At 39.9% G+C, this 144,179-nt stretch overlaps 1 long non-coding RNA gene and 1 pseudogene across 2 annotated transcripts; one reads left to right on the top strand and one right to left on the bottom strand.

Annotated features, from left to right (window-relative positions):
• The first annotated feature begins 45,303 nt into the window (after nt 1-45,303).
• On the top strand, nt 45,304-107,908 carry LOC111759896 (uncharacterized). 2 transcript variants are annotated; one of them, XR_002793743.2, is made up of 6 exons: nt 45,304-45,396; nt 45,539-45,622; nt 47,808-47,878; nt 48,807-48,828; nt 60,682-60,834; nt 106,715-107,908. It is a non-coding gene; the product is annotated as an uncharacterized lncRNA (long non-coding RNA). The 2 variants fall into 2 exon arrangements; XR_009181914.1 differs by lacking the exon at nt 45,304-45,396 and having other exon boundaries at nt 45,436-45,622.
• A 9,700-nt stretch (nt 107,909-117,608) lies between these two features.
• Nucleotides 117,609-119,204, bottom strand: LOC101441736 (F-box only protein 33 pseudogene; annotated as a pseudogene).
• Nucleotides 119,205-144,179: the final 24,975 nt, after the last annotated feature.

The raw sequence follows: 144,179 nt of genomic DNA, 5'->3' as shown, positions 1-144,179 counted from the left end.
ATAAGAGAAATGTTATCTGTGTCATGGAGTTTAACATACATATGCAGTGTGTATCTACACATAGTAAATACTTGAAGGTTCTAACTTATCACCTTTGGAGGGGGAAAAAAGACCTGATAAAGGAAATAGAATTTCAAATCAAGGCAAATCCATTGAACCCTTCAGAAACTAATGGCTTTATATGTAAAATGAAGGCAAAGGACTGATGCCAGGAAACATCAGGGTTTGTGCTGTAACTACAGCTCAGCCCAACTTATAGCCACATATTCTGGCATATCTTTTATAGTTAATGCTTTATGTGATATATGTGTATTTTGTGTGTGTGTGTGCACGTATGTGCTTACTTATTTTAAATGTTTAAGTGAAAAAGCTATTGGAATATTATTATTATTTTTTTAAAGATTTATTTTTTTATTTATTTAATTCCCCTCCCCTCCCCCGGTTGTCTGTTTTCTGTGTCTTTTTGCTGCGTCTTGTTTCTTTGTCCGCTTCTGTTGTCGTCAGCGGCACCGGAAGTGTGGGTGGCGCCATTCCTCGGCAGGCTGCTCCCTCCTTCGCGCTGGGCGGCTCTCCTTATGGGTGCACTCCTTGCGCGTGGGGCTCCCCTACGCGGGGGACACCCCTGTGTAGCACGGCACTCCTTGCGCACATCAGCACTGCACATGGGCCAGCTCCACACGGGTCAAGGAGGCCCGGGGCTTGAACCGCGGGCCTCCTATGTGGTAGACGGACGCCCTAACCACTGGGCCAAAGTCCGTTTCCCTGGAATATTATTTTTAAAAGAAAGTAACTAATAAACTCTCAGTCAGCGCAGACTTAACCCACGTCTTGTACCTTTCATGCCTGTGTACCATCTTGCAATTATAGTAAATGCTAAGAATGATAGTTCTTTTTTTTTTTTTAAGATTTGTTTATTTATTTCTCTCCCTTACTCCCCACCCCCCTGCCCCAGTTGTCTGTTCTCTGTGTCTATTTGCTCTTCTTCTTTGTCTGCTTCTGTTGTCAGTGGCACGGGAATCTGTGTTTCTTTTTGTTGCGTCATCTTGTTGTGTCAGCTCTCCATGCGGGTGGTGCCATTCTTAGGCAGGCTGCACTTTCTTTTGCACTGGGCGACTCTCCTTACGGTGTGTACTCCTTGTGCATGGGGCTCCTGTATGCGGGTAACACCCCTGCATGGCACAGCACTCCTTGCATGCAAAAGCACTGCATGTGGGCCAGCTCCACATGGGTCAAGGAGGCCCGGGGTTTGAACCACGGACCTCCCATGTGGTAGACGGATGCCCTAACCACTGGGCCAAGTCCGCTTCCCAGAATGATGTTTCTTAACCATTGCTAGTTGCTAAATTATTTTTCAATGGTTCAATTATACTACTACCTTATGTGCCATTTTAAATACAAAAATTGCAGATGCCTAAGCACATGAAGGAATACCGTGAAGCCATTACAAATCATGCTACAGTCTTATTTATTCACACAGGGAAAGGCTTAAGAGGTATTAGAAAGAAAAATAAGCTATATCTAGTAAATTTAGCATGACAGCACCCCCATTTACATTTGAAAAAAAATGGAGGTTAGACAGGAAGGAAGATAGGGAGGAGGATGAACAAAAAATGGGAAGAAGGGAAGCAAAGAAAGATTCAAAGAGCAGAAACCCATGTGTGAGCAGTGGTTCTCTCTGGGGGCAGGATTACAGGAAACATAACTCTCTTTTTGTGAATGTGTGCTTTTCTGAATTTTCCCAATATTCTGTAATGAACATGTATTACTTACGTAGTAAAAAGCAAAAAAGGGGTCTGTTCTCAGGAATGGTCAAGGACTTCCTATCAGATCAAACATAATGCTGACAACCAGAAACTCTAGATGAAATAGTAACAATATTAAAAGACAGGCAGGTCTAATAAGGGAAATGATAACTTGCAAAAAAAGAATGGAACTAGATGAGATTCCCATTCTCCGTAGCATTTGGCTTAACGGCAGGCTCCATTCTGTGCTGTATGGAACAACAAAAACACAGAAAAATGCTGTCTCAAATGCTGCAGAACAGTAGGACAGAAGTCAGGTGACTTAAACAACTGAAGAGTAAAGGGGAAATTGCCAAAAGAAGACAGCGAAAGAGAGAGGATGCCCCCAAATTCTCTCTACAATTTCTGGCTAACTCCTAAACTATGCATGCATGGGACAAACTCTAAGCTGGAATTGCATTTGTCATCTAACACAGGGGAGATAGAGCTTGCAATTTTGGTTCACTGAGTAAATCAAAACAATCATTACTCCTCAGAAGATTATAACAAAATCCAGAGTCTCTATAATTTATTATCCATGATACACAAAATCTAACTTAAAATAACAAAGGAAAAAAAAAACATGACCCACATTCAAAAGACATCAATGGACATCAACCATGGGATGACCCAGATATATTCAATTTAGCAGACAAAGACTTTAAAGGAGCTGTAATAGCTTTTCCCAATAATGTAAAGAAAAATGTCTGTGATGAAGTAAAAGATGAAATCTCAACAGAAAAATAGAAATCATCAGAGAAAGAACCAAGCAGAGATTCTAGAACTGAAAAATACAATTTCTGAAACAAAACAGTTCTTTGGATAGCCTTAACTTGAAAACACATAATGAAAAAGAACAGGTAGTGAACTTGACACTTCAAGGCATACTCCTGAAGTGACAGTCGTCAGGACAGTGTCGTGCCAATTTAAGGAACAAGAAGGAGCTTATGGGAACCAAACAGAGAGCCTTGAAAGAGGCCCACAGTTATACCATCATTTGATTTTCAACAAAAGCTTCAATAGGGAATGGGAAGTATTTTCAACAAATGGCTCTGGAAAAGTAGATACCCATACAAAAAAACCCTGATAAATTGAACTTCATTAAAATAAACTTCTGCTTATCAAAGGACACTGACAAAGCAATCAAAACTCTTTTTACTGACTTCCTGACTATGGATGACACTTATGCTGTTTTTGCAGAGGACTCAGAACACACAGGTCACAAATATAGTTACATCTCCTGATCCAGTTCCATCTGCTCTTCTGCTTTGTGGAGTACATGGAAAGTCCTTAAAGTACATTATCAATGGTTGACACATTCCTGGTTTTCAGAATGCTTTTTAGTTTTATTATATTGTCTTCATGAGTATTTTATTGGGAAAGATACTATTGTTTTTAAAAGAAAAACTTGGGAAGTGAATGGACTCAACCAGTTGGGCACCTGCTTACCACATGGTAGGTTCTGAAATCAGATTCTGGTGCCTCCTAAAAGAAGATGAGCAGAGGCCACCCCACTGCAACAAGGTAGATGCCACCCACACTGCAACAAGCTAGATGTTGCCCCCACCACAATGAGCAGATGCCTACAAGCCAGCAGATGCTGCCCAACATTGGGTACTCTCCTCCTACATCGGAAGTCCCAGGTCCAGTTACTGGTGCCTCTTGGAGAAGGTGAGAAAACAAAGCGCACACATATAAGAGAACCATCTGGAGGGGGAATGGAGGTAATAAATTAAATAAATAAACCTTTAAAAAAAGGCAGACTTGACTTTAATTATCATTATTAGAACTTGAGGGAAAAAAAGAAAAATTATCACAAAGGAAACAGATATTCTTTAAGGGGAATTTAACTCAGGGTGCCCATTTTAAGGGAGAGAACAACAAAACCGATTTTATCCATGGAAGACAATGTAATTTACTAGAAATCTAAAAATTACACCAAGAAAAGGAGGAGTTGAAAGACAGAAATGAACAGCTCACAGAAAAGACAACTTAGGATGTTTTCAACATGAAAGTCTCACATACGCTATTCTGGGGGAAAGAATCAAGACCAGTAGTAGTTGGAAGTAAATCTTCTGCCCAGTTTAAATAAACAAGCAAATAAATTTTAAAATAATTGGAACTGTCCAACAATGAAAATATCATTTTGTAAGACTGAATATAGAGGCTGAATAGACAGAAAGGGTCAACAAGGAGTGAGATGGTTGCCTTTCTGAGGACCTTACAAGGACTGGCTTCTAAGTGAATAAGACTTTGTACTAGATGGCCTAAGTCCTCTTTTAATTCAAGATTCTAAAAGAAATCTCCCCAAGATGAGTTGGGTAAAGAAAACTGAAAGGAAACCTAAAAATACACATGGAAAAACCTTTCATGCTTTCCTTTGAAATATACGTGCATTAAAACAAGTTGAGATACCACTTTATTCTTATAAACTTTTAACTATTCACCTAAAAATATGAACATATATATATGTTAATATAAAATCAGTAATAGCTGGGTTAGGGTTAGAAAATTATAAATATTCATTTTGTCTAACATTGCAGTCACTGAAAAATAATTTCCAGTTAGAATTGCTTATTAACATCTCAATAACTATACCAGTATTATTATGCATACAATAACTGTTTCAATAATACCACTTCAAAATCTTTTGGAAGCAGATAGAAACCAATATACATACAATACTGGGAACACTGGATTTATTTCTAGAGTTTAATTAGCAGAAGATTAGTTTATTATAATAATGACATACTTGGATGAAAATAGCAACACTTATCCTGAGAATATGTCTTAAACCCTTTTTAGAATGCTTAATGGAACTGTCAAGTCTATGATAAAATTGGGACCACTTTCTATTTTTAGCAGTGCTTTTAGATAAAAGTTAATAGACTAACATATACCAAGCAGCATAAAGATAATGTACTCTCAATTCATTAATGCCATTCCTAAGATTTTTTTTTCTAAACAGAAGAGATATAACATGAAAGTCCAACATTAGAAAAATGGTTTAAAGAATTGAGAAAAACAGTTCCTCAAAACAATGAAGAATTAGCAGTGTTAAAATAATAAGTATCAAAAGTAAATAAAGGGGGGCCTGAAGTAGCTCAGTGGTTGAGCACCTGCTTCCCATGTATAAGGTCCTGGATTGAATCCCCAGAACCTCCTAAAAAATATATATATATGAATATATATATATATACACACACACACACACATTCACACACACATATATAATAAATGAAATATGAGTATTTGTTAAGTGAAATAACAAAACAAAAAAGTATAAATATACATGTTGCAACTGGTATTCATGTACCATAATATGAAAAATAGCTGTGTTTGGGATAATAGAATGACAGGTAATTATTCATTTTCGCTAACAGAAATATCACTGAAATACCTCTCTACTTATCTTGATTCTTTATGTAAGTAAATACAAAAATATGTGTATACCAGCATTAATTTATATATGACACCACTGCAATCATTCATACTAACTCAAATCCTTTTGGAAAACTTGGAGAGAAGGGGGTTAATGAGAACTCTGTATTTTCTGCATGATTTTTCTGTACATTTACAAATGTACTAATAAAACTAAATTGGTTAAGCTTTCAAAAGTAAATAGAAATTAGTAAATAAATAATAAGGGAATTCTGAATTTATTTCTAGAGTTTCATCAGTAATAGATTAGTTGGTATAAAAAACTTCACAATAGAATGTAAATAATAAAACACTGAGGTTTTTTTGTCCCAACGAAAGGATATTTTTTCACTTCAACACTTTTCTAACAGACTTTCAATTTTTCCATTTCCTTAGATATTTATTGAATGAAAATTTGGTTTTTGCTTCAAAGATCTACAACTTTTATTCCTTTAATTATGAAATATATCATATCTACAAAATAGATTATAAAACATATATATGTGAAGTTTTTTTTAAAGTATAGTAAAATTCATTGCAGAATCTAAGCAATGGATATATGGGTTTACCTGAACAATGTGTTCAACTTTTCTGTTTGTGAAAAATTTGGTAATAAAATGTTGAATAGAAACATGGAAAAACCTATATGTATGCTATTATGGAAAATCAATCAATCACCCATATGTTCATCACACAGCTTGAGAAATAAAATGCCATCTGTGCATCCCCCTTCCCCACTGTTATAAAAGACATGTTCAAGTCCCCTGGTACTGTGAATGAGACCCTACTTGGAAAGAGGATTGTAAAGAAGTGATTAGTTAAGATAAGGCCAAAATGATCAGGGTAGGGCCTAATCCAATAGGCTGCAGTCCCTTAGTAGACTGGTATACCTATAAAGGAGAAATTTGGACACCGTCAGCAGGAGACAGAGAAAGGACAGCCACCATCTAGAGGCAGCGATGGAGCTGCCCCACAGACTACCACCATTCACCACCAGAACCTGAAGTCTCCAGAAGTGTAAGGAAAGGGTTAAATTTAATTTCCACAAAAAGGTGAAGCAAAAGCCAGCTTTGAAGTTGAGAATTTGAAAAGTGGCACCAAAGCAAGGGTGGGGCTAAAGCAAGGGCAGACAATGGTGAGAAGTGAGGGCAGGTCCAACAGTGAAAGTGGCGCTGGATTTTAAAAGTGGCACTGAGCCTGCCCAGCCTACAGGAATGTAGAGAATGGGGGAGCAGTGACTCAGAGTGGGAACCATAACTTAGACCTTTGGATAGGTTGTAACCACTGAAGTACCCAATTAATGGGGAGCAGGGTAGAGACATGCACATTAGGCTTAGGAAATAAATGTCAGTGTTTCTTGTGGTTTGGCATGCCAGCCATTTTATCCAGGTCATGGGCTCTTTATTGCAAGATGGTTAATAAAATTTTCTCCTCCACAATCAGGTGAACTTTCATTCTCTTACAGGTACAGCTTTCTTTCTAACAGAAGGAACATGGCCCTGCCAATGCCATGATTCAGGCTTCTGGTCTCCATCACTCTCAGAGCATAAACAACTGTTGCCTTAAGCCATTCAGCTGGAGGTACTTTATCACAGCAGCCCTGGCTACCAGCAGCCCTAGGTAGCAAGATACCCACTTAGGGAATTGGTCTCTGAATTCTGTGTTAAGTATTTCCTTGCTTTTCTTTATAGTGTTTTCACCTACAGATTTTTCTCTAAGCAGCCTTTAGTTTGGTTTTGCTTACTACTGAAATTTAGGGAATTCTACTCTTTGCATTCTTCTCTGAATCTTTCAATCAACATTATGTTACTACAATTCATTCATGTTGCCGCATGGTGTTGAAATGGTTGGTTCATTCTCACTACTGATTAGTATTCTTCTGTACAGATTCACACAATCCACTTAATCACTCTATGGCCACTGGACATTTCAGTACTTTCCAGTTTGGAATGATCACAACCAAGGCTTCTAGGAGCATTATTATATGTGTTTTGGCACACAATACCAGAGCATCTCTAAAATATATTGCTGGGTCACAGGTTATGCACATATGCACCTTTTCCAGATAAAGCAAAAGGTTTCCAAATGGCTATATCAAGTCACACTTCCATCCAAAGCAGAAGAGAATGCCCTTTGGTCTGTCAACAGATTTCATTCAACTTAATTTCTGACAATCTGGTGAGTGTGATAATAACTCAGAGTGGTTTCATCTGCACCACTGGGAGATTAGCATACTTTTCATATGTTTATGGGTACTCTTTGCCTTGTTTTATCCCACTGATACCAAAAAACTCTCTGTTCTTAATGCAAATATTGATCGATGTGGCCTATAAATACACTATTGTATAACACATCTCCAAGCATTAACAGGAAAGATGTCCCACTAATAAATTTTCAGACAACCTTCAATTTAAGATTTATCTTCAAACTGTATCAAAATCATTACAAGCACCTAAATATTGGTTTCAAATTATTATTCTCCACTAAATGGCACCTGAATTCATTGGAGAAATGACTGATTCCAGGGCAGGATCAAGAAATATACAAGAAAAACATTTTGTGCCAGAAACTACAGAAGTGTTAAAATAGTTAAAATGGCAGATTTCATGTAGATAGTACTACATTAAAAAAAAAAAAAAAGAAGGAAGGAAAGGAGGGAAGAGGAAGAGGAAGAGAAAGAGAGGGAGGAAGGCAGGGAGAGAGGAAGGAAGGAAGGGCGCAGAAAGTGATTGGGATATGTTAGAAGTATATTAAGGGTCCCCTACTGGTCAATTCACAGATAATTTGAGCATCAAAACAAATAAAGATAGACTGGGTGGGGGTGGACACAGCACCTAACTGGCAAGGAGCAAAGGAAAGTTTTTGGGGTGATGGAAACATATGGCTTATAGGAATGGGGGTTATACAGGTGTATTAGTTAAAATTCAGCTAACAGTAACACTTATTCACCAATTAACAAACTAAAGAAGAAAAATCACATCATCACCTAGGAAATACAGAAACACCATTTGACAAAATTCAACATTCATTCATGATAAATACTCTAAAAACCTAGGAATAGAAAAGAACTTCCTTAACCTGATAAAAGACATCTATAAAACCTACAGTTAATCTCATACTTAAGTATAAAAGACTGAACGCTTTCCCACCAAGACCATGAAAAAGGCAAGGATATCTGCTCGTACTATTCCTACTCGAGATCACAGGGGAAGTCCTTGCAAGTGCAGTAAGGCAAGAAAAGGAAATAAAAGGCATAAAGATCAGAAAAAAAAAAACAAAAAAAAAACTCCTGTTTGCAGACATGATGTCTATGTAGCAAATCTCATAGAAATAAAAAAGCTACTAAAACTAATAAATGAGTTTAGCAATATTGCAGAATACAAGTTCAAATAATTGTATTTCTATATACTTGTAGTGAACAAATGAAAGTCAAAAATTTTTAATAAAAAATATCATTTAAAATATTATGCAAAAATTGGAATACTTAAGTAAAAATCTAACAAAATATGTACAGGACTGGTATGCTGAAAACTACTAACACTGAGGAAATAAATCAAAGATGACCTAAATAAATGGAGAGATGTACTATATTTATAGACTGAAAGACTTGATATTGTCACAACGTTAATTCTCCCAACTGGTGAACAGATTCAATACTCTACCAATCGAATTCCCTGTTTGTTAATATCAACAAGATGATTCTAAAACTTATATGAAAAGGGAAAGGAACTCGAATGACAAAAATAATTTTGAAAAAGTTGATGAACTCATACCACCTGATTTCAAGACTCGTTATTAAGATACCATAATCAAGACAATGAGGAATTTGCAAAAAAAACGATATATAGATCAATCGAAAAGGAGAGCCCAGAAGTAGACCCAAACAACTAGGATCCAAGGATTTTTGACAAAGATGCAATGCCAATTCAATAAAGAAAGAACAGCCTTTTCAAGATACTGTGTTGAGACAATTGGATATATATATATATATATATATATACGCACACACATATATTAAGAACTTCTACCTATTTCTCCCATGCTCACCCCACTCCTCACCCCATAACAACCTCCTCCATCATCATGAGACATTCATTGCATTTGGTGAATACGTCTCTGAGCACTGCTGCACTTCATGGTCAATGGTCCACATCATAGACCACACTCTCCCACGTTCCACCCAGTGGGCCATGGGATGACATACAATGAGTATGACTTTTTATAAATGTCAATACCAAATGCTGGGCGTATTGCAGAGCAACTGGAATTGTCAAATAGCCACTTTAGAAAAATTTGACAGTTTCTTACAAAATTAAATGTACAATGCAACCTAAACTGACTCCTAACAATTTGAACAAATTAAATGAATACCTATATTTATGCTAAAAACTGTATGTGAACACTTATAGCAGCCTTATTTATAAGTGACAAAAACTGGAATGACCCTGTGGTGATATAAAGTAGTATGTACCACAGAAATTATGTTCTTAAGGTAATCTATTCCTGTGGATGGGAACTCATTGTAAGTAGGACTTTTTCATCAGGCTACTTCATTTAAGGTGCAATTCACTTCATTCAGAATGGGAATTAACCCTATTACTGGAGTCTTTTATAAAAGGAATATTCAGACAGAGAGAGAGAGAAAAGCCACAGAAGCAAGAAGCTGAAATCAGGAAAACCCAGAATAGAAGAGAGAGACCAGCAGTTGCTGCCATGTGCCCTGCCATGGCAGGAGGAATCCAGGATCGCTGGCAGCTGGCTTTTGGGAAGAAAGCATTGTTTTGATGAGGATTTTGTTTGGACATTCTCATGAGGTCAAACTTTAAGCTAATAAATTTCCATTGTTTAAATCAATGCTTAAGTTTAAGTTCATGTTATCTGAGCTTTAAGCAGCCTAGGAAACTAAAATAAACCCTAAATGTCCCTCAAAGTGTGAATGGTTAAATAAACTGTGGTCCATCCATATCTTAGAATACTATTCAGAAATAAAAAGAAACTACTCGTGCATGCAACGTGAATGAATCTCAGATGCATTTCAGTAAGTGCAAGAAGCCAAACAGATAAGGCTACATAGGTTATGATTCCATTTAAATGACATTCTGGAAAAAAGGCAAAATATGAAAAATAATATTGAAGGTGGATGATGGTTTGATTACAAAGAGGTAGTATGAGGAAATTTTCTGGGGGCTGAAGAACTGTTTTGTTCTAGTCTGTGGTGATGATTACGTAACTCAAAGCATTTGTCAAAAGTCACTGAATCACATACCAGAAAGAGTGAATTTTACTGAATGTAAATTAAATAAATTTAAAGAAACAAAAACAAATACTGGGCAAGCGGACTTGGCCGAGTGGTTAGGGCGTCCGTCTACTACATGGGAGGTCCATGGTTCAAACCCAGGGCCTCCTTGAACCGTGTGGAGCTGGCCCATGCGCAGTGCTGATGTGCGCAAGGAGTGCCGTGCCATGTAGGGGTGTCCCCGCGTAGGGGAGCCCCATGCACAAGGAGTCCATCTCGTAAGGAGAGCCACCCAGCGAGAAAGAAAGTTCAGCCTGCCCAGGAGTGGTGCCGCACACACAGAGAGCTGACACAGTAAGATGACGCAACAAAAAGAAACACAGATTCCTCTGCCGCTAACAACAACAGAAGCGGACAAAGAAGAACACACAGCAAATAGACACAGAGAACAGACAACTGGGGGGAGGGAGAAATAAAAAAACAAAAAAAGAAACAAAAACAAACACCAATAGTGATACATCATATAACCCATGGATTAAAATAATTCATACATGAATGAAGACATAAGTGGAGGCAAAGGGACAGTTCTTCATTAGAGTAGATGCCAATTACTACAGGTAGAAGGAATGATTTGTTACAAAATCCACTTTGCAACCTGTAAAGTAACAACTGACTCAGGAAATACTCAATAGATGACAAAGGAGGTGATTGAAAGTATAATGAGGTACAGGATAGATACACAGTCTCAAAGTACCTCCTGCAAATTATTTATCTTTTACAGAAGTAAAACACAGTGGAAAGGCCTAATGAACAACATTTAGACAAGGGGTCAAATTTAATAACAGCAGACAGGGGACAAATGGGCATCATGGTCTCCACTGTGATGAACACATCATCATTTCTGAGGTATTCACCTCAAAAATGCACTAACTAAATTTAACAAATAAACATGAGGAAACCCATACTGAAGGAGTGTAAAATATGTCATGAAAGACTGATTAAAGGCCAAAAGAGGCAAGACAGCTAAACACAATGCGTGGCCATGGATAGGGAGCAGAGCTATGAAGAGCATCATGGGACAGCTGATGGAGGTTGGATATGAACTGTGGTGTGGACACAGTCTTGCATTATTGTGAGTTATCATCATTTTTATCACTACTGTGGTTAGAGAAGAGTATCCTTACCTAGTGCAGACTTTCTTGCAAATGGCTGGGGTCAGGGGCACACAGTCAAGGAGATGTCTACGAGTGGGCAAGGGGGAGGGAGAAGGAGAATAAGGCAAAGGGGGTAGAAAAGCAAAAACTGGCAATTTGGGTAAAGGGAATAAGGGAGCTCTTTGTATTACTACTATTCTTGCAACTTTTATGGAAGTGTGACATTATTATATCAAAATTAAAAATAGCATAAAACATGTCAACACAAGGATCAAACTGCTTTCAGAACATACACCTAGCACAATCTATGCCAAAATTATTAGAATTTGACCTTTACTTCCATGTTCTTGACATTACAATGTAATACTTGATTGTTTTCCAAAAATTAAAAATCACCAATTTGCTTTCAATTAACATCCACTTAGAAGCCTATGGTCCTGAGATTTAGGGGGATTTCACTCCAGTATTTCTTCTATCTACAGAAAATATCAAGTTGTCATCCATTTAGATCTTTTTTTCTTGTTCCCTTTTGCACTGTCGTCAAAAATACAGATAAAAGACACAAGAAAGAAACAGCATTTAAAACACAGCCCACAAGGAAACCTGAGCAAATACTGAATGGGATTTAGTATTAGAGGACATGCATGCTAGAAGTTACTACTGCAATATAGGTCATCAAGGAAAAAAAATAATGTATTACAGTCTGTGTTGACATTTATTTATGAAAATTAATTTGATTATTTATATGGAGGAAGTTTTTTTTTTTTAAAATGAGGAATGAGCGCTGGAAAAAATGCAGAAAGAGCAAATAGTAAATTGTAGGTTAAAATATCTGGATGAAGGGAAAGTTTGGGATGAGACTACATTTTTAGAACCAATGAAAAGTCCCTGAAGTGACTGCTGCTGGTATAAAAAAGCAGCAGAACATTTGGAGGAAGCTTGGTTGCTATAGCAATGGGAGTACCAGTCTACCCATTGTTTCCTGTCACAATCTTTACCTGGGAGGAAAGATTTTGAGGATAAAAGGTAACATGATTTTTAAGACTGCTCAAAACTTTGTTAGAATTTTACTGCTGACAGCTCAGTAATATTCAGTGTTTATGACTGAAAGCTTTTTGCATCAAATCCTGTATAAGGACACAGAACTGACAGTCGTGACAAATGAATTGAACAGCAGACTGTGCAGCAGTGCCAATTGAAGTCATAAGAAAAAGTTCCCTAAATTCTGTACCTTCACATTTTAAAAACCAGAACAGCAGTTTCTTGTGGACTTCATATCAACTTCCCCAAACACAGGCCCTAAGGACTCACAGGGGATTCACACAGGAGTCCCTCTCCCATGTACTCTCTGTAGGGTCAGGATGGCAAAGGGGTGTGTCAGCAGGAAGTTATAAAAAGGGACTTTATTTTTCATTACGGGCACAGGTAAAGTGGATTGAATTTACACACAACATAGGTGTACAAACTTTTGTAAGTGAAGTCCTCAAAATCATGTAAAACTTTGGAAAATAAAACGGTCCCTCCTGAAAAGGGTGTTAAGGAGAACACAAAATGGCAAAGGGGCTAAGCCACACAGACACATCCAGAAGTATCAATGTGGACATCTTAAGTAAATAGATGAGCTCTTGTTCCCCAAAGGCTGATTTCTTTGCAGGATAAGGGCTGACGGGGATGCAACCCCTTTTAACTATCTTCATTGAAATACAAAACCCCCAGCTCCCCAGCACAGAACCCAGCAAGGACCCTGAGGCATGTCACAATGCAACCCACCCCCAACCTGCTGCAGGAAGCTGGGACTTTTCAGGAAGTATAGATACAAGGATCTTAGGACCCGCTACAGTACTGAAAAGTCTCAGGGGATTCATTAAGCACCTACCCCAGACACCCAAAATAGATCTTAAATAGCACTTGATAGGTTTTTGCAAATGCACGAGCTTAAAACGTGACCTAAGACCTAAGGCCATATCTAAAAATTGAAAAAGTCTCAAACATAATTTTTTGCCACATTTAAGTTCTATATAAACTGTCTTTTAATCTTTAAGATAATATATGTTTATTGATTTGTAATTATGGCTGGTATACTACAAACATTAGTGATTTAAATCCCTTAATATTTTTATGGTGGACCTGATGTGGGCTATGGGTGGAAGGCTCTTTGTCTCTTCAGAGATAACTAAGTTGTTTGACTTGTGGGTGTGAAACGGTAAGAGGCTGCAGTCCTGCTCTTAGGGACCAGCAGGCTCCAGTCCCAGGAAATGTTTAACAAAGCAAGGGCTATAAACTTTAAGTATTTAGGGGAAATGCAAAAACCAAGGCTTATCTAAAATGTCTGGAGTCCTTGCTAAAAGCTTACCTAAGATGTGAAAGAGATATATGCTAATTGAAGCCTATTGAGAACTGAAACAAAGGGACGATTTGGCCTTTCCTCTCTGTATAAAAGACGTTTGAAAATCTTGTTCGGGGCTCGGGATTCAAACTGAAAGCTCCCGAGTCCGGCCGGCCGTCAATAAACCATTTTTTTCCTTCTCAAAATCATTCCTGAGTCCTGGCCTCTCTATACTCAATTAATTGAACTTCTCTTAAATTCCACAACAGACCCACAGAAGTGCAATTAAAGCTAGAGAAAATCTCTGCTCAGCACCCCATTGCACAGGACAAAGGTAGTAGTGCTACCAACAGTTGTCAAACCATTTCTGTGAATAATCATCAACTAGACTCATGGGGAAAGAACTGGCTCACACCAGATTAGCTGTCTGAACCAAGTTGAATCCTTGCTTCCAAACGAAAATGTCTGAGTTTTTCATGACCATTAACAACTGCCCTGTTATTTATCTTCCTCCCAAAACACTGCTGCACCAAAAACAACTCTCCTTTTCCATGAAGGAAATAAGAAAAATACACTCCACAATGTACTAACACATTAAATCCTGATAACACTAAGATAGCCAGGTTTATGTAAGTTACGTTCTCATTTACTGTTCCATAGACTCATGTATGCTTAACATAAACCTTCCATATTAATGAACTACTGAACTTCTTACCTCGTCATCGATAACCTCAGATTTTCCTTCCTCCTCTTTCTCCTCTTCCTCGAGATGCAAATAATTCTGCCTAAGATATGCTTGTAATGGGGCATAATGATTCTTCTTGATAGCTAAGAAATCCGTCACATTTCCTTGAAGATTCTGCAAGAAAAACAGTTCAATCAAAGATTCTTTAAAGATATTCTTTAACGCTTCCATTTCTTTGTAGTACTATTCTAAGCACTGCCTCTTCATTGGAGTCATTTCTTGGGTCACCAGAGGAATCTTCTCTAACATCTTGGGTGCCCTGTTCACTGCTGGACTTGGGGCGGAAGTGAGAGCAAATGGAGAGGCCAGGGGCATTGTGGTTCCAGGAGGGCTTGTGGGTGGGAATGGGGTGGTCAGGCCCAATGCCACTGTATTAGTTACCCAAAGGCATGCTGATGCAAAATACCAGAAATAGGTTGGTTTTTAGAAAGGGTATTTATTTGGGGTAGGAGGTTACATATACCAGGCCATAAAACATTAATCTATTTCCACATGTTGGAGCAAGATGGCTTCCGACATCTGTGTGGATTCAGGCTTCCTGGGTTACTCTGGGCTCAGGTCCTCTGTATTCTCCACAAGGTCAGCTGTAGACTATCAGGCAAATGGCTCTGTCTCTTTCCCTGGGGCTTCAGCTTAGGACTTCAGCATCAAACTCCAATATTAAAAACCCTCCACTCTGTCCTTTGCCATGCCTTTTATCTGTGAATCTCCACCCACCAAGGTATGGGAACTCAATGCCCTAATTACATGGCCCAGTCAAAGTCCTAATCATAACTCAATCACACCAAGGTACAGACCAGATTACAAACATAATCCAGTATCTATTTTTGGAATTCATAACTATATCAAACAGCTTCAACCACCAACCCACCCGCCCCGGGGAGGAGCACACCAGATGCTCTCTCAAACCCCAGGAGCCTGCTCAGTGGCTGGATTGGGGAGTGGCAAAGGGGTCAGCAAGGTCTGCTGGTTTCTTCCAACCACCAGACCAATGTTCTGAAGGGTGATGCTCACGTTCAGCCTGGACCGTGGGCTCCTGTACATCAGTTGCTGTAGCTGGTACCCAGGGGACTGGGGTGCCAATGGGCTCAAGGATGGAGTGAAGGGTGTGGTGGGGGACTACAGCAAATTTGAATGGAACTGTGTCAGCTCCTTCTCTTTGCTGCAGGTGAAGGACCTGGACTCTGCAGATGATGTTGGACATTCTGAATCAAGCTGTTGCACTACAGCCCCCCTTTTTATCCAATTTAATTTATTCTAAAAAATCAAAATGAAGGTCAAGGTATTTAAATGCAAATATAATTGCCTGATTACCATTTACTAAGATTACTATCCAACAGCACTGAAAAGATACTTGGAAAGTGTATTTCCACTGGTGTGACGTTGAAAACCATGGTGCTATCAATTCACATCAAGTGAGTGAAATGAAATGCCTTCTGAGCCTCTGCTCATGACAGGTGAGGAATGGGCCTTCACCTTCCACTGTACCCCATGCACAGGACATGGCCTGCAGGAGCAGGTGGGTGGGCCCCAGAGACACTGCCACATGCCACTAACATCACTGGCAGGGACAGCCTCTCTGCCAAGTCCTTGGCATGGGATGTCACACTGCCTGCTCACAATGTGTGGGGGAACTATTCCCATCAGAGGCATAATAAAATCCTTAAATTGCTCAAAGCCAAGCTGCAACTTAAGTAGAAGAGCAAGAATTTGAACCTCAGCAATCAGACGTAATGGTCTGAACCAACCCATTTTCCCTAGGGTCAAAGGTCACTGGCTGGGTCCTAAGTTCCTGCAGTACCCACCTTAGCATTTCTCACTCTAGGGTAGCTGCTCAGCCAGCCTGTCTCTCCTCCAGCCCACTGTCTGCTCCTTACAGTGGGAACTGCTTGCTGGGCACCGGGGCAGTGCCCGTCACCCAAAAGGACTTCAGCAGGGACTACCACTGAATGAATGCAGGCTGGCATGGGTTGTATGGCACAATTACTACATCACTAAAATGAAACACCTGAATCCCTCATTAGCCAGCAAGATCTTATAAACTTGTAGGTTGTATTCACTGCAAAACACACTCCCTGGGAATTCAGATCAATAACAGTGAGCTAGGGTAAACATAGAAAATTAAATGTAGGAATTCCCTAAGACTTCAGAGCTCTATATGAGGGCACACAAAAAGGGGGCAATTTCAACACAAAAACTATAAATGGAGGTGGGTTATGGTCTGGACCAGGGCTCTTAACTCTAGGGTGAGTCTTGCCTTGGAGGCTCTGCAAACTCTCTGGGAGATGGCATCACAGTCCCCAAGGAGTTCACAGAACAAACAACACTCTGTGCACCCTGACTCCAGGAAGGAGTAGGAAAGCAGAGGCTCCACTCGGAGGGGGGCTTTCAGCACAGGAGAAGAGAAGACTGAGCCAGAAGAGTATGAAAGGGAGAAGGCATCTGGCCTTCTCCTAGGTCAGACCAGGGCCACACATTCAGGTGTCTGCAGCGGATGGACAAGAACTGAAGGTACATGACCCTGCACCAGGGAATGGGATTAAACTGGCAGTACTCTCTGTCTTTTCATTTTCTCCCATGGACAGGTCATGTGCATAGAAACATTTTCCCCCATGAGAAGAACTATCCAAATGAAAAGGCAAACTGCAATGGTCATCGAGCTCAGTGTCAGGTTTCAGACAGGAGAGGTGGGGGCACACTCCCACAAAAAGGGGGCTGTTCCCATTCAGCTGACTTTACCACAAAGGAGTGAAAGCCAGTGCGGCCCTGCCCTACAATTATTTAAGAGAAGCAGATGGGAAAAACTGAATCCTGACAGCAAAAATTAGCATTGAATCACCACATCTGTAGCTAACACACTCTTGTCTTTTTTGTCAACACAGTCCCACTGCTTAGGCTTATGTGACGTGGGCTGTCATCACTAACAGATCCCCCAGCTTCCAGCCCCCTTTGGGTTCCTTCTGACTGCCCTCACTAAGCCTGGCTGAACAGCTATCAGAGAACCTCCTCTCTGCTCCCGCAGTTGTGTATTGCCCCCCAAGACAAGTAGGAGCCCCTTTTTATCTGAAGGGAAATACTGCTTATCTCTATGAGAAAATGGACAGGAGATGAAAACAATCCACCTGAAGCAGTAATGAAGCTTATATAGCTTTACCATCCCAGGTCATCATATGAAGTATGTATGTGTCTGTAAATATGAACCAAAGCTACAGAGCTTATGGATGCACAAGCATGTTCTAGCAAACATATTTTAACTAGGAGGATATTCTCAGAGGAGGGACAGTCTCTGAAGTTAGGGTCATATAAAAATAGACAAACTGCACGAAACACACAAGGATGGAAAAAAAAAAAATGAAGACCACAAGGAAGTGCTTTACTAAGTTCAAAACCTGTCAAGCAGAGAGCCTGGCAGAACCGGTGATCTGCAGGTGTGCCATGAGCTCTGTGGACACAAGAGAAGGGGATGTTAGCCACACATATGACTTCAGAGTGTTTGCTCCTGTCCTTTTCAAACAAGCATTATGAAGAGAGACTAGTGTGTAAAAGGTACAAGAATAAAATAAAAAAATAAATCTAGGGCATATTTAGGATGATTTCCTTAGACTCCATTCCCAAAACGACAAAGGGAATCAAAAAGAGGGAGAAGGGGCCCAGAAAGAAACTCTCATATATAATAATTTGTAAATCCAGGAGAAAGTAATTACCTGGGAGATACATATATATGTGTGTGTATGTGTGTGTATGTATGTATACATATACACACAAATGTATACATGTATACATATAAATATACACACACCTACACACACATTATGACAACTGATTGACAGACTGAGATAATTCAGTTTAAATTCTCACCAAAAATCATATATCAAAATGAATTAAGTCCTCACTATTGCCAAAAGGTGGAAGAAATCCAAGTGTCCATCAACAGATGAATGAATGACCACATTGTGCTACACACAACAGAATACTAACTTAAAATGTGGATGAGTGTTGAAGATATCATGCTAAGTGAAATAAGCCAGGCACAAAAGGACAAATATTGTATGCTTTCAGTTACATGAACTAAGCACAATATGCAAATTGCAAATTCATAAGTAAAAATATATAATAGCAGGGACTGAGAAGGGATAGAGAAGGGGGAGTTAATGCTAATTGGTAGAGTTTCCATTTAGAGTGATGGAAAAGTTTTGGCAATAGATGATGGTGACAAAACAACTTTATGATTATAATTAACACCACACCAGACCATATATTTGAAATTGGATAACATAAGAAATTACAGGTTGTATATAAGTTATTTGGGGGTGGAGGGAGGAACCACAGAACTATACAACACAAAGAGTGAACCCTAATGTAAACTACAGCTTATAGTTAAAAGTATAAATTAATATTGTTGCATCAACTGTAACAAAGGTCCAACACTAATGCAAAATGTTAATAATAGGAAAACTGTGTGAGGGGGCCATATGAGAACTCTACTCGCTGCATGATTTTTCTGTAAACATACAACTGTTCTAATAAAAAAAAAGAATTGAACCATTTTATAAGCTAACACTCCACATGTTATATCAAGTATTAAAAAAATCAAAACAGAAAAATTTTAGGAAAGAAGAAGTGAATAATCACTAAATCTCTGAAGGAAATTCAGTTTCCTAGACTTAAAAGAAGGTATATCTGAAAAGATAGATTCATTTAACAACAATATTTAAGTGCTTAAAACTCAAAAGTAAATAATCAAAATTAAAACCCAAATACCTTGGAAAAAATTTTTGAAGTAATATATGACAAAAGGCTAGCTAATACCAGTACAAGCACTCATACAAATCTGTGAGATAAACACTGAAATCCCAATAGAAAAATGTATAAAGGCCAAGAAGAGCCAGTTCACAAAAGAAAAAAAAAACCTCTACTCAGCCAATTTAGAGGAAAATGTCCAATCTTATAACTAATAAAAACAATACAAATTGAAATTAAGTATTTCCCCAGATCGGCTTAGCCAAGATATTAAATTAGACAAAAAGGAATTTAGGAAGATGGAGCAAATATTTCAAAGGGGCTCTGGCCCCAACAATCCTTAGTGCAAGCAACTAGAGAAAGCAGCGGGGAAGCAGCAGGAAATTCATTTGATGCCATAGCCTCTGACCTACTTCTGGGCATGTGTCCTAAGGAAATTAACTCACATATTAAAAATAAAACACCTCTATGCATTAAAATGCTCAGTGCAGATTAACCCAGTGAAAGCAAAAATCAGAAACATCCAGTGCTCAAGTTCCGGATGGGGAATATGTAAGAAAAATGGAAAAATACAAAGATGTATTAGTGGAAAAAGCAGGATTTAACTGTATGGCATAATCGTTATTATGTCAAAATATTTTTTAAAAAACCTAACCACTGAAACATATCAATAAATAAATACTGATCATCAACTGGTGAATGGATCAACAAACTGTGCTACAGCTGAACAGCAGAATGCTCCTCAGCATTTCCAGGAAGAAACACCAATACACCAGCCCTGCAGGATAAATCTCAAATGCATCTGCCATTACTAAGAACTTCTGGATCCAGCAAAACTATGGGATAGAAAATAGATCTGCCCTTGATGAGAGCTGAGGGTGGTGAAGAGCTGATCAAAAAGAGGAACAAGACTTGGGGGCTGTAGAAATGTATCATATCTTGATTTGTGAGCATCATTAGAATGATTTTTTTTTGTCAAAAATTCACAGAACTGTTCACTTAAAAGCATGAACTATACTATGAGTGAATTATACCTCAATTTAAAAAAGAAATGATTCCTGACCTCAGTGAGCTTACAGTAACAACCAATCACAATGAATAAAACTGTTCAACTCAAACAGCGTTCCCTAAATGCATGGTACAGTACTCTGATGGACGGCTATTCACCATTGTTCTACCAATGGTGAAACAACTTTCTTTTAAAATTTTAATGGTGATGTTTCTAATTCAAATTTCTTTTAGGAAAAAGTTACAACTAATCCATTAAACCCATGATTTCAAGGACTGGCTAAAGTAAATACCCCTGAGCTAACCCAACTGATGCAGATCTTGCTTTACATTATATATATATATACCACAATAAAATTTAAATATATTTGCAGCATATAACAGAGAAGAGGTTACCCATGCCTAATATACCAAGCATTCTCACAACCATCCCTAAGACACCAAGAATTCTCACAAATCAAAAAGAGCCAAAGATACACAAGAAGAAATAGAAAATGATAGCTAAACATTTGTTAAAGAAAAAAACTCCACATGTATGGAAATACATAATTTCAGTACATACACATGATGTACTTCATTACATACACATAAGTATACACATATACATATATCTAGCATATACATATATGTACCAGCAGAAGTGACCATATATATACACATGTATTTACAGGTGCATATACATATGTACATACATATATAAATATATATGCATCAGGATTGAGTTGGAAGGAGTTGCCCACAGAACCAGGGAAAGTCATTAAAGCAGAGGAAGAAACAGCCCACTGAGATGGTGATAAGTCGTGACAATGAGCAGAGGCTCTGTGGGGCTGACTGTGTCACTGATGGAGGCCTGTGCTCAACTCTCAGGCCAGGCCCCTGTGTTTCTGGGCAGAGTCGGGCAGTTGGTGGTGCCCCCCTGCTTGTGTTGCCTAGCAATGCCTCACTGTGTTATGGAATCGTAAGTGTTTACTTTCAGACTAGTTCAGTCAAGGCAGCAGTTCGGGACATTTGGTAGGTTCTTCCGACGAGGTTGGATACTTTTCTCTGAGTGGACCATGTAGTTCTTTGACCCACAGTGATGTCATCCTGGCTTGGCAGCCTCGGCTCCAGCTTGGCCCAATCTCTGGGTCAAGTGAGGGGCAACCTGTTTTCCCTCACTGCATAGATGTCAAACTTTCCAGAGGGTAAGCTGATGGAGGGCATGGAGGATGTGGAAGCAGCTTTACCTAACTCTAGGAAACAGGAAATTGAAACCAGTCATTCAATCTTAAGATCAAAAATGAGAGACTTAAATATTATACAGATCTAGAAGAGAAACATGAAGTATCAGAACTTCAAGTAAAACAGCAATCTACAACTTACCAATATCAATTTCTACAGAAAGACATTAGAGATCAGCCATCTTAAAGCAAGACACATTGTGCTACAGGATCAGGAGCAGAATCTGCAGTCAGCCACTTATCCACTATACTCAAAAGCTGGCAGTATATCAACAACTACTGTATCACCTTCATTTGGTTATGGTATAAGTCATCATGCTTTAGCTTTCCATGGTGATGACATGGACTTTGGTGATACTTGGTCACAGCAAGAAATAAAGAGATTGTCAACTGAAGTTCTGAGACTTGAGGTGAAGTTGGCCACTGGAGGCAGATTGATCAGGCCTAAGGAACAAATAGCTCTGATCAAAATGAAATCTGCAAACTGCAAGATACTATCAAGGAGCTTAAACAGAACCTAAGTCAGGACATCAATGACCATCAACATGAAATGTCAAAACTCTAGGAGGAATTAGTTAAATGTATTCATTCCTTAAGGAAAAATGAAATTTTGCAACCAACAACAGAGGGAAAAGTCTTGAATCCATGAAAGAAGAAAACAATCATCTGAAAGAACTGGAGCAACTCAGGGAACAGCAGAGTCAAGCTGAGCATGTGCTAGAGGCCAAAACTCTAGGTATTATGGAATTGGAATCTGAGGTATCTCAATTGAATATAATAAAGGGTTATCTTAAATAGGAAAAAAGCATCATCAAAAGACAACTGAAGAGGGACTTCCGGCAAGATGGTGGCTGAGTGAGCTTGCCTTGCCATCTCTCCTGGGAAGAGGCAGCTGGGCACCACTGGAGGTTCTCCGGGACCAGGCTTTTTCAGGATTTTTTCAGGGCAGGAAGTGTCTGGACATCGATTTGGTGGGAAGGTAACGGAAAGGACTGGTCTATAAGATATAATTTGGGACTTTTCAGGAGGGGGAGGCAAGATGGCGGCTGAGTGAACTTCCCGGTTACTAGCTCCTGGGGGGAATCGGCTGGGAGGCGTCGGAGACTCTTTGGGACCGGCTGTTTCGGGATTTTTCCTGGTCCGGAGGTGTCTGGACATCGATTTGGAGGGAAGGTAACAGAGAGGATCCATTTGTGAAATATACACGGAGATCCCAGCTACGTGTGGAGGACTCCCTCCTTGGGTAGGCGGAGCCGAGGCAGCTAGCACCGCGGCGGGTGGCGGGTGGGAGAGCCGAGCCGCGCTGTGCCGCGGCGGGCGGCGGGCGAAGGAGACAAGCCCAGCAGAGCCTAGCCATGCCGCGGCGGGCGGCGGGCGGGGGGCGGGAGAGCCGAGCCGCGCTGCGCCGCGGCGGCGGGCGGTGGGCGGGGAAGCCGAGTCCGGCCGAGCCCAGCCAAGCCGCGGCGGGCGGCGGGCGGGGGACCGCAGCCCAGCTGAGCCCAGCCGAGCCTGGCGACGGGGTTTCTGTTCTTTGTTGTTGTTTTTTTTATTTTTTTATTTTTTTATTTTTTTTTTATTTTTTATTTTTTGTTGTTGTTGTTGTTCTTGTTGTTCTTTTTTTTTTTCAATCCTCTCTTTCTTGTCCCCAATATTCTTCTTATACTATTTTACCTAAACAATACAATAGGTCCTACAGGAAATACCTCACATTTGCTGGGTTTCCTCACCCTCCACTGCCTCATTTCTCTGTGAATAGATTTAGCCTATCTACACTATCCCCTTTCCCCTACAACTTGATATCCTCCACCATCTGCTATCTCTCCTATATTCCATCTCCCTTTCTTTGATCCACAAAGTGTCTAAATCTTAATTTCTAATACCTTTGTTTAGTTTTCCATCTGGTATTCGTCCCTGAAACTATTACCTTTCTTTTCTCTTTCCCTCTCTCACGAAAACAATAGCCTCTTAGTACGTACCACATTCCTCCCATATTCAGTCGTCTACCTCATTATAGGTACTTTCCTACTACTATAACTCTACACAATTTACATGATCTAACCTCCATCCTCCCAGAACTCATATTGTTGCTTTGTAAACATATATCACCAATACTACTTCACACTTTTTCCTTCCTTACACAATTGACTTTCCCCAGCACTAATACTTTCCTTTAAAGTGAGCTTAACTAGCAATAAGAAATTGGAATAAGAAGAACAAAGTGACAAAGAGAAGATATAACACTTATGCAAAAACAACAGCTAATTAATCTCCAAGACTAGACAAAGAAGCTAAGGAACTGATTAAACCCGTCAAGAAAAAATGTTGACAAGACAGCAACAAAAATCTACAAACCAAACCAGTAATCAGGAAAACATGGCTGAATCCAATCAACAAACTGAAAATCAGGAAGGGGGGCAGGACTTCGCACAAGCAATGAAAGATCTCAGAACATTTATCACCGACAAAATTGATGAAGTAATGAAAGAGGTTAACAGCGTGAAGACAACAATTGGAGGGGAAATTGCAGACATGCGTAAAAAAATAACAGATATGATGGAAATGAACACCACAATTCAAGAAATCAAAAATACACTTGCAGCAAATATCAGCAGACTAGAAGAGGCAGAGGAGAGAATTAGTGATGTGGAAGACAGTGCATTGGAAATCAAACAGATAGTAGAAGTGGTCAATAAAAAGGTAGAAAAAATCCAGATAGGACTTAGGGACCTGAATGATAACGCAAAACGCTCAAACATACGTATTATAGGCATTCCAGAAGGAGAAGAGAAGGGAAAGGGGTCAGAAGGAGTGTTGCAGGAAATAATGAATGAAAACTTCCCAAATCTACTGAAAGAGACAGATGTACATATCCAAGAAGCACAGCACACTCCACTGGTCATAAACCCCAACAGGCCCACCCCAAGACATATACTTGTCAAATTATCCAATGCTCAAGACAAAGAAAAAATTCTAAAAGCAGCAAGAGAAAAGAAAACCATCACATACAAGGGAAACTCCATAAGATTAAGTGCTGATTTCTCATCTGAAACGATGGAGGCAAGAAGGCAGTGGTATGATATAGTCAAGGTACTAAAGGAAAAAAATCTCCAACCAAGAATACTCTATCCAGCTAAACTAGCATTCAAAAATGATGGAGAGTTCAAAATATTCACAGATAAACAGAAACTGAAAGAGTATATCAACAAGAAACCTCCCCTTCAAGAAATTCTTAAGGGAATTCTGCAGGAAGAAAGGAAAAAACAGGACAGTCAGAGATGGAGGAGAGTGTAAAAGCAACAAGAAAGACAAAAATAGAAGGGGAAAATAAAATAATACAAACAAAATATAACAAACACAAATCCAACCAAAATATGGCTACCATAAATAACTCTCTAAACATAATAACACTGAATGTCAACAGATTAAACTCACCTATCAAAAGATTCAGACTGGGACACTGGATAAGGAAATACGACCCATCTATATGCTGCCTACAAGAGACACATCTTAGACCCAGAGACTCATGGAGGTTGAAAGTGAATGGCTGGAAAACAATCATACAAGCAAACAACAACCAAAAAAAGGCAGGAGTAGCTATATTAATATCAGACAAAATAGACTTTAAATGCGAAACAATTGTGAGAGACAAAGAAGGATACTATATTTTAGTGAAAGGGACAATTTGTCAAGAAGATCGAACAATCATAAATATTTATGCTCCTAATAAGGGCGCCTCTAAATATGTGAGGCAAACGCTGGAAAAACTAAGTGAAAGAATAGATGCATCTACAATTATAGTGGGGGATTTTAATACACCACTATCAACTCTGGACAGAACATCTCAAAAGAGAATCACTAAAGAAACAAAACATTTGAACAGTATATTAGAAGAGCTGGATCTAATAGACATATATAGATCATTACACCCAAACACAGCAGGATATACATTTTTCTCAAGCGCACATGGAACATTCTCCAAGATTGACCATATGCTAGGCCACAAAGAAAGGCTTAATGAATTCAGAAAGATCGAAATCATACAAAACAATATCTCTGACCACAGTGGAGTCAAGCTGGAAATTTGCAAGGGACAGAGACCCAGACTTCACACGACAATTTGGAAATTAAACAGCACACTCTTAGAAAAACAGTGGGTCAAAGAGGAAATCTCAAAAGAAATCAATGACTACCTTGAAACAAATGATAATGATAACACAACATACCAAAATTTATGGAATGCAGCAAAAGCGCTACTGAGAGGGAAATTTATAGCCATAAATTCATATATCAAAAAAGAAGAAAGAGCAGAAATTGAAGAATTAACTGCACATTTGAAGGAATTAGAAAAACAACAACAAAGTAACCCAACAGGAAGAAGAAGGAAGGAAATAACAAAGATAAGAGCAGAACTAAATGAAATAGAAAATAAGAAAGCACTTGAAAAAATAAACAAGACCAAGAGCTGGTTTTTTGAGAAGATCAACAAAATTGACAAACCTTTAGCGACACTAACAAAGAAAAAAAGAGAAAAGATGCAAATACACAAAATAAGAAATGAGAAAGGTGATATCACCACTGACCCCACAGAAATAAAGACTATCATAAGAGGATACTTTGAAAAACTATATTCCAACAAAAATGACAATTTAGAGGAAATGGACAAATTCCTAGAAATACATAAGCAGCCCATACTGACGAAAGAAGAAATTGATGATCTTAACAAACCAATCACAAGCAAAGAGATAGAATCAGTCATTAAAAATCTCCCAACTAAGAAGAGCCCAGGGCCAGACGGCTTCACAGGTGAATTCTACAAAACATTCCGGAAAGAACTAACACCAATCCTGTTGAAACTATTCCAAAAAATTGAAACAGAAGGAACACTGCCTAATTCCTTCTATGATGCCAACATTACCCTAGTACCAAAGCCAAACAAAGACACCACAAGAAAGGAAAATTACAGACCAATTTCTCTAATGAACCTAGACGCAAAAATACTTAACAAAATACTTGCTAATCGTATTCAACAACACATTAAACGAATTATACACCATGACCAAGTGGGATTTATCCCAGGTATGCAAGGATGGTTCAACATAAGAAAATCAATCAATGTAATACACCATATAAACAGATTGAGAGAAAAAAACCACATGATTATATCTATAGATGTAGAAAAGGCATTTGACAAAATACAGCACCCCTTCCTGATAAAAACACTCCAAAAGATCGGAATACAAGGAAACTTTTTGAACATGATAAAGAGTATATATGAAAAACCTACAGCCAACATTGTTTACAATGGCGAAGTCCTGAAATCCTTCCCTCTAAAATCAGGAACAAGACAAGGATGCCCATTGTCTCCGCTCCTATTTAACATTGTCTTGGAAGTACTGGCTCAAGCACTGAGACAAGAACCAGATATAAAAGGCATTCAAATTGGAAGGGAAGAAGTCAAAATTTCATTATTTGCAGATGACATGATCCTATATATAGAAAACCCTGAGAGATCTTCAACAAAGCTCCTAGAACTCATAAATGAGTTTAGCAAAGTCGCAGGATATAAGATCAATGCTCAAAAATCAGTAGCATTTCTATACACCAATAATGAGCAAGATCAGGAGGAAATCAAGAAACAAATACCATTCACAATAGTAAATAAAAAAATCAAATACTTAGGAATAAATTTAACTAAAGAGGTAAAAAAACTTATACATCGAGAACTACACAAGATTGTTCAAGGAAATCAAAGAAGACCTAAATAAATGGAAGAATATTCCCTGTTCATGGATAGGAAGACTGAATATTATTAAGATGTCTATCCTACCAAAACTGATCTACACATTCAATGCAATCCCAATAAAAATCAACACAGCCTTCTTTAAGGAACTAGAAAAACTAACTATGAAATTTATTTGGAATAAAAAGAGGCCCCGAATAGCCAAAGACATAGTGAAAAAGAAAAACGAAATAGGAGGAATCACACTTCCTGACTTCAAAACATACTACAAAGCTACAGTAGTGAAAACAGCATGGTACTGGCATAAGGAGAGACACACAGACCAATGGAATCGAATTGAAAGTTCAGATATAGAACCTCATGTATATAGCCATATAATATTCGATAAAGCCACCAAACCCTCTCAACTGGGAGAGAATGGCCTATTCAACAAATGGTGCCTGGAGAACTGGATAGCCATATGTAGAAGAATGAAAGAGGATTACCATCTTACACCTTATACAAAGATCAACTCTAGATGGATCAAAGACCTAAATATAAGAGCCAAGACCATAAAGACCTTAGAAAGCAGTGTAGGGAAACATCTACAGGACCTTGTAATAGGAAATGGCTTCATGAATATCACACCAAAAGCACGAACAGCAAAAGAACAAATAGATAAATGGGACTACCTCAAAATTAAAGCCTTCTGCACCTCAAAGGAGTTTGTCAAGAAAGTAAAAAGGGAACCGACACAATGGGAGAAAATATTTGGCAACCATATATCTGATAAGAGACTTATAACTTGCATATGTAAAGAACTCATATATCTCGAAAACAAAAAGATAAACAACCCATTTAAAAAATGGGAAAAAGATTTAAACAGACACTTCTCCAAAGAAGAAATACAAATGGCTAATAAGCACATGAAAAAATGCTCCAAATCCCTAGCTATCAGGGAAATGCAAATCAAAACTACAATGAGATACCATCTTACTCCCATAAGATTGGCAGCCATGAAAAAAAGAGTAGAATACAAATGCTGGAGAGGATGTGAAGAAAGGGGAACACTCATCCATTGCTGGTGGGAATGCAGAAGGATCCAACCATTCTGGAGGACAGTTTGGCAGTTTCTCAAAAAATTATCCATAGATTTGCCATATGACCCAGCAATACCACTGCTGGGTATATACCCATCAGATCTGAAAACAAGGACACAAACCGATATATGTACACCAATGTTCATAGCAGCATTGTTCACCATCTCCAAAAGTTGGAATCAATCCAAAAGTCCATCAACAGATGAGTGGATCAATAAAATGTGGTATATACACACAATGGAATACTACTCAGCTGTAAGAACCAATACACTACAATCGCACGTGATAACATGGATGAACCTTGAGAATCTTATGTTAAGTGAAGCAACCCAGGCATTGAAGGACAAATACTATATGACCTCAATGATATGAAATAAGTTAACTGCCTCAGAGAGCTAGAGTCTGGAAAAGTGGCTTACTGGAAATCGGGGGGTGGAGGAAGGATGTGAGTTAATGTCTGTAGGGGTGGAATCTGTGATGAGCTGGGGGTAAGTATGAGCACAAAGAAGGGACAAAATGGGGCAAGGGGTTACCTTCGGGTGGGGTTTTCTGGGTTTGAGGGGGGCTGGGGATGGAAAGAGGGGTAATATGGTCCAAGAAATAGGTGGGAGGGAGGGGCAACATACAAACATGGGAGAGTGCCAGAAGTTCATTGAGAACTAAATGTTGAGTAAAATGTATCAAAGTATAAATAGGAGGGTCACCTGGTTAGGACGCTCAGGGGGTATGGTCTGATGCGGGACGGACTCCGGAGGGAATAGCTGAAGGCTCATTTTGCCAAGGTGGGTTCTACCATTGGGTGGGGTGGACCCATATCCTGGGGAAGACTAATGCCGTCGAATAGAGAGAACTGTATCTCTTGTGAGAAAGGACGGCTCCCAGGGCATTAGATTGGCAGGCGTTGTGGGCCCTAAGGGGAGGGGAAAATGGACGTGCAATGGATAGAACAAAGGTAAATAAGGGGGCAAAAGAGGAGTTATGTGAGAGTACACGAGGATGAATATAAAACAGCTAATATTACACCAAAAACATATAGGGGACGACAGACTAATAATGAAAACCATAAGACAAAACATAGGATAACTAAAAAATTTAGAAAACTGTACAACCTAAAGTATGGACCACATAGTAAGCACAAATGTTACCTTGTTTGAAAACTATAGTTTCGGAATCTGTACATCAGTTTCAGGAAATATGATATGAATAAGTTAAAAGATTATTGCTGTGGAAGGGAAAAGGTTTTATGGTGGATCTGGGGAAATACTGTATATTGTATATATGAATTTTGGTGATCTAAGACTCTTCTGAAGCTGACATTATGTTGGGATTCACTTTACAGGAAGTTTTGGATCACAGAGCGGTTCAACAATGGCAGCGGAGGAATACTGATATGGGATGTTATTGACAGGATATATATGGTTGACAGGGAGTTATACAGGGCATATGCCCAGGGTATATGGTAATGTCTATATATACTCATAGTGGAAACAATTAAAAACAACAGCTGGGGGGGTACTGGGCTCCTGGCCGGGGGGTCACTGTTGTGGGCCCTGGGAGAGCAGCGGCAATCCTCCAGGTGCAACGGCAAGAACCAGGAAGGAAGGAGGGCCCAACAGTGGGCTCTTGATACTAATGGCTACACTTTTGAGCCTATGCACCTGCAATAAGAACAAGGCCTAGAGTAGCATTGTGCCTGGGGGTTTCCTCCTGACAGCCTTCATGTTACTCAAATGTGGCCACTCTCACAGCCAAACTCAGCGTGTAGATGTGATGCATTCCCCCCAGCGTGGGACACGACACCCGGGGATGAGCCTCCCTGGCACCGAGGGATCACTACCACATACCAGCTGAAGAAGCAACTAGAAAATGACCTTGAATTAAAGATTCAATGCGGAACAGCAGAATATACCTGTCTACATATAATAACATGACTTCGGGAAGCGGTTTGACCTAATGTAAGGGGGAAATGGAAAGGAGAAATGAGATTATAAGGCTGTGAGTCTCTAAAAAAGAGTCTGGAGGTTGTCAGAAGGAATAGCCCTATGTACAACTGAACAGAGTCTAAGAGACAGATAAGGTAGATACAACCCCAGGTATTGGTTCTTTTGAGGGATAAAGAGACCCACGGGTTCTATGGTCATGGCAGAAGGGGTTCACTGCCATGACAGATGGCCCTTCTTTGGAGCTGGTGTTTCTGCATGATGGAAATGGACTCAGAGGGGATCTCTTTTCACAAGACTTGCATGCTACTTTATTGGAATTGTAGTTGGTGCTGAGTTTAAGATATATGTAGGGGATTTGAATCTCTGGACTGATAATATGACACCCAGGCCCAGAGCCTCAACAGACTTCAGCTCCTACACTTTGACTTATTGGACTTACTCCACTCAGCTAACATGGAGTTGAAGAAGGTCAACCACCACAACATGGAGCCTAGAGTGTCTACAACTAGAAGCGGGAAGAGTGCATCCAGTACCCATGTGGAATCTAAGCCCTCACTTGACATAGGTGTGCAATGGACACAACCAATCCAATGTCCACAGAGGAAATGTGAAATGGGTGTGGGAACGGTAGCCATGGGGGCTGCTGGGTGTGGGGAACGGGAGGAAGAGATGAGATGTGGAGGCGTTTTCGGGACGTGGAGTTGTCCTGGATAGTGCTTCACAGACAATTACGGGACACTGTAGATCCCCCCAGGGCCCACTGGATGGAACGTGAGAGAGTCTGGGCTATGATGTGGTCCACTGACTATGGGGTGCAGTGATGCTCAGAGATGAACTTACCAGGTGCAATGGATGTATCACGATGATGGGAGAGAGTGTTGCTGTGGGGGGAGTGGGGGGCGGGGGCGGTGGGGTTGAATGGGACCTCATATATTTTTTTTAATGTAATTAAAAAATAATAATAATAAATAAATATTTTTTTTAAAAAAAAGATTGGAAAATAGAGAGATAGCCCTTTGGCATGCTTCCTGAGGCTTCCTTGAAAGTCAAGGATGGCTCGGAGGTTTCCACGGGCATTTCTGCCCGATGGCTGGAGGCTGCGTGGAGCACTGTGCCCAAAAGGATTCTGAACCTCCATCTGGATTCAGAGGAAAAGAGTGATTCAGTTGGTTAGTGATGTGTGCTGCAGCTGCGGGAGGAGGGAATGGTGGTGTAGATATCACATGTTGCCATCCCTGCTCCAGAAGAGCCTCAAAATCATTAAACAGCATTTGTTTCGCAATCTCCTTTAAATCCACTGTACAGTGCTGCCTTCCAGCCCACATTTCTCCATCTTGTTTAAAAGGATAGGAGAGGCTTTGTTGACTACACTGCAAAATCAATAAACATTATGTCTGTAACATTAAAAAAAAAAAAAAAAAAAGACAACTGAAGATCAAAACCAGACTAAGAATCAACTTCTTCAGTCTTTACAGGAGCAGAAAAGGAAATGGATGAGTTTAAATACCAGCATGAGCATATGAATGCCACATAAAATGAACTTTTGAGGCAGGCAGTGATAAAGCTGAAGGACAGAATATTAATTTTAGAAATGGGCATTTGTAAACTAAAAGAAGAAAAGGAAAAAAATAGTAGAAACATCCAGGTAAATGAAACAGAATATCAAGCAGTACAAGAAACTAATATGATTTCTATAATACTCTGAGAAAGGGAGTTTGAATGCCAGGCAATGAACAACTATTGAAAGAAAAAGAACAGGGCAAGAATGGGGAGTTAAATGATCTTTTAAGTGAAGTGAAATCCATGCAGGAGAAGGCAGCTATGTTTCAACAGAAAGAGAGACCAAGTCATGTTGTCCCTGAAATAGAAACAAATGGAAAACAGTGCCCTACAGAACGAGGCACAACACTTATATAACAAGGAATTAGCCTAAGAAAGAAAGTCACAGTATTGGAAGAGAAACTACTTTCCACCTCTAATGCAGTGATGAATGCAAGTCATCAAACCAGTTTGTTGAATGCAGTCTCCACACCGAGGGATCAAATTGCATATCAGCTTTCCATCTCACAAGATCAAGTAAAGCAGTATAAGCAGTATGCTCTATCACTAGCCAACCTGCAGATGGTACTAGACCATTTCCAACAAGAGGAAAAAGCAGTATATTCTGCTGAACTAGAAAAGCAAAATAAGCTCATATATGAATGGAAGACAAGGGCAGAAAATCTGGAAGAAAATCTTGCATCATTACAGGAACATTTGGATGAAGTGAATGCTGGGTCAGACTCTACATCAAGACATACAGAAAAGTTCGATCAGAAAGAAGAACAAATTGAAAAACTTAAAAAAATGAGTTCCAACAAGAAATGTTTGATGATTTACAAAAGAAATTGATTAATTTAGAAAACAGCAAAGAAGGAAAAGTAAACATAGTCCTAATGAGAAACATCTTCATTAAATATTTGCACAGATCAAAAAACAAGTTTCATGAGGTGTTAAGTTTAATGGGAAGCAGCCTGGGAATCAAAAAGGAGGAAATAGAAGAGTTGTTCACCGAAGATCAGGGTGGCATTACTAGGTGGATGAGTGGGTGGCTTGAAGGACAATCAGAGTGTTTCCACCACACCTCCAAACCTGAGGCAACAGCCTGTGCTTAATAGTTCTTTTTCAGAATATTTTGTTAAATTTCTAGAAACAGGATCTCATCCATCTGTCCCAGCACCAAAGCTTCCTGTTCATGATACAAACCTGGAGATTCACCAGGAAGGACAAAACCAGGCACAAATGTACCACCACATTTAAAAGATACAGCAGGGTCCAGAACTAGTAGAAGAGCAGATAGGAATCCATTCTTAGCTCCTTGCTCTGCAGCTGTGCCTCTTATCAATCTTGCTGGACTTGGAAATGGTGAGCCTGGGAATCTTCTTTTGAAGCCCATTTCAGATGTTTTTCCCACATTTACACCTTTGCCCATGGCATCAGAGTGATTGCTGCCCCTGGTCAATGGAACACAAGTTGGCTGAGGATGCCAGCTTTGCACAGGGTGGGATTGTGAGGAGGGCACTGCTGAGACAGGCTGAGTAAGTTCCTAGCAACAGGAGGCAGTGCAGTGCTGCTAGTGCTCCAGAGGCTCCCTGGGCCGGCAAGGCACAGCCTCATGCTGGTGGCAGTGGTGGGGGGAAGACGGAGATGTGCATCCCTGTCTCCACTGGGGCTTTATTGGCATCCAGAGAATTCAGACATGAGCAGGTGTCTGATGAAAGAAGATGGGCCTGCTGGACTCTCATCTGCCTCCTCAGCACTAAGGGCCACTTCCCATCATGACTTTGGGGATTTAGGCTTCACAGGGCACATTCTGTGTGGCATGAGGAGGGAAGAGAAAGATTTGTCTGCTGTGCTCTGATCTATTCTGACCTCCTCTTCCCTGAGAAACCTCCAGCTGAAGCTGGGAGATGGGATGGACAAAACAAAAGTGCTTTCTGCTTCCTCAGGTCAAAGCCCAGCTTCTCCCTCTGACCAACTACCTCCCCTCCCCTGCCACTGGCATGAGCTTCCACCCAGCAGACTCAGTGTGGATGGTGTCTCCTGGAACTGTGCCACCCAGTGACCTACAGGCAGCTGCCTTTGTGTAGTTCAGTCATTTGTCCCTTCATCTTCCTCTTCCTCTCCCTCTCCTCTCTCTCTCCCTTTTGCCCTCAAACATTGGATTATTTATTTAATCAAACCTTTCAGTGTGATTATTGAATTACCATCTTGGTGGCTGAAGCTTTTGGTTCAAGGAGAAACATGGACATTTGTGCACATAATTACAGTAGAGGTCTACAGGAGCCATCACCAGGGAAGACCAAGTTGCTATAGGAGGATATAACAGGGGCAGCCCACCCAGCTTTGAGGGGCAGGTATCAGAGGTGGCTTCCAGGAGAAGATACTTCTAGGGCCAACAGACTGACAAGCTTGTGTCTTCCTCTGAGTATGGGGAGTAAGTTTTGCAAGGAACACACATTGCCTAGAAAGAGAATCCATTTTTCTGTCCTGCTCTGTGGAAAATGTGGGGTGGAGGAGCAGGAGGACAAGGGAGACTCCAAGTGTCTGACCTGCTGGTGATGAGTGGGGGCTGTCCTGCCACTGTCCTCCTGTCCCTTCCTGGTTAAAAGTAAAGAACATTCAGTGGCCTTGTCTGTTTAGCTTCAGTGGTCACTCTCTTCCACCCATGCAGAGTGTATTAAACTTTTAGGTACAAAAATCCCAAGTGAATTTTAAGCATCTCAAGGATGAGATCTATGCTGAGTCATCTTTTTACTCCTCCACACATGTGGGTGGTTTGTGCTCATTAATTCTCTTGATTCAAAAATGAAGACATTATCTTCTCTGTGTGAGATTTGTGAATGGCTCATCAATAGATTAAAAGTGAGGAGAGGTGTACATTATGTACAATGACTCCTTAAAATTTTGAAACTGAATAAAAGAACATTGAAGGGTATCAAGGCAGTTTTGAAATAAAATTTCTCATCCTTGACACCTACTTCTTTCTCATGTCAGAAGATTTTTTACTATCATCACAGTCTTTTTCAGATGATTGGATCATTAGGTTTTGTCAAGCCCAGCTCACAGATCATTTCAAAAGAAGTTTCACTTCTCAGGGCACATCCCTGGAGAAATACAGGACAGGAGTACAGCCATTAGAGGTGGCAGGGAACACACCCAAAACTGATTCTGCCAGAACTCACTTTAGATCTAGAGGAAAACACCAAGCTGCTCTTTTCCTCAGCTTCTTGGTTTCACTCTCTCTCTCCCCCAATTTCTCTCCCTTCCCTAGTAGCTGAGATGAGAGCGGTGACCTTAGGTGTTAAGACCCAGAACATTACTTTTATATTTGTTAAAGAGATATGTGTGTGTGTGTGCGTGTGTGTGTGTGTGAGTCAGAGAGACCAATACCAAGATGAAAATGAATCTGCACTTGGTATGAGAAAAGTAGTACCCTCAATTCTCATGATAGATACAAGAGAACTGGAGAGAAAAGAGAAACTCTTAGAATGTTCTGACTGTGCATATGCAATAGTAATTTCCATATTTTCCATGATCTGATTGTCATTTGCAGCTCTGAAATTATAATGAATCATGTTAAAATATAAGAAAATTAAAAAAAATAATATACCCAATATGTATGGAAATATATTGACTCAAAACAAAATAAAAAGAAAATTGATAATCTGAAGTAATCACATAAAAATAATTATGAAAGCCTAATAAAATTCAACACAAATTATTTTAAGAAAAAGTAATTTTAAAATTACACAAATACATAATAAATATTTTAAAATAAAGCAATTCAGAAATGAAATACATTTTAAAAATACACTTGAAAATGATTTTAAAGAAAATTGGTAATGAAAATAATACACATTTAGAGGGTACAGGTAGGTTTTAATAAAGTGTTTGGGTAGATGTATCCTTACTGTAAAAGAGCTTAGATTTAAAAAGAAATATTCAATAGTTAGATGGAGAAACAAAATAGAGGTGGTCACTTGCAATAGAAGTACTGAGAATACTTCCTATTACTTATTGCATAAAATAGGAAAAAAAAAACCACCATTGGCTCAGCGAGGTCAGAATTGGATGCCAGGCTGTCTGGCTTTTGAGTACTGGCTCCATTACATGACTACTGTGTGACCTTGGAGAAATTACTCTACTTTTCTGTGCTCAGGATACCTCATCTGTAAAAGTAAACGTAGTCTTTTTGCAGATTAAGTGAAACAATTTCTATGGATTAGATAGTAATCTAGATCTTAGTGCACTAGAGGAGAGAAACTTTGGTGCCATAAATTATCTTTTCATGGTGTTGGACTTAAATTAGCAGAAACGTATTTCTCTACCACAATTTATGTCTCAATAAAAGTCTGCTAGGATGTTTCTTGATATCAATCTGGAGAGAGTGACAAAAGGAGTGCTTGCTCAAGGTAAAACTGGGGCTTTCTGACACTTGTGCCCAAAGCTGTGGGAAAGCTAAACCCTTCATCAAGAGCTGATAGCCACAGCTTTCCCTGTCACATGGCAGCATTCCAGAGCCCTTTTTCCCTAAACCTGTGATCCCCAAACCCACATTCCCCAAACTCTGCATTCCCCAAACCTTGCATTCCCTGTAACCTTTGTTCCCTGAGCCTGCATCCCCACAGTTGGCATTCCCTGAACCCAACACTCCTCAAAGCATGGAATTCCAGAGCCTGCTGATCTGGGACAAACTCTGAGAGTGGGAGGGTTCTGGTTAGGGGTGCAGAGGGGCCCAAGGTGTGTGAGTTCAGTCGTCTTTTCCCCACTTTTCTGAGCTTGGAGGAGCATGCCAGCCAGCTTGGGGGGAGGCTAGGAAGAGAGGAGAAGTGAATCTGCTGAGGTAGCTGGAATTACCTAAATACTCTGGGATAGGGAAAATTTGTCTGGGAGAAGTCAGGCAATTAACTACTCCTGTGCAACACACCTAAAAGAGGGGTACAGCAGGACATACTTGGTAAACTTCCAATAGCATATTTAGGATTCCCGGCAAGGTGTGGGTGCTAGTTCTCAGATTGAGAGTCATTATTTTCTGTGGTGAGTTGGTTCACCAGGGTCCCATCTGAATTTCAGAGTGTAGATCTCACATAGGCTTCCTGCTGCACTGGGAGAAAAGAGAAGTGAGGAAGGGAGAAAGGGGGAAGGACAGATTCCTAAGCAGTTTATTCAAATGCAAAGAGGACTCCTTGCTTGGGGGCTTGTCTGTTTTTATTTTTTTGTTGTTGTTTGTTTTCTTGTCTTTTCTTCTTCTTTATCTCCCCACCATGTTTCCCCCCCCCCCTTTTTTCTATTAAATGCTGCATGCAGTGTTTCTTGTTTGCTGTGCTTCCTCATCCTTGATTTCCTCTTTTCTGTGGGTACTGATTTTGGCTAAGAATGTTATCCCATTTTCTTTAATTCTTTCTGTCTTTCATCTTCTGCTGTTGCTCCTACATTCCATCTCTCTTTGTTTAGCCCCCAATTTCTCTGGCTTTTTATTTCTAACACCTCTATTCTGTTTTCTATCTTTTTTCATTCTTTATTGTCCTTCCTTTTCTCTTTCTCTCTCTCCTGATCACACTGGCCTTTTAATTTATGCTATATTCTTCTTATCAGTTTCCCATCTCAGTGTAGGTAATCAACTATTTTATTGTTATACCTCTACACAGTTTCCATGAGTTTAATATTGATTTTCCTAGGTCTTCTTCTGCTAAATTTACTATCAATACTACTATTATACTTTTTCTTTCCTTACCTCATTTGCTTTCCCTGGCCCTAATCTTTTTCCTCCAAGAGAACTTAGATAACAACAAGAAAATAGAATAAGAAAAAAGTGTGAAAGAGAAGACAACACACACACAAAACAGCACCTAAATAAAACCCAAGACTAGATGGAGAAGCTAATCAACAGAACTAAGAATAGAGTATTCTTGGCTGGAAATAGTCTAAAAATTTTGTCAAGATAAAATGATGACCAGAGAGCAGCAAAAAATTATGAACCATACGAATAATCAGGAAGGCATGGCCCAATCCAATGAACAAACTAAAAACCAGGAAGAACAGCAGAACATTGGACATCTAATCAAAGCTCTACAAACAAATATCATGGGCCACATTAATGACGTAAAGAAAGAGATTAAGGATATTAAGAAAACACTTGGAGAGGGAAGAAGAGATGTGATGTGGGGGCATTTTTGGGACTAGGAGTTATCTTAAATGATACTGCAGGGGGGTGAGGGGTATATGGGAACATCATATTTTTTTAATGTAACATTTAAAAAAGATAAAGAAGGGAAAAATGATATTGCAGGGACAGATGCTGGACATTATATATCCTGCCATAAACCACTGAATGGACTTGGGGAGAGTGTAAACTACAATGTAAACTATTATCCATGTGGTGCAGCAGTGCTCCAAAATGTTTTCACCAAATGCAATGAATGTGCCACGATGATGAAAGAATTTGTTGTTATGAGAGGAGCAGCATGGGGTGGGTGTGGGGTATATGGGATCCTCTTATATTTTTTAATGTAACATTTTTTGTGATCTGTGTGTCTTAAAAATACAATTAAAACATATAAAAATAAATAAATAAACAAATAAAAATTAAAAAATTGCACTGGACAGGGTTAAAAGGTTTGTAACTATTAAAAAAAGAAAACACTTGGTGAGTGTATTAGTTAGGGTTCTCTAGGGAAACAGAATCAACAAGAGATATCTGTCAATAGCATGCAATTATATGAGTCTCACACAGCTGTGGAGATGCATGAGTTCAGGTTCCACAGGAAGGCAATGAAAGTCCAATGAAGGTTCTTAATGAGTTCTGGGGGATGGCTGTACAAAATCGAGCTAGGAAATTCTCTCTCAATGCTGGAATCACGTCCCCTTTTAAGGCATTCAACTGATTGTGTTAAGGGGCACTCATTGCTGATAGCAATCTCCGTGATTGATATAGTTAGAACCAGCTATCTATGATTTACCACTGCATTAAAGTCAATGGTGAATAAAGTCTATAAATGCCCATGTATTACAGTTAGCCCAGTGCTTGCTTGATCAAACTACTGGATCCTATTACATGGCTGAGTTGACAAAATGACCTAACCTTCAAAGTGAGCATACAGAAGAAATTGTAAACATACCCAAAAAGATAATGGATATGATGGTGATGAATGGCAAAATCCAAGAAATCAAAAATACACTCAGCAAATAACAGCAGATTTGAAGAGGCAGAGGAAAGGATTAGTGATGTGATAGAGTACATCTGAAATCAAACAAATAGTAAAACTGATCAATAAAAATTAGAAAAATTCCAGCAGGGACTTACGGATCTGAATGAGAACACAAAACACACAAACATATGCATTACAGGCCTCCCAGAATGAGAACATGAGGGAAAGGGGACAGAAGGAGTGCTGGATGAAATAATGGCTGAAACTTCCCTAAACCTATTGAAGGAGATGGATGTACATTTCCAGAAAGCACAGCACAACCCCAAGTATAAATCCCAACAGGCCTACCCCAAGGCATATACATGTCAAATTATCCAGTGCTCAAGACAAAGAGAAAATACTGAAGGCAGCAAAAGAAAAGGGAACTATCACATACAAGGGAAGGTCAATAAGATTAAGGACTGATTTCTCATCTGAAATCATGTAGGCAAGAAGGCAGTGGTATGACACAATCAAGGTACTGAAAGAAAAAAAAAAATTCCAGCCAAGAATAGTCTATTCAGCAAAACTGGCATTCAAAAATAATGGCGAGTTCAAAATATTCACAGATAAACAGAAATTAAGAGAGTATTTCAATAAGAAACCAACCCATCAAGAAATACTGAAGGAAATTTTGCAGGAGGAATAAAAGAAACAGGAGAGACAATTGGAGGAGAGTATAGGAATAATGAAAAAGACAAAAAGAGAATAAAAACAACATATGACATACACAAATCCAAAGAATCTATGGCTAATGTAAGTAATTCCTTGAAAGTAATAACACTGAATGTTAATGGATTAAACTCACTTGTCAAGAGACACAGATTAGCAGACTGGAAAAGGAAATATGACTCATCCATATGTTGTCTACAAGAAACCCAACTTAGGCCCAGAGATTCAAGGAGGTTGAAAGTGAGCAGCTGGAAAACAATCTTACAAGCAAACAATAATCAAAAAAGGGCAGGAGCAGCAATATTAATACCAGAAAAAACAGGCTTTAAATGCAAATGCATCCTTGAGAGACAAGGATGGACACTACATATTAGTAAAAGGAGTACTCTTTCAAGAAGAAAGAACAATCATAAACATTTATGTACCTAATCAGAATGCCTCAAATACATGGACAAACCTTGGAGAAACTAAGTGGAGGAATAGATGCCTCTGCAATTATAATGGATGAATTTAACATACCATTATCACCATTAGACAGAATATCTCAACTGAGAATCAATAAAGAAACAAAGACATTGAATAAAAGAGGATCTGGACCTATACTCAAATACAGCAGGATATACATTCTTCTCAAGCACACATGGATCATTCTCCAAGATAAATCACGTGCTAGACCACAGAGAAAGCCTCAGTGAATTCAGAAAGATTGAAATCACACAAAATAATTTCTCTGACCACAGTGGAATGAAGCTGGAAATCTGCAAGGTCCAGAGACCCAGATTAGACACCAAGATATGGAAGTTCAGCAACACACTGTTCGACAAACAGTGGGTCAAGAAAGAAATCTCAAAAGAAATCAGTAACTACCTTGAAACCAATGAAAATGACAGCACAACATATCAAAAGTTATGGCATACAGTGAAACCTGTGCTGAGAGAGAAATTTAGAGCTGTAAATTCATTCATCAAAAAAGAAGAGATAAAATTGAAGACCTAACTTCACATACTCCCTAAAAACCTGCCCCTGTGCCAGATGCCCCCAGTAAGCACCTTAAATGGGTAACCCTTACTTATTATATTTTCTAAAGAGCTTTCTCAACATTATCATTTCAACAACATACCTGACAATCTCCCATGTTCATCTGCTCCCCCAACCCTTCCCCCAATTCCTTGGGCCATCTGACCCATCCTTCCAACCCTAGACCCCTCAAGCCTGAAAAGTCCCACCCAGTTATATCCCTATGCCCCCATCTTATCCCTTCTCTGTACTAATACTTAACTCCACTTTATCATAGATTTCACCCATGTAGGCATCAGCTCAAAACCTTCCTCTCACCTGCAATTTTCTGTAAGCCTATCATCCAGTCTCTAGCTCTCTGAGACAACTTGGATTGCTTATTTCATATCAGAGAGCTCACGTATTGTTTGTCCTTCAATGCCCGGCTTGATTCACTCAACATAAGGTTCTCAAGATTCATCCATGTTATCCCATGTATTTGTTCTGTATTCCTTCTTACAGATGAGTAGTTTTCCATTGTATATCTATACCACATTTTGTTTACCCATTCATCTGCTGATGGGCATTTGGGTTTATTCCAACTTTTGGCAATAGTGAATAATACCTCTATGAACATTTGAGTGCATATATTTGTGTCCTTGTTTTCAGTTCTTCTGTGTATATACCCAGCAGTGGAATTGCTGGGCCATATGGCAAATCTATAGCTAGTTTTTTGAGAAACTGCCAAAATGTACTTCAGAATGTCTGGATCCTTCTGTATTTCCATCAACAGTGGATGAGTCTTCCCGTTTCTCCACATTTTTTCCAACACTTGTAGTCTTCTAATTTTTTAATAATCACCTGTCAAATGGGGGTAAGATGGTATCTCATTGTAGTTTTGATCTGCATTTCCCTAATAGCTAGTGAATTTGAGCATCTTTTCATGTGCTTTTTAGTGCTGTATTAACACATGGTTTGGGAGGCATGTGGTGTCATACATGAGTTGGAGGGAGTACTCCAGGGCATGCATAAGTGGTATATAGATATGTTTGGATTTTCATTGGGTTTTGTATAGAGTTACACATGACAACTGAGGGAGTGCTGAATTCCCATCCTGAGTACTTCTGTCACATTCTCCAAAGGAACAGGAATAATTCCCCAAGAGCAAAGACAAAGACCAGTGAAGAAAGATGGTCCAAGCCTGGGCCCTTGATACTGATGACTATGCTAATGAGTCTGTGTGCTTGAAATTTCAACTAGGTCTAGCGATGCAGTGTGCCTAAGAGTTAACTCCTGAGATCCTCCATCAAATGTGGCCACTCTCTTGGCCAATGTCAGCATGTAAATGCATTACCATATCCCCAGCGTGGGACCTGATCTTCAGGGATGAGACTCCCTGGGGTCAAGGGATCACTACCATCACCAGGTAGTGATGCCACTAGATAAAGATCTTGAATAAAAGGGGAAATGGAAATGGCAAAGACAAATGAGTTCATATGGCTAAGAGCCTTCAAAATGAGTTGGGAGGTCATCCGATGGGTCATGCTTATGGATGTCTCAGCAGGATCCCGGAAATAGCCAAAGTATATACAACTCCAGCTACTGGTGCTCTTGAGGTTTACAGAGATACAGTTCTACAGTCATGGCAAATGACTCTGGAGTTCAGTGCCTTGCCAATGGGTCCTATTTTGGAATTTGTGCTCCTGATTGTGATGGAGTTGGACTCAGATGTGAGCTCTCTACACATGCCTCTTCTGCCACTTTTATTTAACCCATGACTGGTGCTGGGTTTTGTGTATGGTGAGGAGACTTGAATCTCTGGATTGCCCATGTGACAGCTGGGCCCTGATCCTCAGCAGAGTTGCAAAGCCTACTTTGTTGTTCATTGGTCTTACCCATGTCAGCTGGTGGGGAGGTGAGCATGGTTCACCACCACCCCAGGGAAACAAGAATGTCTACAACAGCAAGCAGGAGAATTGCCTCCATTAGTCATGTGGGATTTAAGCCCTCTCTTGATTTAGAGGTGGAGTGGACATCACAATCCCAGGTCCAGAGGTTGGAGGAGTATAATATGGATTCGTGTGGACTTGCTGGTATTTTACTGTAGAACTATTGTGATTCTAGTAATGGAAGAAATTGTATCATTGATGTGGAGATGGTGGCCACGGGAGTTGCTGAGGGCAGGGAGAGGGAGGAAGAGGTATGATATGGGGCATTTTTGGGACTTGGAATTGTACTGAATGATATTGCAGGGACAGATGCAGGACATTGTATATCCTGCCATAATCCACTGGATGGACTGTGGGAGAGTATGTGTGTGCTACAGTGTAAACTATGGTCCATATTGTGTGGCAGTGCTCCAGGGTATACTCACCAAATGCAATGAATGTGCCTTGCTGATGAGAGGGTTGTTGATGTTGGAGGAATGGGGGCTTGGGGAGTGAGGTATATGGGAATCACTTGTATTTTTTTAAGGTAACATTTTGTGTGATCTATTTATCTTTAAAAAAAAAGACAGTAAAAATTTTTGCTTTAAAAAATGCAACTCCACTCTGCAAATAGTGAACGTTGAGTTAAACCATGTACTATATTTAATACTACAGTTATAAAAATATGCTAGCATCAATTGTAACAAGTATTCCACAGCAATGCAAGGTATACTTGTATGTGGTATATGGGAATCCTGTGTTTTATGCATGATTATTCTGTATACCCATAACTTCTCTAATAAAGAAAAAATGCTTAATGTTTAGGAAAAAAACTTCAGTAAATTTTAAGAATTGCAAGGGTGAGGTCTATGTTTAGTCATATTTTTACCCGTCCTGATCTGAGGGTGATTTGTGCTGATTCATTCTCTTGATTCAAAAATGCTGACATTCTTTTCTCGGTGTGAGCTTTGCTAATGGTCCATCAATAGATTAAAAATGAAGAGAGTTTTATGATACGTGATTGTTCTTCAAAATTTTGAAATTGAAAAAACAAACACTGAAGGATGTCAAGGCAGTTTTGAAGTAGGATTTCTTCATTTTTGACATCCACTGCTTTCTTATGTGAGAACATTTTTACCATCAGCACTTAAGTGTCTTTTTCAGAGGACTGAATCATGAGCTTTGATCATGCCCATCTCACAGATCATCTCAAAGAACTTGCACTTCTCAGGGCAAATCCCGGGAGAAATATGAGACAGCAGCAAGGCCATTGGAGTTGGCAGGGGACACACCCAAAACTGATTCAGCCAGAAATCACTTTAGATTTAGAAGAAAACACCAGGCTGCTCTGTGCCTCAGCATCTTGGTCTCATTCTCTCTCCCCCAATTTTTCTCCCTTCACCAGAGGTGACCTTAGGTGTTCAGTAGAGAACCAGAACCTTGGCTTTTTTATTTGTGAAAGATGTTTGTGTGTGTGTGTCATATAGACCCATACCAAGCTGAGAATTAACATGGATTGGTATGAGAAAAGTGGTACCCTCATTTCTCATGATAGACACAAGAGAACTGAGGAAGAAAAGATATGTTAGAGTGTATTCTGACTGGGCAGGTGCAACAGTAATTACCATCTTTTGCATGATCTGACTGTCATTTGCAGCTCTGAAATTATGAATCATATTAAATATAACATAATAACAAAAATAAAGAAAACACCCCAAATTTATGAAAATATATTGACTTCAAACAAAATAAAAAGGAAATTGTAACACTGAAATCATTCATATAAATTATAAAAACCAGATAAAATTAAATACAGATTATTTTAAGAAACATTTTAAAATTAAAGTAACAAATACATATAAATCTTTTAAAATAAGGTAATTCAGGAATGAAATATAGTTTAAATCATATAATTGAAAATGATTTTAAAGACAATTGATTATGAAAATAATACACATTTATAGGGAATGAATAGATTTTAACAGTGTTGGGTAGATGTATCCTTTCTCTACAAGAGCTTAGATTTAAAAAGAAATATTCAAAAAGATGGAGAAACAAAATAGAGATGATCACTTTCAACAGAAGTAAGGAGAATACCTCTGATAACTTCTATAGAATAAAAAAAAAAAACATTATCCATTGGCTCAGCGAGGTCAGAATCAGGTGCCAGGATGCCTGGTTTTTGAATACTGGCTCCATTACATGGTTATTGTGTGACCTTGGACAAGTCACCCCACCTTTCTGGAATACCCCATCTGTAAAAGCAGGCTTAATAATATATATATTTTTTGCAGATTAAGTGAAACAATGCCTGTAGATTAGATAATAATTTAGATCTTACTATACTAGAGGAGAGGAATTTTGGTACCATAAATGATCTTTTCAAGGTACTGGACTTAAATCAGTGCAAATGTATTTTTCAACCACATTTTATGCCTCAATAAAATTTTAAGTCAAAATAATAAATGAAGAAAATAAAAAATAAAACAAAGGAGGCGGGAGAAGGGTAGACTCGCGAGAGCTCCTCCCCGGCCCACTGTCCGGGTGCGCCTAGTCGCCTGCGGCCAGAGTGCGCCTCTGCCGGGCAGTAAGGGCCGATTGCGAAGCTAAGTCCTAGCCTTCTTCCTCTCCTCCCTCACTCCTCCTCCTCGGTTGTCACCTGAAACTCAGCTGATCCAGGTTGGTGCCGGGACGCTTCTGGGGAGTCGGGTACCGCGGACAGCCGCCCTTCCCCCTCGGCTTCCGCACCGCCGCCGCCTCCCCTCACCGTCCTCCTCTCCCCTCCCGGCTTCTTTGTTTTCCCCACCTGCTCCTCTCCCAGCCCGGCTCCCAGGACCATGTTTACAGGAGAAGATTTTGGGATTCTCTGAGGAAATTGCAGTTGGTGTTCCTGGGGAGCAGAGCGGTAAGGGCCCGGCTTATGCTCTCGATTTAGCGCCTAATCGACTCCCTCTGCCAAACCGCCCACCCTTTGGGAGCCCAGGGGCCTCGGTTTGGAAAGGCCCTTCCAAACCCGGGTCGGGGAGTGATGAGATGGGGATGGTACGTCTGGGGTGGCTCAGGCAGGGTGGCGCTGGGAACAACCAAGGGTGAGGAGGACAGGGGGAGGCTCCATGCTGTAGAGTGGGGGGGAGGGTGGATCTGGGGTGGATTGGGGGCTGGGGGCGCACAGAGGGGTGTGGGAGTGCAGGTGCTGCTCTTCTAGGAGGCCAGAGGGTGGCGGCTCACCCTGGCAGCACCAAGGCCTGAAGAGGACTGGCTCTCACTCTGCGCGCTGGCACTAGGGCATCAGGTGCGGGTGACCGCACAGGTGGTGGGGCGACTGTGGGGGTGAGGGCGGGCACCTGTCTTTGGAGAACCAGATGGGGCTGGGGTCAGGCCGCCACCCACCCCAATGTCTGGAAGGGGCTCCCTGCGGACTCTGCCGGAACCAGACTAAGGGTAAGTCCAGACTTTTAGCACACCTGGCTGGTAGAAGGGAGGAAGGGTGGACACCAGCTCCCTCTGGAAAGAATAGGCACGGGCCCTGGGGAAGGAGGGCGTGTACCTCTCCTGGCTTATGACTAGCTTGACTCAGGAGATTCTAGCCTCGCTACTTTTTCCCTGAGTGCATTATCATTTTCAGGTTTCAAGGGTCAGGGAGATGGAGCCAGGGTCCTTCAACACTAGGCGACTTTGAAGGTGAGGGACACCTCACATGGAGAGGCTGTGAAACCTGGCACTGGGCAGGGAAAGGCTCAGTTACATGCCCAGCCTAGCTTCCCAGCACTCCTCAGGAGAGCCTCAGAAGGTTCTTCTCACTCCCTCTCCCAGTTTACTGACCTTCTTGGGGAAGGGGAGGTCATCCTGGTAGCCTGCTAGAACCAGAATAGGGGCTGTGGTGGGAGGGGACCACAGGCCTCCTTGCTGCCCAGCAGCCTCCCTGCAGGAAACTTCTCTGAAGCCCAGGTTGGTAGAAGGTGGGAAGCCCAGAATGAAGGGCACTGATCCCTGTAGGAAAAAATGGCTCTCAGAGCAGCGCTCCAGAGGCCCTCTTATGTAGAGCTGAAGGGAGACAAATAAGGCTCCACCAGACCTGTTTGGAGGAGGTGGTCCCAGACAGGCAGGACCTCCAGTTCTAGCTTTGCAGACCACTCAGTTCCCAGTTTTGTGCCTGTACAAGTGATTAAGGACAAGGTAACCTTGGGAGACCCTGGTGTACTCAGGGAATAGTGATTTATAATGTGTGTACAAGTGGGTCCTGGAGGCTCACCTGAGCTCTCCTGTCTGCTCTTCTCATTTGCTGAGATGGATAGATCTAGAAAAGCATTAGAAGGTGAACAACGGGCCCTACCTTGAAGGTGGGTCTTAGGAGCAAGCTGGGCATTTCAGATCAGGGTCAATTCAGTCAGCCAGACCTGAATACTGGACACTGAGAATCTGGTCTTAATAGATCCCAGTGTCTTTGTGCCTAGAAAGTCTGTCTTTGTTTTTTTACATGCCATTGCTAGGCTTTTGGGTCATGAAGCCTTGGGAGAGGACTTTGCAGCATCCAGGTAGTTCATGAACTACCATACAGCTGTTAAAAACATTAATGAGCTCCAGGATGATTGCGTGTTCACATTTGTCTAGGGCAGTCCTGGTTTATGTCTTTTGTCCTACCTTTTCATGTCACTGCCTTTCACTAAGAATACCCTGATGTGACTATGTAATACGCTCATGCTATTAGGTCTATTGTGGAAATTTCTTTAAGAAAGGTTGACTTAATGACTGAATAACTTAATAACTTAAGTAAAAACTTTAAAATGCACACAAAAATAGGATGTACAATAAGATACAGACATGTAAGTTTGTACCTGGCTGGCCTATTCATGAGCAAAGATGTCAGAAATTGTTAAGTGGATGTCTGGGGGTGATAGAACTGAGGGAACAGGGGCTGGATGAGAAGGAGGCTTACCTTGAATTGTGTACCATTTTCAATATTTGATTTTTTTTTTTTTATATTAATATGAGTATGTGCTTCTTTTCCACAAGTATACAATAATAAACATTATGGGGAGGGGTCTTGACAGTTGTTTGACTTAAGTCCTGTTATGTGAATTTTCCTTCAGGAGGCCATAGTCAGCTGGAAATTCCCAGAGAAGTGACCAAATTTTGGGTTCATGCTCATGAGACTTAACTGGTATGTAATTTTCCATTCTTTTAATATCTTTATCTGGTTTTGGTATTAGGAAAATGTTGGCCTCATATAGTGAGTTAGGGAATGTTCCTTCTGCTTTGTTTTCTGAAAGAGTTTGTGGAGAATTGGTTTCATTTTTTCATAAATGTTTGCTAGAAATTGCCAGTGAACCATCGGAATCCAGTCCTTTCTTTTTTGGACTGTTATTAACTATTGATTCAAACTTTTAATACCTATAGGGCTATTCTGATTATCTGTTTGTTCTTGTGTGAGTTTTGATAGTTTGCAACTCTCAAGGGGTTTTGGGCTATTACATCTAAATTATCAAATTATTGGGCTTAATCCTGTTCATAGTCTTCTTCAATTATCCTTTTAATGTCTGTGGAACCAGTAGAAATGATTCATCTCCCATTCCTGGTATTGGTAGTTTATATCTTCTCTTTTATCTGTTTGATTAGCCTAGCTAGAGGTTTATCAGTTTGATTGATCTTTTTAAAGTATAAAACGATCCTTTAGTTTGGGCATAAGTTTTCATTTCTAAGTGATTAATCTGCAGGAGTGTAATGGCTGGATTGTATGATAAGTATTTATTTAGTTTTATAAGGAATTGCTAACTAGGTTTCAGAGCAACTATACTATTTTACATTCCCTCAAATAATGTATGAGAGATTCAGTTTCTCTGCATTCTTATCAGCATTTGGTATTGTCACTTTATATTTTGGTTGTTTTAATAGCATGTATCTATATCTCATAATGGTCTAGTTTGCATTTGCCTAATGGCTAATTATATAAACCTGACCACCTGGTTTCCCTAACTGTTCCTGTGCTGTCTAATTCATCGTATCTCTCTACTGGACTACTGTGATAGCTCCCTAACTGATCTGCCTTTTTACATGCTTGCTGCTGTGATCCCTTCTTACCTGGAAACCAGAATGATCCTGTTCAAACCTAAGGTAGGTCTTGTCCCTTGTTGCTCTTTACTGAAACCCCCCATCCATTCCCAAAATTCTTATACTGGACTACAAGGAACTCCACAGTATGTGTCCCAAGTTTTAAAAGTGGTTTTATTGAGATATATTCACATACCATCCAATATATCCACAGTGTAAAATGACATTTAGTATAATCAAAGAGCTGTGTATTCATCACCACAATCAATTTTAGGACATTTTCATCACTACAAGAAGAAAAGCCCCATATCACTTAGCAGTCACCTCTCAATCCTTCTATCATTCCCAAGCCCTACATAACCACTAATATAATTCTATCTCTATAAATTTGTTTATATTTTCCTCTTATATAAATGGAATCATAGAACATGTAGTACTTTGTGTCTGGTTTCTTTCACTTAGCTACTGTTTTCTTAAATATTGCAACTTTTTTGATTACAGAAGTTTTAACTTTACAGAAAAGTCATGCAAAAAAATACAGTGTTCCCGTATACCCCTCTATTGTTGACACTGTGCATTAGTGTGGTGCCTTTTTATGGTTGATGAAAAATATTAAGATACTACTATCATCCAAAATGTACATTAAATGTATTTAGTCCATATACCATCCTATTATTAACACTGTGTAATAGTATCAGACATTTGCTATACTTTATGAAAGAACGATCTTATATTTGTACAATTAACACCAGTCCATCATCCATAACAGTGTTCACTGAGTTCACTGAGCCATGTTTTGACTTCCAACTTTTCTTCTAATAGCATACAGGGCCCAAAACTTTCCCTTACAACCACATTCACAAGCTTAATTCAGCAGTTAATTACATTTACAACAATGTGCTACCATCACCACTATCCATTTCCAAATATTTACAATCAACCAAAATAGAAACTCTTCAAATTTAAGCATCAGCTCTCCATTCTTTATGGTGATTATATCCCTTGGTAACTTATATTCTAGATTCTAAATTTATGAGTTTGCTTATTTTAATTAGTTCATATCAGTGAGATCATACACTATTAGTCCTTTTGAGTCTGGCTTATTTCACGCAACATAATGTCCTCAAGGTTCATCCATGCTGCCACATGCATCAAGACTTCATTCTTTCTTACAGTTGAATAATATTCCATCACATGTATTTACTGCATTTTGTTTATTTAATCATCTGCTGGCAGATATTTGGCTTCTTTCTTTTGTCTATTGTGTTGTGAATATTGGTATACAAATATCTTTTGAATCCCTGCTTTCAATTCTTTTGAATATTTATCAGAAGTTGGATTACCAGGTCATATGGTAGTACTAAGTTTAAATTTTAATGAAACTTCCAAACTGTTTTCCATAGTGGATACATTATTTTATATTCCTACTAACAATTTACAGGTTTTCCTATATTATGCATCCTCACCAGTGCTTGGTATTTTCCAATATTTAAAATAATAGCCATTCTAATGTTTGTGAAGTGATAACTCATCATGCCTTTGATTTCCTTTTCCCTAATCTCTAATGATGTGGAGCATCTTTTCATATGCTAATTGGCCATTTGTATATCTTCTTTGAAGAAATGTGTATTTAAATACTTTGCATTTTTAATGAGTTGCCTTTTATTATTGAGTTGTAAGGTTTCTTTGTATATTCTTAAATATAAAACCTTATTGCATATATTTTTTATATTCTATTGGTTTTCTTTTCATTTCCTTGAAAATGTCCTTTGATGAACAAATTTTAAAATTTTGAAGCAGTCCCATTTATCTATTTTTTTCTCTTTTATTGTTCATGCTTTCACTGTGAAGTATAAGAATCCATTGCCTAGCAAATGACCAAAAAGCAAGTGAAAAAGTGCTCAACATCATTAGGCATTAGGGAAATGTAAATCAAAACCACAGTGCAATGCAATTACATGGGTCCCTTTGAGTCGACCCATTATTAGTATTGCTACTATTACAAAATGGAAAATTTAAAGTTTCAGATAGGGCATAGAAGAGGGAACAATCATTCAATATCAGCTGAAATGTAAAATGATGTAGCTGCCTTGGAAAACAATTTCATGGTTCCTCAGAAATTTAAGTATAGAATTACCATATGACCCTGCAATCCTACTTGTAAGTATATACCCAAAAGAACTGAAAGCAGGGACATGAACAAATATTTGCATATCAATGTTCATAATGGCATTATTCACAATTGCCAAAAGATGGAAGCTACCCATGTGTGCATCAAGAGAAGAGTGGATACACAAAACATGGTATATACATAAAATGAAATATTATTCAGCTATATAAAGAGTAAAGATCTGATACATACTACAGTATGGATGAACCTTGAAGACATCATGTTAATGCCTCATTTTATGCTTGATTTTTCTTTAAACCTATATCCTCCGTAACATAAAATAAGACTTCATTGCTTAATACAAGGTCCTAAAGATATTTTCCAATGATTTATTCTGTTTTATATTTTCAGTTACTATGTATAGGTCATTCATCTATTTTCAGTTTATTTTGTGTATGGTATGTTCACTTTTATTCTTTGGCATATGGATATTCAATTTTTCCAGTATAATTTATTGAAGAGACTGTTCTTTACCCTTTGAGTGGACTTAGCACCATTGTAAAAAATTAACTGGATATGGGGAGCAGATGTATATCAAGTGGTTAAGCACCTGCATCCCATGTTGCAGGTCCTGGGTTCAACCTTCCATACCTCCTAAATAATTAATTGGACATTAATAAGAGGGTTTATTTCTACACTTAAAATTCTCTTCAAACAGTCTTATATGTATGTTTGTCCTCATCCAGTATCACAGTCTTGTGAATACTGCCACTTGTAATAAGTTTTTTTTTGCCAATTGATTTTTTTATTGAAGTATATCATTCATACATGAACACACATAAACAATAAGTGTATAGTAAAGATTGTGAACTTACAAAATAAACATACATAACATCACACAGGGGTCTCATACATCACCCCTCCACCAACTCTGCATTGGTGTGAAACATTTGTTACAAACTATGCAAGAGCATTGTCAAAATATTTCTAACAGCTGTAGTCCTTATCTTATACTTGGTGTATTTTTTCCTCAATCCATACTATTTTTTTAAATGAATTTTTGTTACAGATATTATGAACTTTCAAAACAATCATACAGATGTATAGATTTCCCATACAACTCCACACCCTGATGGAACATTTGCTACAGATTATGGGATAATATAATCAGACTATTACCAGCAATCATGGTCCATAGCATACATTTGGCACTCTTTTTCCATACACCTCCATTATCAACACAGTATGGCTTGGCATTAATGCAAGAATATTATAGAATTGCTGTTAACCGCATTTTATAGGTCACACCAATTGTAGTTTTCCCATGTTTCTTCATATTCCCATCACCCTGCAGTAGTGATGTACATCTGCTCTAGCTCACAGAAGGACTCTCTTGCATTTGTATCCTTAACCACAATTCTCAACTGCCTCTGGGTTCACTGTGTTATTTGGTCCCTAGATTATTCTTTAACTTTCTTTCTATTGACATTTACTTCAACAGACTACCTTTTTCAGTCACAATCCCATTTATAAACCAGTTGTTACTCACTATAATGTGTTACTATCAACTCTATCCATCTCCACACTTTTACAGTCAAGTTAATTAAAACTTCCATGTACATTAAGCTTCCATAGCTCTTCTCAATCCTCCTCTTATCTCCTGATAACCTATACTCCAGGTTCTAATTCTGTGTGTTTATTATTTGTATTTAGTTCATATTAATGAGACCATGCAATATTTGTCCTTTTGTGTCTGCCTTACTTTGCTTTATAATGTCTTCAAACTCATCCATGTTATCACATATGTCCCAATTTCATTTCTTCTTATTGTAGCATAGTATTCCATCATACGTATATACCACATTTTGTTGATCCATTAATTGGTGGATGGACACTTGGGCTGTTTCCATCTTTTGGCAATTGTGAACAATGCCACTATGAATATTGGTGTGCAGATATCTATTTGTGTTATAGTTTTTAGTTCTTCTGGATATGTTCCTAGTAGAGGAATTGCTGGAGCATATGGCAGTTCTATATTTAGCTTCCTGAGGAACTGCCAAACTGTCTTCCACAGAGGCTACATCATTTTACATTCCCATCAACAGTGAAGACATGTTCCTATTTCTCCACATCCTCTCCAGCACTTATTATTGTCTGTTTTTTCTATAATGGCCATTCTGTGTGGTGTTAGATGATATCTCATTGTTGTTTTAATTTACATTTCCCTAATAGCTAGTGATATGGAGCATTTCTTCATGTGCTTTTTGGTCATTTGTATTTCCTCTTTGGAGAAATGTCTATTTAAATCTTATGCCCATTTTTTATTGGATTGCTTGCTCTTTTATTGTTGAGTTGTATGATCTCTTTATATAGAATGGAAATCAAACTCTTTTCAGATAAGTGGTTTCCAGATATTTTCTCCCATTGACTGGGCTGCCTTTTTACCTTTTTGATGAAGTGCTTTGAGTTCACAGAAATGGTTACGTTTGAGGAAGTCCCATTTATCCATGTTTTCTTTTGTTGCTTATGTTTTTGATATAAGGTTTAAGAATCCACCACCTACCACCAGGTCTTGAAGATGTTTCCCTACATTTTCTTCTAGGAGCTTTATTGTACTTCCTTTTATATTTACGTCTTTTGTCCATCTTGAGTTAATTTTTGTGTGAGTTGTGAGGTAGGGGTCTTCTTTCTTTCTTTTGACTATGGATATCCAGTTCTCTCCCAACACCGTTTGTTGAATAAACTATTCTGCCCCAAATGGGAGGGCTTGACAGGCTCATCAAAAATCACTTGGCCATAGATGTGAGGGTCTGTTTCTGAACAATCAAATCAGTTCCATTCATCTATGTGTCTATCTTTATGCCAATACCATGCTGTTTTCACCACTGTAGCTAGGTAATATGATTTAAAGTCCGTAAATGAGAGTCCTCCAACTTAATTTTTCCTTTTTAAGATGTTTCTGGTTATTTGGGGCCTCTTACCCCTCCAGATAAATTTGATAATTTTTTTTTCCATTTGCTTAAAAAATGCTGGTGGAATTTTTTTTGGGATTGCATTGAATCTGTGTATCAATTTGGGTAGAATTGACATCTTAATGATATTTAGTCTTCCAATCCATGAACATGGAATGTTCTTCCAATTATTTAGGTCTTTTTTGATTTCTTTTAGCAATGCATTATAGTTTTCTGAATACAAGTGTTTTGCATCTTTGGTTAAGTTTATTCTTAAATATTTGATTCTTTTAGTTGCTATTGTAAATGGAATTTTCCCCCTGACTTCATCGTCAGATTGTGCATTATTTGTGTATAGAAACACCACTGGTTTTTCCATATTGATCTTGTGTCCTGACACTTTACTGAAATCATTTATTAGCTCTAGCAGCTTTTTTGTTGACTTTTTGGGATTTTCTAGGTATACAATTATATCATCTGCAAATAATGAAAGCTTTAATTCTTCCTTTCCAATTTGGATGCCTTTTATTTCTTTTTCTTGCCTGATTGCTCTAGCTAGAACCTCTAGCACTATATTGAACAGCAGTGATGATAGTGGGCTTCCTTGTCTTGTCCCTGATCTCAATGGGAAAGCTCATTTTACACCATTGAGTACAATGTTAGCTGTGGGTTTTTCATATATGGCCTTTATCATGTTGAGAAAATGTCCTTCAATTCCTAATTTTTGTAGTATTTTTATCAAGAAATGATGCTATATTTTGTCAAATGCCTTTTCTGCATCAATTGATAAGATCATGTGATTTTTCTTCTTTGATTTATTAATGTGGTGTATTATGCTGATTGATTTTCTTGTGTTGAACCAGCCTTGCATGCCTGGTATAAAACCCACTTGATCATTATGGATAATTCTTTTAATGTGTTGTTGGATTCGATTAGAAAGTATTTTATTGAGGATTTTTGCATCTGTATTTGTTAGAGAAATGGGTCTATAATTTTCTTTTTTTTGTAGTATCTTTATCTGACTTTGGTGTTTGAGTGAGATTGCCTTCACAGAACGTGTTTGGTAGTGTTCCTTCTTGTTGAATTTTTTGGAAGAGCTTGAGAAAGATTGGTATTAAATCTTTGAATGCTTGATAGAACTTGCCTGTGAAACCATCTGGTCCTGGACTTTTCATTTTGGGGAGCTATTTGATGACTTTCACTTTCTTTACTTCTGATTGGTTTGTTGAGGCCTTCTATTTCTTCTAGTGTCAGTGTAGGTTGTTTGTACATTCCTAGGAATTTTTCCATTTCATCTACATTGTCTAGTTTTTTAGCATAAAGTTATTGATAGTATCCTCATGATCTCCCTTATTTCTGTGGGGTCAGTAGTAAGGTTCCCTTTTTCATTTTTTATTTCATTATTTACATCTTCTCTCTTTTTTCTTAGTCTAGCTAAGGGTTTGTTGATTTTGTTAATCTTCTTAAAGAACCAACTTTTCATTTTGTTAATTTTCTCTATTGTTTTTTTGTTCTCAATTTCATTTATTTCTGCTCTGATCTTTGTTATTTCATTCCTTCTACTTGCTTTAGAATTAGCTTACTGTTCTTTATCTAGTTCCTCCAGCTGTGTAGTTAGGTCACTGATTTTAGCTTTCTTCTTTTTTTTAATGTAAGCATTGAGGGCTATAAATTTTCCTCTCAACACTGCCTTTGCAGCATCCCATAGGTTCTGATATGTTGTATTCTCATTGTCATTCATCTTGAGATATTTACTGACTTCTCTTGAAATTTCTTCTCTGATCCACTGATTATTTGAGTGTGTTGTTTAATCTCCATATATATGTGAATTTTCCCTTTATTTGCCACTTATTGATTTCCAGCTTTACTCCATTATGATCAGAGAAAGTGCTTTATATAATTTCAATTTTGTTGAATTTATTGAGATCTGCTTTGTGTCCCAACATATGGTCTATCCTGGAGAAAGATCCATGAACACTTGAAAAGAATGTATATCCTGCTGTTTTGGGGTGCAATGTTCTGTATACGTCTTTTAGGTTTAGTCCATTTATCATATTATTCAACCTCTCTGTTTCTTTATTGATCCTCTGCCCAGATGTTCTATCCACTGCTAAGAGTGGTGTATTGAAGTCTCCAACTATTATTGTAGAGATGTCTATTTCTCCCTTCAGTTTTGCCAATGTTTTCCTCATGTAACTTGGGGCATCCTGTTTAGGAGCATATATATTTGTGATTTTTATTTCTCCTGGTGAATCATCCTTTATTAATATGTAATGTCCTTCCTTGTCTCTAATCACAGTTTTGCTTTTAAAGTCTGTATCATCTGATATAAGTATAACTACCCCAGCTTTTTTATGGTTACTACATGCATGGAATATCTTTTTCCAAACTTTCACTTTCAGTTTATCGATATCCTTGATTCTAAGGTGAGTCTCTTGCAGGTAACATATAGATAGCTTACATTTTCTTATCCATTCTGCCAGTCCGTGTCTTTTGATTGAGAAGTTTAATCCATTAACATTCAATGCTATTACTGTAAAGGCAGTTCTTATTTCATCCATTTTTATCTTTGCATTTTGTCATTTTATATGTGATGCTTTTAGTTACTGTTACTGATATTGTCATTTCTAGACTCTCTTCCAGGCTGCTCTCTCCTGTCTTTTCTTTTCAGGTTGTAACACTCCCTTCAGTATTTCTTGAAAAGCTGGTCTTTTTGTTCTAAACACTCTCAGTTTCTGTTTATTCTAATCTCACCCTTATTTTTAAAAGATAATTTTACTGGGTATAAAATCCTTGGCTGCCAGTTTTTCTCCTGCAGTATATATATATATTTTTAAAGATTTATTTATTTATTTATTTTTCTCCATCCTCCCTCTCCAGTTGTCTGTTCTCTGTCTATTTGCTGCATCTTCTTGGTCTGCTTCTGTTGATGTCAGCAGCATGGAAATCTGTGTTTCTTTTTTTGTTGCATCATCTTGTGTCAGTTCTACACAAGTGCCGTGTGGACGGCACCATTCCTGGGCAGGCTGCACTTTCTTTCACGCTAGGCGGCTCTCCTTACAGGGCGCACTCCTTGCGCGTGGGGCTCCCCTACGCAGAGACATCCCTGTGTGGCACGGCACTCCTTGTGTGCATCAGCACTGTGCGTGGGCCAGCTCCACAGGAGTCAAGGAGGCCTGGGGTTTGAACCACAGACCTCCCATGTGGTAGATGGATGCCCTAAACACTGGGCCAAGTCCGCCGCCTCTCCTGCAGTATCCTAAATATATTACACCACTACCTTTTTGCCTCCATGGTGTCTGATGAGAAATTGGCACTTAATCTTATTGGGTATCCATTATATGTTATGTGTTGCTTTTCTCTTGCTGCACTCAGAATTCTCTCTTTGTCTCTACATTTGACATTCTGATTAGTATGTGTATCGGAGTTGGTCAGTTTGGATTTATTCATTATGCTTCTTGGACATGGATATCTATATCCTTCAATAGGGTTGGGAAATTTTCCACTATTATTTCTTCAGATATTCTTTCTGCCTCTTTTCCATTCTCTTTTCCTTCTTGGACACCCATGACATGTATTTTTGCACATCTCTTCCTGTCATTGAGTTCCCTGAGACCCTGTTCAATTTTTTTCCATTCTTTTCTTCATCAGTTCTTTTGTTTGTTCACTTTCGGAGGCCATGTCTTCAAGCTCACATATCTTTTCTTTTGCTTTTTCAAATGTGCTGTTATATGCCTCCAGTGTATTTTTAATTTCATTTATTGCAACTTTCATTCCCATAAAGTCTGCTATTTTTCTACGTATGCTTTCAAATTCTTCTTTGTGTTCATTCAATGTCTTCTTAATATCCCAATCTTTAGACATCTCATTGAATTTATTGAAGATATTTGTTTGAACATCTAAGATGAGTTGTCTCAATTCCTTTATGTCATCTGCAGGCTTATCTTGTTCCTTTAATTGGGCCATCTCTTCCTGTTTTTCTTGGTATGAATTGTAATTTTTTGTTGGTGTTTCTGCATCTGGCTTGTTAGATGTATTTTTTTCTGGGTGCAATTTCTCCCTTTAGTTTAGGGATTTCTTATCTTTTCTCTCCTGCTGGTTGTATAGTAGGAGCCAAGGATGTAGTTGGTGCTGTAAGCTATGGCGGCTAAAGATGCCCATGTTGCCCCAGGAATTGATGAAGTTTCTCCCACCTTTTTCCTCTGTCAGGGTTAGGGACAGAACTGTAGCCATGTATAATAATCCCAGTTGGGCACAAGACTGTCTGTAGTCACCTGGAGACACTGATAAAGCTTCACATCCCTTCCTCCCCTACCTTAGGAAGGGATGGAGCTATAGTTTTGGTCAGCAATCTATGCTGTGTGGGTCCAAAATGATCACAGTTGCTCAGGTAAACTGATGTATCAACAGACCCTTTCCCTACCAGGAGTGGGAATGGACCCTCTGGAGTGCCCAGCAGTCTTATCTCTGTGGGCCAGATATGCCTGCAGTTGCCCTGAGAGGCTTAGGTAGTACTGTCCCTTCTGCCCTTTAGGGGATAGGAACAGAACCACAAATGCTCAGTAGTTCAGTCCTGTAGGCTGAAAGTACCCACCATTGCCCAGAGAGGCTGAGGAAGCACCAGCTCCCTCCTATCCTGTCAGGTGGTAGGAGTGGTTCTATGGGTGCTCAACAGTCCAGTCCCTTTAGCCTGAGAATACCTGACATTGCCTGGAGAGGCTGAGGAAACACCAGCACCCTTCTATTCTCTTAAGGCATACAGTTGAATCCACAGGCATCCAACAGTTTAGTCCCTATTAGTTGAAAGTACCCACCATTGTCCAGAGAGGCTGTGGAGACACCAAAACCCTCCTATCCTATTGGCGGTGAGGGTGGATTCATAGGCATCCAATAGTCCAGTCCATGCAGGCTGAAGGTTTGCTGTGGCCCAAAAAGGCGGTGGAAAGATCAGCCCCCTTCTTTCTTATTGGGGGGTGAGGGTGTGTCCCCAAGTACCCACCAGACCAGGCTGTGTGTGCCAAAAACACCTGTAGTTACCCAAAGAGCTGGGCAAACACAGTCCATCTCTTGTCCTATTTGGGATGGAGGTGAAGCCACAGGTGTCCAATAGTCAGAGTTGTGCAGCCCGAAACTGTTGCCCTGAGAATCTGAGGCAATACCATCCCCCTCCTATCCTGTGGAGGGACACAATTGGAGATGGGCTCAAAGGCACTCAACAAATCTGTGTGGGCTGAAAATGGCTGCCATTGCCCGGAGAGGCTGAGAATACCCAGCTCCTCTCCTATTTTCTTGGGGTGCAGGGAAGCAGCCCCAGTTGTCTGACTATTCAGCCTCTGCCAGCAGAGAGCACTTGCAGTTGCCTGGAGAGCCTGGTGCAGGTTCTGCCAGCTGCCTCTCTGTTGGAGGTAGGGCTGGAGCCTAGGCTAGGGCTGCAGTCTGATCTTAGTGGAAAGAAGCCCGTCCCTAACTTCACTGGATTTCAGTCAGCCCGGCTCCCCCTCCTACTCGGGGTGGAGTCAGGATGGCAGCTACTGGGCTCTTTCCCACTTGGACAGGCTCAGACCCTAGCTGGCTCTAGGGTTATACTTTAGCCAGCCTCTTTCTCTTCCTCCACCATTTATGGGAAATGGAGCTTCTAACTCCAGCCATCAAATAGCTCCTGAGGTGGCTTGTGCCCCTAGAATAGGATGGGCACCAGCCTCTGTGGCATGGCTTGAAGCTTCCCAGAGAGGTGGTGCAGGTTCCCTTAGCTTCCTCCCTGACAGAGGTGGGACTGGGGTTTAGGCTAGACCTGCAGTCCAACCTGGGTGAAAAGAAGCCAGTCCTTACAAGCACTCTGATTTTCAGTGAGCGCTGCTTCCTGCTATGCCCAGGGCAGAGTCAGAATGGTGACCACTGGTTTCTTTCTGACCTGGACAGGCTCAAAGTTTAATTGTTCCTAGAATTCTACTTCAGCCAACAGAATCCACAAATCAGTACCTGAAGTTGGTGCCACACCATGTTTTCCTCCCATTTTTATTAGGGGAAATAAACTCTAACCACGGAATAGTTCCTGAGGCAGCTTGCACACTTTGGGCACTGACCTCTATGGTATGGAGCATTCTACTCACGATTCCTCTGTGCAGACAGGTACTCCCCTCCTTCCACACTGTCAAGGATGTTGCAGGATATTTCTTTGGTCTCCTGGGCCCTCCAAAAGGTGCTTTAGGTAGCTCTGGGTGACCACCAACCAACTGCTTCACAAGCTGACTCCAGGAGCTCCTTACTCTGATGCCATCTTGTTTCCATCCCCCTGCAATAAGTTTTGATTGGAAAGTGTGGGTACTCCAACTTTGTTCTTTTTCAAGATGTTTTTGACTATTCAGAGTCCCTTTCTGTTCCATATGAATTTTTTATTTTTTATTTTATTAGCTTTTTTAAAAGATAGATCACACAAAGTATCACATTAAAAAATATAAGAGTTTCCCATGTACTGCACTCCCCACTCCTCCCACTCCTCCCACATTGACAACTTCTTTCATTAATGTGGTACATTCATTGCATTTAATGAGTACATTTTGGAGCACTGCTACATACCATGGATTATAGTTTATGTTGTAATTTACACTCTCTCCCAGTCCATTCAGTGGGTTATGGGAGAATATATAATGTCCTGCATCTGTACTTGCACTATCATTGACGACAACTCAAAGTCCTGAAAATGCCCCAATATCACACCCCTTTTCCCCTCTCCCTCCCAAGGCCACTGTCTCCACATCAATAATATAATTTATTCTATTGTTAGAGTCACAATAATTCTAGAGTAGAATACCATTAAGTCCACTCTAATTCATATTTTATTCCTCCATCCTGAAGACCCTGGGATGGTGATGTCCACTCCACCTTTAAATCGAGAGGGGACTTAGATCCCACATGGCTGATGGAGGAATTCTCCTGCTTGCTGCTCTAGACTCTCTTGGTTCCCTGGTGTGTTGGTTGACCATCATCACCTCCCAGTTAGCTACCAGGGTAAGTACAATGAGCTGGAGTGTTGGTTTTGCAACTCTGCTAAGGCTCAGGGCCCAGCTGGTACAGAGACAGTCCAGAGATTCAAGTCTCCTGAGCATACACCTATTCCAGCACCAACCACTGGTTCAGTAAAAGTGACAGAAGATGCATGCATAGATAGGTCATATCTGAGTCCAACTCCATTGCACCCAGGAGCACATATTCCAAAGTAGAGCCCATTGGTAAGGTACTGAACTCCAGAGCCAACTGTCATGACTGTAGAATGTGGGTGGCTCCATAGTCCTCAGGGGTACCCCCACCTGGGGTTGTACCTACTTTGGTTGTTTCTGTGATCTTTCTGAGATGTGCATAATTGTGGTCTGTCTGATGACCTTGTGACTCAGTTTGAAGTCTGTCAGCCATATAAACTCATTTGTCTTTACCTTTCCTCATTTTATTCACAGTCTTTTTCTAGTTGCAGCACCAGATGGTACTTGATAGTAATCCCTCAGCACCAGGGAGACTCATTCCTAGGAGTCATGTCCCATGCTGGGGTGAAGGTAATGCATTTACATGCTATTAGAAAATGGCCACATTTGAGAAACATGGAAACTCTCAGGAGGTAAGTCTTAGGCACCCTGCAGCTCTAGGACTAGTTGAAATTTCAAGCACACAGGCTTATAAGTTTCACTTATTTTTCTTTCAGGATTTTAAATATGTTAGCCTGCTGCCTTTTGGCCTCCATGGATTCTAATGAGAAATCATCTGTTAATCTTATTGAAGATCTCTTGTATTAAATATTTGCTTCTCTTGTGCTGCTTTAAAAATTCTTTTTCATTTGGGTTTTGATGATTTGTGTTTAGATTTGGATCTCTTTGAATCTGTCCTACTTGGAGTTTGTTGAGTGTCTTGGGTGTGTAGATTCATGTCTTTCATCAGATCAGAAATCTGTGCTATTATTACTTCAAATCTTCTGCCTCTTTCTTGCTTCTCCTTCTGGGAATCCTATGATGCGTATGTGATGAAATGCTTTAAAAGTATTGCATTTTTATCTATTTAAATATAGTGGAGACAATATACAGTATGTAGTTTGGGGTCAACCCATCCTGGGTGGAAATAAATTCTTGTGATTTTATATTTTCCATTTGATGGACTAGAGCTAAACTTACCTGTTTCTAGGATGTAGAAATTACTAGTTTAGTGACTTTAGACAAATTACGTGAGATCTTTGTGCCTATTTCTCACTTATAAAAGTGAGGACATATTTTTAAAAAATATCTCCATCAGAGAATGGTTATGAAATTTGTACTTTTTATTAAAAAATTTAAGTTTAGCTTGTACCTCCCACACAATGGTCTGCATCCATGTTTATTCCTGACAAAGTGAACAACTGTACTCAGGGAGTCATTCTTGTTTTTTTTAAAGCAGGATGACAAGAATGACTCAGAAATAAGGTACATCCAAGACTTTTCATTTTCCTTCATTAGAGAAGTGAGTTTTATTTCCTTTTTGCCTTGACCTAGCCTAAAACTCTCTAGGTGAGGTGCAGAATTTATGGATGATTTGCCGAAATCTGAAATAAATGGTAAAGAACACCAAAAAGAAAATGTCACATTGAAAAATGCTCAATGGGAGGTGGATGTGGCTCAACCAGTTGCATGTCTGCCTACCACATGGGAAGATATGGGCTTGAGCCCTGGTGCTTCCTGAAGAGAATGAGCAGATGCTGAGTCTGCCGCAATGAGCTAGATGCCATACCTGCCACAATGAGCTAGTCACTGCTCCTGCTGCAACAATGTAGACACCACACTGCCACAACAGGCAGATGCCTAAGTGAGCAGATGCCACAAGCCATCAGATAGTGTAGCCCATGGGGCGTGGATGTGGCTCAGGCCATTGAGTACTTGCCTCTTGTGTGGGAAGTCCCAGGTTTGGTTCCTGGTGCCTCCTGGAGAAAGCAAGTAAAGAATGAGCTAAAAGATGAGAGAACCATCTGTGGGAAGAGTTAAATAAATTTAAAAAAAAAATCTTAATCTGTACAGTGTGAATTCCTAGGGTACAGTAAGGATAATTCACCTGCACCAAGGGCAGAGAAGTGGGTAAGACACAGCTGATCCAGTAGGCAGAGATGAGTCTCATTTTCATTCTCTATCCTCAGTCCCTTTTATCCTTGACTCCCATCCCTTCAAATCAGAACCCATTTGCCATCAATTTGTGCTCCTTTCCACACTGCATTAGATGGCTCACAGGAGACCTTAAAACACTTAAGTCTGGCGTAAGTCTAATTTAACATGTCACAACTCATCCAAGTCAATATGTTCTCTACAATTGATTTACAGAAAATAGATGCATGAGAATTACATAAAGGAACAAGTAAAAGATTTTATTCATAAAATATATGGAAGACAGACAAGGATTCTAGGAGAAAACTGCAGATTAGGGAGAAAAAAAGAGTAGAGAGCAATGTGCATATTGCCTGCTCTAAGTCTGAAAGGAAAAGGCTGAGGGCCTCCTACTCTTATCACAAGGATTCTGGGTACTGGGGTCTGCCAGGCTAATTGCCTCATACTCCACAAATGTAGGAAAAACCTGCAGAAAAGAGGTGGCGAGGAGATGGTGGATCTCTGGGGGAAAGGAATTACTTGCTTGTGATATGGATCCATAGGCCCAGCACCCTCTACTCCCTCAGAAGCTGAACCCACAAGACAAAGCTGGATTCATGATTGTCTCCCCCAGTGATTATTCAGGAAAACCAGTGAGAAAATGCACTAAACCTGGGAAACAGACACCCGGGTCCCAAATAAGGCATTCTCTTCTTGCTGCTATCCTAGGCTGTATGAAGGTTTGGGAGAATCATTACCACCTTGCAAAGATGACAAGAACAGGATTCTTTCTTTCCTGCCCAGGTCTACTTCAAGGAAAAGAAAGGAAAGTTCTAACTGGCCTCCTGAAGCTGGAGGCAGAAGAAACAAAGTTGGCAATAGGGTTATACCTCTCTTCAGGTGCCACAGTGGAACTCACTGCAAAGTGTACACGTTTGTGATTCCTTATACTGGGACCTTCTGCTCACACACACCTATGGTCTTGGGCGTCCAGCTTATTTGAGGAAAACAGAGCTCAAGGGTAAGATTGCATTACACCCCTAGACAGGACAGAAATAAGGTCCTACTAGGGTTATGTGAACATTGGCTAATTCTTGAGATTGTGTTTTTTTGAAGCCAACTTTCTTTTACTAGATCCTAAGATCATGGATCTTGATACAGAAAACAGAACTTGTTCATGACCCAGTAGTTCCTTGTTCAACAAAGCTCTGGGCAGTGAAGAGGGATCCCTAGAGACGAGGCCATTACTTTTTCTTTGTACTAGAGATGGGGTTATTTGACTAAAGGATTGGACAATCATACATTTAAATATGGCCTTTGCTGTCAGTGGTCCTGATTCCTCTCTTTGCAGTTAAGTGGGCTCTGCTTGGATGGGCCATGGTGCTATAATTAAAAATAAGGACTATGGCACCCCTAAACAGTTTGGATAGAATAACCAGGACTAGTAGCTATGTGCAGTGAGGCTACAGAGAGATTGAGAGGTGAGGAATTTTCTTGTCTGTTTTGTTTATTATTGTTTGAATAATGAAAATAATTAATGGTTGAAGTGATGAATCCACAGCTATATGATTATAGCTAATACCATTGATTGTACACTTTGGATGAATTGTCTGCTTATTTATATGTATTAATATAATGGTTTTGTCAAAAAAGTAAGGACTATGGTACCTCCAAACATGGGGTTATCCTTAATGGTTCAGAATCACATACTGACCAAAGGGATTCTCTGGGATCAGGGGCTCCATTTTGTTGGGACCAAGCTTCCCACGTAGGTGTTTATGGTGCTAGGGGTCCTACTTATTTATTCTCTTATACCAAGTGCTCTAGAAGAAGTTTGCTCTAGAGGCATCCTCTCTTTTGCCAGCTCTGGTTGCTGCTGAAACCCCCAACTTGGAAAAGTATGGGGTAGGGCTGCCAAATGTGGAACAGCACTGCCAGTTGTCAGGGTCTGAGCAGCAGCTCTGTGTAGGTGGCAGCACAACCCTTCATTTTTTTTTCCGAAAAGTGGATATTTTAGCATTAAATTTTGTAATTCTGGAGATCAAATTCTTCACCTTGGCCAGGGTTTGTCTTGCTGCTAATTGTTTGCTTAATGACTTTTAAAAAATTAATTTATTGAAATATATCACCCACATACAAACATATGTAAACACTAAGTGTATAGTAATAGTTGTGAACTTACAAAACAAACATACATAATAGCATACCAAACCCTCATAACTCACCCTACCACCAAAACCTTACATTGTTGTTAAACCTTTTTAACTAATGATTAATGAGCATTGTCAAAATATACTACTAACCAAAGTATTTTCCCGCAACCCTCCCTATTATTATTATTTTTATGTCATTTATATATGAACATACATAAACAATTAAGTGTATAGTAAAAGTTGGGAACTTACAAAGCAAATATGCATAACATCATACAGGGGTTCCATACATCAACCCTCCACCAACACCTTGCATTGTCATGAGATGTTTGTCACAAATTATGAAAGAATATTGTCAAAATCTTACTACTAGTTATAATCCTTATATTTGGTGTATTTTTCCACCAACCTACCCTACTATTTAAAAAAAATTATTTTTCATGAGAGAAGTTATAAACTTATAAAACAATCATGCACATGTGCAGAATTCCCAAGCAATACCCCTCTCTCAAAACACCATACTGTGGTGGACTATTTGTTACAGATAAGATAATGTCTTCAAATTTTTTATCATGTCCATAGTATACATTTGGTTCACATTTTCCATACCATCCCATTATCAACACAGTGCATTTTTGGCATAGATGCAAGCCTATTATATTATTAATGCTAACCACAGTTCATAGATGATTCCAGTTGTATTTTTCCCATGTGTTCCTAACACCCTGCTGTAGTGATATACATTTGCTCTAGCTCACAAAGGACACTCTTGCATCTGTACCATCAACCACAATTTTCGTCTACCTCTTGGTTTACTGTGCTGTTCAGTTCCTATATTATTCAGCATTCTGTCAATTGGCATTTGCATCCCTAGACTACCATTTTCAGCCACATCCCCATTTATAAACTAGCTATTTCTCACTACTTGTTACCATTCATTCTATACGTTTTCACACTTTTAGAGTAAAGTTAATTAAAACTTCTACATACATTAAACATCAGCAGTCCCTCTCAGTCCTTTTCTTACATCCATTAAGAATCCACCACCTACCACCAGGTCTTGAAAATATTTTCCTACATTTTCTGCTAGAAAGTTTATGGTTCCTTTATTTTTAGGTTTTTGATCCATTTGGAGTTAATTTTTGGATAAAGCTTGAGACAGAGGTCCTCTTTCCTTCTTTTGGCTATAGATATCCAATTCTTTCAGCACCATTTTGCTGAATGGACGGTTCTGCCCTAGCTATGTGGGTTTGCCAGGCTAGTCAAAAATCACTTGACTGTACGTGTGAGGATCTTTTTCTGAACTGTCAGTTTGGTTCCATTGGTTTATGTGTCTGTCTTTATGCTAGTACCATGCTGTTTTTACCACTATAACTTAGAATGATTTAAAATATGGAGATGAGGATTTGCTTTTCCTTTTATAATGTTTCTGGTTATTCAGTGCCTCTTACCCTTCCAAATAATTTGATAATTGTGTTCTCAATTTTTTTTAATCCTGGTGGAATTTTTATCAGCGTTGCATTGAATCTGTATATCAATTTGAGTATAATTGACATCTTAATGATATTTAGTCTTCCAATCCATGAGCATGGAATGTTCTTCCAGTTATTTAGGACTTTTTTGATTTCTTTTAACATTGGTTTGCAGTTTTGTAAAACATCATTGATTAAGTTTATTCCTGACTACTTGAGTTTTATCTGTCATATTTTATTTTCACCATGCTTTTGACACTTTCAGTTACTTTTATTGATACACTCTTCATTTCTAGACTCTCTTCCAGGCCTCTTGCGCCTGTCTTTTCTTTTCAGGCTCTAATACAGCCTTTAGTATTTCCTAAAAATTTGGGCTCTTGCTTAAAAATTCTCTCAGTTTCTGTTTATCTGTGAATATTCTAATCTTACCCTCATTTTTGAAAGACTGTCTTTCTGGATATAAAATTCTAGGCTGGAAGTTTTTTTCTCCTTCTCTCTTAATATAGCAGACCCCTATCTTCTTGCCTCCATGGTTTCTGATGAGAAATCAGCACTTAAGCTTATTGGGTATCCCTTATATGTGATGCAAAGCTTTTCTCTTGCTGTTTTCAGAATTTTCTCTTTGTCTTTGGCATTTGACATTCTGATTAGTGTGTGTCTCAGAGTTGGTCTATTCAGATTTTTTCAGATGGGAGGATATTTTGCTTCTTGGACATGGATATCTATGTCCTTCAATAGTGTTAGGAAATTTTCTAACATTATTTCTTTAAATATTCCTTCTGCCCCTTTTCCCTTCTCTTCTCCTTCTGGGACACCAATGACATGTATGTTTGCACATCTCTGGCTGTCATTTAGGTCCCTGAGACCTTGTTCAATTTTTTCCATTCTTCATCTGTTCTTTTGTATGTTCACTTTCAGAGGTAATTTTTTCAAGCTCACAAATCCTTTCTTCTGTCTCCTCAAATCTGCTATTATATGATTTCAGTGTTTTTTAAAATTTCATTTATTGTACCTTTCATTTCCATAAGATCTCCTATTTTTCTCTGCATGCTTTCAAATTCTTCTTTGTGCTCATCAAGTGTCTTCTTAATATCTTTAATTTCTTTAGCCATCTCATTGAATTTATTAAGATTTGAACATCTATGATTAGTTGTCTCAACTCCTTTATGTCATCTGGAGGCTTATCTTGTTCCTTTACCTGGGCCATATCTTCCTGTTTCTTGGTGTGTATTGTAATTTTTTGTTGGTGTCTTGGCAGCTGGTTTACTAGAGTATTTATTCTGGGTGCAGTTTTTCTCTTTAGTTTAGGGCTTCCTGCGCTTTCTCCCTTTCTGATTGTGCAATAGGAACCAAGGATGTAATTGGTGCTATCAACTGGAGGCTCAAGCTGCCCTCATTGTCCCAGGGACTGATGAAGCTTCTCCCAACTTTCTCCTTTCCCAGAGGTAGGGACAGAGTCACAGTTGTGTGGAATAATCCAAGTTGTGCAGGCCTAGACCGTAGTTGCCCAGAGAGTCTGATGCAGCTTCATGCCCCTTTCTCCCCTGCCTGGGATGTGGATGGGGTGTGGGCAGTAATCTATGCAGTGCAGGTCCAAGACTGCCTGCAGTTGTCCCAGTAGACTTCTGATTATTCAGTTTGTGCCAGCCAAAGGTATACTCAGTTATCCAGAGCCATCCAAGTCTACCAATCAGTAGCTGAAATTGGCTGCCAACCATCTCCTCCTTTGTTTTTGGGAAATGGAGCTTCCAATTCCAGTCACAGCCTGGGCAGCTTTCTCCACCAGATAGGACAATCACCAATCTCCGTGGCTTGGTTGACAATTTCCCAGAGATGCTGGCACAGTCCCTGCAGCTTCCTCCCTGTCGGAGGTATCACTGGGGCTTAGGCTAAACCTGCAATCTCATCTGGATGAGAAGAAGCCAGTCTCCACCAGCACTGTGATTCTCTGTCTGCCCTGCTTCCTGTCGTGCCAGGTATGAAGTTAAGATAGTGGCTCTCAGCTTCTTTCTGTCTTGCACAGGCTCAAACTTTAGGTGTTCTCAGGATTATACTTTAGTCCACTGAATTTTACTCATCAGTAGCTGGAATTGGTGCCCAGCTGTCTCTTCCTTGTCTGTTTTGGGGAAGTAGAGCTTTGAATTCCAGTGGCATAACAGCTCCCAAGGCAGCTTGTGCCTCCAGTGGAGGATGGGCAACAGCATCCGTGGTGTGGAGTGCTCTACTTATGAATCTTCTCTGCAGATGGGCAACCTCCTTCCATTCCTTCAAGGGTGGTGCAGGATGCTCTTCTGGCTTCCTGGAGCCCCCAGACAGGTGCTTCAGCTAGCTCAGATAACTCTGGGTGTTTACTAACTGCCCTGTGGCAGGAGCTGACTCTAGGAGCTCCTTACTCTGCCACCATCTTGCTGTCTACCTGCTTAATGACTTTTTAAAGTTATTATTTTTTTGTTAAGGTTTTAGTCTTTATTGCATGTGGTCACAGAAGTTTCTATTCTTTTAGCTCACTGGTCAGTTTGTGATTTGACAGATATTTCCTTCTATGCTTGGAACTAAAGGGGGTGTGGGTGGAGAAATCTGGTTTGTCCTGGTTGATTTTGCATTGGAGGACTCCTTCACATGCTTAGCCCAGGCCATTTACCAGTCTGACTTAGCCTTCACATACTGCTTAGGTGGACCCTAATGATCAGCCAGAGGTGAACATTTTTGGTTTTCTCAGGAGTCTCTCAGCATGTCTCAGTGACATTGGTTCTCAGATATATACAGGAGCTTTTTTTTTACAAATCAATTGTATTGGTACATACTTATAAAGCATAAATCCATCCAAAGTGTTCAGTCTGTGGTATTTGATGTAATCACATATTTGTGCCCCCATCACATCAGTCATTCTTAGAGCACATTCATTATTCCAATAACAATAATAAACAAAAAACAAACAAAACTCATCACCTCTCAATCTCTCTATGCTGCTCCTGCTATGCATACCTGTTATTATTTTTCCTTCTTGCTATTTAATAGTATATTTGTATTTAATTTTTTAAAAAGTCTTCTATATGCAATATATTAACCATATCCACTGTTTTACATAGCTGCTATTATTTTCCTCCTTTCTATTAAAAAGTTTATTTGTATTTATATTTTTAAAACAGTCTTCTATATGCAGTATCACTCATATCACAAGGTGAGGTGATATTATGTGGTTTTACTGTCATATAAATACTATGTTATACTTTTCAGCTTTCCTTCTAGTAATATACATGACCTTAGTCTTTCCCTTTCAACCACTGTCATACCATAAAATAGCAATGGTAGTTACAAACACCATATACTTTCCCCATTTCTGTTCATTTCCAAAGATTTACACCAATTTTCTTATTAATGCTACACAGATTAAACCTCCGCTTTCTGTTCTCTACCTTCTTTCTATTTTCTGGTGAATGATATTCACCAGAATAATATTCTAATTATTAACTTCATGATTTTATACAATATATTTAGATGATAACAGTGCAATCATATTGTATTTATCTTTTTGTGTCTGGTTTGCTTCACTCAACATAATACCTCACAGGTTCATCCATGTTGTCATATACTTCATGACTTCCTTTCTTCTTACTGTTGCTTAATATTCCATTGTGTATATACACCACAATGTGTGTATATATGGGAGCTTTCAAAGCTCTGATTACCCCATGTTTCTCTTCCACAGTCTTTCTTCCCATGCTTTTGTCCGTCTCTTTGCCCTGTCTGTTATCCTTTTCACAGGCAGCAATGTGTACCATATTTACCCTTATATGCTTTTAGCAAATGTGAGTTAGGAGGCTGTTCCTGGTCTGAGACATTTCCTCAGCAGGTAGAAGAAAAGGGAAGACCCTCAGGCCTTCCTTCAGTGAGTCATCAGTTAAGTAAAAAGGCTCAACTGTGTTCCATTGACACAACTTCTGTATTTCTTCCTCTCACATCAGCAAGCCACCTTAGTAATGTGGGCCACAGTCTCCATGGTTTCTGTTGCACTGAGACCTGGGGATGGAAGGTAGGTAAGTTAAAATGGCACAACACTCTTACTGAAATTTAGCTGCTTCTTTCTTCATTATGGATTCTGTTAATTGTTTTAAGTTTTGATTAAATTCCAGAGCTTTGAAAAGTTATTTTGACTGTAGTTTTTAGTTTATTCATTGCTTTAGCACAGAGAAGGAAATTCCGGATTTCTTACTGCACCATTTCTGGCAACAATACCATTTCTTGGTAGTTTATATGTTCAATCAAATGTTTATTTGAAATATATCATCGTGCTTTTTTGCCACATATATGGCTACTCCAGCAATTGCGTAATATTCATTGGAGGGCTGGACCTGTCATAATTTTGTTTTTTTCTTGTGTTTTCAATATGAGAATCTTCTAACTTTGACATTATTTTATCAGACACTGACAGTTCTATTCTGTGAAAGTTAAATCTATTTATGGATATAGTATTTTTTGTTATCCATGTACCAACTGATAGACATTTCTATTTTTTATTCCAATTTTAGCTGCCATGAAGTTGTGCTATAGTTCATTTCATAGACATGATTTAATTTCTCTTAGATGGATTGCTTGAGGTGAAATTAGCAAGGAATATGGTAAGTTTATATTTTTATGAAACTGACAAAAATGTTTCCCAAAGTGGCAGTATCATTTTTGTATTCTCACAAGAAATATATGTGGGTTCCAGTTTTTTCCACATCTTTTTTAGTACTTGGTATTATCTCTTGATTTTACTCATTCCAGGTGTGTTTATGATAATTCATAGCTGATTTTAATTTGTATTTTAGTAGTCATGGAAAGCATTGACTATTTCTTCTTTGTTGAATGGCTTTTCACATGTTTGTTCATTTTTAAGTGTTGTTTGTCTTCTTATTATTGAGTTGAGTACTTTATAGTTCTGGATACAAGTCTTTTTTCTGACATATTATTTCGAAATATTTTCTGCCAGTATGTGTTTTTTTATTTTAATGAATTGTAGACCTAATGTAAGAGCAAAAGTGAAAAAAAACAACAGAATAAAAATATAGGAGAAAATCTTGTGACCTTGAGTTATCCAAAGTGTCTAAGATGTGATTCCAAAAGCTCAAATCATAAAGAAAGAAGAAATTATTGGGCATAATTAAAATTAAATATTTTTGTCTTGAAAGACACCATGATAGAAGTGTTCCAGAACTGGATTGTGGCGATAATGAAGCAATGTAATAAATATATTCAGTGTTTAGAAAGACAGTGGCCTGAGAATTTGAAGTTATTTGTTGAACTACGACTAAATGAGGATTCTAAGAGAAGGAGTGTCCTTGGTGGAAGCTTCAAAGGAGACAGACATGATAATTCATGAATTTCTAACTTTGTTTAGGGAGCTTACTTTGTGTGGGTTTATTTTATTGACAAATGTTACAAAAAATAACTAGGAGGAGATAATATTTAATATAATAACATCAAACATTGAAAGTAAAACCTATTTCTAAAACTCACTCTAAATCTATCAAACTAAAAATCAAACTTTTCCTAAATTGGCTGATTAGAGAAAGGGTATAAGGGGTTGAATTCTGAGGTATCTCCATTTCTTTGGTATTATGTCTTCTTTCAGTCACCAAATACCAGCTCTCCTGATGCTCAGGCTGAAACCTTCAGGTCATGCATGGTCTTTGTAGCTATCAATTTTAGAATCTATAGAAAAACACAAGTTCTGGAAACTAGGGAAGCATAGAGATGAATGGAGGAGTAAGCTGAGCATGGAGACCCTACAGGCACTGACAACCCTCTTCTCCAAATTAAGGAGCCATTGAATAGATGGCTGAGTAGCCTAGGGGCTTATATGGGAAGGCTTTCTGTTCCCTGGGGAAGAAGTTCTCAGAAAACCCTTCACTTGCCGTGCCTATTTTTAACCAGCTAGTTCTTTTTTTTTTTTTTTAAGATTTATTTCTCTCCCTTCCCCCCCATCCTGGTCGTCTGTTCCGTGTGTCTATTTGCTGCGTCTTCTTTGTCCGCTTCTGTTGTTGTCAGCGGCACAGGAATCTGTGTTTCATTTTGTTGCGTCATCTTATTGTGTCAGCTCTCCACGTGTGCGGCACCATTCCTGGGCAGGCTGCACTTTCTTTCGCACTGGGTGGCTCTTCTTACTGGGCACACTCCTTGCACGTGGGACAACCCTGTGTGGCAGGGCACTCCTTGCGTGCATCGGCACTGGGCATGGGCCAGCTCCACATGGTAGTTCTTAATCTCCACTTGCATATTCACATAAAATAGCAGCTATCCTAGTGTTCCCCTTAGCTTTGCTGAATTTCTTAAAGTGCTGAAGAGAAATCTAGAAAAGCAGTGGATTCCATATGTACTTGTCTTCTTTCCACTCTTATTCTGACCTGCTCCGCATTTCCTCTTCTTTTTTTGTCTTTATTTTTTTCATGTTATATTAAAAAAATATGAGGTCCCAATATACTCTCCACCCCCCTCACTCCACTCCTCCCATAACCACAACCTCCTCCATCATCATGAAACATTCATTGCACTTGTTGAATACATCTCTGAGCACTGCTGCACCACATGGTCTATGGTTCACATTATAGTTTACACTCTCCCCCAGTCCACCCAGTGGACCATGGGAGGACGTACAATGTCCAGTAACTGTCCCTGCAGTATCACCTAGGACAACTCCAAGTCCTGGAAATGCCCCCACATCACATTTCTTCTTCCCACTCCCTACCCTCAGCAGCTACTGTGGTCAATTTCTCCACATCAATGCTACATTTACTTCCATTACTAATCCCAATAGTTCCAGAATAGAATATCAGTAAGTCCACTCGAATCCATACTCTATTCCTCCATTCTGTGGACCCTGGGATGGTTATGTCCACTCCACCTCTATATCAAAAAGGTGTTTAGATGGTATATATATACAATGGAATACTACTCAGCTTTAAGAACGAATACACTACAAACACATGTGATAACATGGATGAATCTTGAGAACCTTATGTTGAGTGAAGCAACCCAGGCATTGAAGGACAAATATTATGCAACCTCAATGATATGAAATAAGTAAACCAAGCTACCTCAGAGAGCTAGAGACCAGATGATAGGTTTAAAGGAAGTTGGGGGGTAGAGGAATGTTGTGAGCTGACACCTACCTGGGTGAAATCTATGATAAGCTGGAGGTAAGTATTTGTACAGGGAAGGGATAAAATGGGTGCATAGGGATACCTTTGGGTGGGGCTTTTTGGGCTTGAGGGGGGCTAGGGATGGGAGGATGGGTAATATGGCCCAAGAAATTGGGGATGGGGGTGGGGGAACATATGAACATAGGAGATTGCCAGGTATGAGGTTGAGAGTATAATGTTGAGAAAATTTTTTTAAAAATATAGTAAGGAAGGTTACCTGTTTAAGATGCTTAAAGGGGAGATTCTGACATTTCCTCTTCTTGCTCCTCTCTATTTCTCTTTATTTCCCAAATCTCTTCTCTTTAACCTGGTACAGGATAATTTCTGGAACCACATTTGTTCTAGAACAGTGTTGACAGTTGGAAGAGAGGGAAGAAAACATTATGCTTATCCAGTTGACCCATTGCAGGTAACACCTGTGTAGTCTGAGGAAAGTTCACTGGGAGGGGTGTGAGTAGAGTTTGGAGAATGGGGAAGACCTGTCTGCCTGGAGCTATGCTATGGGTTCTGAGAGGAGCAGAGACCCCTCCACCCTGTGGTCCAGAGAAACTATTGTGGGCATGGTTGATTCCAGGAGACCAAGTCAGCAGGAGTGTGAGAGCCTGTGTGTGAAACAAGCCAGTCAATAGCCCTTTCAGGCAGAGGTCCTCCTGAAACCCTGCCAGGCCTTGTAAATATTATGCATGAGCTGGACAGTGATCTCTCTCAAATGGCAGCAATTTCAGGTTTTATTTCTAATCATAGGATATGGGATTTGGGAGTTGGGTGAAGGTTGGAGCCTAGAACTAAATTCAAGGATATGCACCCCATTCACCTCTCCAGGGCACATTAACACCCCCCTTCCTTGTCCCCCACATTCACAAGCATACAACATAGACTTGCACATAGGCACTCCCTAGTCCCTGTACACAGATGCCATGTCCCCTTAAGGGAACACTGATGCTTACAAAAACTGTAGTTCTTTACCTGAAAAATCACATTCTTTAACCATACCCCAATCCTTGTTCCCACCAGGAGATGGAACCAGAAAACCTTCCCAGACAAAGCCAGCAAGAATGCTCTGGGTTTTTTTCTTTTTCTTTTTCTTTTTTTTTTTTTTAATGATGTTTACATTATACAAATATCACATAAAAAATACAGGGATTCCTATATGTCTCATTCCCCATACCTCTCACATTTTCTCACATTAACAACATCATTTATTAGTGAGGTACATCCATTGCAATTGATGAACACCTTTTGGTGCATTGCCACTATGTGTGGATTAAAGTTGTACATTGCAGTTTATACTCTCTCCCACACAATTCTAGAGTTTATGATAAGATTTAAAATGGCTTGTATTTGTCAATGCAATGTTATTCAGGACAATTCCCAAGTCCCCCCAAAATACTCTGTTGTACCTGTTTTCCCCTCTCCCTGCCTTCAGAACCTTCAGTGGCCACTGCCTTCACATCAATGATATGCTTTCTTCCATTGGCTAGAATCACAAGAAATCTATAGTTGAATACCTGTAAGTCTATTTTAGTCCATAGTTCATTCCCCAATCCTGAGGATTCTGTGATGATTATGTCCACCCCACCTCCAGTTGAGAGGGGGCTGTGATCTATTCAAGCTGATGGATGGGACTTTCTAACTTGCAGTTGTAGACTTTCTCAGTTCCTTGGTATGGTAGTTCCCCATCATCACCTCCATATTGTCATAGGCATGACCGATGAACTGGAGATGAGGTGTTCCAATTCCAAATAGATTTGGGGCCCAGCTGGTACATGGACAGCCCAAAGATTTAAGTCTCTTGCATATACACCTACCAACTCTAGTACTACTTTTTGGTCAAATAGAAGGACAGTAGAACCATGTGCAGGGAAAAGGAAACTGAGTCCAACTCTGTCACTCTAGGGAGCATAAACTGGCAAGGCAGCAAATTCCTGATCTATCTGCCCTGACTATAGTGTCTGAATATCTCCAGAACCCTCAGGAGCCCCACTTTTTGGAGTAGTATCTACTTTGACAGTCAAAGAGATCCTGCTAAGACATGCATAATTGTAAACTCTGGAATGACCTCCAAACTCACTTTGAGGACTCTTAGCTATATAAGCTCATTTGTCTTTCCTTTTCCTCCTTTGGTCAAGGTCTTTTCCAGTTACATTGCTAGTTAGTTCTTGATAGTAAGCCCTCAGTACCAGGGATGCTTATCCCTGGGAGTCATGTCCAATGCTGGGGGAAGGTAATGTTTTTATATGCTGAGTTCTGCTTTGAGAAAGGCCACATTTGAGCAACAAGGAGGCAACTTTTAGGCACCCTACAACACTAGGCTAAGTTTCCACTTCCAGAGTAAACGTTTTAAGCAGAGCCATCAGTATCAAGAGCCTTTCAGTGGACCATCCTCCTTCACTAGTCATTGCCCCTATAATTGCGGAATTCTTGCCGATCTGTTAGAGAATGTGGCAGAGTTCCCCAGGATGGGAATTTGATATTCCTTCAGTTATTGTGTGAATCTCTACCACTGTGACAATGCACCATGAACATTTGTACACATTCATATGCCTTATATGTATGCCCAAGTGAGCTTCCTCCCATGTATCTCCTATCACTGGCACCCTGTATCATCGATCCTCCCTTGCCACACTTATAACCCATCTGTGATCCAAAACTTCAAAAATGAAGCCAATAAAAGAGCCAAATACAATTAATAATAAAGTGAATAATAATGATAGTTTTAAAAATAAGAAAGAAAATATAAAATTAAAAAATAATAAAAAAAAATAAAATTGGGAATAATAAAAATAATGCAAAATATTTATTTTTTTTTACATTTTCCCTTTTATCACTATAAGATCTGTTGTCCTATATGTACAGTGACATTGTCTTCTGTTTTATCCCCAGGTGTCTTATTGTATATATTTATGTTGTCCTTAAAGAAGTTTTAGTTTAGAGAAAATTCCTGTACAGAATAGAGGGGACTCCCATGTACCCCAAATCCTCTCCCTTTTCCCCCTTCCACTATTAGTAACATTTTATATGTAAATGATACATTTGTTACAACTGATGTACAAATATTGAAACATAACTATCAACTATGGTCAGTGGTTTACATTATGATTTACATTTTGGACCATACACTTTTAAAATTTTGATGGTGCTTAACATGGCCTATATCAATCATTGCAATATCATGTAGAACACTTCCATTGACCCCAAAATGCTGCTTCTTCCATCTATTCTATTCCTCTCTTCCCCTCCTCTCAGACCCCCAGCAATCACCAAGCTTCTTTCCTTACAGAACAGATTCATAGTTACTTGTGACAACACTGAGGGCTTGACACACTGTTTTGTCCTCCTGTATTGGGCAGTACCCATGCTTTGATAGGCCCCTAACCCTATATTTAAGAACATAGTGGGCCTCCCCAGGATGGGAGTTCAGCACCTTCCTGCTCACTATGTGGTTCTCCACCCACTCATTTAAACACTATGTCAAGATAAACACTCTCATATTCCTTAGAAGCTTGCTCCAGGTGTGCCCTGTCCTGATTGCCCCCCATTTAATGCCATTAAGCAATGACCCTCACTTGTGCTATTGTCAAAAAGGTATTCCCAAAATTGTACTTTCAGCCATTTACCCACCAATCCCGTGTCCCCCTGCTCCTTCCTACAATCCTCCCTCCAATTCCACAAACAGCTTAACCCACTCTCCCCATCCTACCCCCTTAAATACCTGCCCCACCTAACCCAGTAGTATCAATGCACCATTGTCATGCCCCTCCACTGCACAACTGCACACTTCTACCTATTCGTAGATTTTGCCCATATATGTGTTCGCTGACAACCTTTTCCCTATTTTCTGTAATCCTATCTTCCACACTAGCTCTTGGAGCCTGTTCAATTTACTTAATTCTTATCAGTGAGATCATGTAATATTTATCCTTCAGGGCCTGACTTCCTTCTCTGAATGTAATGTTCTCAAGATTTATACATGTTATCCTGTGTGTTAATACCATATTCCTTCTTACAGTTGAGTAATGTGCCATTATATTTATATACTACAGTTAGCTTATCCATTCATCTGTTAAAGGGCATTTGAGTTTATTAAACGTTTGGCAATAGTGAATAATGCCACTATGAATATTTGTGTGGATATATCTTGCTTTCTGTTCTTTTGGGTATATACCCAGCAATGGAATTGCTGGATCATATATCAGTCTATAGTTAGTTTTCTGAGGACCTTCCATGCTGTCTGCTACAATGCCTGCATTATTTTATATTCCCACCAGCAGTGGATGATGGTTCCTATTTCTCCACATCATCTCCAACACAGCCACAAGGGAAAGAGATGAACTAGATTAGAGAGGGGCTAGTGACAGGCAGCTGATCAACAGGAATCTAGCAGCAGTAGAAATATAAAATCCCTGAAGGAAAAGGAACAGATGGTTTGGTTTTTTTTTCTTACCCTCCCACTCATCCTCCCCACCCTGCTGTTTTTGCTGTTTGTGTCAATTTGCTGTGTGATCTTCTCTATCTATTTCCCTTTTTTGTATTCTCTTCTCATCTTTCTCCTTTAGGATTTCCTGGGATTCAATCCTGGTGAACTCTGATGTGGAGAGATGTTCCCTGTCAATTGTGCCACATTAATTCCTGGTTTCTGTTGATCTTCACCTTGACTCTCCCCATCATCTCTCTTTTCCCATACATCTCTCTCTTGTTGTGTGACTCACTTGCATGGGCAGTGGCTTACCACTCAGCTTGCTATGTGGGCACTGGCTTGCTGTGCAAGCACTGGTTCACCACGCAGTCACTCAGCTTGCTATGTGGCACTGGCTTACTGTGCAAGCACTGGTTCAACAAGCAGGCACACATGTGGGCACTCAGATCACTGCATGGGCACTTGGCTCTCCATGTGGGCACTCAGCTCACCATGTGGGGATTTGGCTCACCATCCAGGCACCCACATTGGCACTTGGATCACCATGCAAGCACTTGGCTTGCCACATGGGTACTTGCTTACTGCACAGACATGCTTTCTCTTCTTTTTCACCAGAAGGCCCCAGGGATAGAACCCAGCTATTTCCATATGGTAGGCAGAGGCCTTATCATTTGAGCCACATCTACTTCCTGCAAATAGTTTTCTAAAGACTAATTAACCTAAGGAAACAGTTTAGCTCAGTGGAGGAATTTCTGCTTTGCATATACATGGTCCCTGGTTCAATTCTTAGGTCTCCTTACTGAAGTCATTCAGAGAGTGAGTCTGACTTATCAGGCATTCAGCAGAAACATGCCAGGGAACATATAAATATTCTTTTATTTTTGTTTTTCTTGGATCTGTTTTTACCTGCAGAGGGCAAGCTGCAGGGTTATTTATTAACACCAGCAGACTGAGAAGTTCCTGAGTAGCCTCAGTGGGAAGACTGGATTTCCTTGTCTTTTTAAAATTGCTGTTTTTGTTTCTTGTTTTTTCTGTTTCCCCTTTCTTTGTTTCACTTTTTTCTTTAACCAATTTTTTCTTTATATGCTATCACTTTTCTTTCCCTTATGTTTCTATCTTCTGTTTTCTGTTGTTTTTCTTTCTTTCCACCTCTTATTGTTTAGACTTCAATTTTTCTTGTTTTTATTTCTTTTATGTATTCTTTTTTTAAATTGTTTTTGTTTTCCTCACTCATCATTTCAGCTCAAAAATTCATTCTATATATATATCTTTCTTTAGTTTGTTTCTTTTTCATTGTTTCTATTCCACTTTTTTATTCTTTTTCCTCTGTATTTCTTATGATTTCTTACTCATGTTATTTATTTTCCTAGGTGTTGTACAGTTCTTCTACAAGGAAATAGAATAAGAAAAATGAAGTGTCAAATTAAACCTTACCACACATACAAATACTACAACAAAATAAAACCCTAGAGTAGAAAGAGAAGCTAACCAAACAAATAAACCCGTAAAGAAAAACAGATGCCTAGACACTAACAAAATATTATAAGCCATACTAAGAAACAGGAAGACATGGCCCAGTCCAATGAACAAACTAAAAAACAGGAAGAGAAGCAGAACATAGAACAACTAATCAGAGAAGTCCAAACAAATATCATGAATCAACTTAATGAAGTGAAAGAAGAGATTAAGAATATTAAGAATACACTGGAGAACATACTGCAGAAATTGTAAACATACATAAAAACATAGGTATGATGATGAATGGCACCGTGCAAGGAATCAGACATATACTGGAAGCACATAACAGCATATTTGAACAGAGGAATCAGTGATATTGAAGACAGTATAGCTGAAATCAGGCAGATAGTAGAATAGATAAAGAGAAAAATCCAGCAGGGAAATAGGGATTTGAATGAAAACACAAACACAAAAAATATAGGCATTATGAGCAACATGAAATGCACAAACACATGCATTATAGGCATCTGAAATGGAGAAGTGAAGGGAAAGGGAGCAGAAGGAGTGTTGGAGGAAATAATGGCTGAAAATTTCCAACTCTATTGAGGGACATGGATGTACATATCCAGGAAGGGCAGCAAACCCCAAAGAATATAAATCATAACTTGCTTACCCCAAGACATGTTCTTGTCAAATAGTCCAATGTTCAGTACAAAGAAAAATTCCTAAAAATATCTAGAAAAAGGAGATCTGTCATGAAGAAGGGAAGCTTAATAAGATTAAGTGCTGATTTCTCATATGAATGCATGGAGGCAAGAAGGCAGTCATGTGACATAGTTAAGGTGCTAAAAGAAAAGCTTCCAGGCAAGAATTCTCTATCCAGCTAAGCTGACATTCAAAAATGAGGGAGAATTCAAAATATTCACAGATAAACAGAAATTAAGAGATCTTGTCAATAAGAAACCTGCCTTCAAAAAATACTAAATGGAGTTCAACAGGTTGAAAGGAAAAAACAGGAGAGAATTGGAGGAGAGTTTAAGAACAACTTAAAAGATAAAAAGAAATGAAAACAGCATAACGTATACATAAGCCTAGAGAAAATATGGCAAATTTAAGTAATTCTTTGACTGTAACAACATTGAATGTTAATGGATTAAACTTGCCAATCAAGAGGCACAGATTGCCAGAATGGATAAGGAAGTAAGACCTATCTTTAGACAGTCTACAAGAAACCCACCTTAGACCTAGGGATGCAAGGAGGCTGAAAGGAGTGTTTGAAAAACAAGTTTACTTGTAAACAATAACCAAAAAATTTGGGATTACCTATACTAATATCAGACAAATTAGACTTTAAATCTATTGTAAAAGGCACAAAAGGAAACTATACATTGATAAATGTGATAATCTATCAAGAAAAAAGAAAAATCATAAACATTTATGCACCTAACCAGTACACCTCACAATACATGAGGAAAACATTGAGAAATCTAAGTGGAGAAATACATGGCTGTACAATTATGGTGGGAGACTTTTATATAGCATTATCACCATTACACAGAACATCTTGATAGAAAATCAAGAAAGATGTTGAAGAACAACACATTAGAGGATCTGGACCTAATAGGTACATACAGAACACTACCCCAAATACAGTGGAATATCATTCTTCTTGAGTGCACATGTATCATTCCCCAGGGTAAACCACAAGCTATGCCACAGAACAATTCTTGGTGAATTCAGAAATAATGAAATTAGGCAAAGTAATTTCTCTGACCACCTTAGAATGAAGCTGGAAATCACTATGGGCCAGAGAAACAGAGTCGGCACAAAGATATGGAAGTTAAACAGCACACTCTTAGACAATCAGTGGATCAAGGAGGAAATTATAAAAGAAATCTGTAACTACCTTGAAATGAATGAAAATGACAACAGATCAAAACCAATGGGATGCCGCAAAAGCTGTCCTGAGATGCAAAGTCATAGCTATAAATGCCTATATTAAAAAAGAAGAAAAAGCTAAAACAAAGACCTAACTGCACACATTAAAAATGCAACAAATCAACCCTAAACATAGTACAAAAAAGAAAATAACAAAGATTAGAGCAGAGCTAAATGAAATTAAAAATAATAAAACACTAGGGAAAATAAAATCAAAAGCTGGTTCTTTGTGAAGATTAACAAAGTTAACAAACCCTTAGACTGACAAAAATGGGAGAAGATGCAAATACCTAAAATAAGAAAAGAGGAAGGGGATATCACCATTGACCCCACAGAAGGGAAGATTATCATAAGAACATACTTTGAAAATTGTATTCCAAAAAGATGGATAATTTAAAGGAAATGGACATATTTCTAGAAACACACAAGCAGCCTTCATTGACAAAAGAAGACAATGAACTCAACAGACCAATCAAAAGAAATGAAATTCAATTAGTCATCAGAGAAATTTCCCACCTAAGAAAAGCCCAGTATCAAATGACTTTACAAGTGAATTCTACCAAGCATTCTGGAAAGAACTAACTCCAATCCTGATTAAAATCCTCCAAAAATCAGCAGTGGCGGGAACCTTGCCAAACTCATTGTATAATGCCAACATTGCCTTAATACCAAAGTCAAACAAAGATGCCACAAGTAAGGAAAACTGTACAACAATATCTCTAATTAACCTAGATGCTAAAAACCTCAACAAAATACTTGCTAATTGCATTCAGCAGTATGTCAGTTGAATTACACACCCTGAGCAATTGGGTTTCATCCCTTGTATGCAAGGATTTTTCAACATAAGAATATCAATGTAATATATCAAATAAATAGATTAAAAAAATACTTGATCATCTCTATAGATGCAAAAAAAGCATTTAACAAAATACAGCACCGTTTTCTAATAAAAACACTGCAAAACATCAGAATAGAAGGAACTTTCCTCAATATGATAAAGAGTTTATAAGAAAGTCATACAGCAAACATCATATTCAAGAGTGAAACCCTAAAAGCTTTCCTTCTAAAATCTGGAACAAGACAAGGATGCCACTGTCACTGCTTTTATTTAACATTGTGTTAGAGGTGTTTGTTTTAGCACTTAAGCAAGAAAAAGATATAAACATCATTGCGACGGTTTGCTCGGTCGGTAGAGGTGGGGTCTGGCTGCGGACGAGGGGTCGGTCCAGCTTTGGACGAGGGGTCGGTCCTGCTTGGGATGAGGGGTCGGTCCCACTTGGGACGAGGGGTCGGTCCGGCAGCAGACGAGGGGTTGGTCTCACAGGGGTTGTGTGGTTTGGCCGACGGGGTCGCCCGGCGAAGCTGGCGACGAAGGGGTCGCCCGGAGAAGCAGGCGACAAACTGGGGACAAGGGAGGCCAGGCCCTTGTCGGGGGCTCTCAGGACTGGAGGGTGCACGGCAGAAGAACTACCGCGGAGACAAGGTAAACACGCAACAGTTTTATAGGGGCTGGGGAAGGCTGATTGGTCGAAGCCACGCCCTGTTCTGATTGGTTGCCGGCGAAAGGTCAGTGGGCGGTACTGGATGGGGGAGGGGTGGTGGTTAGGGATTGGCTGTCGCTGTTGCTGGGGGAAGGGGCAGGGTTTAGGGATTGGTGGCTGCTGTTGCTGGGGTGGAGGGCAGACTGGATTTTTCCGCCCACGCCTGGCTGTTGCTGCTGTTGGGGGAGGGGAAAAGGGCAGACTGGAATTTTCCACCCTGCGCCTGCGCAGGGAAAAAGAAGAAGAAGGGTGCCGCCCCATAGGCATTGTGTGGCGCCATCCGGGAGGAGGGGCAGCCGCGGAAGCATGGCTGCCGAGAAGGGGAGACCCGAGGGCACTCTGCACCCATACCGAGCTTCCTTCAGGGGTGGCGGTGAGTCCGACCAGCCACCCTATTATGGGGGCAGCGGAATTAGGCCTACCGTGGCTGCCCCCCCTGCCAGGCCAGCAAACCACACTTCAGCCCAAGGGGTGACCACATTTCCCCCTTCTTTTCAAATAAGGGCCAGGATGGCAGCAGCAACAAGTAGCCGAGGCCCAAGAGGCAGTAAGCAATGAGGGAAGCAGGGCTGAAGAGGGAGGTGAGTATGATGGGGATACAAATGTACAATTTAGGGGGCGGTATCTTGCCGTTGCAAGCAAGGGTGGCCAATGTCCAATTCTTGTTGATCTCGGCGGCTATAAGATCCATCTGCTGTTAAAAGTCCCGAATGACAGCGCGTTACAGGTAGTTGATCTCTTCTTGGCAGCGAAGAGCGGTAGAGGCAGACTGTGTGATGGTCTGGAGGATCGCAGCGGTGAGGACAAGTCGAGTCAGGGCACCAGCGACGGTGGTGGCGGCAGCGTTGGGAGTGGTGGAGACGTAGGCGAGGACAACAAGAAGGCCAACGTCTCCACGCGCACGAGAGAGGCCGATGTTAACAGGGCGGGCCGACATGGGGCGGCCCAATCTGCAACGTAATGGGGGTTTAAGCAAAAAAAGGAAGGGGGCAGGGGACGAGAAAGGACGCTTTGGATGGCAGAGAAGAGGAGTGAGGTCGAGACAGGAGGAAGCTCCGCAGAAGTATGGGGAGGCAAAAGCAGAAACGTGATTAGATGCTAGAAAGCAGGCCGCGGGCCAGGGAAAGCGGGTTGCGGGCCGTTTAGCGGGGCTGCAGCTGCTTGAGAGCGATGGCGGCATGGGGGGCCGCGGTTACAGAAGACTTGGGGCTGTTTCAAAGAGATCTTACACCGGTGAGTGTCTAGGAGACCGGCGAGGGCCCGAACTTGCGGGGCTTGCTTAGCAGATAGGATGTTACCCATTGCTAATGGCCTTTTGGAGCCGATAAGAAAAGGGGCCCTTACCTTGAGAGCGCGGCGATGGGAGCCGAGGTGCATGGTGAGACGAGGGGTCGGAGCCGGTGGGGCTCTGACGGTGGTCGCGGGCCAAGAGAAGGCCCTGACGAGGGGAGGGCGGAACGATGAGCAGTGGAGCAAGGCAAAGGGGAGCAAGCACGGAGGGGAGGAGGCAGAGGTGAAGGCAGGGGTGGAGATGCTCAGGCACGCGCTCCTGAGAGTTTTATTGGTGCCTCTTAATCATAGCGGGTCAGTATAAGCCCCCGACATGGAAGGAGAAAGCCATCCAGCGATTCTCCCAGACCGCCGTGGATCATATGAGGTCACCAAGGTTCAGGAGCAGCAATGCAGAGCGAAAAGATAGGGGTGAGAAGAGAGGAGAGCGTAGGGCTATGGTAGGGTTACTTCAGACGTGCAAGCGCGTGCTCCCGAGAAATCCAAGGCTCCTCTTAATCATAGCGGGTCGGTATAAGCCCCCGACATCGAAGGAGAAAGCCATCCAGTGATTCTCCCAGACTGCTGTGGATTGTATGAGGTAGCCAAGGCTCAGGTAGCAGCAATGTTGCATGAGAGAAGTCCCAAGGTGAGAAGAGAGGAGGGCGTAGGGCTGTGGTAGGATTACTTCAGACGTGCAAGTGCGCGCTCCCGAGAAATCCAAGGCTCCTCTTAATCATAGCGGGTCGGTATAAGCCCCCAACATGGAAGGAGAAAGCCATCCAGCAATTCTCACAGACCGCCGTGGATCATATGAGGTAGCCAAGGCTCAGGTAGCAGCAATGTTGCACGAGAGAAGCCCCACGGTGAGAAGAGAGGAGGGGGGGGGGGCGCCAGGTTATGGAGTGAGGCTGTGGTGGGGTTGCACTGCCCCACGTTGGGCGCCAACTGCGACGGTTTGCTCGGTCGGTAGAGGTGGGGTCTGGCTGCGGATGAGGGGTCGGTCCAGCTTTGGACAAGGGGTCGGTCCCGCTTGGGACGAGGGGTCGGTCTGGCAGCAGACGAGGGATCAGTCTCACAGGGGTTGCGCAGTTTGGCTGACGGGGTCGCCCGGCGAAGCCGGTGATGAAGGGGTCGCCCGGAGAAGCAGGTGACGAACTGGGGACAAGGGAGGCCAGGCCCTTGTTGGGGGCTCTCAGGACTGGAGGGCGCACGGCAGAAGAACTACCGCGGAGACAAGGTAAACACGCAAGTCCACTTTATTGAGGGAGAGGCAACAGTTTTATAAGGGCTGGGGAAGGCTGATTGGTCGAAGCCACGCCCTGTTCTGATTGGTTGCCGGCGAAAGGTCATTGGGCGGTACTGGAATGGGGAGGGGTGGTGGTTAGGGATTGGCTGTTGCTGTTGCTGGGGGAAGGGGCAGGGTTTAGGGATTGGTGGCTGCTGTTGCTGGGGTGGAGGGCAGACTGGATTTTTCCGCCCACGCCTGGCTGTTGCTGCTGTTGGGGGAGGGGAAAAGGGCAGACTGGAATTTTCCGCCCTGCGCCTGCGCAGGGAGAAAGAAGAAGAAGTGTGCCACCCCACAGGCATCGTGTGGCGCCATCCGGGAGGAGGGGCGGCCACAGAAGCATGGCTGCCGAGAAGGGGAGACCCGAGGGCACTCTGCACCCATACCGAGCTTCCTTCAGGGGTGGCGGTGAGTCTGACCAGCCACCCTATTATGGGGGCAGCAGAATTAGGCCTACCGCAGCTGCCCCCCCTGCCAGGCCAGCAAACCACACTTCAGCCCGAGGGGTGACCGCACATCATCAAAAGTGGAAAGGAAGAATTAAAAATTTCACTATTTTCTGTTGAACGAGGGTCTCGTTGGGGTAAGGACAATGGAGACAGACTCACTCCGGAGACGGTTCATGACGCACGTCTGCTTTATTGAGGAAGTTGCAGCATTTATATAGCGGTTTGGCTTACGGGGCATATCTGATAGGTAGAGGGCTTACGGGAGAAAGGTGAGGCGAGGCTGGAAACATTTGGCTCAGTGCCAATGTGCCATCTTTTGGGTGTGCCCAAAAGTGTGTGGCCTAGAGAGTGTGCTCATCTAGTCACTCACAACACAGCCAGGCTGAATGTCTCTGCCATTCTACCTACATCTCCCCCTCTGTTATTAATTAGAGACAACTGTATTAATTTTAGTTCTTCAGTTGTTTTGGGATAAAGCTTGAAGGCTTCTGTTGACACATTGATAGATAATATATATGACAACAATTAAGATTACTATTATAAGCCATAGCAGAAGGTTGGGACGTGATAGGAGGGACCGTACACGCTCCAGCATTGCAGCTAGTAAAGAGGTGTCTACTCCAGAGGCTCGGGTGTTGTTAATTGATAAGATTTGGGATGCTAATAGTTGGGTGAGGTTGAGGAATTATTGGTTCCAAGGGCCAAGTAAGTGGGTTTTGAGTTGTTGACTAGCTAGTGAAGCATTAGTTATGGGAATTGGGGTAACACATATGGAGGGGAATCGTTGGTCACAATGGGTATGAATAAATTGCAAATGCATATATATGTCTTCTTCTAAGAGATCTATTTGTTGCTGGAGGTTAAATAAGGCACCATGGATATGACTATTAATGAGAGACTGTGTGTCAAATGTGGTGGCTGTTTTTTCAGCCAGCTGGTTTAGTGTGGTTGCAGTGTGATTGGTTTGGATGAAGGCTGCCACGCCTGTGCCTATGCTGGCTAGGCTGGTGATGATGGCCATAATTATAGCGACGGCGAGGCCAGTGGCTCTTTTGGGGTGGATTTATTTATGAGTTATGATATTAAAGGGACCTTCACAGTCAGTAGCGTTTATAGGCACCCACAGTAATGTAGGGATGCACATGGGGATGGCATAGGGGAAAGCTGAGCTTTTCCAACAGTTGGTGATATTGCAGCTGCTGGAGGAGTTATAGCACCAGAAGGATTCATTGGTGCTAACAATAAACAGAAAAGGTAGAGTGAAGCATACTAGCGTAGTATAATGCGAGTGCTTATGGCTAGTTATGTTAAGATTTCCCTCCCAAGTTCCATTCAGTGTCTTATTCAGTGTTCCCCATGTTCTATTGGTTAAGGTAGAGTTCATAGCGATGAAAGGATGCAAGTCCATGCAGGCCTTTTAGCCACAAAGTGTTCATCATCCAAAAATCGTTCTTAGTACTAGTTGAGGGTTGTGATTCACGTAGGGTAGCATGTCTTTCTCTATGTCTGGGCCTGTGGCCCAAAGAGTTGGTGTAATCTTGCCCTATGGAGGTTTTGTGGGGATGCAATTGGCCCAGGGGGGAAGCTCAGATACTTTAGTGGAAGGAATTATGAGGAACTGGTACGGGCAATGTGCCCAAGGCGGCTGAGTGGCCTTGACATGTTGGAACGGCAATCAGTCCAATTCATATAGGTGACAGGAAAATGACTGGTGAGACTGATAAAAGAGCCATTTCATTCATTAGAGCTTTTTTTACTATTTCTATTTTCCACAAAGTCCCCAAGAGAGGTGGATAGAAGTTGAACCCAGTCTTATCTTCTTTGGTGGTTCTGTTCTGCATGGTAAACTTGAGGATATGTTCTAAAGAGGTTTCAGCGATCCGTTCCATTTTTTCGATATCATAGGTTCTTTGAGACATGGCAAGCCGAGGGTACAGTCAGCGGCAAATGCGGCTGGGAATAGTGGAGCGTTTGTGTCCATGGACATAAGAAGAGGCAGATGTCATACTGCGGTCCAGAGCAGCTGTCCGTGAGCGGAGTTTGCTGTGAGGATCGGGCAAATGAGGAGGAAGAGGGTTTCAGGTGTTGCAGGGGCAGGTGCCATACGCTGGGCTTCTGTGCATAATGATTGGATGTCTCCCCATGTGATGCAATGCGTGGGATGGGCAGGAGTACGGCGTTGATGGCGTCATCTTACAGGGCCACCTCCTTCTCGCCTTTCTTCCAGGGACAGGTTATTTATGTTGCCTGCAAGTTGAGTGATTGTTTGGGGGGTCATCTTCAGTGGTGGAGGATTGGCCATCTCGTTTTTCAGTGGGCACAGTAGGCCGCATCAATCTGCTGGGGACCCAGATGGGCTGGTCTGCATTTTCTGGAAAGACACAAGCAAACCCTCGTCCCTGTGTTAGTAGGGGATGGGGCCAATTCCATTGTTGTGTTAGGGGGTCTTTCCAGCGTACTAAGGGCACTGGCGTGGGTATTGAACAGAGCTCTCCCCAGTGCTTGTTGGTGGGAGAGAGACCTTCAGAATCGAAAGAAAAGTAATTTAGTGTAATTAGGGCTTTTGTTATGATGTTTTTGGGTATATCCCTAGGGTTCTCCCCATTTTGTTTTATTATATGTTGTTTCAGGGTGGCATGGATGCGCTCAACAATGGCTTGACCCTGTGGGTTGTGTGGGATACCTGTAGCGTGTTTGACCCGCCATTCAGAACAGAAGGATTGTAAGGATCGGGAGGTATAACAGGGCCCATTGTCTGTTTTTAAGACCCATGGCACCCCCATTTGTAGAATGGCCTGCAACAAGGCAGAAGTAGCATGACGGGTATGCTCTCCAGAGAGAGCGGTGGCAAACACAAATCTGGAATATGTGTCAATAATTACATGGACATATTTCAGTGTCCCAAAAAAGGGGACGTGGGTGACATCCATTTGCCATAAGCTGTTAGGATGTAGCCTCCTTGGGTTGACTCCTTGGGGTTGTAGTGGTCCTAGTGGTAATAGAGGACCGCATTGCATGCAGGTGCGAGTCAGATGTTTACATTGTTGATGAGAGAGTGAGGGGAAAAGCCGCTTGAGTGCATGTGCAGACATGGAATTTGGCGTGTAGGGTACGTGCCTGGTCAATTGTAGATTGTAGTGAGGATTAACTGAATGGATTCATCTGCTTGTTGGTTCCCTCGTGCTTGAGGGCCAGGCAAACCACTATGTGCTCTAATGTGTTTTATGTACCATGGCTGTGCTCTATTTTCAAGGATAGCCTTGGTTTGGGTTAACAGGTCATCTAGTTGGGTTTTTCTCGAGCAGAATACTGCATGTGGAAGGCTACATAGGGTTTGTACTGCATAAGCACTGTTGGAGAAGATATTTATAGGGATATTCTGACAATGATATAGCACAAGGAAAAGTGCATATAGCTCTCCAAACTGTCCTGAGCCATCATGGGGGCATTTTGTAATCCAATCCATTTTTTTTTTTTTTTTGTTTAATGAGTACTACACTGAATGACTTATTGGCATCTGTAAAGACAAGGGTTTCATTTGGGAATGCTTGGACCATGGGTAAGTGTTTTCATGGAAACTACATGGCAATTGCTCGAGGATGGAGAGAAGTTTGTGAGCGGGCAGATGATTATTTGTCCAGGAAATCCTGCTACAAGCATTTGCGTTTTGAGGTTGGTTTGGAGGAGGTGAGTATTATGCTCTCCAGAAAGGGGCAGGATTAGTTTGCCAGGCTCCTGGCCATAAATGACTTTTGTGTGACATAGCTTTCTTCCCAGCAGGCAGATAGCAGTTACCTGTGGTGTGATTTTGCTCAGACTGTTGAAGGAAAGGTGAACCCAATATAGGGACTCATCCTGACACAGAACTCCAGTGGGTGTTCCTGGGGTTGCTAATACTATGGCAAGGAGAGGTTTATGAGAATTAAATTTGGCCAGTTCTGTGTTTTGCATTTGGGAATTGATATATTTTTTATGACATCTGCAGCTTCAGAAGTGAGGACACAATGACTTGTGGGATTGGGGTCTCCCTCTAAAAGGGAGAAGAGAGGGGCTAATTTATGTGATGAGAGGGATAGATGTGGTCTAATCCAGTTTATGTCTCCGCAGATTTTCTGCAGTTCATTTAATGTGCAGTTTTGTGGTATTGTTAGAGATGGTGACAAGGGCTTGATGCCTGTATTGATATGATATCCTAGAAAGCTGAAGCATGATTTAGTTTGCACATTTTTGGGGGCGATTTGTAGTCCCAACTGTTCTAGATTATGGAGTAACACCTTAAAATAGTTTGTTAGATTATTCTGATCAGGGTGTGCTATGAGAATGTCATCCATGTAGTGGATGATTTGGCAGTAAGTTTGCAATGGTAACGTGGCATTGCCTACAACATTTTGACATGTAGTGGGACTATTTTTCATGCCTTGGGGGAGGACTTTCCATTGGTACCACTCAGCTGGCAGAGCATTGTTAATTGCTGGAACTGTGAAGGCGAAATATGGATGGTCTTGTTTATGCAATGGGATGGGAAAGAAACAATCTCTTATGTCTATTATAAAAATATAACTATTTTCATGTGTAGCTGAGGGATGTGGTGAGCCCATTTTTTCCATATGAGAGTTGATGGCTCACAAGTCATGAAGAAAGTGCCATTTGCCCATTGTTTTCTTTCGTATAACAAATACAGGGGTATTATGGGGGCTGGTAGTGGGCTCTATGTGCCCGAGGTCTAGCTGTTGTTGGACAAGGATTTTGAATTGAGTGAGTTTTTCACAAGGCAGGGGCCACTGGTCCACCCAGATGGGTTGTTTAGTATCCCATCTTGAGGGTGACTGGTAGAGGTTTCATGATTGTTATTAATGGTGGAGCAGTGGCCTTTAGGATTGGGGGGACTGGTCGGTTGTTAGGACGGTCCCGAGCTGAGGCATTATGTCTCTGCCCCATAGTGTATTGGGAAATTGTGTTAATACCAGGGGGTTGAATTGTCCTGTAGCACCATCTGGGTCTGTCCAAGTTAAGGGCTTTGCAACCTGACGAGAAGTCTTCAGGCCATCTACTCGCTGAATAATGGGCCCAATTTGTAGGGGCCATTCTGGGTCTAGATCTTTACTACTAAGGACGGAAATGTCCACTCCTGTATCAAGCTGAACCTACTATAGATTTCCCATTGACATCCAGTGTCAACCACACTTTGTTTTGGGTGATGGGCATTGTCCAATATATGCCTGGATTTAATGGAGTTTCCTCTCTTACTGGCCGGGCCGAGAGGTGCCCTGCTTCTCATGTAAAGGCGGTAGGGTTTCTCCACGGGCATTGGTGCGAGATCTACAGTCTCATTTCCAATGGAGCTCTTGTGGCACCTAGTACAGATTGAATTTGGCTTGCCTGGAGAGGATTTTTATGACTGTTTTTGCAGGCATTCTCTCGCATAGTGCCCTAGAGAATGGCAATGGAAACAATTGCCGGGGTTTACTTTGGAGGACACTTTGAGGTGTTGGGCTAGGGCAGCAGCCAATACGTTGGCAGAGACAGAGCTGACATCACGACAGGCTAATACCCAGTCCTCCGGTTTACCATTGCACAAAGGAGCAATGGCTTTTTGACATTCACCGTTGGCTCCCTTCCATAAGAGGTCCTTTATAAGCGCCTCTGCTGCCGCAGCATGAGCAACTTTGCACTCTACTGTTTTTTTAACTCAGCCATAAAAATCTGCAAAGCCTTCATTAGCCCCTTGTATAAGTTTAGACATTTGGATGGGTTTTCCTTTCGGATTTATCTTTTGAAATGCCCTCTTAGTGCATAACTGGCATTGATCAAAGTATTGGGGGGGACCCTGTGGCCTGAACAGTGGGAGATGCAAATTGGCCCTCTCCCTGTAGGGATTCAGTGGGAATATTAACTCCAGCTGCCACATTTCTTTCTCCCAGTATTTCAGGCTCATTGTAATAGAGTGCTTTCCATTGGATATACTCCCCAGTGGGTAATATAGCATGTGCTAGGTTTTTCCAAGCAGTGGCACAATTAAGGTCTACACTGAGGTTTTCTAATAACATTTGTGCATATGGACTGTTAAGGCCATCCTCTTGCATGGCATGGCGTAAAGTGGTGATTATTTTTTGTTCATGGGGATACCATTGTGCCGAGAGGGCAGCAGTGAGGTTTATATTAACAGGGTATAAGTGGCGCCATGATTCTGCTCCAGTGTTAGAATGGGTATCTCATTGCTGGCAAAGCTGGGAGTAGTTAGTTAACCATGGACTGCTGGTAGGAGAATCTGAGTTGTCACAGGGAGTGCCCATAGCCCAGGCTTCCCGGGGAGCTGGGTTCTGTGGAGGGGGACGTTGTGAAGTGGGAAGTGCTGATGCAGGGAGTTCTGCAGCAGAGAGTCCCTTTGGGGTGGGGACTTTCATAGTGGAAAGTCCCTCAGCCGCGGGGAGCTCCACAGGGGAGCTCTGCAGCAAAAAGCCCCTTGGTAGCAAGTCTCTTATTGGGTGGCTCTGTCTCGGTTTTAGCATCGAGTGGTACTGGGGGGTCAGTAACATTGGTGTCTGAGTGGATGGCCCCCATGAGTTCTGACAGAGGAGGGTATAGGGCATTAGTATCGGGCGGTGTAGTCGAGCCCCATAACTGTGTGTGGATTAAGGCATAAGTCAGCATGCTGGTGAGCAGTCTGCAAACATTATATCAGGGATAGGGTCCAGTTCATCTACTGGAGCCCTGGTAAGTAAGCATGAATAGCTAGGAGTGCAGGGATAAGGCCGAGAGGGAACATTTTGTTTTCATGAACCTCTGCAGAGCACACGCATTTTAACAGTTTAGCCCAGGTCTGAGGGTCCCATAGAGATGTGGTAGAGAGCCAGGGATTAAAGAGGACTATCATATCCCAGTACTGGTTAAGTTCTTTTTCTGATATTTTAATGTGCCTACTTGCCAAGAGAGCATGCAGGGCTCGAGCTTCTGGAGTCTGAGCGGAAGAGGGGAGGTTATCCATGACAAGGATCCCTTACCTCATAGATGGCAGGAGTGTTGGCTGCAACGAGTCCCTGTTCGGGTGCCACTTGTTGAACGAGGGGCTCATTGGTGTAAGGACAACAGAGATAAACTCACTCCGGAGACGGGTTCATGATGCACGTCTGCTTTATTGAGGAAGTTGCGGCATTTATATAGTGGTTTGGCTTATGGGCCATAGCTGATAGGTGGAGGGCTTATGGGAGGAGGGTGAGGCGGGGCTGGAGACATTTGGCTCAGTACTGGTGTGCCATCTTTTGGGTGTGCCCAAAAGCGTGTGGACTAGAGAGTGTGCTCATCACTCGCAACACAGCCAGGCTGAATGTCTCTGCCGCTCTACCTACAATTTTCAGATGATACAATCCTATACATTGAAAGCCCTGAGAAATCTGTAATAGAATCTAGAACTTATAAATGAATTCAGCCTACATGTAATATCAGGAGTTAAAAATGCTTTTTGACCTTGAATATAAGGGGAAAATGGAAAGGACAAATGAGTTATATGGCTATGAGTCTCCAAAAAAGAACAAGGAGGTCATCAGAGGGGCCACCCTACACACACCTCAGAAGAGTCCCAGAGACAGATAAAGTACATACAACCCCAGGTATTGGTTCTTCTGAGGGCTACAGAGACCCACAGGTTCTATGGTCATGACAGATGGAGTTCAGTGCCATGTCAGTAGGCCCTCTTTGAAGTTTGTGTTCCTGAGTGTGATGGAGTTGGACTCAGATATGATCATTGTTCACAAGCCTCTCCTGTTACTTTTACCAGACCTGTGGTTGGCGTTGGGGTTTAGTGTACACTCAGGGGACCTGAGTCTCTGGACTGTCCATGTGATAGCCAGGTCCTGAGCCTCAGTAGACTTGCAACTCCTACACTCTGGTTTATTGGGCTTACCCCACTCAGCTAACACAGAGGTGAAGGTCAACCACCACACCAGGGAGCCAAGAGTGCCTACAACTGAAGGCAGGAGAATTGCATCCATCATGCATGTGGAATCTAAGCCCCCTCTTGATATAGATGTGGAGTGGACACAATCATTCCAGAGTCCACAGGATGGAGGAATAGAGTATGGATTAGAGTGGACTTACTGATATTCTATTCATGAACTATTTGGATTAGTAATTGAAGAAAATGTAGCATTGATGTGGAGAAAGTGGACATGGTAGCTGCTGAGGGTATGGAGTGGGAAGAAAAGATGTGATGTGGGGGCATTTTCAGGACTTGGAGTTGTCCTGGGTGGTGCTGCAGAGACAGTTACTGGACACTGTATGTCCTCCCATGGCCCACTGGGTGTACTGGGGGAGAATGTAAACTATAATGTGGGCCATTGACCATGTGGTGCAGCAGTGCTCAGAGATGTATTCACCAAGTCCATTGATGATGGAGGAGGTTGTCGTTATGGGAGGACTGGGGTGAGAGGTATGGGGGGTATATTGGGACCTCATACTTTTTGAAAGTAACATTAAAAAATAAAGAATAAAAAAACACAGGGAAACACACTACAAAGAATGGGTAGAATTATTAAAAAACAGCAAATATCTTAGGACTCCTTGTAATTGAATTGTCCATATGCCATCTATACAATTGAATAAATTGTTGATCCACTAATTAGTCAATAATTGTTATTAAAATTGTCAAAATAATTTTTTCAACATTAATTGAAATCTCTGGTGTGAAACACGTCTATTCAGAGGAGTAGCAGAATCATAAGTACGCATTACAAGTAAATTTGAAATGAAAAGTGAAGGATTTTTTTAAGCAACAACAATTATTTATATAAAATTATAATTTATCTTCCATGTTAATGGAATAGTTGAAGGTTTTTAAATTTATCTTGTATCTTTGAGCAAATCAATACTAGCAATTAGAGGATGCAAATGTTTTCTGAAAACTTTTATGAATTTAATGTAAAAATTGATTGATGTTTTGTAATTGCACTAATAAATATCTTGGCCCATCATACCTTTCTTTACTTAGGGTATGTTTTTTCAATATCCAAAAGTTGAAGGTATTTCTGTTATAACTATAAACAAACTTACCATAAATATGTTAAAACATGTATTGCATTCTCTTATTTACCTATCTTTTTGGCCTGAAGATCTGAAGGTTAATTTAAACTGGAAAGTTTTGTAAGATTCAAGAAGAAAGCCAAAGCTACTTTTAATACCAGTATTTGGATTTCCTGAAGATTTTAGTGAGAAATAATAAAACATGTATTACCATTGAAAAAAAGGGGGAATGTTTTAGTTGCTGGAAAAATTATATACATAACCTGTGAAAATGTGACCATAAGAGAGGAATTATTAAATTGTACTTTTAAAATAAAATCAGTATCAAAAGTAAAAAAAAAATGAAAGAGGGAGATTATGAGATCAATGTGCAATACTGGTAGCATTTCTGTACATCAGTAATGAGCTGCCTGAGGAGGATATTTTAAAAATCCAATTTACAATAGCAACTAAAATGAAATACCAAGGAATAAATTGAAAGAAGGAAATAAATTGTTTGCAGAAATCTACATAATGTTGTTAAAGGAAATCAAAGAAGGCCTAAATAAATGGAAGAATATTCCCTGTTCATGGATAGGAAGACTAAACATCATTAATATATCTATTCTACCCAAACTGATTTACAGATTTAATGTAATCCCAATAAAAATTACCACAGTATTTTTAGCTGAACTGGAAAAACTATGCGATTTATTTGAAAATGAATAGACAAAGACATATTGAAAAAGGTAAATGAAATGAGAGGAATCACACTACCTGACTATAAAACATTATACAAAACCACAGTTGTGAAAACTGCATAGTATTGGAAGAAGGATAAACATACTAACCAATGAAACCAAATTGAGCTTTAATATTGATCATCGCATATTCAGTCAACTGATATTCAACAAGGAAACCAATCCCATTCAACTGGGAAAGAATGGCCTCTTCAACAAATGGTGTTTGGATAACTTGATATCCATATCCAAAAGAATGAAAGAGGAAAACCATCTCACACCTTATACACAAATTAACTCAAGATGGACCAAGGATCTAAATATGAAAGCCAAGACCATAAAGATCTGAAAAGATAATATAGGGAAGCACCTACAGGATCTTGTATCATTAGAAAATGATTTCATGAAGTTTACGTCCAAAGCATGAGCAACAAAAGAAAAAATAGATAAATGGGACCTCCTCAAACTTAAAAACTTTTTCACCAGTTAATTGCACTCCAGTAAATTGGACTTACCCAGGACAATGAACAAGAAGATGATGGGCAATGCACACCTCAAGGAACAGAGAGAGTCTGCAACTGCAAGCAAGATTGTTGCATCCATCTGCCCCATGGATCTAAGCCCCCTCTCAATTAGAAACAAAGTGGACATCACCTTCCCAGAATTCTCAGGATTGGGAAATGAAAGAAGAACTAGAGCATTCTAGTATAGACTTGTGATTTTAGCATGGGAAGAACTTTTGTCATTGATGTGGAGGCAGTGGCCACTGGAGGTTCAGAGGGGAGGGAAGGGAAAAACAGGTGTAATATGGTGACATTCTCAGGACTTGGGAATGGTCCTGAAAGACATTGAAATGACAGATACAATCCATTATATATCTTGTCATAACTTACAAAATATGCATGTGAGAGAGTACAAACTAAAAGGTAAAGTATTACCCTTAGTGGCAATGCTTCAAACTGTGTTCAATTGTAACAAATGTACCACATTAATGAAGGGTGGTCTTAATGTGGGAAAACGTGGAAGGGGTTGGGACATTACATTTGTGTAATCTCAGTATCTTTAAAAAAAAAATTATATTAAAAAATAATTCCTGAAGAAAAATGACTGCTATAAGCATAAATGGGAAAGTAATATATACCTACAAAGAAATCATTTTACAATCATATTGTTTTGGGAATTTTGACATTAAGATTCATTTTAAACAAAATATATTTTAATATATGAGTCGAGGGAATATATGCAAAATTTTGGAGCACTAGCTCATACTCTAAATGAAAGTGATTTCTAATAGTTCCAAAAAATAGAAACATATTTGAATGTGTATGTGAAACGTGGGATTATGCATGTTATTAAGAAGATTTAAAATACTAAGCTATCTCTTGGGAAGCAGAATTGGCTCAACGGATAGAGTGTTCACTTACCACATGGGAGGTCCAAGGTTCAAACCCAGGGCTTTCTGACCCATGTGGTGAGCTGGCCCATACACAGTGCTGATGCATGCAAGGAGTGCTGTGCCACATGGGGGTGTCCCCCATGTAGGGGAGCCCCACATACAAGGAATGCACCCCTCAATGAGGACCACCCCATGCAAAAGAAAGTCCAGCCTGCACTAGCTGGCTGTGCAGTGCTGGAGTGGCGCCGCACACATGCAGAGTTGATGCAGCATGAAGATGCAATAAAAAGAGAAACAGATTCCAGGTGTCGCTGACAAGAATACAAGCAGACAGAGAAGAACACACAACAAAATGGATACAGAGAGCAGACAACTTGGCGGGGGGGGGAGAAATAAAAAATTAAGTGCTAAAAATATACTAAGCTACCTCACTTCATAGAATCTTAATTTTTGACATGCTAAAAGATCACATAATGCAAAGTAAATTAAAAATCATGGAAATATTTTGAACAGTAATATTGGAATCCATAAGGAAGTTAGATATATTGATAATGGGCTTAATAGCTAAATTTGCTAGGAAAAACTCATGCAGTAGGAAATGTAATTGTGCAGTTTACAGAATACAGTTTAAAATGATGAAATTCATAATGCACTCTTGCTCACTGTTGGTCAAGGGAATGCTAGAAATAGTAATACTTTTTAACCATTGCATAATAGTAAATTAAGTAAATGAATAGCATTTCCATCTGTGAAGTTCAAAAGTGTGCTTTGCATGTATTGCTGATGAAAACTGCTTTCTCCTTTGTGAAATTATTTGATCACATAACTAAAACTAAAATTCATAATTTTGAATTTAATAATATAATTCCAGGAAATCTCTTCCCTAAGTTAATGTGATTTAATTTTGATGGTAGTGATTCTTTCTTAAAGAAGACTTCCTTTTATTTCACCTAATATTAGATTTATATGAAAATTTAAAAGAAAATGTTTGCCCCATACCAGTATTTCCTAATGTTGTTATATTACATAACCATGATACATATGTACTAATTAAAAATTAACAATGATACATGTGTATCTACAAAACTGCAGATAAGGCTTTGGTATTAGGGTAATGTTGGCATCATAGAATGAGCTCAGCTAACAGGGAGGTGAAGATGGTCATCCACCACAACAGGGAACCAAGAGTGCCTACAACTCCAAGCAGGAGAATCCCATCCATCAACCATGTGGGTCTAAGCTTACTCTTGATATAGAGGTGGATTGGACATTAACATCTTAGGGAATGCTTTGCAGGAAAGAATTAGAGATTATAAGAGGAAACTGGAAGCTGATGGATTTGTTCACTATCTTGATTTTGGCTATTATAAGTGGGTGCACACATAATTCATTACCAAATTGAAACAATGTATGCAATTTGTTGCATGCAAATTATAACTCCATAAGGTTGAAAAAAACACATGAATATTTTTGTAGAAGCAGCAGTGGAAAAACAAGCAATGAGATGTGAAATATCAGGGACTCTTACAAATTCATGTGCATGAACCCATGTAATCTATGTGTTCTTTAAGTAAGTACTAGAACATAGCAAAATCATGCCATTTTGAGATAAGTTTTATTTAAAATTAACTTGGAATGTCACAAGCTGTCCTATTACTAGATAAGGGGAGCAGTTGGGTTCAGGGATGAAGAGCACAGACATTGGGGCTAATGGGCACATCCCAAAAAACTACTATATTTCTGTTTGGGGTTTGACAACTATACAGTGGAGGTAACATTGCAAACTACTTCACATAACTTGTGGGCTTTTGTAAAAATAAAATATTGGAAGAGGGACAAGATGGCTTTGGAGTAAGGACACCCACATCTTCTACAAAAATTTTACATGCTGTTGTAGACTCTCTTGGTTCATTTCTGTGATGGTTGACCATTCTCCCTTCCTTGTTAGCTGACCTGGGTAAGTCCAATGAACAAGAGAGTAGGTGTTCCAACTCTACTGAGACTCAGGGCACAGCTGGCACATGGAAAGTCCAGAGATTGAAGTCTCTTGGGCATACACCAACAGTGCCAACCACAGGTTCAGTAAAAGTGACAGAAGAGGCATGTGTAAAGAAATCACATCTGAATCCACTCCTTCACACTCAGGAGCACAAATTCCAATGTATGACCCACTGGCAAGGCACTGAAATCCAGAGCCATCTGCTATGACCATAGGACATGGGTGTCTCCATAGGTCTCAAGAGCACCACTACCTGGGGTTGTATCTACTTTGGTTGTCTCTGAGATCCTGCTGAGACATAAGTGTTACCCCTCTGATGACCTCCTGAATCATTTTGAAGTCTTTTAGCCATATAAACTCATTTGTCTTTACCATTTCCTCCTTTTATTCAAAATCTTTTTCTAGTTGCATCACCAGCCAATATGTGATTGTAATCCCTCCCCAAGAGTCATGTCCCATGCTGGGGGCAAGGTAATGCATTTACATGCTGAGTTTGGCTTAGTGGACACATTTGAGCAACATGGAGGCTCTCAGGAGGTAATTCTTAGGCACACTGTAGCCCTAGGCTAAGTTGAGATTTTAAGCACACAAGCTCAGAATCATAGTCATCAGTATCAAGGATACATAATTGGACCATCCTTCACTGGTCTTTGCCCTTGCACTTGAGGGATTGTTGCTGTTCCATTGGGGAAAGAGACAGAGCTCCCCAGGATGGGGACTCAGCACTCCCTCAGTTGTCATGTGAAACTCTACTCACTGTGTCAATACCAATGAACATCAAACATACTTTTATACCCTATATGCATGCCCTGGAAAACCCCATTCCATCCCATCCATGCATTCTCTATCAATGACAACTCACAAAAATGCTTCTCCCCTCCCATATTTGAACCCCTCTGTGATCCAAAACTTCTTCAAAAATGAAGCCTAATATATTTCAAAATTCACTGAATTAGGAAAATGATATAGTAATGATAGCTAAAAGATTAGAAATAAAATACACAATAATTTAGAAAAACTAAAATAAAGTAAAAAATAAATTGGTGTATTAAAAATGAAAAATATCTTTTTTTAATATATTTTTACTTTATCACTGTAATAGGTGTTTCCCCATATGTACAGTGGCAAGGCAGACTGTTACACTTCTTCCCCAGTGTCTTATATCTTTTTTTTTATTATGTCTTCAAAAAAGATTTTAGTCATAGTAAAGTCATATAGAGAATACAGGGGGCTCCCACATATCCAACGTCCTCCCTCTTCTCATCCTTCCCCAGCAATGGTCTTTTTACATGTGAATGTTACATTTGCTACAACTAATGTACAAATATCGAAATAAAGCTACTAACTATGGGTACATTATGGTTTACATCTTAGTGTGTACACTTTTATGAATTTTTGGTTACATTACAGTTTAATTTTAGGCTATACGCTTTTTTTAAAAGGATTTATTTTTATTTTTATTTATTTCTCTACCCTTTCCCCTGTCCCGAGTTGTCTGTTTTCTGTGTCCATTTGCTGCGTGTTCTTCTTTGTCTGCTTCTGTTGTCAGTGGCATGGGAATCTATGTCTCTTTGTTGCGTCATCTTGCTGCATCAACTCTCTGTGTGTGCAGTGCCATTCCTGGGCAGGCTGCACTTTGTTTCACGCTGGGCGACTCTCCTTATGGGGCGCACTCCTTGCACATCGTGTTTCCGCTACGCGGGGGACATCCCTGCGTGGCACAGCACTCCTTGCATGCATCAGCACTGCGCATGGGCCAGCTTCACACAGGTCAAGGAGGCCCGGGGTTTGAACCACAGACCTCCCATGTGGAAAATGGATGCCCTAACTACTGGGCCAAGTCTGCTTCCCATTGGACTATACACTTTTATAAATTTTTGGTATAATTTATCATGGCCTGTATCCATGATTGCATGATCATACAGAACACTTGCATTGTTCCCCAGTTACCCCTTCTTCCATCTATTCTATTGTTCTCTCCCCTTCCCCTTGAGGCCCAAAGTGACAACCAAGCTTCACTGCTTGAAGGACAAGATTCATAGATACTTGCAACAATGCTGGGGGCTTGACACATTAGTCTCTCCTCTCCCATTGAGCCACCCTTGCTCCGGAGAGATACCAACTACTTTGAGAATATCTGGCTTTCTAGGATATGGGTACAACACCTTCTTGATCATTGTGTGGCTCTCCACCCACTGATATAACTATGGCATGGTCAGCACTCACACACTTCCCAGAAGCTGGCCCCAGGTGCACCCTGTGCCAGATGCCCCCCATCAAACACCTTAAACCAGTAACCCTTACTTGTTATATTTTCTAAAGAGTTTTCTCTACATTATAGTTTCAACCATGTACTTGACAATCTCTCATGCTTACCTGCTCCCCAACCCTTTCCCCAATTCCATGGAACATCTAACCCATCCTTCCATCCCTAACTTCTTCAAGCCCAACCAAATAGTATCCCTATATCCCCATTGTACTCCTTCACTGCACATCTACTTACCTTCATTTATCACAGATTTCACCTGTGTGGATGTTTGCTCACAACTTTCCTCTCCCTGCCATTTCCTGTAATCCTATCTTCCAGTCTCTAGCTCTCTGAGACAGCTTGATTTGCTTAATTCATATCAGAGAGGCCAGGTAGTATTTGGCCTTCAATGCCTGGCTTGCTTCAATCAACATAAGGTCCTCAAGTTTCCTCCATGTTTTCCCATGTGCACACTATCTTGATTGTAGTGCTGGTTGCATAGGTGTACACATAGGAAAATACACAAAGAATTTGACACTTTATAGGTAATAATAGTTTAAAAGTAGATATTTAGGTAAGGAAAGAAAGATGGAGGCATAAATATTGATATGATGTGTCAGAGACTCCTGAAAAAAATTACTGAACCCTGGTCCTCTCCACCTAGAAAGTGGCCACAGCACAGTTTTTTCTCATTATGCAAAGGCAGGTGTGGAGGGTTGTAGCACTTTGATAATATTGATGGATTCCAAGAAGAAATAGTGGGTATTTGTAAACTGATCTTTTCCTCTGGGCATATTAGATTATATTGGATTCATAGGTTTACCTGATCAAGTAATTATGTAAACCTCTTGTGCCAGGAGAGCATTGAGTTCCCACTCTTTGGCCATGGGGACTCACAGATAAAAGGCATGGCAAAGGACAGAGTTAGAGGGCTTTTAATGTTGTAGTTTTGATGTGGGAGTTTGATGCTGAAGCCTTAAGCTGGAGCCTCAGGAAGTAAGCCCACAGAGGAAAGAAAAGCAAGCCCCTGGAAGGGAGGAACCCAGGAAGCCTGAACCCTCACAGACATTAGCAGCCATCTTGCTCCAACATGTGAAAATTGAGTTTGTTGTGGGAAGTAATTTATGCTTTATGGCCTGGTGTCTCTAAGTAAGTTCCTACCACAAAATAAATACCCTTTATAAAAACCAACCGATTTCTGGTATTTTGCATCTGCACCCCTTTGGTTGTCTAACACAACAATGAAAACCTCACTTTCTGCCCTGGAGCTGTTTTGGGGAGGAATCTGCATCCAGTGGACTGCAGCACAAGTCTAGACATGGGCATGCAAATATCAGAATCGTGCTCATAGGCATGCTACTCAGGTCTCTTTTATTCTGTTTGTAGTATCACATCTGTGAAATGAAGGTAAACTTGACAGTTATTTCTCCTTAGTGTACCTTTATAAAAATGAAATAAAATGATTTATATAAGAGGTTAGTTCATCATAACCATATAATAAGAAATCACAGTTTCCTGAATTTTATCATTGCCACCCATTTTTCCTGGGACACTCATATCTGCTCTAGGAATGATTCATTCTGACGGTATCTAACCATAGTCCTTGTTATATGGCAGGAGGAAATGCAAGTAGGACCCCTCACTTTGCTGATGTAAACCAGCCCAGCCCTCACCCTGCAGCTCTGGGAGAGAAATCCCAGCCCTGGGATTCCCAGGTGTTACCCTTCAGTGATGGTAACAAATCATAGATGATTCACCAGAGATTGATCTTAGCTGGGTTTATATTATTGGACGTTGGAATCTTGAGAATTGGATAATACCTGGCGGGGAGGGGTGTCTCTGAGACTCTCCTGGACGTCCTAAGGATTCAACTTTAGTAGTCACTGGGTGGGTTGTTTCCAACAGGGCCTCAAGGTGGGTCTGGAGTGATGAAATTAAGAAGATACTAAGCAGACTATGAAGACCAATGCCGTCATCTCAAAGAAAAGGCCTAGAACATGCTGTGTCTAAAAGCGATCAGTCTGGGAGCCCAGGATGTGGCCATGTATTACTGAGTGAGATATAGTGAAGAGAGGTAGTATGAGCCCTAACTCAAACCTCCCCTGCAGAGTAGCCTCCACAGGATGCTCAGGATCTCACTGAGCCAAGATCATGTGCAGACAGAGACTGGGTAGGGTGATTTTGTCATCTGACATTTCTTCTAAGGATCTGAAAATGCAAGCATACACAGAAGAACATGCAGTGAATGGACACAGAGAGCAGACAATGAGGGGTGGGAAGGGGAGAGAAATAAAATAAACCTTTTTTTTAAAAAAAAGAAGATATGCTGTGGGGACACACAGTTGAGAGAATAATGTAGGAGTCCAGGCCTAAGTTCCCTGCATGACCAGCAGGACTGAGTACAGGGGGATCTCAGGAATTCTGAGAGCCTGACCACTGAGACCAGGGGTCAGTTCCAGGGATAGGTGCTATCAGCACTATTGAGTCCCTAAAAAAGGACCTGGGGCCAGTGGAGGGAGAGCTCAGGACCATGGAGCCTAGTGTCCAGAGCCAAAGCAGGTGCAGGGAGCACTCAACAATATAGATTTCAAGGGCCAGGACTAGGGGAGTGGCCAGGACAAGGTGCAGGGGAGTTAAGGAACACCAGAGCCAGGGTCAGGCATAGGAGAAACTCATAATCATGGAACCAAAGGGTACAGAACTGGGGTAGGTGGAAGTCAGAAGCATTCATCACAGAGACAGGATGAGAGGCAGTTTCAGGGGAGCTCAGGACAACCAAGTACAGAATCAGAACCAGGGCCAAGTGCAGGTGGCAACATGAGTGTGTAGAATAGGTAACAAGATCAGGAGCATGTGCAGTGGTAGTATAAGGGAATAACTGGGTTTTGCTCTTGTGACTTCTCTAGTCATCTCATGAGAAGGACAAGGTAAACTTGGTCATGAATTTGCTACATGGCTAATGAGAGAAGTTCAGTAATTTTCATTAATGCATTTAAATTGATAAATAAAAGCTATACTGTTATATGAAACAATATACACAGCAGTTCATCCATGTCAATAAATGTAACCAAATGCCAACCACACTGCACTGAAGAGAAAGATTTGGAAATATGTCACCAATGAAAAATGCACTTTGAACTTCAGCACAATGTGCACACAGAGACAAAATTCATCCCACATGTGGATTTCATTTTCTTGCCATACCTCCCCTGACAACACCTTTAGGCATGGAATTTCTGAATGTCTTATATATCAGGTCCTGACCTTGGAGCTTCCTTATTATTTTCCAAATCCCCAAATCTTACCATAAACTTTGGTGACTTTAGTACCCAGGCCAATTCCTTTTCACTTCACATTGCTGCCACACCAACTTGGAACCAGACTAGAGATGAAGGTCTTAATAATATATTATTTAATATTTAGGTAATATTATTGATTAGCCAGGTTGCATTATGCTGCTTTCAAGTTCTGTTAATATTGTAAGGCAAAGAGACATGCAGAGGTGAGTAGATCAAAATCAGCCAATGTTCAATTGATGAGATTAATGATGAGTGGGGTTGACCTACCTCAGCAGCACATGTGTGATATGTCAGGGGCAGGACCAAGGATCCTAGAGGGGATTATACGACTAGTATGAGTTATGAAAGTACATTAAATCTGACAACATACTTAAATTACACACCTGAAGTTACAACTGAGGAATGACATCAACAAAGTAGAGAAAGTGGTGCCAAACATCCCTTTCCTCCACTGATAATTCAGAAACCAACAAAAATCCAGTATAATCAACAAACATGAGAAAATTTGTAGGGTTTTAGATGAACATTTTTTCTTGATTATGGTGCTAGCTGCTTGGGTTGTACACATACATTGGTACTTATTAAATTGAACATTTAAAAATATGCTGTTTATCATATATCAATTTTACCTCAATAAATGTGCTTATTAAAAGTAGATACATTCACTGGGGAGTAGAGATGCAGACATAAATAATGACACATTATGTGTCAGACACTCCTAGAAAACATTTACTGAACCCAGGACTTCTCTATATTATTCATGTAAACACTGGAACACAGCAACAACACAATCAGTTCTCATTACACAAAGTGGGCTGTGGATGGTGGAAACCTCAGGAGGCTGGCCTCACTCTGTCCTGGAGCTGGTTCAGGGGGCACTTGGGTCCTGTGGTGAAGAGCACAGGTCTAGACATGGGCTCCCACTTACAGGTATATAAACTCATGATCAAGGCACACAATCCCTCTATCTTCTGTGTGTAGTTTTATAGCTGTGAAATGGAGGTTGCACTGATTATTACTTACAAGTTTAGTGTGCCTTTGTAAAAATGAAATAAGATGGTTGGTATAAGCTTTGTCCCAGCATTAACATATAATAAAACAACATTTTTTCCTGAATGCTGTTATAGTCATCCAACTTCCCCAGTCACTTGTATCTGCTCTGAACATTGTCCCCTCTGAAGACATCCAGCCCCAGACTATGCTTTAATGCAGGAGGAAAGGCAAGGGGCACCCCTCCCTTTGCTGAAGTAAACCAGTTCAGCCTTTACCCTGCAGCTCTTGGAGAGGAGTCACAGTCCTGGGAATCCCAGGTGTTCCCATTCAGTGATGGGAACTAAAAAGATACAATTCACTGTGAAGTTTCACTTGACATGGGTTTTTATTGTTGAATTTTTGAAGGACCTTTCTGGATAAAAATAAATATTGAGTACATAAATATACATAAGTGAGAGAAAGACTGAATATTTTTGAAAGGTTTCTGACCAGTATTTCTTAGTGCCTGGAGGTGTCCAATGTGGGGTGCAGGTAGTAGAGTCTGAGAGATACTTGTTATGGACTGAGGGGGTCTCTGGAACTCTCCTGGACATCCTTGTGATTCATCTTCAGTAACTACTAGATGGGATTGGTCCAAGAGGGTCTCAGGAGTGGTTTAGGGTGATGGAATTAAGACACACTATGCAGATTCTATAAAGGGCCAGTTCATCATCTCAGGAGCCAAGGCCTAAAACATGCTGTATCTGCAAATGGATAATCTGAGAGCCAAGGATGCCACTGTGCATTACTGAGTGAGAGAGTGAAAGGGAGTAGTGTAAGCCCAGACTCAAACCTCCCCTGCAGAGAGGCCTCCAGGGGGTGCTCAGAACCCCACAGCTCTAAGGTCATGTGCAGACAGAGGCAAGGGAGGGTGTCTTTAGTCATCTAGAGATTTCTTTAAGGATCTGTGTTTCTCCTCTCCCAGGTAACAGTTGTTTGGACCAGTAATCAGTGTGCCTGTGGATGCCTTGAGAGCAGAGTGAGCAAGGTCCATGATTAGGGTCTTTGCGAATGCAGAGGAGCCTGCAGATGCTTGGCAGCTACAACATTACTGAGCACAGCTGTCGCTCAATCATCAATTGCCAGGATTCCTGCCAAGGACAGTTCCAGGTGTCACCTATATCCAACAACTTAAATGCTCAAGGCCAAAGAAGATTTGCTGTGTGTGACCCACATTGCAGGGAAGAAAGTAGGAGCCCAGGCCTACAGCCTTCTTCTGGACCAACAGGACTGAGTGCAGGGGGCTTTCAGGAATACCAAGCCCAAGGATGAGGACCAGGATAGGTACAGGGGGAACACGGGGATGTCAGGAACATGCATCCCAGAGACTAGGACAAGGGGCAGGTGAAGGGAGGCTCAAGACCACTGAGCAAACTGCAGGTACAGGGAGGGAACAAGGGGAGCTCCAGATTACGGAGTCCAGGGACCTGGACTCAAGTCAGGTGCAGAGAGATTTATGGACGACTGACTCCAGGGGCCAGGAACAGGGACAGGTTCAGGGCAGCTTAGCACTACTTTCTCCTTAGGATAGGACCTGGAGCAGTTGGAAAGAGAGCTTGGGACCATGGACCCTAGCATCCAGGGTCAAGGCAAGGGCAGAGGGTGTTAAGCCTCAAAGCAGGGCTTGTATGTAAAACCATAGATGGCAAAAAAACACACAAAAATGTCAACATGAGAGCTAGGCAGAGTTTACATTTGTTATATCTACAGACAGGGGACAATTGTTGGTCTAAAGTGACTCAGAGCTGACTCACCATGCTGCAGTTTTACTCTTGCTTAAGTACCAAAGTTTCTACTTAATATTTGCTTTTATTATTCATTAACTTTTATGCATATGGGTGAATATCCATGGCTGGTTATATAATTGTATGATTAGTATGTTTAGGAAATCACACACATACATTGCATGACCAAATTCCAGGGAGAGAATTTTACTATGTCAATTAATAAATTTATTGCAGGGACAGATGATGTGGGGTATGATGTCATAACCCACTGAATGAACTTGGAGATAGTGTACATTACAACCTAAACTATAATCCATGCTGTGAAGCAATGCTCTAAACTGTACTCATCAAATGCAATGAATATACCACACTAATGAAAGAAATTGTAGATGTGGGAGGAGTGGGGGGTGTGGGGAGTGGGGTATGTAGGAAACTCATATTTTTTATTGTAACATTTTGTGTGATTTATGTGTCTTTTTAAAGATAATACAAAAATATTCATTAGGAAAAATAAAATAAAATAATAAATAAAATAAGCCAGACACAAAATTAAAAAAAATAAAAGAAAGTTGAAGTGAGACAGCCTGGGGCTTCTCCTGCACAGGTCTGGCCAACTGGTGACCATCCAGTTGGAGCTATTTTTCATACTTCATTCCTTCAACGGAATTCTTGACCACAAGTAATGGAATCTAGGACCAAGGAGATATGCATCTCATTACCTTCTAATTTACATATAATTCTTTCCCTTGTATCCTAATGTAGCAGTTTAATATAATTGATGAATTCTAAAAAGAAATACTGGATTATGCTTGTAATCTGATCTGTACCTGGGTATGATAAAGTTATTATTAGGGCATTGTGTCCCCACCCCTTTTGGGGGTGGGGACTCTCAGATAAATGGCATGGTGAAGAACAGAGTTGGGAATTTCTGATGTTAGAGTTTGATGCTGAAGACTCAGAAAGTCAGCACCCAGAGGAAAGAGAAGGCAGCACCAGGAAGGAAGGAAACTTGAATCCAGAGAAAAGTAAGCCCCAGAAACATAGGAACCCAGGAAGCCTGAATCCTCACACACATCAGCAGCCATCTTGCTCCAAATAGACTTTGGTGAGGGAAGTAACTTATGCTTTATGGCCTGGTATCTGTAAGCTCCTACCCCAAATAAATACCCTTTATAATGCCCAGCAGATTTCTGGTATTTTGCATCAGCACCCCTTTGGTTTCCTAATACAGAATTTGTTACCAAGGAGTGGGGAAGTGCTTTTGCCATTACCAAAATGCTGGAATGGTTTTATAAATGGGTAAGGGGGATTTTTTGGAGGAGTTGTGAGATGCTTGATGGAAAAGGCCTAGAATACTTTGAAGAGACTGTTCTTAGCAACATTGATGCTAAAAAGATTTTTTTGATGCCTTAGAAGTATATGATGAAACTATTATTGGAAACTGCAGGAAAGGTGATCTTTTTTTTCAAGTTGCAGAGAACTTAGCAAGATTAATTCCTGGCATTTTATGGAAGACAGAATTTGAAAATGGCAAGCCTGGGCATTTAGCTGAAGAAATTTCCAAATGAAACCCAGGTATGTGGCTTGGCTTCTGCTTGCAGCTTATAGCAAAATTGTAGACAAGCAAAATAAGCTGAGAACTGAATTGATGGGCACAAAGAAAACAGAAACTGATTCTGGAAATTCCAAGCCTTTGGAAATCAAGCTTGCAGATGAAAGTGCCCCATCTGAGGACTTAACTAAACTTGGAACTCATAAATCAAGATTGAAGATGCAGTTATGTCAGAAAGACTTGTGGAAAGTCTTACTGTCTGATGGCTTGGATCCCTGCTTCCTGCATGCTAAACCAACAAGGTTTTTGTGAGAGCTGTATGAAGAAAACCACTGTCAGCCTGGAATACAAAGGACATAGAAGGGATAGATTGGAGGAGAAATAGCTTTAAGAGGAAAACCATGGAAGCTGAGATCTGGAATTAAGAATTCACCTTGGGCCAAGAGAGGAACCCCACCCATGTGTACAAAGTGGGTGAGTTTGATAGATTTTTTGCTGTATTAAACAAAAATTTATTTGTTATTGGTGATTTTATTATTCTGGCAACTCCTTTTTACCTCTTATTACTGCTTCACCAACTTGGAATCAAGCAAGAGAAAGGTCTCACCAAATTTATTATTTAATCTTTAACTAAATAATCCAAGTAGCATTATGCTGCTTTTAAGTTATGTCCATCAATTAATAAGGGAGAAAACATTCAGAGAAGAGTGGAGCAAAACCAGTCAATGTTTAGATAAGGAGCCTGATGGTGAGTGGGGCTGACCTGCCCAGTAGCACAGGTGTGACGTGTCAGGGCAAGACCATGACAAGTGGTGGTTGGACAGTCATGGTGGTCAGAGGGGCGGGAACAAACAGGTCCTTTCTGGCTTCCATTATGCCACTAATAGGAGTAATGAAAATATATAGCAGCTCTGACAAATTTAATTTCACACGTGAAGCTACAAGTGAGGAATGACATCAGCAAAGTGGAGAAAAGTGGCACCAAACACATTTTCCTCCATAGATACTTCAAAAATCAATCAACCCTTCCACATACTACACCCCCACACATTCCTGCAGCATTGAACTCAATCACACATCAAGACATCAACCAGCATTTTCACTCTTTAAATGTAATTTTGATAGAACTTATTTCAACTTAATATCATTTAATTGATGTTCTTATTGACCTTTGATATTACTATAATTTCTAAGGTAGTAATTTACAAATAAAATTTTCATTGCTATGGTGTAAATAAATCAACATCTTTGAAAGCATTAAAAAAACTAAAGAACAAAATGAATGACCTCATAACACAGAGAAATAATTTCTCCTTCTAGAACCCATCCAGTTTCACCAAGTGGCTGCACCCCTTCATTAATTCTTTTGGTGGTTGTGCCCATACTCATATCATGCACACAAGGCTTTATTCAAAAGCAATTGCAAACTCAAGCAGACTGGCTTTTCCTTCTCAGTCCACCCTCCTAATATAGTTTCATAACAGATCAATGCCCAGAATATCCGCAGGATGTACTTGCAGGAGCCCTGAGCTTCAAACATTTCCCCTGAGAAAAGAATATCACCAAAATCTAGAAGGAATGATTGGTAGACATAGGATGACTGAATACTTGAAAGTAGTTTATTTCTTTCCTGTTGCTAGGTGTATTAGTCAGCCAAAGGGGTGCTGATGCAAAATATGAGAAATTGGTTGGTTTTTATAAAAGATATTTATTTGGGATAGGGGTTTACAGATACCAGGCCATAAAGCATAAGTTGCTTCCCTCACCAAAGTCTGTTTGGAGCAAGATGGCTGCCAAGGTGTTTGAGGGTTCAGACTTCCTGGGTTCTTATGTTCCTGGGGCTTGTTTTTCTCTGGGTTCAAGGTTCCTTCCTTCCTGGGGCTGGCTTCTCTTTCCTCTGGGTGCTGACTTCCCGAGTCTTCAAAATCAAACTCTGACATCAGAAATTCCCAACTCTGTTCTTCACCATGCCATTTATCTGAGAGTCTCCACCCCCAAAAGGGGTGGGGATGAAATGCCCTAATCATAACTCAAACATGCCCAGGTACAGATCAGATTACAAGCATAATCCAATATTTCCTTTTGGAATTCTTCAATTATATCAAACTGCTACACTCCACCCTCTGAATTCCAAAAAGTCATCATGATATTCAAAAAAGCCTTAAATCATTTAAAATGCAAGTACTAAATCATATCATAACCAATATAAAGAAATGCAGTTTGTCTTGTGACAAAGCCCCATCTGCTGTAGACCTCTGAAACTCACAAAACAATTTATCTGCTTTCAATATACAAATGGATAGAAAAAGAATGAACATTTTCATTACAATAAGGAGAAATTAGGAGGGAAACATGAGTCACAGGTCCTCTACAGTTCAGTAAACCTACAGGACATCCTCCATTCGTTTTCAGTCTGAGAGTTATTCTTTTTTTGTTTTTCCCAAATTCTACTCAATTTATTCATTTTTAAAAAAGATGTTACATTAAAAAAATATGAGGTCCCCATTTGCCCCCACTGTCCCCACCCCCCCACTTCCCCCCCAATAACACTCTCCCCCATCATCATGCCACATCCATTGCGTCTGGTGAGTACATCTCCGGGCATCGCTGCACCCCATGTCCCGTGTTCCACACCATAGCCCACACTTTCCCACGTTCCATCCAGTGGGCCATGGGAGGACATACAACATCCGGCAATTGTCCCTGGGGCACCACCCAGGACAACTCCAAGTCCTGAGAATGCCTCCACATGAGAGTTATTCTTAAGATGATGGTTTCTTCTCCTTGGAGCCATATGAGCACTGCAGGTGGCTGTACTGCAGGGGAAGCTCATGATCACCAGAGGGTGATCAGGGTCCAATCCCAGGGGTACCAGGGAGGAGTTTCCTATCCATGCCTTAGGTTCCCTCTTCTTGCTTCTCAATGTGTAACCACCAGAGAACAGCCATTGCATCATTTCTAAGCAGTGCTGCTATGTACTCAAGATTCAAACTCAGAACAGTTCCTTAGAATGTTACTAAATGTATGTTCAATACATTTATACATATATATCATATAAACTTTTATGTTAATTGTGGGAATTGGTTCTATCTTGTGAATATACTTGAAAATGTGAACATAATTTACATTTACTCTCTCTGTAAATTATTTCCCTCGACTTAACTCGAATCTTGGAGAACTCACAGGCAAATTAACCGCCCCCCCCCCCTCCATCATGAAGAGACCCATGTCCTCAGAAGGAGAAGGAACTGGAAAGCCTGGTCCTCTGTAGGAGAAGCATCCAAGTACTTTATTTTATTCTTTCCTTCTTATGTGGCATCAAAGATCAGTTCCCTGCTCTTATATTAAGCCCCTTATAAATTATGATTGTATTACATAAAATGCCATCATTGTATCATTCACACAGCTTTCCAATATATAATAGATATATAAGATAAAAAGAACAGGTTCACAATGCATCATTTTTATCCAAATAGCATTCCTGATACATTTATATTTAATTAAAGCCTTTATTTTAATTTTTTCATATGTGTACACATTGCTCATTTGTCACCTATTCTTAGTCCCTAATATGATCAAAAGTTTTCTATAAATATAATATTAATCTCCCTCTAGTAGTTGTCTGTGAAGCATGTCAGGTCATCAGAAAGAACTTGTGACACTCTAACCCTCCCTACACACCCACAGGCTTCCAAAGGCAGAGTTTATCTAAGAGTGCTGACAAGGAGGTCAGACCTACTCAGGTGCATGCTTGACTTCAAGATCCAGTGCATTCTGGGAAGAAGAGCATGCCTCCAAGTGCCTGTCCCCTGCTCAGCGAGAAACAGCTTTCTCATCACCATGACTTGTGTAAAAGTGAGTTCCTGTTCCCAGTTGTGCAGGCCCCAGTATGTCTGTATGACCCAGTACAGTAGCAGGGAACATTTTCAGAACATGACTCTCTTGAAGCTTACCTGACTTCTTGTCTATCATATTCTCTGAATCCAAGATTCCAGAGGATAGGCTGGGAAATGAGCAAGATAGACAGTGATGGGAATATTGTCCATGTGCCCTTGTCCCTCCTTATGAGATAATGCTTCTCCTGTCATGTATTTCCGACTCTTTCTGAGGTAAAGCATGTATTTTCCCAGATATTGCTCACTAAGCTGCATTGTCTTTAATGATCTATTTTAGAAAACTTCATCTGTGGATTAAGGCTTTTATTCCTTAGTGAAGTGGGGGTCGGGGAGGCTTCTGAACAGTCATTCCATGATGAACTCTGTCTTCTTCCACCTTCTAATGGATCCCACCAATGGCCGTAAGGTATTGGTTTCTTTTGCATTTCCCATGAAGAATAATTTTTTTGTTTTATAGTGCATCTAAGGAGGTGGTTGTGGGTGCATTTCTATAATAGTTGCTGTCCCTCTCATTAAACAACACTGGGAAATAATCTATTATTTGTTTTGTTTTCTTCTGTGTAGCTTTTTAAATGTATTCCCTTAATTTTGGAGAAAAAACCTGCAAGATAGTAGAGAAATGGCCCCTGTGAAATTCACTTTAATAATTTTATCACAGTAAGAGTTTAGAAATTTATTAATTACTAGTTTAATCTTACTAACTTTTGTGTGATCTGACAATACCAACCCCCACTAGGTTTTAGTGTGTGTGCTATTTCTCATTTTAGCAGTTCACTCTCTTGAAATTTTAGGATTTTTCTTAGCTCTGTGATATATCATCTTTTTCTATGTTGAGTACATTTTGAAAATGTGTGGTTTTTGAGATTTCTTATTTTTTTGTTCCTGTAATAATAGCAAAATTGTCCTCAGCTATCTACATGGCCACAATGAGTATTAGATTACACATAAATTGGAAACAACAAAAACTCCAACCAACTGGTTAAAGAAAAACAAATTTAGACATATGGGTATACTGTAATACTATTTACTGTTCAAATTAATGGACATAATACACAATAACATAAGAATGAATTATTAGAGCTATGCTGAGTGAAAGAATCTAAACAAGTAAAAGTCCATAACAGGTGTTTCTTTCCAGGAAGAGCAGGGCATCAGCACATCTCACCCTGAACCAGACACTGTTTCTGAAGTTAAGTCCAGACTGAGTGTGATCAAGTAATAGTGCTCCCTTCTTTTGCTCATGCCCCATTCATGGAATTCAGTCACATTCTTGGGTGTGGCCTGCTGAGGATATCCATTTTTGATTCATGAGGCTGATTTCAAGCAAGGAGTGGCAAACCTCAAACTTGTCCCACTTATTCACCAAATACTCACTTTCTAGAGTGGGGTTTCTTTCAGAGTGAGGTTTTCATTTTCCCATCCTCAGTTTTAGAGTTCTGATAAAAGATCTTGGCTGAATTCTTTTCAACAGAATTGGGAGCAGTTGCAATCTCATAATTTTCTCACAGACTGTGTCATTTTGGTGAAGGTAATTGGAAGAAGAATGGTGGACTAGTGAAGACAGTCTAGACTGAAGACCAGATAGTTGACAAGAGAGTACTGGGGAATAAGTCAGCTGAGAAAAGACTTCTTGGGTTAGGAAAAACCCCAAGCCCTGACCCCATAACTAACCCAAAGAAATGTCCAGAATTTGATTAGATTAGAAATATTTAGACCTAATGATGTAGTTTTAACAAATAAGAGCAATTAGACAACAATCATTTATGTATACGTGAGGTATGGCCATTTGAAGAGAGGAATATCAGTAAATCTCTCAAGCCAGGACGACTATTGGAATAACCAAATCTGCATCTCCCTGAGGAAACTATCAGAAACTTAGCACAGTGGTGCAATAATACTTTGCTGAATTATTCCAGTCAGCCACTAAACAAATAAGGAGGCACAGAGCAAGCACTGTGGGAAGACTGGCACTATCTGGACTTGATACAAAATATTACCCAGACTGTCCAGTTTCCCATGAGAAATTAGGTATACAAAGATGCACAAGTGCATAACCCATACACTGGAAAAATGCATGTAACAGAAACTACTTGTGGGAAAGTTCATATATCATATTTAACAGATCATTTCAAGTAGTCATTATAAATGTTTTCACTAATAGAAAACTAAAAAATAGCAAAAGAAGATATATTAGTAACATTGTACGAAATAATTAATATCAATAAAGAGACAGGTGTTACAAAAAAATCAAATGGAAATTCTGGAGATGAAGAGAAAAATAAAATATTAAGAAATATATCTATATCTAGACATATTCAATTATATAATTGAAATAGCATTACCAGAATTATTAGAATTACTAATTAGAATGTGACATAATAGTAATAAAGATTGAAAGGAACACTTTGAATGATGTGCCATAATAATTGAGAAAAGTTTGATGAAATGGAAAAATTCCTATAAATATGCCATGTGATGAAAATTTTTCAAAAATTAATAGATAAGTGATCTTAATAGACACATAGCAAATGAAGAGATTTTTGTCAATAATCATAACTAGCCAAAATGAAAATTCAAAATGAGTATACTTTCATAGATATATTCTATATATCATTTAGAGATAAATTAATTACAATTCTTCCCAAATTGTGATATCAATTTCTCTTCTGAATATAGGGGAAATACCCTCAAATCCTTTATAGAAAGATCTAGTAACATATAAAAATAATTCCATGTTGTAAAAATGGCATTTTTCCTCAAGGGATTCAAGATTTACTTAACTTGCATCAACCAAATATTAGAACATATTAAATCAATAGAATAGAAAGAAAAACTGAATGGTCATCTCAATATACAAGGAAAAATCCCCTTAAAATCCAGTGTCCTTTTAATTAAGTACTATCAGTGATCATAGTACAGAACCTTTCTCTGACCATTAAAAGGCATTTACAAATAATGGACCATTAACATCATTCTTTTTTTTAAAGGACTATTGCAGTTTAACACAAAAAGTTTTCATGCTCCATATACAATAAAATATAATGATCACTTTTTAATGCTTAATTCATTGATTAAAAGAATATACATTTAACATAAAATATATGCCATCTGTCATACGGTCAAACATTTAGTTGGTTTGCTTACAGTTTCTGTCAGGAGTTATTTTATCAGATCACATTTATAAGATAAAGTCTCACCACATCTGGCATTTACACATACTGTGTCAGTAGATTCACACTACTGATGTACATATAAAATCTGCATGATATATGCTCCCTGGAGAAAAAAAACAGTGCACACCTGTCAAAAGGTCATTTTAATATAAGATATTAAACCATTTGTAAATCACATACACATTTTTCCATAAATAGAATCATATCTTGTCACCTCAGAGCATCCAGGTCTCAGCAGTGCTGGACACCCATGTTAGCTACTGGTTTTATTATTGCAGAGTGTCTTTTAACACTAAACACATCAACATTCATGCCACTTATACTGGGGTCAGGTGGATGTCTCACAGTGACCACATCTGTACCACAGTTGCCTGAAACAGTTAAATCAGTTTATAATGTCACTCAGATAAAACAAGGTTTTAAAATATACTTCATGACATGTTCTTCATGTACCATAACAGCTCATAACTGTGATAGAACAATCTTTCAGTTTTTCCTTTCTTTCCTTTACATTCACTATTCAGTGAAACAGGTGCATTTTTTTTTTCAGGGTTCTGAGGCTGCTGTGTGACCTACAGCAAAGCTGTGTACCATAGGTAGAAATTCAACTTTAAATATTATAATCTAGCAGTATCTGGCTGGTCAGAATGGGCCAGCCCCTGCCAGCATAGGGACATTTTTGCATTTATGTCTATTCTTTAGCAGCTGACACATATGCTGAGAGAAAAACCCAGTCACTTGTTGCTAGTGTTTTCATGACTAATGTTTGCTTGAAACATGTATGTTTACAACTTTGTGTTCAGAATACAGCTTCATTATTTCTCCACTATTTGAAATCTGGGCTAAAAAGATAATTTGAATGTATAAAATAATTGATGAATAAAATTAAGTCAGAAACAATTTTAAAAATCCAACAATTTGAGTTTTCATGTTTATGTGTTTTGAAAAAAGGATTAAGGAATGTTCTCTAACCTTGTACTATACAATATTTGGAATTGTAAGTAGTGATAACAACTATTATATGTGGAATGAAAGTTAAAGTCTTGACTTTTCTGATAAGAGAACTCAATAAGGATCAAATTATTCTCCGTTCTTCCATTTCAAATCAAAATTAATGAAATGCTGTCAAAATGCATGAAATGAATGCAATGCAACTGCATGTAAATCTACCAGGATATGGATAACTATCTATCTATATATAAATAATTTGGCTCCTGTGCTCTGAACTCTGATATACAAATATTAAAAACATTAAAAAGGCAGAGTAATTCAGGGAAAAATAAAGTTAGCCTGCAACCTCAGGTAACCTTCAGTTTATCTCCCTAAGATCTGTTAACAAGTCCATTAATCATGCAAGCCCTTCTAAACTAATATTCCACTATGTTCTTTGATCAAGAAGTAGAATATACATATATAATTCTATAAAACTAATATTGATTAAAAACAGCACAAAGGGGGAAATGGCTGTGACTCAATTGATTGGGCTCCTGTTTCCCATATGGGAAGCCCTGGAAGCCCCAGGAATGTGAAGGGAGTCCATGTGCAGAACAGCATGCCAAGGTTGACACAAGCCCAGGGATACCTGCTCAAGAAGGGTATGCACTTTATCCACATCCTGGTTGGCCAGTTCACCTTGGTCAAAATCAGTGCTTTCTTTACTGACTTCAAGCACTTTTCAGTCAAAGCCAGGAAGATGAGCAGAGGCAATGAGGTTGAGTGCCCACACTGTGTAACCATGAATTGCAAGAAGAGAAATCTTTGTGCACCTCCATGCTAATAAAACCAATGGATCTTCATTTCATTTGTGACTGTGATCTGGAAAACAGATGTTTCAATCACATCATTCATTAATTTATAATGACTTAGGAACTTTCATCCTGCCTGGATGTGAGATCAACATGAGCCTGTGAAATACAAGTGATGTAGCTGTCCAAATGAATCCTCTCTAGTGGTACACTGGGGTTCAGTATCTTTAACATATCTTCACTCTTGCTATCAAAAGTCATCATATAGACCAAAGGTTGGTGCTCTTTTGTGACAGAGCTTTCCAATGCTCATCATTTGACATGTTGTCTAGAAACTTGTGCATCATGAAAATGTTAAGGGCCAGGAAAGAAAGTCACTGTAAGTAATGTGGTTGCTCTCAGTTAAGTCTCTTGCCATCTCAGCTGGAAAGTCATGGAAATCCAGGGCAAGTGAGTGTAGATTCATAAATCCCTCCAGTTCAACTGTGGTGACTAGTGCTGTTGTCAGGAATATTGTTGTCCAGTAAACTCAGATGCTCCATGGTGTTGGCAACAGAATTTGAGAGATGACAGTGATGTTGGGGCTATAATTTACAGCATAAACTCAAAGGACAGTCATTTTAGTTGCTTGCTATTATTCAGTATTTCTTCAAGCAGCTGCTGAATTTGTTTGACATTTTTGCCATCAAGGTCCACCTTACTGAAGTATGTATGTGACAAACTTCCTTGCTGTTGTAGAATGTATATGTCTCCTGAAACACTAAATTTCTGCAGGTTCCAATTGTCCCAGATGCTGACCAGCACACACAGCACCAGCTCCAAGTAGAGGCATAGCACTTCCAGCCACTGGATCAAAAGCTGCAGGAGCTCCACTTTTCTCTCACAGCCCCGATGCCCACACTGCCACCACTCAGGCAATTCTTAGCAGCAAACTCCATGTGCAGTTCTTGCACAAACCAGCCGCACTTGTACATGAGGAATTTGAGCCAGCTACTTCACAGAAGAGGCATGCATACTTATGATGGTTTGCAGCCAGAGCTCGGGATAGAAGAGGCACTGGCACCAAGGTGAGCAGGAAGCCAAGTCCAAAGCCAGTGGGGTATGGGCAGAAGAGAGAAGATGTGCACAACCAGCTCACTGGGGAGGAACATTGCACCCACCACCTGCCTGCACAGAGCCATCCCACTCCAATGACCGTTGCAGTCCCCCTGCATACCACCTCCAGTCCCCAGGGCATCCCTCACAGCCACCACCATGCTACTTGGGTGACCCTTGCTTGGGTTCCAGTTCCAGGCAGTCAGGATTGTGGCACTGACCACCATCATTCTTAATGCTAAAAGATGGTATGATATTTCCCTTAGATTAGTAACAAGAAAAGAATGTTGGTCATGACCCCCTCTATTCAAAATGTTACTAGAGATTATTGCCAGTGCAGTTAGGCAAGAAGAATAATACAGATTATAAAAGAATAAAGGATCTTGTTTTAAAATGTATGTTCTCTTATATAGAAAATTCTCAGTAATCCATAACAATCTATGAGAATAAGAGAGTACAGCATAAGATTAACATGCAAAAACCAATTGTATTTCTATAAACTGGCAATTATCATTCCCAAACTGAATTCAAAATAACTCCATTCAGAATAACATTAAAGAATAAAAAACAGGTGTTTAGGAATAAATTTAATGAAAGTGCTAAATGTATTTTGAAAGCTACAATACATTTTTGAAATATCCATGACACAAATAAATGATATCATTTAATGTTTGTGTTTTAGAATACTAAACATTGTTATGATAATACTACACCTCAAGTGACCTACAATTTTAACAATAACTCATGTGAAATTTCCAGCTGATTCATTTATATTAAATGAAAAACTGATTCTAAAAATCATGTTGTGAGGGAGCAAGAATACAGTGGGTAGTGTCATAAGACTCAATTTCAAAGTTTATTATGGTACAATGGTATTTAAGAAAATGTGGTGTAGCAAAGGAAAGATAGACACACAGGTATAAATCCACACATATATAATTAACCAATTGTTATAAGTGTGTCAAAACCACTTGAAGCATAAAAATAGGCTTTTCAACAAATGATGTGCAAAAATGGGAAAGACAGGTAGAAAAAGAATAAATTTGGAAGTTTACCTTACACTATCCACAAAAATAAACACAAAATGATTCACATCCTTAAATGTAAGAGCAAAAACGCTATTTATCTAAGAATAAAGCATAGGGGGAAGTTTTTATGACTTTGTATTTAGCAAAGAATTCTTTGACATTAAGTCAAAATTATGAGCAACAAAAGAAAAAAAATAGATAAATTTGACTTCTTCAACATTGATAACTTGTACTTAAGGGAATCAGCATTAAGATTGTGAGGCAACAACCCAAAGAATGGACATCTTCGATCTCAACAAAAATAAAAGAATGCAAAGAATATGTATATGTGGTTAATTAGTATATGAAAAATAGTGTGGCATGATTTGTCTTAAAATAATGATAAATTAAAATTACATGTGATACCACTTCCCACCCACTGAAATGACTAGCATAAAAACTAAGATAGAAACAAGTATTCACCAAATGCAATGAATTAGCCACAATGATGAAAGAGGTTGTTGATGTGGGAGGAGTGGGATTAGGGCAGTGGGAGGTGTATGGGAACTTCATAATTTTTTAGTGTAACATTAAAAAAATTAAAGAGATAAAAAAAAGAAACAAATTGTTGAGATGATGTGGAGAAGTAGGAAGCCTGTTACACTGCTTCTCTTAGGAAAACAGACTTCTAGGTCTTAAAATGAATAAACATAAAATTCCATATGACCCTGCAATTCCACTTTTAGTAATATACTCTAAAAGACTGAAAATGAGGATTCAAACATATCTGTACACAAAAGTTCATAGCAGCATTTTTGCAATAGCCAAGGTGTATAAGCAATCCTGGTGTCCATCAATAGATGATTAAAGTGTGGTATATACATTCAATGGAATTTTATTAAGCTCTGAAAGGTATGCACTTCTGGTGCATGTGCTAGAACACAGACCAATCATGAAATGTGTTGTTGAGTTAACCAGGTCAATAAAACAGGTAAAATTTGGTATGATTTCACACAGAAGAAATGTCAAGAAGATCAAATTCATAGATACAAGAAGGAGATTAGAGGTTATCAGATTCTGGAACTAAATTGGGGGCTAATTCTTAATGGTTAAAGAATTCTGTTTGAGGTGATAAAAATATTGTCATAATGTATGATAGTGTGGATAGCACAAAATTGGGAATTTAATTAAGATCACTGATTGTACACATGACAGATTAAAGTGGGGAATTTTGTGTTGTATTTATATCAAGGATTTTTAAAAAACGAATTATTATTTGTTACCACCAGATGTACCTTGGAAAATACAGGGGATTCCCATATACCACACCTCCCTCTCTCATATTTTCCCTTATTAATAACATCTTAAATGATTATGGTACATTTGTTACATAACATCTTAAATGATTATGGTACATCTGTTACAGTTGATGAACATATATTGAAGCATTGCTATTAAGCATGGTGAATGGTTTACATGGTGGTTTACATTTAAACTGTACACATGTACAGGTTTTGAAAAAATGTATAATTGTTTGTATCCATCATTGCACAATAATGAAGAAATATTCAAATGCTGTAAAATGCCCTATGTTCCACCTATTCTTTCCTTTCCCTCCCCTTGGAAACTGTAACAAATAAGTTTCAATTTTTGAAGAATAAGGTTCATATTTCAATGCATTAATATTAAGGGTTTGACATTCTTTTCTGCTTACTTTTATTAGGCACTGTCTATGTTCTGGAAAGATTATTCTCATTTGAGAATATAGCAGGACTCACCAGAATGAGAGTTTAATATTTCTTTGTGTATTGTGTGGTTCTCCACCCACTGAATTAACACATTATGGAAAGATATATAAAAGCATATTACATAGGAACATGCCCCAGATGCACCACTTTTCACACATCCCTGCACTACTGATGCCCTGCACCAGTGATGCTCCCTTACCATATTTGCGGGGGAATGTTCCCACCATTGTAGTTTCAATCGTAGATCTACACATCCCAAGAATTCTGTTCCTTCCTGCAGTTCTTCCACTAGTTCCATGGATAGTCCAACTCAACCTCCCACCTGATCACCCTCACATTCTGGCACCATTGGACCTGCTCACATCCCTGAGCCACCGTCACCCCTATCCATTGTTTTAGCTAGAGAAATCTGGTAAGAGAAAGAAATAAACGACATCCAAATTGAAAAGGAAGAAGTAGAATTGCCACTATTCACAGATGATATGATCCTATATCTAGAAAACACTAAAAACCTACAGCAAAGCTATTAAGGCTAACAAACAAATTCAACAGAGTGGCAGGATACAAGATTAATACAATAAAATCAGTAGTGTTTTTATAGACTAATATTGAGCAATCTGAAGAAGATATCAGGAATAAAATTCCATTTACAATAAGGACTAAAAGAACAGAATACTTAGGAATAAACTTACCCAACGACATAAAGTATTTGAATTTAGAAAACCACAATATGTTGTTAACATAAATTTTAAAAAGATATAAATAAATGGAAAAACATTCTGTGTCCATAGTTTGGAAGACTAAATATCATTAAAATGTCAGTTCTATCCAAATTGATATCCAGATTCAATGCAATACCAAAAATTTCCCCGTTTTTCTTTTTAAGGAAATGGAAAACATAATTATCAAATTTATTTATAAGGGTAAGGGGTTCAGAATAGGCAGAAACATTTTAAAAAGGAAAAGTGAAGTTGTTGGAGGATTCTCACTTCTGGACTTTAAATCATATTACCTAGCTACAGTGGCTAAGAAAACCATATTACTGGTAAAAAGATAGACATACAGACAAATGGAACTGAATTGGTGGGTCAAAAACAAACTCTCACATCTGTGGACAAATGGTTCTTCACAAGTTTTTCAAGCCAACCCAGTTGGGACAAAAGAGTCTATTCAGGAAAGTGGACATGGCTCAACTGATAGATTGTCCATCTACCATATGGAGGGTCCAGGGTTTGATCCCCCGGGGCCTCCTGACCCATGTGCTAACCTGGCCCACATGCAGTGCTGCTGCATGCAAGGAGTGCCATGTCACGCAGGGGTGCCCCGCATAGGCGCATAGGGGTGCCCCACGCCTAAGATGTGCACCCTGCAAGGAAAGCTGTCCCGCGTGAAGAAAGAACAGCCTGCCCAGGAGCGGTGCCACACATACAGAGAGCTGATGCAGCAAGATGATGCAACAAAAAAGAGATGCGGATTCCCAGTGCTGCCTGATAATGCAAGCAGATGCAGAAGAACACACAGCAAATGGACACAGAGAGCAGACAATTGGGGGAAAGGGAGAGAAATAAAAGAAATCTTAAAAGAAAAATAAAAGAGTCTATACAACCAATGTTGCTGGGAGAACCTGATATCTATATACAAAAGAAATAAAGAGAAGCCCCCCTATCTCACACTTTTACAAAATTAACTCAAAATGGATTTAGGACCTGAATATTAAAACTAGAGTTAAAAAGCTCCTAGACAAAAATGTAGGGAAACCTCTTCAAGCCCTGGTAGTAGGTAGTGGATTCTTAAACCTTACACCAAAAGCACAAGCAACATTTCTTAAAAAAGTATGAATGGACCTCCTCATACTTAAACACTCTTGTGATTCAAAGGATTTGTCAAGAAGAAGAAAAGTCAGCCAACTATAATGGGAGAAAATAATTTGGAAATAACATATCTGATAATGATTTGGTCTCCATGCTATATAAAGGGGTCGTGCAACTCAATAATAAAAGAGCAATTAATCAATTTTCAAAATGGGCATAATATTTCATTAGACATTCCTTCCAAGAGGAAATACAAAAGGAGAGAAGTCACATGAAAAACACATTTGATATAACTGTCTATTAGGAAAGTGCAAATCAAAATGACAATGAGATAACATCTCACACATCATAAAATGGCCATTATTAGAAAAAGAAAACAAGTTCTGGAAAATATGTGGAGTAGTAGGAATGGTCCTTCACTCTTTTTAAAAAGGTAGAATGGTTCTGCCTCTGTGTAAGATAGTATAGCAGTTCCTTAGGAAGCTAAATATAGAACTTCCGTATGATCCAGAAATCCCGCTACTAGAAATATATCCAGAGGAAGTGAAACCTGTGATGCAAACAGATATTTGCATACCAATGTTCACAGGGGCATTGTTCACAATTGCCAAAGATGGAAACAATCCAAGTGTTCATCAACTGATGAATGGATAAAAAATATATGTGATATTTACAAACAATGGAATACTATGCTGCTGTGAGAAGAAGTGAAATTGGGTCACATATGATAATATGAATGAACCTTGAAGACATTATGCTGAGTGAAATAAGCCAGACAAGAAAGGACAAATGTTGTATGGTTTCATTAATATGAACTAAATTTGAAGAATAAACACAGGGAGTTAAAATCTATTGTTTACTAGGAGATAGAATGAGGGCTGAGGAGGGGTACTCGTGCTTAATATATGTAGAAATTTTTATAAGCTTCACTGTAAAAGTATGAAAATGGATACAGTTGATGGTAACATATACTGTGTATAACTAACACAACTGATTTATAAATAGGACTGTGATTGAAAATTGTAGTCTAGGGATATAAATTTAATGAATTTAAAGAAAAGTAGGGAATAATCTAGTAACTGCATAATATGGCAAACCTGATACAGATGAGAATTTTTGTTACTAGTGAAAATAAAAGAATGTTATTCTATAACTAGAACAAATGTTCATCATTATTACAAAGTGGTAAAACTATGGAGATACATTGAAAAAATACAATTAATTTAATCTATGGAATATACTTATCAGCAATATTGTAATATTCTTGCATCAATGTCAAAGAAATACTTTGTTAATAGTAGGGCGCATGGGAAAAAACAAATGTTCACTATAGGCCATCATTAGTTATATTAGATTGATTATGTTATCCCATAATATGTTGCAGACATTCCACAACAATGAAATGTGTTGGGTGTTGGTGGAGTGATGTTGTGTGGACATTTTGCTCATTTGATTATTGTTTTGTAAGTTCACAGCATATTTAATAAAACTATTTAAAAATAGCTACAGCAGGCTATATATCAAATTTTTCTACTCAATTAAAAAAACACAGGACAGTAAAACAGAAGAGAATATACAGCAGAAATGTAACAAAATTCAAGGATGACATTTTAATACCTGAATGGAAGTTGAGATTCCTATACATAGAATTGAGAGTCAGAAATTCCTCTCCAACTAGAATTGAAAATAAGTCTCATACAGGTACTTTTCCAAAAATGTTCATAGCAGCACTATTCATAATTTCCAAAAGATTAATAAAACCCAAAAGTTCATCAATTGAAAGGATAAAAAATGTGGTATACACTTACATTAGATTACCCACTCACATGTAAACCAGATAAGTGCTACAGCATGAATGAACCTAGAAAAAGTTATGTTAAGCGAAAAGAGACAGTCACAAAAGACCTATGGATTTTATGATTCCATTTATATGAATAGTCCAAAGTTGGTAAATTCATAGAGAGGAAGGAAATAATTAAAAGTCAAGGGTTTGGGAAAGGAAAAGAATGGGAGGTGATCAGTTAATATATACAAGGTATACTTTTTGTTTCATGTAAATATTTTGCAAGTAGATCCCATCTTGTGAATGTACTAAATGCCCTGTATTTCACACTTTAAAATGGTTAATTTTATGTCATGTGAAATTCATCTAAATAAAACCTTAAAACAGAAAAGTTAGGACTATGCAATGTAAGATGAAAAAGAGCCATGAAAAACTGAGCAAGCAAAACAGCACTAAATTTTACTGTCTCCCTATGCCCACTCACTTGAAACTTAGAGTGGTGAGAACTCACTGTATATAAGATGTTAGCATCCACTGTCTCATGGAGGGAGGGGCTTTGACTTTAATGAGGAACATAAAGAGATGATCCATTCTATTTCCTACCTGGTGGGAGAGCTACAGCGACCAACATCTTATAATAATTCACTAGGTTGTAAAGTTTTTGTATCGGTGTGCTCATTATCATTAATGAGTATAACATACAATGTAAAATTAAAAGAAATTGTAGCATTTTTTAAAGAACTATTTACTGATTCAGCCCCTTCAATATCATTTATTCCCCATTCCTAACCAAGTTGCAGCACAGATATTTTTTTAAGATAAGTCATTTAATTGATAGAAAAAAATCAGTTGCTCATTTTTCCCTGTCTTTTAACATGAACTAAGTCCAACAACTACAGGAATATGCAGCACCTTATGTCAAAAATATGAAGAAATGAATTTGAGGCATGTTTTGAAATATTCTTTAAGTTCTATAAATTACATCTGAACTTCCAATTTCTTAAACTTAAATCACCAAATAATGGCTCAGTCAGGGGACCTTGTTCCTGAACAGCCTCAGATTCTAGGATGCCCACCATGTGTACTCCATGGAAACAGCATCGTCACTGAATGAAGCCAGGATGGGTCCAGTCAGTACGGGGCAACCAGGACTCTCTGAACCACAGGCAGGTGCAGAAGGAAGATAGAGGAGGGTTTCCTGAACAGGCCTGGGTCTTCTCTCTGCTTGGTGAAACTTCCCCCCAGGGATATCACTCTTCTGTGCTATCCTCATTTGTTTACTTTCTCAGAAAAATAATATCTTTGCTATTCAAACATGCAACTGAGCTTCATATGGCTTTCTTGGAACAATGGACTGGGCCAAGCCTCAACTATACAGTTTTAAGAACATTGTAGCACTCTTTGGACATTTTTTTTTCCATTTCATTTCTCCACATAATATATTAAACAGTATTGTTTAAGCTTCTTTTTTTTGTTGTCCTAGAATTCACAATATGCATTTCTTAGTAATGTTGTCAACCTTCACATAACACTCTCCCACAGTAAGTCTACAGTGGGCAACTGATAGCAACGTATTTGCAATTATTCCCTTCTACCCTCTCTAAGATTACTGTCATTCATTTCACCCATTTGCTGTAATCGACCAACTGATAATTACTGTCAGTGATTTACACAATTCATTATAGAACATTCTAGAATAAGGAAAACTAAAATATATTCTTTAGGCTTCATTATTTCAATACTGGTGCTTTATCTTTCATGAAGAAGATTGCTGTGATTAGTGTAGTGCACTGTAGGTTTCAGTATGAGGTGTGAAGGAGAGAGTGTTTTATACAGACTTATGATTAAATCTAAATGTTTTAGTGACCTAAGAGCTGTGACTTTCACAAGTGTTCCCTGCTTGTACATATTTCCCCGCCTTTTACTCCCTTGCCTAACTGTAGAATATTTGAAGTATATTTCCTTGAAAGTCTTACCCCTTATTAAAAAGCCATTAAAATTTTATTTTTAGAGAAGTTTTAGATTACAGGAAAAGTTACATCAATGTGCCTGTATGGAATATTTAAGTGTTGATCTTGTCATGAGTATTATCTCAGTAGATATAGACCCACAAAATAAACAAGAAAATATGAAACTCCCAACCTGAGGAGTTTGGCAAGATTTTGAGTTAGAGGGATGAAAAACTCTCAAGAACATAGGCAGTGCCTAATAAAAGAAAACAGATAAATATTTCAAGCCTTCAATATTTGTGCAAGTAACTAGGAACATTAATCTTCAAAAACTGAAATGGAGTGAAATGTGGTTACAATTCCCCACATCCTGGGAAGGCCTGATGTTCTCAAAAAGAGGGAATTGAGTCTCTTGAGAGAGCTGGTAACTCCCTATGAGGGAGGACAATCTAGTGTGTCAAACTCTCAGCACTGCTGCAAGTACCTGTGAATCTTGTTCTTCAAGCAGTGAAGATTGGTTGTCACTGTGGGCACTGAGGGGAGAACGAGAAAGAACTTCTATATCTTGAAAATAAAAAGATAAACAACCCATTTAAAAAATGGGAAAAAGACTTAAACAGACACTTCTCCGAAGAAGAAATACAAATGGCAAAAAAGCACATGAAAAAATGTTCCAAATCTCTAGCTATCAGGGAAATGCAAATCAAAACTACAATGAGATACCATCTTACACCCATAAGATTGGCAGCTATGAAAAAAACAAGAATACAAGTGCTGGAGAGGATGTGAAGGAAGGGGAACACTCATCCACTGCTGGTGGGAATGCAGAAGGATCCAACCATTCTGGAGGACAGTATGGCGGTTTCTCAAAAAACTAGCCATAGATTTGCCATATGACCCAGCAATACCACTGCTGGGTATATACCCAGCAGAACTGAAAACAAGGACACAAACCGATATATGTACACCAATGTTCATAGCAGCATTGTTCACTATTGCCAAAAGTTGGAATCAACCCAAATGCCCATCAACAGATGAGTGGATCAATAAAATGTGGTATATACACACAATGGAATACTACTCGGCTGTAAGAACAAACACACTACAAACACATGTGATAACATGGATGAATCTTGAGAACCTTATGTTGAGTGAAGCAACCCAGACATTGAAGGACAAATACTACATGACCTCAATGATATGAAATAAACAAGCTGCCCTAGATAGCAAGAGACTGAACGATAGGCTTACAGGAAATCGGAGGGTGGAGGAAGGATATGAGCCGATGTCTGCAGGGGTGGAATTTAAGACGAGATGGTGGTAAGTATGAACACAAAGAAGAGATAAAAGGGGGGAAGGGGTTGCCTTTGGTTGGGGCTTTGCGGGTTTGAGGGGGGCTGGGGAGGGACGGATAGGTAACATTGCCCAAAAGTGGGGGGAGGGAGGGGTGGCATACGAACACAGGAGAGGGTCAGGTGTTGGTGGAGAGTAAAATGCCGAGAAAATCATATCAAAATATAATAAAGAGGGTTACCTGTTTAGAATGCTCGGAGGGGAGGGTCTGATGCAGGAAGGGCTCCTGGGGAATGTCTAAATGCTCATTCTGCCAGAGTGGGTGACACCATGGGGTAGAAACCCAAGTAGTGAGAGTGGGGGTGGACCCACATCCTGGGGAGGACTAATGCCATCAAATAGAGGGAACTGTATCCCTCGAGAGAAAGGGTGGCTCCCAGGGCATTGGGGCAGTTGAGCAAGTTAGGCCCTGAACACTATCCCATCTATCTCTGGAAGTGGCTTCTCAGGAAACGGAGGTTGGCTGTCACTGTGGGCACCAAGGTGGAAGGGAAAATGGACGTTAAATGTGTGGAACCAAGGTAAATGGGGGGTAAGAGAGGAGTTACTTGAGAGTACACAAGGATGGATATAAAACATGTAATATTACACCATAACATATAGGAGATGACAGACTGATAATGTAAACCATAATGTAAAACATAGGATAACTAAGAATGTAAAGAACTGTGTATCCTAAAGTATGCACCATAATGTAAGCACAGATGTCACCTTGTTAGAAAGCTAATGTCTCAGACTCTGTACATCATGTTAAGTAAATATGATGTGAATAGGGTGTAAGAGTATCGCTGTGGAAGGAAAAAGGTTTTGTGGTGGATGTATGGGAGTGCTGTATATTATATATATGCATTGCTGTGGTCTAGGACTCCTGTGAAGAGAAGCTGAATAATTAGGGGAAAAAAAAAAAAGAAAAAGATAGGACGTAGAATTTTTTCAAGTCAACATTCTTTATCTAAGTTCTTTATCTAACTTTATCCAAGTTCTTTATCTAACCTTTAAACCCATCGCTATATGCCATTCCCTAGTAAGGGACCATAACATTATATTGGACTTCAAATTTCAGGGAGTTCTGGATCACAGAGTGTTTCTTCAACAATGGCAATGGAGGGATACTGGTATGGGATGCCAATGACAGGTGATATATGGCTGACAGTGAGCTGTGCAGAACATATGTCCAGGGTGCATGCTAATGTTTGGATATACTCATAGTGACAACAATTAAAAACCACAGCAGGGGGGGTACTGGGTTCCTGGCCAGTGGTGCTCTGCCGTGGTCCCTAGGGGAGCAGCGACAGTCTCCCAGGTACAGTGGCAGGGACCGGGAGGGAGTGAGGGTTCAACAGTGAGCCCCTGATGCTAATGACTATGCTTGTGAGCTGATAAGCCTAAAATAAGAACAAGGCCTAGAGCAACATTGTGCCTGGGAATTTCCTCCTGTCAGCCTTCATGTTACTCAAATGTGGCCAGTCTCGAAGCCAAACTCAGCATGTAAATGCAATGCCTTCCCCCCAGCGTGGGACATGACACCCGGGGATGAGCCTCCCTGGCACCGAGGGACCACTATCAACTACCAACTGATGATGCAACTGGAAAATGACCTTAAATGGAAGGTTCAATGCGGATCAGCAGAATATCCCTGTCTACATAAAATAACATGACTTTAAAATGCTGTTTGACCTAAAGTAAGGGGGAAATGGAAAGGAGAAATGAGTTTATATGGCTACGAGTTTCTAAAAAAGAGTCTGGAGGCTGGCAGAAGGATTGCCCTCATGCACAACTGAGCAGAATCAGAGAGACAGATAAAGCAGATGCAACCCCCAAATATTGATTCCTTTGAGGGCTAAAGAGACCCATGGGAGTTATGGTCATGGCCGATGGGGTTAACTACCAGGTCAGATGGCCCCTCTTTGGAAATGGTGTTTATGTGTGATGAATCTGGACTCAGATGGGATCTTCCTTCATAAGACTTTCACGCTAATGTGCTGGAGGTGCAGTTAATGTTGGGGTTTAAGATATATTTAGGGGATTTGAATCTCTGGACTGACAATGTGATAGCCAGGTCCTGAGCCTCAACAGACTCCAGCACCTACAATCTGATTTATTGGACTTACCACACTCAGCTAAGATGGAGTTGAAGAAGGACAACCACCACACCATGGAGCCTAGAGTGATTACAACTGAAAGTGGGAGGATTGCATCCAGCATCCATGTGGAATCTGAGCCTCCTCTTGACATAGAGGTGCAATGGACACAACCAATCCAATGTCCACATAGAAGAGGTGGCATTGGATTGGGAAAAGTGGACATGGTGGCTGATGGGTATGGGGAAAGGCAGGAAGAGATGAGAGATGGAGGCGTCTTTGGGACATGGAGCTGCCCTGGATGGTGCTTCAGAGGCAATCACCGGACATTGTAAATCCTCACAGGGCCCACTGGATGGAATGGAGGAGAGTATGGGCCATGATGTGGACCATTGACTATGAGGTGCAGAGGTGCCCAAAGATGTACTTACCAAATCCAATGGATGTGTCATGATGATGGGAATGAGTGTTGCTGGGGGGGGGGGGAGAGGTGGGGTGGGAGGGTGGGGTTGAATGGGACCTCATATATATATTTTTAATGTAATATTATTACAAAGTCAATAAAAAAAATTGAAATAGTTTCAAAATAAAAAGTTGAAAGAAAAAAAAAAATAAAGGAATGTCTCTTCAGACATTGGTGTAGCCCAGGGGTCTGTAAGCTTGAATTTAAATTAAAAAAATAAAACATTCTTGTGCAGAAAAAAAAAAAAAAAAAGAAGTATAGATGAACGGAGGGTAACTGTGGGGGCAATGAAAGTATTCCAGAAGATCATGCAATGATGGATGTAGGACATGTTAAATTTCACCAAAAATGTATAAAAGTATAGAGGCTAAAATGTAAACCATAAGATAAACCATAATGTAACTAAAAATTAGAAAATTGAACAGTCTAAAATATAAACCATAATATAAACAAAAATTGAACCATGTTTGATACCTATGTTTCAATATCTGTACATCAGCTGCAACAAATATAACATGAACATGTAAAAAGATCATTGCTGGGGAAGGGGGAAAAGGTTTGATGTTGGATATATGGAGTCCCCTATACTATGTATGTGACTTTACTGTGATCTAAAACTTTTATGAAGACAAAATTAAAAATTAGAAAAAAAAAAGGATATAGACACTGAGGAAGAAAAGAAGTAAATTGCCTTGACACTGTACATAAAGGGCAAGAACAATTACAGTGTTGAAATGCAAAACATCAAAAACAAAGTATAATATTTTTCATTTTTTAATACCCCAATTTATTTTCTCTTCATTTTAGTTTTTCTAAATTAGTATGTATTCTATTTCTAATCTTTAAACCTATCATTACTATTTCATTTTCCTATTAATTGAATTTGGCAATATAATAGACTTCATTTTTAAAGAATTTTTGGATGACAGAGGAATTCAACTGTGGCAGGGGAGTAACACTGGTGTGGGGTGTTATTGAAGGGGGACACAGGTTTGAAGGGAGTTCTCCAGGACATGTCTATAGGGTATATAAAAATGTTCAGACATTCATTAGGTATTATCATAATAGTTACAGTTACAAATGACAATTTAGGGAGTGCTGAGTTACTATCCAGGGGATCTCTGTCACATTCCCCAATGGAAAAGCAACAATCCCCCAAGTGCAAGGGCAAAGACCATTGAAGAAGGATGGTCCAATGATGAACCCTTGATACTGATGACTATGCTTATCTGCCTGTGTGCCTGAAATTTCAACCAGGCCTAGAGATGCAGGGTGCTTTACAATTACTTCCTGAGAGCCTCCATGTTGCTCAAATGTGACCACTCTCTAAGCCAAACTCAGCTTGTAAATGCATTACCTTCCCCCTGCTTTGGTATATGACTCCCAGGGATGAGCCTCCCTGGCACCGAGGGATTACTACCAATCACTAACTGTTGATGAAACTAGAAAAAGACCTTGAATTAAAGGGGGAAATGGTGAAGACAAATGTATTTTTATGGGTAAGAGTATTCAAAAAAGAGTTGGGAGATTATCAGAGGCTTTGTGCTTATGTATACCTCAGCAGGATCCCAGAGATAGCTAAAGTAGATACAATCATAGGTACTTGTGCTCCTGAGGGCTATGGAGACACACAGATTCTACGGTCATGGCAGTTGGTTCTGGAGTTCAGTGCCTTGTTAGTGGGCCCTACTTTGGAATTTGTGTTCCTGAGTGTGATGGATTTGGACTCAGATGTGACCTTTCTACCCTTGCCTCTTGTCACTTTTATTGAACCTGTGGTTGGAGTAAATCCAGGGGACATGAATCTCTGGACTGGCCATGTGCCAGCTGTGCCCTGAAACTCAACAGAGTAACAGAGTTGTAGCTCCTACTCTCAGGTTCATTGGGCTTACCCAGGTAAGCTGACTGGGAATTGAAGATCATCAACCACCACACCAGGGAATCTTGAATGCCTACAACTGCAAGCAGGAGAATCACATCCATCATCTCTGTGGGATTTAAGCCCCCTCCCTATATAGAGGTGGAGGTTACATCACCATCCCAGGGTCCACAGAATGGAGGAATAAAATATGGATTAGAGTGGACTTACTGGTATTCTATTATAGAACTATTGTGACTAGTAATCAAAGAAACTGTAGCACTGATGTGGAGAAAGTGGCCATGGTAGTTACTGAGATCAGGGAGAGGAAGAAGAGATGTGATATGGGGGCATTTTGGGGATTTGGAATGGTCCTAAATGATATTGCATGGACAGATGCTGGACATTATATATCCTGCCATCACCCAATGAATGTACTGAGGGGGAGTGAAAACTAAATGTAAACTATAATCCATGTGGTGCAGCAAGGCTCCAAAATGTATTAACCAAATTCAATGAATGTGCTACAATAATGAAAGGCTGTTGATGGAGGATTGGAGGTTGGGGTGTGATGTTTGTGGGAACCTCTCATATTTTTTAATGTAATATTTTTTGTAATTTATGTATTCTTAAAAAAATATAATAAAAATGTTTTAAAAAAACACAAACAAGTTTCCACAATAATAAGGGAAAGCATGATTAAAGAAGCAAAGGAAATAAATGGCAAAATTGTACCAAATGATTGCTATTAATAAAGGGATAGAAAGTTTTAAAAGAGTCAAATGAAAACTCTGGAAATGAAGTGAATAATAATTGAAAATTTTAAAAAATGAATCACTATACATTTTCAATTTTAGATTGGAAATGGTAGATTTCCCAGAATTATTATAATTACTAAGAAGAGGGTATAATTCCTGCAAATGTTAAATAATGATGATAAGAAATAGCTTGAAAAAACATTTTAAAAAATAGACCTTAGATGCAATGAAAAAAATCAAAATACCCAAAATGATGAAAATGGACCTCAAAGAAATAAATAATCTGTATATACATATCATAAATGAGTGAATAAACCAATATCCTTAACTACTCACAAATAAATGCCAAGATCAATATAGCATCATATTATAATCTACCTATTTTTCAAAAAGGAATTAATTACAATATTTCACAAATTGTTCCAAAAAATAAAAGTGAAATATACACTTCCCAATGCATTCTATAAGACCCACATTATGCTGCAAACAAAAGTAAAAGAACACAATATTCTGATATCTCACTGAATTTGAGACAAGGAATTCTTAAGGAGAAGAAGCAGGTGTTTAAAAATATCCATATCATTTTATATCCATATAATTTTACATTTTTATTTAATGTATATTAATATAGTATAATTAAACATGTGGTGAAGATTAATTTTACATCAGCTTGGCAAGCTTATTGTGCCCATGTCTTTATCTTTCATATAACAAAATTAAATATCTTTAATAATATTTAAAAATAATTTAAATAATTAGATTACATAAATGTTACATATAATATATTTCAGATTCCCATATGTCCCACTCACCACACTTCCTGTGTTTTCCCACAATGGCAAAATCTTTCCTTAGTGTGGTACATTCACTGCAAATTGATAAACACATTTTGGAGCAATGCCAATAAGCATGGATTATAGGTTACATTTAAGCTTAGTTTCTCCCACTCAACTCTGTAGACTATGGCAGGATACATCATTGCCTGCATCTGTCATTGTAATTTCATTGTTGGGGTCTCCCAAATGCCCCATATTACACCTGTTTTTCCCTCTCCCTGCCCCCAGAATCTACAGTGGACACTGCTTCCACATCAGTGATCTTTCTGCCAATGCTAGAATCACAGTAAGTCTATTAAAGAATACCAGTACATCTACTTTAGTCCATCCATAGCTCATTCTACAATCCTGAGGACTATGGGATGGTGGTGCTCACTCCAATTTTAATTAAGGGGGATCTTCAATCACTTATGGCCAATGGATAGGATTCTCTTGCTTGTAGTTATAGACACTCTTGGTTCATTGGTATGTTGTTTTGTCCATCATCACCTTGTTAGTTGTCCTTGGTGATTCCAGTGAACTGGAGAGTAGGTGTTGCTACTCTGTTGAGATTCAGAGCCACGCTGGCATATGGACAGCCCCAAGATTTAAGTCTTTTGGATGTACACTTACCAACTCTAGTACTAATTATAGGTTCAAATAGAAGGACAGAATAGCCATGTGTAGGGAAATCACAGCTGAGTCCAACTCTGTCACACTGGGGAGCATAAATGCCAAAATATGGCCCACTGGCAAGGGACCAAAGTCCTGAGCTATCTGCCCTGACTGCAGTGTCTGGATGTCTCCATATTCTCAGGAACCCCTCCTGACTCTTTTTGAGGTCTCACCCCTATAAACTCATTTGACTTTACTTTCCCCCCTTGTGGTCAAGATCTTTTTTTCCCAGTTTCATTTATGTTGGCACTTGGTAGCAACCAGTCAGTGCCAGGGAGGCTCATACCCAGGAATTAAATCCCATGCTGGGGGTAAATTATTGCCTTTATAGGCTGATTTTAGCTTAGAGAGAGGCCACATTTGAAAAACAGGGAGATTCCCAATAGGTAACTTTAAGTGGTGCCCAGTGCTTTGGTCAAACAATGGTCAAGTGTTGCTATAGAGGTATTTTGTATAAATCATTACAATAAACATTCATTTGACTTTAGGTAAAATGAACATTCATATCCACATCAAGGACTGGAAGTATTCAGGGGCAGTTTTTCCCACCAAATCTATATTCATCTAACTTATTTAGCCTGTGTAGAAAGGAAATGTGTCATTGAGGATGCATTAGATTATTATGAACTTATCCAGGTGTTGATTCCTACTCTAGCTGCTAATCCAGATGTATTGTCATTGTTTGAGCAATTGAACACATTACATGATACCAGGTATACAGGTATTGATCTCTTCGTTTCCTTAATACCTACAATGAAAGACAATGGAATACAGTTTTCTTTCAGGTGGTAAGACCAGCAATACACCTTCATTTTCCAACTTTTGCATGTATCAGCTTTCCAGCTCTCTCTCTCCTAATCTAATCCCTTGGTACCTTGAATGCCGTTCTATTCCAGAAGGCAGCCTAGTGTTTCAATACACTGATCACACTATGCTGATCAGACCCAGTGAGCAAGAAGAAACAATTATATCTATACTAATTGGCCAGACATTTGTATATTAGAGGAATTCAAGTGAATTGGACAAAATTCAGTGACCACCCACCTATGTAGAATTTCTAGACATCCTGTGTTATGAAACTTGTAAAGATATCTCTTCTAAAGTGAAGCATAAACTGATGGACTTGGCAAGTCAAAATCCAAAACAGAGACAGAAATCCAAGTGGAACACTTTGGACTTGGGAAACAATGTAATCCATATTTGAATTTGTTCCTCTGGTTCTTCTGCAGAGTTACTGAAAATTCTGCTTGTTTTGAGTGGAGACCCAAACAAGTGAAGTCTCTTCCAAATATATAGGCTTTATGCAAGCTGCTATTCCACTAACCCACGGGATCTATCAAATCAATAGGGTAGAAGAGCCAGTGCAATATAGAGATGCTCTTTGGAGCCTTTGGACGTCCTGTTTAAGTGAGTCACAGGGCAGGTGCTTATGATTGTGGAACAATGGTCTGCCTTCCTTTTGGGAAATAGATTTTTCATTGCTACTGCGTCTTAACAGAATAGAAATTCTTAGTGGTACACTTCCATGATACCGTGCTTAATGAGTTGCTCATCATGAACTGGTTATTACTACAAAATAGAATACTGAAACTAGATTTCAAACAGCTCTGTTTGTATGCAAGCGTTACTTGAATGTAGAAAACTAAACACTACAGCCCTTTTCTGGCACATCCTTGAAAGAAGGTATAAACGGTAATTCTCACCACAGGGAGAAATTCATTTTCATCTTCCTGTTGCTTGAAGGGAGTTATGGCCAGAGTTGCATTTGAATGGGCATTCATGTGCTGTGATGAATGGTTTGGCTGTATACTTAGGTACATGGAAGGAACTCTGTTGGAAATTTGGTGACAATGAGATCTGTGAGTGAATAATGTAAATAGGCGTTACTAAGTGGGGGCAAAATCAAGATATTAGTGCCCCAAGTTAATGCTTTCCTAAGAGTGATCTCATTAGGGAAGGAATTTTAAAATGAAAAGAATAGAGTGACTCTTCCACTGAACTATTAAGTCCAGTCAGCCTCTTTCCATGACAACTCATTTCATTCCCCAGTCATCTCACAAATCTTCTGGCAAGTGTCAGTAATGGAGGATGTGCATGGGCTGAGCAACATGAACTTCCCCTCACAAAGGTTGACCTAGCCACAGCCACTTTTGGGTGCCCAAAATGCCAGACTCAGGGGCCAACTGACAGTCCTCATACTGCACATATCAATGAGCTCGTCAGTCCAGGGTCAAGTTGATGACACTGAGAAATTTAAATCATGCAAGGGGAAGTGTTTTCTTCTGATTTGAATAGACACTAATCGGGACATTGTTAGAGGCTTACAATAACTAACAAGCTGTAGTTCAGTTTTCCCTGATACACACTGGGGAAAGGCCAACCCCATCCCCCATAAGCCTATGTGTCCAAGGGCATGGCACTTCCCCACAGGTTAAACAAAGAAACTACATAGAGACAGAAGTAACGGGAAATGGACACCTTCCCTACCTGCATACAGGAGATAAAATCCCTGCAGATCAAAGAAACATCTGCTCCTGCAGCATTCCAAGAAACCATAACTCCCTAATCCATTTTCTTCTAGTCACTATCAGGGAATGTTTTCACTTCTAGGGCTTCCTATTTGTTCCTGCCCCTCACTTGGACCCTCATACCCCTCCCACCAATGCTCATTTCCTTGCCTAGGAAAGTTCTGTATAAATTCAAGTCCACCTCTTCCAGGAGTGGGCTGAAGTCTCTCTTCAGACCCCCACCATACTGGTGGGGGGGCTAAAGTCTTTTCTTCAGAGCCCCTCTATTGGAGGAACTTCCCAATAAATTCTTTCTCTACCTGTGCTCATATCAGTCTCTGTGTTCCATAAGTGCCGCTTTTCTCCAACAGACATGATTTTGCCTCCCTACAAGCAATGCTTCTGTGAAATCTATCACCCGTGTACTAATTTAATGCCTTATACACAATTATGGAGTTCCTTAAATATTACTTCTGATCAAGGGATTCACTTCATAACAAAGTGCTGCCGTGGACCCATGGTCATGGAATTTACTGGTTCTACCATTTTCTCTGTAATCCTGAAGCAACTAGAATGTTAGGTCAATAGCATGGACTTTTGGTGACTCAATTACAGTGTCTTTTGGTTAAAACACTTTGCAGGTCTTCCATTCTATATATTCTCTAAATCAGCACCCAATATATGGTTATTTTTCTCCCAGAGAAAGGGTTTGTGGGTACTTGAATTGAAATTTGAAAATATGAGTGGCACTGCTCATAATTACCACTGATGATCCAATTCCAAAATATTTGGTCACATCCCTGTGACTTAGGCTCTTCTGGTCTGGTGTTCTTATTTCCAGAGCAGGGATGCTTCAAAGAAGAGACACAGAATGACTGTTAAACTGTTAAGATTGCTACCCAGACACTTTCGGCTCCTCATGCTTCTGAATCAACATCAAAGAAGAGAGTTATGCTATTACTTAAGGTGATTGATGCAGATTACCAAGGGGAAAATTAGACTGCTACTAAACAATGGAGGCAAGTAACAGAATGGCTTGATTTCAGATCATATAGGACACTTCTTAGTACTAGAATGCTTTGTGAATAAAGTCAATGGAAAGCTACAACAACCCATTAAAGATAACTATTAATATTACATCCCATTATGGAATGGTGATTTAGGTCACTCCAGAAAACAATAACAGCAGTAATCTCAGGAACTTCCTGAGGGCGAAAGGGTTATGGAATTGTTATTGAGAGATGGTAGTGATAAATACCAGGTTAAAAGCTTATGATAAATCATAAAAATGAGCAATACAATTATGTATAGTTCTTCATTTAAATGTATATATTTGCATGCATTATATTTTTATTTTCTTGACTTCCTTTTCCACATTATATAGCATAAGTTGTATTAAGTTTTCATCACAGAATTTTAGTTAAAAGACACATCATGGATAATTACAGTTATCACAAAGTAGTTGGATCCTCTTCTGGGGAAAGTGTGAGTACATTGGTAGGTGTACACAGAAGAGTTGACTCATGTTAAAAAGAAGTTTGATTTTGTTATTTTCTTATTTGGAGGTTAAGTATGTTTTAAGTAGATGCTTATGGGCTCAGAATTGACAACTGTCAGACTGAGAATGTTAATATTAGGTGTCAATTTGCCTATGATTTGATACTCAGTTGTTTCTTCAAACACTGGCCTAGGTGTTGCTGTGATGCTGTATTGTAGAAGTTGATTTTTAGTTAAAGTAAAAAACAGTTGATTTTAAGTTAAGAAGATTACCCTTAATTATTTGAGTAGATCTCACTCAGTGAGTTGAAATTCATGAGGAAAATACTAACAGATAATGGTTTCTAGAAGAAGAGGAAATTCTGCCTCAGGTCCAAACTTTTAGCCTGCTGGCTTCCCTAAGGATTCTGGAATCCAGACTTCAACATTTCTCTTGCCTGAATTCCTCTCCCTTACAAAATTCAGCCTATTCTATGCAATGTAATTTTGCCAACACAATCACTTATGCAACTTCCTCAAAATAAATCTCCTTTATAAACATATGCACTATTAGTCCAGTGGACAGAAATCACAGGAAGATGCTCCTGTAAGCCCATGTGAAAGAATCCCCTTACTGAACTATCCCATGGCTTAGAAGAAAGGGCTCTCCCACATGCAGATGAGAAACCATGCTTCCAGGGTAAGCACAAAACCAGAATGGGAAAACTTGTTCTTCTTTATTTACTGGGTGTCTGCTCAGTGACAAGATCATTTCATGGACTTGGAAAATTTAGGGTTCTTACTTTTCTTGATGGCAATAATGTCCTGTAAGGGTCTTAGGGATTGGTAGGCAATGAGATGAATAGTGAGGGTTCAACACACTGTGGTTAACCTTGTCCTCAACTCTGCTATCTCAGGTACTGAGATACTTTGCATGTCTAGTCCATGCAAAGTTAAACCCTCAAAGATCCATTTATTCACCTAAACTTTTGGTAGATTCTTTATCATAGCCCTTATTTCCTGCTGAGACTGAATCCTTCAGTCCCCGGAATAGCATCTCAGTGGATGAGATGCATTTTTGTCAGTTATACTGCATACTCCAACCCTTTCTATGAGAACAGAATATCCATTCCAGAGATATCCCAAGAACTAGTTACTCTTTCATTTGAGCTCCATGACTGCCTTGGAAAGAGCCATGTATCATTGTGTTAAGAATCACTGAGATAACGGCAATGGGATCCCAGGCACAAGTTTCACTGCAGATGGCAGAATGGCACTGACCAGCAGGTGGAGCTAAAGATCTATGAATCACTGAAGACTATCCCGTGAACCAGTGCAGAGTTTGAATAGGAGCTTCTTAAATTAGGCTAGTATTTCCTCTTCTTAATGAGAAACCATTTTTCCACTAGAACATCTCTTTCTAATACATACAAACATGGTTGCAGACCTTAATCTAAGTATGTGTCATAGTTTATGTTAGTGTGTAGATCATGCATGCTATTGCATGTACAATTCCCTGTGTCAATGTGTGTGGATAGATATGTCTGTTTCTCTGTGGGTGCTAGTGTGTATGTCAGTGTGTGCACCTGTGTTTATTACTGTGTGAGCAAGTAATAAATGTGTTAATTTGGGTATATCAGTATGAAACTTACCATATGTGTTAGGCTGTGTTTGAAAATGTGTGTGTCTGACTGGGGGCTTGTGTGTGATTTTGTTAGTGCTTATGGTAGTGATCATATGTAATTTTATGGGCATTAGTGTCTGTTCGTATCTGTGTTTGTGTGTACCTTGGTGCATATGGATATGTGATTGCTGATTTGTGTCTTTTATCCTATTTCTAAACACATGATTTTATGAAAGGGCAGGACAATATAATTCTTCGTAATAGTTCCTCACTTGCCAACAAATACTCAGATGCTGGAAAAGAATGACTGGAAATTCTAAGTTCTAAATTGATGTCATCTCCCCAATGGATTTTCAACTATTTTTATTGAGAAACAACTCATCTTGAGTGTGCAAATGTATGAGTAAACTTTGACTAAGTTCCATGGGTGTCACAGTTCATCACACAGTCCCCTCATGAGTCTTTGCTAACTCAATGTACCTACACTTTTCTAATTGTGATATAAGGAGGGATGAGGCAGGTCCATCTTCAGGTGGCTGTATTTTTTTTAAGACTTTTTATTATTTATTTCTCTCCCCTTCCCTACCTCCCCAGTTGTCTGCTGAGTCCATTCACTGTGTATTGTTCTGTGTCCGCTTGTAATCTCATCAATGGCATCAGGAATCTGTGTTTCTTTTTTGTTGTGTCATCTTGCTGCATCAGCTCTCTGTGTGTGCTGCACCACTCCTGGGCAGGCTGTACTTTTCTTCATGCTGGGTTGCTCTCCTTAGAGGTGCACTCCTTGTGCATGGGGCTCCCTTAGGGGAACACCACTGCATGGCACAGCACTCCTTGTACACACCAGTACTGCATGTGGGCCAGCTCATCATATGTGTCAGGAGGCCCTGGGTTTGAACTCTGGACCTCCCATGTGATAGGCGAACACTCAATCTGTGAGCCAATTCTGCTTCCCTGGTGGCTGTATTGATCAACCTCAAGACAGATGAGACACATCCCATATTTTCTGGGATCCCCAGTGATTATTAGAAAAGCTGCCAGATCAGCACTCTAAAGGTAGGGACTCTGAGAAATGACTTTATATGGCTATGAGTCTCTAAAAAAGAGTCTGGAGGTTGTCAGAAGGATTGCCCTTATGCACACCTGAGCAGAGTCTCAGAGACAGATAAAGTAGATACAACCCCAGGTATTGGTTCTTTTGAGGGATAAAGAGACCCACGGGTTCTATGGTCATGGCAGATGGGGTTCACTGCCATGTCAGTTGGCCCTTCTTTGGAGCTGGTGTTTCTGCGTGATGGAACTGGATTCAGATGGGATCTCTTTTCACAAGACTTTCATGCTCCTTTACTGGAATTGTAGTTGGTGCTGGGGTTTAAGATGTATCTAGGGGATTTGAATCTCTGGACTGACAATATGATAGCCACGCCCTGAGCCTCAACAGACTTCAACTCCTACACTCTGATTTATTGGACTTACCCCACTCAGCTAACATGGAGTTGAAGAATTTCAACCACCACACCATGGAGCCTAGAGTGCCTACAACTGAAAGCAGGAGGATTGCCTCCATTATCCATGTGGAATCTAAGCCCCCTCTTGACATAGAAGTGCAATGGACACAACCAATCCAATGTCCACAGAGGAAATGTGGCATTGGTGTGGGAAAAGTGGCCATGGTGGCTGCTGGGTGCGGGGAATGGGAGGAAGAGATGAGATGTGGAGGCGTTTTCGGGACTTGGAGTTGTCCTGGGTGGTGCTTCATGGACAATTACGGGACATTGTAGATTCCCCCCAGAGCCCACTGGATGGAACGTGGGAGAGTATGGGCTATGATGTGGACCATTGACCATGAAGTGCAGCAATGCCCAGAGATGTACTTACCAAATGCAATGGATGTGTCATGATGATGGGAGAGAGTGTTGCTGTGGGGGGACTGGGGGGTGGGGGCGGTGGGTTTGAATGGCACTTCATATTTTTTGAATGTAATATTTTTTAAAAAATAAAATAAAATAAAAATAAAGGGAGGGACTCTGACCAGACTTGACCTTTGGAATAGCCCTGGGACCCTACATGAAAGAGTCTTAGCAAAACCAATCAGGCATTTGACATTGAGTGAATAGGCAACACTGAACTTCATCTTCCAGGACTTTTTCTATGTCATCAGTTCTTAAGTCACACTGTGGGTAAGATTTACCTGCAGAACCTCTATTCTGTGGACCAGCCCACAAACCCTTTCAACCACTTCTGACCTGAACATTCAGTAAGAATTATGGGTGATCATGATGGTCAGAGAGGCTACACATATTTACAAAATATCTCCCAAAAATGAAAGCCTGTATTTATATATTTATATAAAATCTCATTAAGGGAATCTTTCCGGGAACCTATCCTGGGACATTCCAGAGTGGGAGAGAGGTGATCATTCCATTGTGCCACCTCAGCTCCCTAGTTCATTGCATCTCTTATTGTCTCTCCTCTGCATCTTTTTTTGTGTGTCATCTAGCCTGATCAGTTCTCTGTGTGTGTAACACTCCTGGGCAAGTTGGCACTCCTGCACTGGGTGGCACTCCTAGCATGGGGTGGCACTCCTGTGCTGGGTGGCACTTCTGTGTGGATGGAACTCCTTGAGTTGTGCAGCACTCTGCATGGGCCAGCTCACCACATGAGCTGGGAGGCCCTGGGTATCAAACCCTGGACCTGACATATAATAGACAGGAGCCCAACTGCTTGAGCCACACCTGTTTCCCCTAAAGGACTCTTTTAAACAAAATATTGCAACAAACTGTTTCCTATGTAGTGATTATACCTGCAGGTATAAATTGAAAGCAGATTTTACATTGTTCTCTAATTTCACATGTAGTTACACATAATTTTACATAAATATACACATTTGAATATAGTGGTGATAATAAAATAGTTCAAACTTTATAAAATATTGTACATTTTTCCTCTCAAGAAAGTTCCAGGCACTGCTACAGATCACAGTTCTTAGAAAAGATCATAAAGGTATACCTGGAAAATTTATGATAAATTAGACAACTTAGATGAAGTGGGCAAATTCCTAGGAACACCTGAAAACAGTATACTGGCTTTAGAAGTAAAAGAAAGTCTCAATAAACAAATTACATAGCTACAGATTGATTAGTCACCACAAAACACATAAAAAAGAAAATCTGAGGCTTCATGGATGAATTACACTAATCATTTAAAAAGTAATTAATACCAGTCCTATGCGAACACTTCCAAAACAGTGAATGTGATGGAACATTGCCTAACTTTCCACAACATGATTAAAACTTG

Source organism: Dasypus novemcinctus, chromosome 19 (genome assembly GCF_030445035.2).
Source record: "Dasypus novemcinctus isolate mDasNov1 chromosome 19, mDasNov1.1.hap2, whole genome shotgun sequence".
Taxonomy (NCBI): domain Eukaryota; kingdom Metazoa; phylum Chordata; class Mammalia; order Cingulata; family Dasypodidae; genus Dasypus; species Dasypus novemcinctus.
Note: the sequence above shows the minus strand (reverse complement) of the source record. Positions and strands in the feature narration are given on the sequence as shown.